This window comes from Salvia hispanica, chromosome 5 (assembly GCF_029641045.1).
Source record: "Salvia hispanica isolate PSC_SH4W2 chromosome 5, Shi_PSC_v1, whole genome shotgun sequence".
Taxonomy (NCBI): domain Eukaryota; kingdom Viridiplantae; phylum Streptophyta; class Magnoliopsida; order Lamiales; family Lamiaceae; genus Salvia; species Salvia hispanica.
In genome coordinates, this window is record NC_142696.1 from 37125190 (window position 1) to 37247085 (window position 121896).

At 37.9% G+C, this 121896-nt stretch overlaps 9 protein-coding genes, 1 long non-coding RNA gene, 1 other non-coding gene and 1 pseudogene across 17 annotated transcripts; 7 read left to right on the plus strand and 5 right to left on the minus strand.

Annotated features, from left to right (window-relative positions):
* The first annotated feature begins 47891 nt into the window (after positions 1 to 47891).
* LOC148926764 (uncharacterized) lies at positions 47892 to 48770 on the plus strand. The gene has a single exon (XM_089059244.1). The coding sequence runs from the start codon at positions 47892 to 47894 to the stop codon at positions 48768 to 48770; it is 879 nt and encodes a 292-aa protein (XP_088915370.1).
* A 66-nt stretch (positions 48771 to 48836) lies between these two features.
* Positions 48837 to 50971, plus strand: LOC125209259 (uncharacterized). Its single transcript, XM_089059245.1, has 4 exons — positions 48837 to 48854; positions 48987 to 50003; positions 50068 to 50260; positions 50835 to 50971. Exons 1-4 carry the CDS (start codon positions 48837 to 48839, stop codon positions 50969 to 50971), a joined length of 1365 nt encoding a protein of 454 aa, XP_088915371.1.
* Positions 50972 to 56149: 5178 nt separating this feature from the next.
* On the minus strand, positions 56150 to 60153 carry LOC148926765 (FT-interacting protein 3). 4 transcript variants are annotated; one of them, XM_089058731.1, is made up of 4 exons: positions 59856 to 60153; positions 59439 to 59504; positions 59019 to 59081; positions 56150 to 58817 (listed from the first exon to the last, which is right to left on the minus strand). In XM_089058731.1, exon 4 carries the CDS (start codon positions 58794 to 58796, stop codon positions 56478 to 56480), a length of 2319 nt encoding a protein of 772 aa, XP_088914857.1. In that variant the 5' UTR covers positions 58797 to 58817; positions 59019 to 59081; positions 59439 to 59504; positions 59856 to 60153; the 3' UTR covers positions 56150 to 56477. The 4 variants fall into 4 exon arrangements, with proteins under 4 accessions (XP_088914857.1, XP_088914858.1, XP_088914859.1 ...); XM_089058732.1 differs by lacking the exon at positions 59856 to 60153 and adding an exon at positions 59680 to 59794; XM_089058733.1 differs by lacking the exon at positions 59019 to 59081.
* A 6829-nt stretch (positions 60154 to 66982) lies between these two features.
* LOC148926766 (uncharacterized) lies at positions 66983 to 71445 on the plus strand. The gene is made up of 9 exons (XM_089059337.1): positions 66983 to 67597; positions 67985 to 68125; positions 68418 to 68795; positions 69398 to 69502; positions 69756 to 69896; positions 70128 to 70331; positions 70527 to 70619; positions 70710 to 70821; positions 71029 to 71445. Exons 1-9 carry the CDS (start codon positions 67097 to 67099, stop codon positions 71070 to 71072), a joined length of 1719 nt encoding a protein of 572 aa, XP_088915463.1. The 5' UTR covers positions 66983 to 67096; the 3' UTR covers positions 71073 to 71445.
* A 197-nt stretch (positions 71446 to 71642) lies between these two features.
* On the minus strand, positions 71643 to 74501 carry LOC148926767 (squamosa promoter-binding-like protein 9). 2 transcript variants are annotated; one of them, XM_089059339.1, is made up of 3 exons: positions 74123 to 74501; positions 73562 to 73950; positions 71643 to 72426 (listed from the first exon to the last, which is right to left on the minus strand). In XM_089059339.1, exons 2-3 carry the CDS (start codon positions 73909 to 73911, stop codon positions 71745 to 71747), a joined length of 1032 nt encoding a protein of 343 aa, XP_088915465.1. In that variant the 5' UTR covers positions 73912 to 73950; positions 74123 to 74501; the 3' UTR covers positions 71643 to 71744. The 2 variants fall into 2 exon arrangements, with proteins under 2 accessions (XP_088915465.1, XP_088915464.1); XM_089059338.1 differs by having other exon boundaries at positions 73562 to 74499.
* A 6603-nt stretch (positions 74502 to 81104) lies between these two features.
* LOC125191027 (uncharacterized) lies at positions 81105 to 82708 on the minus strand. Of its 2 annotated transcripts, XM_048088483.2 has the most exons (3): positions 82372 to 82705; positions 82254 to 82288; positions 81105 to 81725 (listed from the first exon to the last, which is right to left on the minus strand). In XM_048088483.2, the coding sequence occupies exon 3, from the start codon at positions 81685 to 81687 to the stop codon at positions 81262 to 81264; it is 426 nt and encodes a 141-aa protein (XP_047944440.1). In that variant the 5' UTR covers positions 81688 to 81725; positions 82254 to 82288; positions 82372 to 82705; the 3' UTR covers positions 81105 to 81261. The 2 variants fall into 2 exon arrangements, with proteins under 2 accessions (XP_047944440.1, XP_047944443.1); XM_048088486.2 differs by lacking the exon at positions 82254 to 82288 and having other exon boundaries at positions 82372 to 82708.
* A 4090-nt stretch (positions 82709 to 86798) lies between these two features.
* LOC125191149 (UBP1-associated protein 2C-like) lies at positions 86799 to 89474 on the minus strand. The gene is made up of 6 exons (XM_048088634.1): positions 89145 to 89474; positions 88295 to 88415; positions 87945 to 88088; positions 87623 to 87819; positions 87468 to 87543; positions 86799 to 87386 (listed from the first exon to the last, which is right to left on the minus strand). Exons 1-6 carry the CDS (start codon positions 89297 to 89299, stop codon positions 87084 to 87086), a joined length of 996 nt encoding a protein of 331 aa, XP_047944591.1. The 5' UTR covers positions 89300 to 89474; the 3' UTR covers positions 86799 to 87083.
* Positions 89475 to 91414: 1940 nt separating this feature from the next.
* On the plus strand, positions 91415 to 92499 carry LOC148926768 (uncharacterized; annotated as a pseudogene).
* Positions 92500 to 95912: 3413 nt separating this feature from the next.
* LOC125186168 (uncharacterized) lies at positions 95913 to 98179 on the minus strand. Its single transcript, XM_048082512.2, has 2 exons — positions 96913 to 98179; positions 95913 to 96208 (listed from the first exon to the last, which is right to left on the minus strand). The coding sequence occupies exons 1-2, from the start codon at positions 98177 to 98179 to the stop codon at positions 96171 to 96173; spliced, it is 1305 nt and encodes a 434-aa protein (XP_047938469.2). The 3' UTR covers positions 95913 to 96170.
* On the plus strand, positions 97315 to 98471 carry LOC148926769 (uncharacterized). 2 transcript variants are annotated; one of them, XR_016130305.1, is made up of 2 exons: positions 97315 to 97444; positions 97703 to 98471. It is a non-coding gene; the product is annotated as an uncharacterized LOC148926769 (long non-coding RNA). The 2 variants fall into 2 exon arrangements; XR_016130304.1 differs by having other exon boundaries at positions 97331 to 97464.
* Positions 98472 to 101902: 3431 nt separating this feature from the next.
* Positions 101903 to 102795, plus strand: LOC125186066 (uncharacterized). Its single transcript, XM_048082382.2, has one exon. It carries the CDS (start codon positions 101951 to 101953, stop codon positions 102554 to 102556), a length of 606 nt encoding a protein of 201 aa, XP_047938339.1. The 5' UTR covers positions 101903 to 101950; the 3' UTR covers positions 102557 to 102795.
* A 17108-nt stretch (positions 102796 to 119903) lies between these two features.
* On the plus strand, positions 119904 to 120010 carry LOC148926770 (small nucleolar RNA R71). The gene has a single exon (XR_016131882.1). It is a non-coding gene; the product is annotated as a small nucleolar RNA R71 (small nucleolar RNA).
* The last annotated feature ends 1886 nt before the right edge of the window (positions 120011 to 121896 follow it).

Genomic DNA, 121896 nt, shown 5'->3' on the forward strand with positions numbered 1-121896 from the left:
TTGACATGATCAAGATAGATCTCTTTAAGCCCTGTTAGATTATGGACAAGCATCTCCAAATTTGGGTGCTCAAGGCTAAGAGTGCTGCGAAAGTCGCTGGAGATATCGAGACTAGCCAATTTGGTTAACAGTGAAATTTCGGAAGGAATTTGCCCATCAAAACCAGCATGTGACAAATTCAAGTGTGTCAAATAAGTCAGATTGCCAACATCTTTTGGAATGGCATCATTGAAGTAATTGTAGGCGAGGTTAAGCTTCTGCAGATATTTAAATCTGAAGAGGCTCGACGAATCCCCAATTCCACTGGAAATGGCCTCATCATTGAGGTGCAAAGTAACAACGTAGACAGAAGCGTCACACTCCACACCGTTCCATTTGCAGCACGCATCACTTTTTTTCCATCGCACCAGTTTTGTCGAAAGAGAAGAATCTAAGATCAACTCATCACTGATGGCGAAGGCATTTGTTGTTATAAGAATGAGTAGTGGAAATGAAGGATGAAATCAGTATACAAATGAACAAAAACTTTGGTAGCATTGTGAACGAGGAAATTGATAATTCTTGTGTGTACATACTAACTTGCACTTGCGATAGCATGTTGCTTTAATTAGTCAATCACAGTTTACTTGAAGTGAATTAATTACTTTTTTTTCGTGGAAATTTAACATACTACCAAACGTATAAAGTAACTAATTGAAAATTTCACCCCTCATTGGACACGATCCTTGGTAAAATTCAGCTTTTAAATATAGACATATATTAATTATTATACAAATTAATATTAAAAAGTTTAAATATGTGCCAATTTAGTTATATTATTGTGGTTATGTTTTTATATAAACAATCTATATTCTGTAAATTCCACAAGAGACTTCTATGATTTGGAATCGAAGAAAATGAGAGAATATATGTGGGTTTAACCAAAGCCACATGGAGTGAACTAGTGGTTCTTTTAAGTCCTTATCAAAGAATTATTAAGTAAACCTTTAGTTCTGGCTTTAGAACTTTGAATAGTCATATGTTAATGTGACAAAAACATAACTTCAATTTTCATAATTATGTGGAAATGAAAAACGATTTTTATATTATTTTCTTATTTTTTTTGTTACCCTTACTAAGGTCATGTTTGGTTCACGGGAAAGTAAAGTTTGCAAGGAAAATAATTCCTGGGAAAATGAATCCCGAGAGTATGATTCCTAATAACTTTACTTTCATGTGTTTGGAAAATATTAAAATTTTAAATTTTATATTTGATTTAAACACCAAACTAAAAAAATACAGAGTACTTATTATTTTTTATTTATAAAATAAATAGTAATACAAATTTTTTAATATATCATTAATTAAAAATGATAAAAGTTATAATATTATATTTATGATTACGATGGATAATTTAAATATGGATTATCCATCATAATAATATAATAGTAATATAATTTAAATATAGTTGCATGGAGTATTATAATTATAAATAATTATAATAATAAAGATTATTATTATTATTATTATTATTATTATTATTATTTTTATATTTACGAATGTCATAATTAAATAAATGTTATAATTTAAAATTGCACTGTGATTTGATTAACAACTAATTTATAAAATTAATTATTATTTGTTATTGCATATTTTATATTACATAATTATATTTTAATTATTTAATATATTATTAATTATTATTATTATTATAGTAACAAATATATACCAGTATTATAATAATATAGTTATAACTATGATAATTTTAATTATAGTTACTTATTGTAAATTAAGTACTCCCTCCGTCCCAATAAATATGAAACATTTGGTTTCCGGCACAGGATTTTATGCAAGTGTTATTTTGTGAGTTAATGAAGAGAGAGTAAAGTAAGAGAGAGGGAAAAGTAGAGAGAGTAATGTTTCCATTTTAGGAAACGTTTCATTTTTAGTGGGACAACCCAAAAAGGAAAACGTTGCATTTCTAATGGGACAGAGGGAGTATAATTCATAATTTTAAATTATTTTTAAAATATAATAATAATAATTAATAATAATAATAATAATAATATTAATATTAATATTAATAATATATTGTATATTACATATGTAAGAATCCTAAAACTGGGAAAAGGAATATCTAAGAAAAGCTAGGATTCAGAATCCTGGAAAGTTGTACTAACTTTCCTTGTTATCGGGATTTTAATTACTTTACCAGTTTGATTAAAAACCAAAACAAACACATGAATTCAAAATTTAAGGAATCTGATTTCGATTACTTTCCCAAACAGAATCCTGGCAACCAAACATGACCTAGTATTTAGTTGTTCAAAAGTTTTTTTTATTAGAACTAGTCTAATTTTAAGGCATGAACTAAAATAGCAAAACTAGTTAATTTTTATAGGACGAATGAAGTAATATTTTGAAAGGGGTAATGGATTTATTTTATTTTATTAAGAATTCTACTAAGATTCTGGACTAGAAATAAAAGGGAGTATTATTTGACTCGTCCAACTTACATTGCAATTTAAACTCCGATAATGCGTTTATATCATGCAAAACGCAATTAATAATAAATTCATTTTACCATAAATAGATAACATGTAAGCATTTCGCAGGTGTCTAGTAAGATTCGTTATGGGATAAAGATAACAATTACCTGTGTGACAAAGCCTTGGGGAGCATACACTTTGTAAATTTATTATTTATTATTTGCAAAAGAAACATAATGTATTATAATATGGTAGTCTCACAAGTTAATATTTATTTAATTATTTATCAATGGAAAAATGTTTGGTTTCAAGATAAAAGTTACATGCAAACATAGTTATAAAATGTGGGTAGTGATAAAATGCAAACTTATATATTATACAAACTCAAAACTCCTCAACACAGCTTCAAAACTCTTCAACACAGTTTCAATACAATATCAACACAGTGTAAAATTTCAAGATTTTAATGTCAACACAGTATCAACACAATATGAACACAACATCAATCATTGACTACCGTTGAAATTCTGTTGACATTTTCCTATTGATGTTTTTCTATGATCTGTTGACATTTTTCAATGGTACAGATCATAGTTTTTAGTTTGTACAATATTTAGAGTTTTCATTTGATCACATCCCTATAAAATGTTGGCTAATTCAACATCTCAAATTAATAAGGACTAATATGCGATATCTCAAAATATTTCGCAGTAGCTACTTATTTTTGGTGTTTACTCTAAAGTAGTTTTCCACCCGCGCTATGCGCAGTATCATATATATAAGATTCTATATATATAAGTATTTTTAATTGAGACATTATTCTTTAATTTTATAGTACACAACCTATCACAAGCGTACACAAACTTAAATATTAGCGCTAATATTATGAAAGAGAAATAAAATATTATAAAAACAAAATAAATTACAAAATAAGCCCGAATCCTTAAAGAAAGATGAAAATTTTGTCTCTATAAATTCAATCGATATACAATAAGACAAAATAAATATAAATAAATCATTCCAATACAATTACCAGCTACAATATATAATCAGAAATTCAATATATAAAGAAACCAATTTTTACTCAAATACTATAGTTTATATATAGCAATAACTATGCAAATTCATTAATAAGACCCAAAAATAACTTCTCTATAAATATATCTACATGCTAAAACATCTCAAATTTTACAGCAATCAATCATTCGATAATTGAGAACTAACGGATGAATTATACTAAATTAACAAAGACAATCCGAATAATTCTATAAACATAATATCTATAATTTTAAGATTCTAAATAACCAATGCGAATAAAACACAAAAGGATCAATATCTAGAGTCTAAAAGTTAATATTGACTCCGCTAATATATTCACTCGCTTTGAATGGATAACAATTTCAAAGATTCGTGATTGAATTATTCGGGCCTCACAGGCATGGGTTGGGCCTGCATAGCCCATTCGGCCAATTTAGCTTCACTATCAATCCATTTTATTAAATATTATCTTCGTCTACAAAAAATAGTCCCACATCTCCATTTCTGACCATCCATAAAAAATAGTCTTATATTTAAAATGAAAAATGACTTCTGATTTATTACTCACTTTTTATCTTGTTCTCTTTTACTTTATTTACATTTGATCTTGGTCTTTCATATTTTACGAAATTCGCATCGGATGCAATTTGCACAAATGATTTTTTCATAGTTAGCGCGAAGTTAGGTTAATAAAAAGCAATAAGATAAGTGAATTTTTATTTTACCCATTAAATAATACTAGTAGTATAATGTATCATTCGTTTTAACTTTTAACCTTTTCAATCATGACAACTATGATTTGGCAAATCTAACAACACTTTTATGTCATATATCTCATACTATAAATATTGTATTAATATCCAATAGCGCATGCTACTAAAATAATATAGATAAAAAAAATTCATGAAAAGGGGAAAACAAAAATTCTCACAACTTGACTTTTATATATGTATGGATTATATTATAACAAAAGATTATGATAAAATATAAAAAATGACAAAAAAGAATTAAAACAAATAAATAAAAACCATAAGTTGCAACAATTAAATACAAATAATATTAGGATGAATGAAATTTTGGGAATTAGAGAACATGTCATTCTCATCATCAATGGTAAATAAATTTTACTCCAAAAAAAATGTCTAGAGTTTGAATATACTATGCATACAAAAAAAAATTCAAATTTTTTTTTTTTTGTATCAAATGTTTTTTCAATAGAGCAATTTCTCCATTGCCGCCTTTATTCGTGGCGGGTGCGGTTGAGCCAGAGAGTGCTGAGGGAGTGGAGGCGGTTGAAGTACTCTTCGATGATCAGAAAACACTGAGCGGCTTGGCGGTTCGTCAGATACAGAGGCAGCTGGCGAAGGGTTCGCTGCCTCAAGCTATCACCTTGTAATTAAAATTAAATCAATCATTTTTTCTTTAATTAATTAAAGTTATACAAAAATAATAACAAGAATAAAGATAAATGAATGTTTATTACACAACTCATCATACATGAATGTTGACTATATGGATATTTTAGGTTAGGTGATATATTTTTATGACAAATAAAATATGAAAAAGAAAAAAGAGAGAAAACATTAATGTGCATAAAGTATTTATTTACTAATATAGCATAACTTTAAATGACACGAGTTTAAAGTGCAATTAGTTAAGTAACAGAGAAAGAGAAACTAATCTATTTTTATAAGACATGCGGAGTAATACTTTGAAGGGACGGTGGATTTTTATTTTTATTTTTTTGTTATTTGATGGCATCTTTCTGGTTAAGAATTCTATAAAGATTCCTGACTAGAGATAAAATGGAGTATATATGACTTATACAACTTACGTTACAATTTAAAGTTTGCTAACGCGTGTATATCATGCAATTGCATGAAGCAATTAATAATAAATGCATTTTACTAGAAATAGATAACATGTAAGCATAGTAAGATTCGATATGGGATAATATGACATTTATCACGGTCTAGTATATATTAATTTAAAATATAAATCTTAGCAATATTTTATCACTCATATTCAAACAAAATGAAGATATACAAGAACCTATAGTTGGGTGAACTTTTTCACTGTATTTTCATGTCAAAGATTAGTGATATTTACATCTTCAAATTGTATCCACACATGTATTAGTAGTACTGGTGGAATATTTTTGAACATAAACACACACATATACATACTATAGTCGATGTTACAAATCCGAACACTGACATTTTTCCCATTTTTATACAGTGAAATAAAGCAACATATGCATCATCAATTCATTATAATAATTAACCTAATTAAGCCATCGAATTTTTCTGGTGACCAAGGGAACTAATTAAATGTCTAATTTAACATTATTAAAACAAAATGTAGTTTAACTAGAAAAGCCACTCTGTATAAACATAAATGCAATAATACTAAATTTAATCATAAAAAAATATTAAATTGAGTAAAATTAATTACCTGTGTGACAACGCCATGGAGAGCAGAGACTTGTTTAGTGGCAATAGACATTTGTGTCATGTAAGTTTTCAGATCTGGTGGCACAGTGAGAGTGCCACCGACGATGGTTCGGGTCAGAGATCGATCCAACATCTCAAACCCATGAGTAATCGCCTCTTCCGCTTTGTCGGTCGACCGCTGCAGCCAACAAAGCGCCACCCGTTGCTGCTCCGTCAAGCCCTTCATCTCATCCAACGCTACCTGATTGAGAGATCAGACAGATTGATTCAATTTCTATCTTCAAAAAATTTCAATTCCATCTTTCAATTTAGGGATTTTCTGATTTTAGGGTTTTTTTTCCATTTTTGAAATTAGGGTTTCTTGACCTTGATGACCACTGACGGCCGGAAACCACCCATCCACATAAAGCACCGCTCAGCCGGCGCCTTCCACATTCCGGAGAAGACGTGGAAGACGTCGTCCTTGAGGGCCTTGCTCTTGAGGCCGAAGATCTGGTCGCAGTGGGCCAACCAGTTGTTGATGGTGTTACTTAGCTCGCTCTCTGGCCGGTATGCGTTGACCGCGCCGCTCAGTTCCACCGTCAAGCAATGGTGTACCTCCAGCCATTGCGCGTACTCCATATCAAATTGTGCCGCGCCTAGAAAATACGCGGAATCAATTCATTAATTCTTTAATTAATGCAACGCCTCGAATATCACGCCCTGCGACTTTTCTCACACAGTCGCAATTCACCAACCGCGCACTTGGGTTGGGATAAATTTTCTCTGACTTATTTTTTTTAATTAAGAAAGAATTGTACCTGGAATTATGTTGGTGTAAGGGAGGCCTTGCTCTCCCGCATTTTCATTTCCACCCAATAAAATTTCCTATAGCAAAAAATGTACATTTGGAGAATTTTTTAGCTATAAATGGGATTGGGATTTAAGAGAAATATAGCTAAACTAATGAAAATTAAATATAACTACTTGTGCTCCAGCATTTTGAATTTTCAGCTTTAACTGATCCAGCTCTATTTTTTTGGACTCCAGATTTTGAATATAAACCTGCATTAACAATAAAAAAAATCAAAGAAATTATATATTTTATCATAGATTGGTTAATTAATAAAAAATGAAACTAAATTTTTTATTGTTTTGTCTAAACTAAAAGCATGCCTTTTTCTTAAGCCGGCTTTTTCTTGCTGCTTCTCTATTATGAGCAAGCCTGCTCAATGTCTGTGTTTCCAAAAACAAATTATTTAAAGAAAAACCATACTTAATATTTTATTAAAAACTTATTGTGTAAAAATATTAAGCGAAAATACCTTTAGATCAGTTGATTTTTGAACATCTTGCTCTAAAGTAAGCCCTTGGTAGTTTACCCCACTCTGAAATTAAATAATTTAAAATAAAAAAATCAAAATAAAGAAATTAATTAATCCAAGCACAAAATTTCACTTATATACTTAAATATTAATTAATGGGGAATCATTTAGATTTATTAAAAATAGCCATTTTTGTATTTAATTAATGCAGTAATTTGATCAATACAAGAAATGTATTGATCAATTTGATCGGGCACAGGTTGTAAGAAATGTAGTAGAAAGTGAGTGGAAAATGATAGTGGAAGGTGTGTGCTACTTTTATATATTAGTTTTATAGTGAAATGTGAGTGAAATAAAGTTAGTGGAATGTGGGGTCCATTTTCAAAAGTAGTAAAAAACAAATGAGACATTTATTAGTGGACAGACGAAAATGACAAAATGTGACATTTATTGGTGGACATAGGTATTGTTTTGTGAGAGAATTGGATTGAATAATGTAAGAGAGAATGAAAAAGTAGAGAGAGTGATGTTTCTATATTTAGAAATATGTCATTTAGAATAGACATCCTAAAATGGAAAATCTGGCACTTAGAGTGGGACGAAAGGGAGTATGTTGCTAAAATTTAACAACGGCGAAATGAACAATTGTATAAATCTTTTGCTAATCCGATGCTAACCATTTTTACTAGTGAAATTATGACAATTAGTAGCGAAAGAGAGTTGAATATTTTAATTAGAGAGGAAAAAGTGATTGGTGTATTAATTGGAGAGAGATAAAGTTCCCAAAAATAGAAATGTGTCATCTTATTTGGGACAAACTAAAAAGAAAAGTGTGTAGGGCTGGGTCGATACGGTATTACCGTACCGAAAATGTTGTATTGTATACCGTACCTAAAATGTCGGTATAAAGAATTTCATATCGTTACTATACCAAAAGAATTTCATGTTGTTATCCGCCTAAATGGACCGTTGGATATGCGAAGCACAAATTTAGTGGACCGTTGGAGATGTTCTTGGCGGCTTATGCGAAACCGGCGTCTCGCTGACAATGTTTTGGAGAGACAGGGCACCTTCAACAAACCACGAGAGACATTCTGGAGAGACTGTTCGAACCACCGGAATGTTGGGTTCATAGATGACGAACTCAGCAGGCTACTAGGCAAAGAACTCTATAGACTAGAGACATTTTTTAGTGCATTTTAATTTCCTCCTAAACTATTAGTAGAATAATTTAATACTTCCTCCGTCGCACTTTAAGTGGAGCATTTCTAGTTTGGCACGAAGTTTTATATAGTACACCCTCCGTCCATTAATACAAGACCAATTTGATCGGGCATACGAGTTTTAAGAAATATAGTAGAAAGTAAGTGGAAAATGTTAGTGGAAGGTGGATGCTACTTTTATATATTAGTTTTATAGTGAAATGTGAGTGAAATACAGTTAGTGAAATGTGAGGTCCATTACCAAAAGTAGTAAAAAAGCAAATGAGACATTTATTGGTGTTCGGATGAAAATGACAAAATGAGACATTTATTGGTGGACATAGGCAGTATTGTTTTGTGAGTGATGTGGATTGAACAAAGTAAGAGAGAAGGAAAATAGTGAGAGTGATGTTTCTATATTTAGAAATATGTCATTTAGAATAGACATCCTAGAAAGTAAAATGTGGCACTTAGAGTGGGATAAAGGGAGTATGTTGCTAAAATTTAATAGCGACCAAATGAACAATTGTACTCCCTCCGTCCCACAAGAATATGCACTCTTTCCTTTTTAGTCTGTTCCACAAGAATATGCACTTTCTAAAATTGGAAAGTCTTTTCTCTCTAATAAGGTGGGATTCATGCTTACTAACAATACTTTAATTACTTTAATTACTTTTTCTCTCTACCTCTCTTACTTAACCAATTTTACATGAAAACCTGTGCCGAATTCAAAATGCTAATTCTTCAGGAACGGAGGGAGTACAAATCTTTTGCTAATCCGTTGTTAACCATTTTAACTAGTGGAATTATGACAATTAGTAGAGAAATTGGTTGTTGGTAAATGTAGTAATTTTTGGAGTGTTTGTTAAGGATCTATCTATGCTAATAAAATTCATTACAGATAATGATCTACATGTAAATCATATTGTCAAAGATTATTTTTTTAGTTCATTAAAGTATTAAATAATTAAATCATTGCTATATACTCCTTTCATTCCATCCTAAGCGAATTACTTTTCTTTTTGGAATGTTCCACCTAAAATGAGTTATTTCCTTTTTAACAGAAAAATATTCCCTCCGTCCGCCAATAAGAGTCTCGGTTCACTTTTACCATAAATATAATAGGGTCCCACATTTACCTAACTCATTCCACTCACATTTCATTTAAAACTAATATATACAAGTGGGACCCCTATTCCACTAATTTTTTTTCCACCCACTTTTCTTAATATTTCTTAAAACTCGTGCCGCCAAGGAACGAGACTCCTAATGGCGGACGGAGGGAGTAATACTTATAGGCACAAGATTTAAGAAAATGGTGTTTGGTGAGTCAAGTGGAATGAGAATAAAGTAGAAATATGAAAAAATAAAATAAGGGAGTGAAAATAGAGTAGAGAGATGAAAAAAAGAATAAAATAAATGAGGGATAATAAAGTATGAGAGTGGAAATATAGTAAGAGAGTAAATGTCTTGTTTTTAGCTAAAAGGGAAACAACTCACTTAAAAAGAAATACGACTCACTTGTAGTGGACGGAGAGAGTAACTTTATTCTCCCAGCTACTTTATTTTCTTTACGCCTCTACTTTTAACTCTCTTAATTATTTATCCTCCCTCCACTTAACTCTTTAAATATCAATTTTTTAAATTCCGTGTCTAAGGAAAGTATATCAATTATGACGGGACGAAGAAAATATGTTTTTGGGAATTAAGAGTTGGCACTAGGGAAACTATCAACCACGTACAATAATCTATGCGATCAAGAGTCGTGTAGTTTGGTAACAATTCTCACTCTTAAATAATCAGGATGATTTTGCTTTGAAATAAAAAAAATTATAATAAAAATTAAATCTAAGAAAATTGAGGGATAAAGAAAATTTTCTTTATTTAAAATATAAATATTTCTCAATTCTTTTCCATCTCTTTATTCATTAAAAAAAATGTCATCACTTCGTATTCATCATTTTCCGTTTAAAATATTTTTATCACTTTAATATCTCATGCTAATACAATATACTCACTCCGTTCCATAAAAATAAAAACATGTAAGATGATACGAATTTTAATGCATAATTAGTACTCCCTCCGTCCCTCTATAGCTGAGTTGTATTTCTTTTTGGATTGTCCCATTATACTTGAGTCATTTCCTTTTTTCGGCAAAAACTATTTTACTCTCTCTTCATCTTAATTTCTACATTTTTTCTTTTTACTTTATTCTCCTTTTACTTAATTCATTTAAAACAATTTTTCTTAAATCCTGTGCCGGAAAAAAATGTCTCTACTACAAAGGGTCGGAGGGAGTACATTAAAAGAATGATAAAGAATAAGTTATTGGAGTAAGTTGATAGAGACTCAATGCCAGAACACGTCCCAACCAGGCAACCTACCTCATCAACCCCAACTCAGGCAGATACAGCAGCAACAGCACCACAGCAGCAAACCAAGGCCCAAACCAAGAAAGACAACAAGATCAAGAATGTGCAGCCCACAAAGGAAAGACCCAAGAGGAACGCCCCGAAGCCCGCGAAATATCGCGATTGATGCATGAAGATCTGTTTTTAATTATTTCCCTTAATTTATGTTTTTGCCTTATTTTTGGAACGATTATTTTATAGCAAGATAGAGTCAAATCTTTTTGGGTTTTCTTCTTGATTCTTTCCCGAATCGTATTGTCCGAATCAAGTAGGGGGAATTCTATATAATAGAATTCCCATAGATCGAGTCTTTTGAGAATTAAAGTAATAAAATACTTTTTTGTCTCAACCCTAGTTTACAATATTTTTTCTCTCTCGCCGTTTTTGTTCTTCAAGTTTGGAAATTACAGATTGTTCGAAGTGCTCTCCCCCACGATAGGGTTCCTAGCCCTATCATCTGGTGCTTTACATTGAGTTCTCTTCCCCCGCAAATTCTCCGTCACACACGATGCCAGCCGAACCACACGCAACAGACGGCGACGATGCGCCGCCAGAGTATTCAGTCCAGGAGATTGGACAGATGGTTTTTGATCTCACGGTCCGTGTAGCGAACAATGAGAAGAAAATTCAATCGAATCGCTTCGCACAGGAATCCTTCGAGCGCAAACAGACAGAGCTCAATCTGAGCATCGAGGATCATTTAGCTCGCCTTCTTACCACTGTTGAGGGTTTAGCACGGAAGCCCCCTGACCCGGTACCGACCCCGACATCGGCAACGACTGCCCGCGGATGGGCCTTGCCACGCTCCATAACTGTTAAACCGGTGGGCTTCGATGCTGAAACTTGGCCTAAGCTTAAGTTCGATCCTCCACGCTTCGATGGGGAGGGTGTCAACATGTGGATCAAGAAGATCCAAAAATACTACAATCATAACTTTACCCCATTGGCTGATCGGTTGTATCTCACCGAGTTTCTATTGGATGATGCTGCAGCAGAATGGTTTGGATTTTGGGAATCGAACAGCGAGGGACGTAGCTGGGATGACTTCCTACTGGACATCAAACGTCGCTTCGACCCAGACCTCTATGAAGACTATGTTAGCCGGCTCGCAACTCTGCGTCAGACCGGATCCTTAGATGACTATCTGGCCGACTTTGAACCTATTGTGAAGAAGGTTTCTCATGTGGGCGATGCCACCATATCATCTCTATTTATTGCGGGCCTAACACCCACTCTGAAACACGAGCTTTTGACGCGCCGCCCGGCCTCTCTCAGTGACGCGATTGCTCTCGCCCAACAACTATCTGCCTGCCATGCTGCAACGACAACTCGCTCGTCCTGGGTGCCCCGCAACCACAGCAAGCAGCCTACTGCGGGCCCTAAGGTCGTGGACTACATCAAGCAGGACAACGCTCAACCGCGTCAGCAGCGGGAGGGTCGCCCTCCGCGTGACTACCCGGTCGTCCGGATTTCAGCCACGGAACGCGCCGAGAGGACACGACGAGGTTTGTGCTGGTATTGCCCCAAAAAATACACACGGGAGCATGTTTGTGCTAAAAAGTTCTATGCCCTCATTGGGGAGGACAGCGACGACGATGATACCATTCATGAGGCCGACCAGAAGGATGACGCGGAGAATATGGTTATTACAGGCGACGTCTCCAGTATACATGTGATTGGTCCAAAGCTTAAGCCGAGATCGATCAGGATTACAGGAACTATAAACGGCAGCAAGGTATCGGTACTGATCGACGGGGGCAGTACACATAATTTTATCAAACCCTCCGTCGCGGAAAAGTTAAGTCTTCCTCTCCATATTATTTCACCTTTTCGTGTTTTCGTTGGTAATGGTGAATCCTTGCGTTATGATTATGCTAGTTTGAGCACTCTGTTGTCCATGCAGGGTCATCCGTTCGAGATAGACTTGTTTCTCCTGCAAGTAGAAGGTCCGGATGTTATTTTGGGTGTCCAATGGTTGCAGGATTTGGGTGATGTCACAAAAAATTACAGAACATTAACGATGAAATTTGATTGGGAGCAGACTCCAATTGTGCTGCAGGGCGAAGACAAACCCCCTCGAAAGATCTCCTATAATGGTCTCTTTACACTCATTGGGCAGGACTCTCCTATAATGGTCTCTTTACACTCATTGGGCAGGACACAGGTTCAAAGATTTTTGAAATTATTCCGATTCAGCCTCGAGTGCAGGAGACTCCAGACAGCAGCGCCCCTGCTCCAGATCAGACGGTGCTTGCTGCACTCGCCGAATTTGAACCTGTTTTTGAGATGCCCAGCGGCCTACCTCCTCCACGTCGTTGGGATCACAAAATTCACATTCCAGCTTCGGTCAAACCAATCAATGTCCGCCCTTATCGCTATCCCAACTTTCAGAAGACTGAAATCGAGAGACAAGTCAAAGAGATGTTAGCTCAGGGAGTGATTCAGCAGAGTACTAGCCCATATTCGTCTCCTGTTTTATTGGTTCGGAAAAAGGACGGCACTTTCCGTTTTTGCGTGGATTATCGGGCTCTGAACGCAGCAACTACTCCAGACCATTTCCCGATTCCTACGGCGGATGAGCTTTTTGATGAATTACACGCCGCTAGGGTCTTTTCCAAGTTGGATTTAAGGTCGGGATACCACCAAATTAGGATGCACGTGGCAGATATTCACAAGACTGCGTTCCGCACACATGACGGTCACTTCGAATTCCTTGTCATGCCATTCGGACTCACCAATGCTCCATCCACGTTTCAGGCTGCAATGAATACCATATTCCAGCCCTTCCTTCTCAAGTCCGTCATCGTGTTTTTTGATGACATCTTGGTTTATAGTGGCACTTTGGATGAGCACGTCCAACATCTTCGGGAGGTCTTATTGACATTACAGGAAAATTCCTTTTTTATCAAGTGGTCAAAGTGTGCTTTTGGAGTTTCAACAATTGATTACCTCGGCCATATTATTTCAGAGGGAGAATTGAGAGTGGATCCAGCCAAGATTGAGGCCATGCTAATTTGGCCCACCCCGACAACAGTTAAGCAGCTTCGCGGTTTTCTGGGCTTGACAGGCTACTACAGGCGTTTTGTCCAGAATTATTCTCTCATCGCAGCGCCCCTGACTGAGCTCCTCAGGAAAGACGCGTTTAGTTGGTCGGAGGAGGCCACGCGTAGCTTCTCACAATTGAAAGAGGCAATGAGTTCTACACCTGTGTTGAGACTTCCAGACTTCACGCTGCCATTTGTGGTCGAAACTGACGCTTCTGAATTTGGCGTCGGAGCAGTGCTAATGCAGCAAGGCCACCCGGTGGCTTATTTTAGTAAAAAGTTGGGCCCAAGTCGTAGAGTGGCATCGACTTATCATAAGGAGTTGTACGCAATTGTTGAGGCGGTTCAAAAATGGCGCCAATATCTATTGGGAAGGGAATTCGTCATTCGAAGTGATCAACGCAGCCTCAAGGAGTTATTGTCGCAGGTTATCCAAACCCCGGATCAACAATTTTATGTTCGTAAGTTGATGGGATTCAAATTCACCATTGAATATAAGTCGGGTGCATCCAATAAGGTGGCTGATGCCTTATCGCGTCGCGATGAGGATGCACAGAATTCAACAGCTCACGTTTTCTTCACTTATGCACGCCCAATTCCTGCCGTGATGGATGTCATTCGCAAAGAAAATTCCTCCCTTGATGAATTGATGCAGCTGCACGCAGCAGTCGCCGAAGGCCGAGGTCCTCCGAACGTCACAGCGGCTGACGGTCTACTCTATTTCAAATGCCGGCTGTTTCTGGGGCGCGACTCGGCTGTTTGGTCAGCTATTTTGGAAGAGTGTCATGATTCCCTCTCAGCGGGTCATCCGGGGGAGCGCCGCACGCTGGCAAGAGTGGCAGCGGTTTTCTATTGGAAGGGCCTTCGTCAGGACGTCCACAGGTACATCGCAGCTTGCTATACATGTCAAGCTACTAAATATGTCCGCGATAAGCCTAATGGCCTTATTCAACCTTTACCAATTCCGGGCATGGTTTGGGAGGACGCATCTATGGACTTCATCGTGGGATTACCGCCATCCCATGGATTCACTGCTGTCATGGTCGTTGTGGACAGATTGTCCAAGTATGCTCATTTTGGAGCTTTAAAGACAGGTTTTGATGCTCCGAAAGTGGCACGGCTTTTTGTCGATACAGTGGTCCGCCTTCACGGTTTTCCGGCTAAGTTGTTGTCTGATCGGGACTCTATATTTATGAGCGATTTCTGGGATGAGTTGATGACTTTGAGTGGCACAAAATTGCAGTTTACTACGGCTTATCATCCCCAAACGGACGGTCAATCCGAGGTGACTAATCGAGCATTGGAGCAATACTTGCGTGCGTTTACTTACGACCGCCCGAACAGATGGTACGACTTATTGCCATGGGCTGAGATTGCTCTTAATTGCAGCTTTAATGTGAGTATCGGGATGTCCCCTTTTCAAGCCCTTTATGGCCGAGAACCACCCAACATTTTTGCTACATACTCACGCCCATCCCATAATCAAGCTGTGTCAGAATTGTTGGCTGAGAGAGAGGAGACGTTGCATGCTCTCAAGAATCGCATCACTCGTTCGCAACATTCTATGGCAGAATATGCAAACCGCCACCGTCGCGATGTGGAGTTCGGTGTGGGTGATCAGGTTCTGTTGAAATTGCAACCATATCGCCAGATTTCAGTGGGTAAACCTTTATCTAATAAGTTGTCCCGCCGTTACTACGGCCCATACTTGGTGACAGAGCGAATTGGCAAGGTGGCATATCGGCTTCAACTTCCCGCAGATAGTCGCATTCATAACGTTTTTCATGTGTCATTGCTTAAGAAATTCGTGCCTTCCATTGAAGCGTCGACTACGCTGCCGAAGGAGTTTCATCAAGGACGCCCTTTCGACGTTCCAGTCAGAGCATCGGCTGCGCGAACGGTGCTGATTGATAACATTCCAACAGACCAGTGGCTGGTGCATTGGGCGTCGAATCCTGACTCACAACCAACGTGGGAATGTGCCTCCACTCTTCGTTCTCACTTTCCGCATCTCCACCTTGAGGACAAGGCGGCCGTTAACGGAGGGGGAGTTGATAGAGACTCAATGCCAGAACACGTCCCAACCAGGCAGCCTACCTCATCAACCCCAACTCAGGCAGATACAGCAGCAACAGCACCACAGCAGCAAACCAAGGCCCAAACCAAGAAAGACAACAAGATCAAGAATGTGCAGCCCACAAAGGAAAGACCCAAGAGGAACGCCCCGAAGCCCACGAAATATCGCGATTGATGCATGAAGATCTGTTTTTAATTATTTCCCTTAATTTATGTTTTTGCCTTATTTTTGGAACGATTATTTTATAGCAAGATAGAGTCAAATCTTTTCGGGTTTTCTTCTTGATTCTTTCCCGAATTGTATTGTCCGAATCAAGTAGGGGGAATTCTATATAATAGAATTCCCATAGATCGAGTCTTTTGAGAATTAAAGTAATAAAATACTTTTTTGTCTCAACCCTAGTTTACAATATTTTTTCTCTCTCGCCGTTTTTGTTCTTCAAGTTTGGAAATTACAGATTGTTCGAAGTGCTCTCCCCCACGATAGGGTTCCTAGCCCTATCATAAGTACTATGTTAGTGGAGAATGAATCCAAACTCGTACCAAAAATAGAAGTGGACTATTTTACGAATGACTGAAATGATGAATGAAAAATAGTGAAATCTGTTTAATAAAGATTTGCTAGAGATGAGGTGGAAAATGGACAGTCAACATAGATCTTATTTGGACCTTTATAAATAAAGAAAGAGAATTGTAAAAAAATAACAAATCCCTAATATATAATAAATGCAAAATCATAGAAAGAGATTTATGATTTTTAGTGCAAGGCCATGCTAAATTCATATGTTCACTTCGATCTCTTTAACTTAATGAAGCTATGTAAGATGAACTAAGTGTGTCTTCTTAATGAAAAAAATATAAATATTAATGAATTGTATTATTCCATAATTAAAAAAAAAAAACTGTAGTACCCTAATAACACAACACAAAATGAACTTAATGCATCATTTTAGTGACCAAATATAATAGTCTACTCAAAATCTCTCACACTTTGTATAAAATGAACAATGTGTGGAATCAATTATTTTGTACTCTAATGACAATTTTTATAAGTTGAACTATTTGTTTCTTCAAGAAGAGATAGAAAATTGGGAAAAGCGTGTAGATCTTAATATAAGGACATTTATTTTCTTTAAGAATTTGGAACCTTGATTTAGATATATACCCAAGGGATGCGATTAAATTGAGACCAATTTTTAACCATTAGATTAGAAGATTTTGTGGTTGATATAATGTCAAGTGTAATATAATTTAAATTTAAATAATTATTAATTAAATTAAAAGGGTATTAATGTCAAATCCTATATGTAGTAATTATAACTAACTATTTTCCCTCTTCTCAAAATCATCTCAAATCTTTAAATTTACGTAACTCTCCCAATTTAAATTATTTTTTCGCAAAAAATATATCAAATTAAAGATAATTTAATAAGGATTCCAACGAGATCTCAATTGCATATGTTCCGACGATGTTCGGGTGATGAAATTTGATAAATTATATTTCAATTTTCGTACATGTTGATAAGCAGCTTTTATCAACAAATGCAACAAAAAATCTCAATATTATGCATGTCCAATCTCAATAAAAATGTGTTGATATTTTCTTGTCCTTGTGTTGATATTCTAATGTCATATTGTTATATTTGTAATACACAATGTTGATATAAAAAAACACTCACGAAAATTATCATATGATAACATAATGACGATATTACCCTTTTGTTGATATTTTGTCTACTATTTATTAAGATTTGTGAGCTTTAATCTCATTCACTCATTTCAAAATCCAAGAGTGGAGATTTAGTCTTAATTTTGGATTAGAGTGTTATAAGCATTAGAATAGGACCCATATACCCAAACAGTACTGATTTATTTGTTTTATGGTTAATTACTTAATTATGCAAGTAAAAGGTTTTGATTCGGAAGCAATGGCCCCATATGTTGAGGCCCACCTAAAATGGGCTAGAATTTTATACTTATATCAAATAAAAAAGCTTAGTATACGTGTGTATTTCTGGTGGGGCCAATAACCATTTTCCTGGTTCCTAATTAGTAATTTCAGTATATGGAAAATGGCGGTTTTTTAGTTGCATTTCATTGAAATGCACAATGTGAATAAGAGCATCAAAATTGGGGAGAGCCGAGCCTCCTTTGAGAAAGGAAGATGTATGTGCCTAATATCTTCCTAATAGCATCCTTCTTGTTGTGCATCACCGTATGCTCATACTCCCCAGTCCCACCAGGATTCTCTATCGCGGTGTTCCCATGCCTTGAGCTCTTCATCCCACTCGATCGATAGCACACTGTAGTACACCTAATGTGTCCAATCCTATTAGACTTGCATTCTTATTTTAATTTTGTTCGACTTCCGTATGAGAAATTAATTAGGGAACACACTAGTCTTCCATTACAAGGGAAATTGGGTTTTTATTATTAATATTTTACTTGTTGTTTAAGGAATGTTGAAAGAAACATGTTTTCGTGTAGCCACTCTATTTATTCTTACCACTAAATTAATGAACATTTTACTCAAAAATAAATAAACAATGTAATATTTAACTAATTTTACAGTGGGCCAATGTTTGATTATTACACAACTAATTTTAAATACAAAATGCAAAATCAAAATACAAAAGATAATTAATAGACAAAATAATGTTCATTCTAATTTATTTTTAATTCATTATTATTTTCTGTGCATATCTTTGTCACTTAATGTTATGACAAATAGGGCAATTGTGAATCGAGAAACAAAAGAACGTAAATAGACACAGAATTTACGTGGTTCACCAACGTTGTGTTGGCTACGTCCACGGGCAAAAACGGAGAACAAATTGTATTATGACCGCGGTTTTCAGATACAGATTGGATCTTAGATCTCAGATCACAGAATTATGTGCTCTAAATCCATATATATATAGGCACACATTAGACAGACTGGGCTTAGGAAACATAATCCTATCCCAATTAGGAAACCTAATCCTATACAAATTCAAGGCATACTAACAAATCTCCACCTTGACTTGAATTCTCCCTTGCAGACGCATCATCATAATACCAGACGAACAAACTTCTCCATTCTTGCCTCAGATTTGCCCTCCACGGGCAACTAACAGCTCATGACATTAAGCAAGTCTAAACAATGTTGGAACTTGCTCTGCGGGACTGACTTGGTGAACATATCAGCAGGATTATCAGCAGTACCTACTTTCTTCACCTCAATTCTCTTCTCATCTCTTAGAAAATGATACCTCACATCAATATGCTTATTCCTTTCATGATGGACTTGATCCTTGGCTAAACAAATAGCGCTCTGACTGTCATAGAACACAACAGCTTGATCTTGATGTAAACCAAGATCACCAACTAGCCCTTGCAACCATATTCCCTCTTTAGCATCTTCTGTCAATGCCATATACTCTGCTTCAGTAGTAGACAAAGTAACTGCAGCCTGCAAAGTTGCTTTCCAACTAACAACAGAACCACTAAGAGTGAAAACATAACCGGTCATAGATCTTCTACTATCGACATCTCCAGCGTAGTCAGAATCAGAATAACCAGTCACTAAACAGTGAGTATCACCTCCATAAATGAGACCAACATCAGACGTACCTCTCAAGTAACGAAAAATCCTCTTCACAGCCTGCCAGTGCTCCTTTCCAGGATTTCCAATGAACCTGATAACAACGCTGACAGCATGCGCTATATCTGGCCTAGTACAGACCATGGCGTACATCAAACTCCCTACTGCATTAGAGTATGGGACTCGAGACATGTACTCCTCCTCAACTTCGGATTTCGGTGCAAGATCAGATGACAAATGAATGTTTGTAGCACTTGGAGTATCAATAGCCTTAGATGCAGACATGTCAAATCTTGACAAAATCTTCTCAATGTAGCTCTTCTGTGACAGAGAAAGCTTTTTCTTTTCTCTATCTCTAGAAATCTCCATGCCCAGAATTTTCTTCGCAACACCCAAATCCTTCATATCAAACTCAGTACTAAGCTGAGCTTTCAACTTCTGTACTTCAGACTTCGACTTCGCAGCTATGAGCATATCATCCACATATAGAACAAGATAGACCATAGAACCATCGTCAGCTTTGTTGTAATAGACACAACAATCATACGGACTCTTGCTGAATCCCAGCTTAATCATGTAACTGTCAAACCTCTTATACCACTGCCTCGGAGACTGCTTTAGTCCATACAAGTACTTCTTCACCTTGCACACATAATCCTCCTTGCCCGGAACCACAAATCCCTCTGGCTGAGTTATGTAGATATCCTCCTCAAGCAATCCGTGTAGGAAAGTCGTCTTCACATCTAGTTGCTCAAGCTCCAAATCATAATGTGCAACTATCGCAAGTAACACTCTGATGGAAGTATGTCTGACCACTGGTGAGAATATCTCATTATAGTCAACCCCCTCCTTTTGCGTGAACCCTCTTGCAACTAGACGAGCCTTGTATCTAATGCCCTCATCTGGTGTAGTGCCTTCCTTCTTCTTGAAAATCCATTTGCAAGTGACAATCGTTCTCCCCTTAGGCCGTGGAACCAATTCCCAAGTCAGGTTCTTCAAAAGTGATTCTATCTCTTCTTGCATTGCAGCGAGCCACTTGGCACGCTCACTGCCTGAAATAGCTTCCTTGCCTGAAATAGCTTCCTTGTAGGTAGGTGGTTCATCTGCCGAAGGCTCATCCTCGACCTCATTGGCAACCTGCAATGCATATGCCATCATATCCTCAAAACCATACCTCAACGGAGGCTTCACATTTGTCCTCCTAGCTCTGTCAATAGCAATGCTTCTCTGACGAGCTTGTGGATGAACATCCGAACTAGAAGTATCGGCGGCTTCAGCAGTAGTGTGTTGATCTTCTCCACCTTGGAGTTGTGATTCACTCACATCGTGAGTGGCTTGCAGCTCCACCTGTTCATCAACACCATCCAAATCCTCTGTAGCAATAGACTTCACAGTAGAGTTAAGCATAGAATTTTCATCAAATACCACATTCCGACTGAGAATAATTCTACCCTCTGAAGATGTCCAAATTCTGTACCCCTTAACTCCATCTCCATAACCAACAAATACTCCCTTCTTAGCTCTTGGCTCCAATTTACCTTCACTCACATGATAGTAAACAGTACTCCCAAAAACTCTCAACATAGAGTAATCTGCAGGTGAATCAGACCATACCTCGTACGGTGTCTTGCAGTCAATGCCAGTGTGAGGTCCACGGTTGATCAGATAACAAGCCGTGTTTACTGCCTCTGCCCAAAACTTCCTAGTCAAACCGGCTTGGAAGAGCATGCATCTTGTTCTCTCCAACAACGTCTGATTCATGCGTTCTGCCACACCATTCTGCTGTGGTGTGTGTCTAACGGTGTGATGGCGAACGATCCCTTCACTCCTACAAAACTCATCGAACTCAGACGAACAAAATTCCAGACCGTTATCGGTTCTCAATCGTTTGATCTTCTTCCCAGTCTGGTTTTCAATTAGAGTCTGCCACTCTTTGAACTTCTTGAATGCCTCACCTTTATGCTTCATCATAAACACCCAAGTCATTCTCGAGTAGTCATCAATCATCGACACAAAATACGTGTGTCCTCCAATAGACTCAACACGTGAGGAACCCCAACAATCCATATGAATGTAGTCAAGTGTCCCCTTCGTTCGATGAACGCCTTTCTTTGGAAACTTGCTGCGATGAAGCTTCCCCAACACACAGTTTTCGCAGAAATCAAGTTTCTGCACCTTATGGCCCAAAAGAAAATCACGATTCGACATGATTCTCATGCCACGTTCTCCCATATGACCGAGCCTCATATGCCACAGCTTGGTCATATCCTTGGTTGCAACCTCGGATGATGCAATATCAGCAGAATTTGCTACGATGGAACCTCTCAGAACATACAAGGTACCCCGTTTCAAAGCTGTCAGAACCACCTTCGAACCTTTCAAAATACGCATTACTCCACCTTCACCTTTGAAACTGAACCCCTTACTATCAAATGTACTCAGGGATATCAGATTCTTCGTCATCTGTGGAACATGCCTAACATCGTTCAAGGTGCAGAAGACCCCATCATGAGTCCTAATCCTGATTGAGCCGATGCCAACCACCTTGCAGACAGCACTGTTGGCCACGGTAACATTGCCTCCATCTATCTGTTCATAAGTGTTGAAATACTCCTTGTGAGGACAGAGATGATATGACCCTCCAAAATCCACACATCATTACAGTGTGGCTGTTCATCTGCAACCAAGGCCAATGCTTATTCCGAATTTGTGTCATCGGCTTCTGCCACAGTCGCAGAACCGTTAGCATCTTCCTTGTTGCCCAATTTCTTCTTTATTCTTGGACAATCAGCCTTCCAATGCCCTGGTTCTTTACAATATCTGTAGGGATGTCAATCGGGCCAACCCTACTCGGGTTGCGGGTCAATCGGGTCCGGGCTTGCCGGGTTGTGATTTCTTTCGGGTTGTAAAAGTTCGGCCCTAACCCTAAAAGCTCGGGTTTCAGGCTAGCCCGACGGGTTAATCGGGTTGCTACCGATAAGGTTAAGGCTCGAACAATCCAATAGATCATGATGAAAATTAGTTATATTTATAAAATATAAAATATTTAATTATGATAAATTTGGTATATATGCTTAAACTCAATCATAAAATACTAATATTTGTGATATTTCGTGAAATTTTAATACATGTTAAAAATTTTAATATTCTTTTAGTGAGATTAATTTATATAACAATTATTATATTAATAAAAATTCAATACATAATTTATATATTTACCTTAAAATTGAAAGTTATCTTTTTTTAGTTATCTATGTCATAAAATTAGTCAACGAAGTGTCGAATTAGGAGTAAAAAAATGAAAAATGAAAATTTTACCGGGTTACCGGGCCAGCCCATCGGGTTTTCGGGTCTGGCCCTAACGGGTTGCGGGTTAATCGGGTGCGGGCTTATCGGGTTTTATTTTTATCGGGCTAGAAATTTCCGACCCTAACCCTACAAATTTAGCGGGCTATTCGGGCCAGCCCACGGGTTGCGGGCTACATTGACATCCCTAAATATCTGCAAATGTCATCTGGCTTAGGGCCTTTAGGACCTTTTGAACCTTTTGAGTTCTGCTTCTTCTGTCCTTTACCCGTAATAGATAATCCGGATGGCAGATCTTCTGTGGTAAACTCGTTGCCTGTTGACGATCCTCTCTGATGTGGAGAGTAGATCGAACATCCTCTAACGAAAGAGTTTCCTTGCCAGTCATAAAAGACTCAACAAAATTTTCGTAAGATTCAGGCAGAGACACAAGCAAAATTAAAGCAGCATCGTCGTCTTCTACTTTAACTTCAACATTACGCAAATCTAGCAAAATTTTATTCAAATTTTCCAGATGATCCCGAAGGGGCGTACCTTCCTGCATGCGTAACCGAAACAAACGTTGCTTCAAGAACAACTTGTTGGTTAGAGACTTCGTCATGTATAGACTCTCCAACTTCGCCCAAAGAGCAGCAGCCGTCTCTTGATCCGCAACTTCGATGTTAACATCGTCAGACAGACTCAATATGATGGTCGAGTGGGCCTTTTCGTCTAGGATTGTCCACTCCTTATCATCCTCCGTAGCCTTCTTTGTTTTGTGCGGCTCCCACAAACCCTGCTGCTTCAGCAGGGATCGCATCTTGATCTGCCATAAACCAAAACTATTTCTCTCGGTAAATTTGTCAACCTTCACGTTCAGAGCAGACATCTCGATTTCCCGGACAAAATCCTCGCAGCGGAATTCAAAATTCTAGTACGAAAACCAAGGCTCTAGATACCAGTTTTTTATGACAAATAGGGCAATTGTGAATCGAGAAACAAAAGAACGTAAATAGACACAGAATTTACGTGGTTCACCAACGTTGTGTTGGCTACGTCCACGGGCAAAAACGGAGAACAAATTGTATTATGACCGCGGTTTTCAGATACAGATTGTATCTTAGATCTCAAATCACAGAATTATGTGCTCTACACACATATATATAGGCACACATTAGACAGACTGGGCTTAGGAAACATAATCCTATCCCAATTGGGAAACCTAATCCTATACAAATTCAAGGCATACTAACACTGAAAATTCTAAAATAAACTAAAACAAACTAACAGTGACATTCGTCTTATAAACTAAAAACAAACTAACAGAGGCCACGTCTCGTCTTTCCTTCTTCACAATGGGGAATTCCGTAGAGCCATCGTGGACGGACTTAATAGACTGCAGTGGAAGGAACCTCCTTCGTGACACCATGACAAGATATGTTGAAATTCTTAATTCTTCGACTCTAACTCACGATATTTGTAATTTGAACTCGAGGGTTGCTTTTTCTTCTCGGTCACTAATTTGTATCGTAAAAGGAAAATGCCTTGATGATAAACTGAATATAATTGTTAAATTGTTCAAAAATGTTTGTTCATTTGTGTATATGATAGTAGTAATTAAATAAGTGGATATGTGTGTATATTGGCCATGTGATAGAGTGGTTGATGACTGAAATGGTCTTTGTTGAGAGACGAGCACCATTGCTAGCTCGAGGTGAGTAGCTCGCGAACAGCCTATCTGATTCGATCTTCGTCTTTTTGTGCTGGTTTCGAGCTCCATGTTACCGGCTTGTAAACTAGTTTTCTATAGCATGAAATATTGTACCTCATCTATAGTTATATGAGATATCTTGCAATAAATCAATTGTGTCTGTGTTTGAGTATTTCTATACCACAAAAACTCGAGTAAATATGATTTATCCTCATTGTTTTTGAAACTTCTCAATTTAAAGGTAATTACAAACGACATATTTTGGATATCTAATGGAGTCACGCACAAGATCAAAAGCGCCCAATATTTTGGTAATTACAAAGGTCTAAAATTCAAAGCGCCCAATAATTGATGTTACAAAAATGAGAGAATCCAATGAGCCGTACTGTTTAAGACCTAATATATGATTCAAACAATAAAATCATTTATTAACACGGATTTGTGGCCCAATCAAACTTGTCTTGCCCACAAATATTTAGTTCTTGTTATGAGTGAGAGAGAGATACACACACATAAGTAAGAGAGGGGTTGTAGCAAATAAAATGAAAAAAAATATTTTTTGAGAATATATTATAAAGGGTCCCGTTAAGTACACAGAATTGGAATTGGAATTAAAATTCTATAATTCAATTCCAAATCCATTGTTCGTTTAACGAATGAGTTGAATTAGAATTCAAAGGTAACAGTGTGTGTGAAGGTGAAGTGTGTGTGTGACTGTGTGTGGGTGTGTCATGTGTGTGTGTGTGTGTGTGTGAAGGTGAAGTGTGTAGTGTGTAGTGCATGTGTGAAAGTGAAGAGTGTGTTGATGCACTTTTTATTTGCACTATAAATACCTGTAAGTATACAGAGTAGGTATAGTATAGCAAAAGGTTAGTACCGGGTATCGAACACGGGGAAGATGTACACAAAGTGTCTATCTTCTACTAGAACTCAATTACTATCTGGAGAAACAAGAATTTTTGGAAACTTTTGAAAACAGTAAATATTAAAAACAATAAACAACTAAATGCAAGCAAATCACGGAGAGAAAAGTATAGAGATAAGGGGAATTCCAGGGATGTGCTTTCACTTTTATGGTTATACAAATTCCAAACTACAATACCCTAGCACAGTTAATACTTTGAAAGGACGAGTCACCTAGCTTATGCTCATGCGATACAAACGTTGATTACTAACATTAGGGTTGTCAATCCTAACACGTAACTCCAAAAAGCTCCTAAGACCCTTGAAAAGTCCTCACTCTCAATTAACAGTGCCGTTTTAAAGGAAGCTAACTGTAGTGTCTACTAAGTGGATCTAACTCGCTAGAACTCTGTCACAGTTATGAAGCAAGTTGTATTGAATCATACATAATTGTGTCACTCAATTATGAAGCATCATGATTAACTTAGGGAAGAAACAAAGTAAAAACAAAACGGATATTAAATAGAAAACAGAATTGTATAACCAAAGTTGCTATTAACACATCCCTATAATCCTATGAGTTTAGTTACACATGACTGAATAAACTAAAAACATAGATTGAAGGGAAAACAATTTGAACATAAAACTAAAGAAAATAAAATCCGTAGGTTGAATCCTTGTCGTTCTTGATGTTCTTGAAATCCTTCTCCAACTCCTTGCACAATTGAAGTACTCTAGCTTTTGATCTCTATGAATGTTGCAAGTAGTCACTCTCTTTCTCTATGAATGTGTTCTTGTTGTGTGAAACTCTTTTTTATGAAGCTTGAGGTCCTATTTATAGGGGAAGATTATTCCTCATCATAGAAGGAAAAGATCTTCAAAGTTTGGTAAATCTTGGAGCAAATCTAGGGCTGGTCGGATTCGCCGCCTTTCTCCGGCGGGCCGCCGCACCTTGGCCGGCGGTCGCCGCGTTGGAGTCCAGAGACTCTGACCCTTCGGTGGCGGACCGCCACATGTCCTCCGGCGGTCGCCGGGCGAGACTCTTCTCCTAGCGTAAATTTCCGAGGCGGGCCGCCACATAGCTCTGACCGCCGGGCGCCGGCGGTCGCCGTACAACTTCGCGGCGGTCGCTGGTCGCCGTCTGACTCCAGATTTCCAGACTATGCGTTTTTACTCCCCTTTTCGGCTCAAATATGCACATTTCTCACAAAACACGTCAAAATACCAAAATGTATAGAATATGCAAATAATGGACATGTAGAGTGATTTTGATAACAAAAACGGACCAAATAATGGCCTTAAAACAGTGCAAAATCCGGGCGTATCAACTCCCCCAAACTTACATTTTTGTTTGTCCTCGAACAAAACACTAAAGACACAAGAATAGACGCACGGAATGCACAAGGACTAGACGTCATAATTGCCTCAAAAGATGAAAGAATAGATTAAGCATGGATTAACACAATCAAATCAAGCAAGGCTTAATAGTGCACTTTCATTACTAACTCGTGGAACACCTTGAATTCAAGCACTCACATGTGGCAAACTTCCAAAGATGGGAAGTGTTCTTTCTCTCACTCTCAAAGTGTATAAAGGTAAAGTGTAAATCACTCAAATCATGCATCATGCAAAGTTTACCATAGGCTTGCTCAAAGTCTAATCCCTCCTCTACTCAATGTGATTAAGCATCAAAAGTCCGAAAGGTCTTTCTTTTCGGTTGTAACGTAGGCTCTTTGGTAGGTGAGGAATATTTGGCTAAAAAGTGACTCAAATATAAAAATATCCCAAGTAGAGTTAAGATGACTCCACTTTTCTAAAACTTAAGGCACTTCTAACACTTTATTTTTCTCCTTCAATTTACTTTCAATCCTTTGATTTTATTTTCTTTTCACAACATTTCACACATTTTTTTCTTTTTTTTTTTCTCTTTTTTTTTTTTTACACATCCTTTCTTTTTTTTTTCTAAGATCAAGCACATATTTGGAATTTTTCTCAATTTCACAACTTGTACTTTCTTAATATTAAGCACACTACTTTTTATACTTTCCTTCTTATCTCTCCAATTCCTTTACAAAAGAAGATAACAAAAACTATACTAACCCAAGGAATTGTCCCCCCATTTATTTTGGCTTCCAAAGAAAAGGCTCAAAGGCTCAAAATTGGCTCCAAAGGAAAAATTTGAGAGGGTCGAAAATTTTGGATATAAAAGTAGCTAAGAAAAGACGGCCTAACATCCTCCTAAATCAACTTAAACACTATGTAAACTTAGGCAGACTAGGAGCAAGTTCTAGAAACATATACATGCATACAGATAAATCACACAAGAAAGAATTTAAGGCTCAAATCTCACAAGGTAAAAGCACGATTCAAGGCGAACAAGCAATTCACTAATTATGCACCTTTTCACCCACCCATCATATCAAAACGTTAAGCCACACTTAAATATAGATGGAATATAATATCATTGGCAACTCGGTCTAATGTGTCCCTAAGCATGCGTGTTTCTAAGTTCTTCATGTTATGTTCATGACATGGATTCAAGAAAACATTTTTAGAACAAAAAAATCTCCTACGGGTTTTTGGAAAATTAAAGCAAAAACAAACTAACAACAAAAAGAAAACCCTAAACTCACGGTCCACCACTTCATCCCCCCAAACTTATTTACAACAAAGTGTAAAATAAGTTTGTAGAGTCGGTAGGGACGTGAGTATACTACTGAAAACAAAAACGTACCCTGAAAAATTTCGCGTAGAGGTTGAGCGGGGCGAAAATTCGAAGAATTTCGAAAAATCGCGCTGGAAAATTGTGCCCAGGTGGCGGACCGCCGCAGAGCTTGCGGCGGTCGCCACGGAGAGGTCAGAACCTGCGAAAATTTTTGCAAAGCACAAAATTAAACCAAAACCAAAAATACTTAAAATTAAAGCAAAAATTGTTGGGTTGCCTCCCAACAAGCGCTCCTTTAGAGTCATTAGCTTGACTTTTACCCCCCTTTTTCACTCCTTGGGTGGCTCTTCGAGACCAACCTCTTCATCTAACACTTTGTCTGCACTGTAATACTTCTTAACACGGTGACCATTTGCTTGAAACAACTGTCCATCCGGGGCTAGTAACTCAACTGTTCCACTATCATAGATTTTCTTGATTATGTATGGACCAGTCCACTTGGACTTCAACTTCCCGGGAAACAAAGATAGTCTCGAGTTATGCAACAAAACCACATCCCCCAAGGTGAGCTCTCTTGGACTGATCATCCTATCATGATAAGCCTTCATTCGCTCCTTGTAGATGGATGAACTATCATAAGCCTCCATTCGAAATTCGTCCATCTCGTTAAGAAAAAGACGTCTTTCCTCACCGGCCTTTTGAAAATCTTGATTCAACTTCTTGATTGCCCAATACGACCTGTATTCCAACTCAAGAGGCAAATGGCCTGACTTTCCAAACACAAGTTGATAAGGAGACATACCTATGGGACCCTTGTAGGCAGTGCGGTAAGCCCATAACGCATCTTCCAACCGAAGTGCCCAATCTTTTCTGTTCACACTCACCGTCTTTTGAAGAACCGACTTGATCTCTCTGTTTGCTAATTTCGTTTGTCCATTCGCCTGCGGATGGTATGGAGAAGTGACCCTATGCTTGACTCCATATTTGTCCAACACGTTGTCTAACCATCTATTGTTGAAGTGAGATCCTCCATCACTAATGAGGGCACGAGGAGTACCAAACCTGCAAAAAATATTCTTTCTAACAAAAGCAGTAACCACTTTAGAATCGTTAGTTCTGGTTGGAATTGCTTCCACCCATCTAGAAACATATTCTACTGCAAGTAAGATATATTGGTACTCTCCTGATTTTGGGAATGGTCCCATAAAATCTATCCCCCATACATCAAACAATTCCACCTCAATAATGGTATTCATAGGCATCTCCTTCTTCTTAGTGATTCCCCCCGTGCGCTGACATTCATTACATTGAAGAACAAAACTAGCAGAGTCGCGGAATATGGTGGGCCAATAGAAACCGCTTTGCAAAATCTTTATTGCGGTCCTTTGCACACCAAAATGTCCTCCAGTAGGGGATGAATGACACTTCTCAACAATGGCCGCCCAATCCTCTTGAGGTACACACCTCCTAAGTATAGTATCTGCACATCTTTTAAACAAGTAGGGCTCATCCCAAAAATAAGATCGTACATCTCTATAAAATTTCTTCTTCTGATAAGGAGTGAGATCAGGAGGATGTACCTTGGCTGCCAAATAATTGACAATATCAGCGTACCATGGGAAAGTGGCTTGAGTGAAAAACAGATGTTCATCGGAAAAATCCTCGTTGATTTCAAGTGATAAGTCTTCTCCTTCCACCGGATGTTCCAACCGCGACAGATGATCGGCCACAACATTTTCACACCCTTTTCTGTCTCTTATCTCAACATCGAATTCCTGAAGTAACAAAATCCATCGAATGAGCCTGGGTTTTGCTTCTTTCTTTGCGAACAGATGCCTTATAGCTGCATGGTCAGTATAAACAATAGTTTTAGCCCCCACAAGATAAGCTCTAAATTTATCAAAAGAATACACGATAGCGAGCATCTCCCTTTCGGTAGTCGTATAATTAGCTTGAGCAGAATCTAAAGTTCTACTAGCATAATAAATGACTCTAAAAATCTTGTTCCTCTTTTGTCCCAAAGCTGAGCCAACTGCAACATCACTTGCATCACACATAATCTCGAATGATTGACTCCAATCTGGGGTAATGAGAATGGGAGCGCTCACTAGAGCTTTCTTCAAGGTCTCAAAAGCCTGCAAGCAATCAGAAGTAAAATCAAATTTCACATCTTTCTCAAGCAATTTACAAAGAGGTTTAGTGATTTTTGAAAAATCCTTGATGAATCTCCGGTAGAAGCCAGCATGTCCTAGAAAACTTCTTACTCCCTTCTCATTGCACGGAGGCGGGAGCTTTTCAATGGCTGCAATTTTTGCCCTGTCGACTTCTATACCTGCAGAGGACACTTTATGTCCTAGAACTATACCTTCTTTCACCATAAAGTGACATTTTTCCCAATTGAGAACTAGGTTAGTTTCCACACATCTCTGCAAAACCTTAGCCAAATTTTCAAGACAGTGATCATAGGATTTGCCAAATACCGAAAAATCATCCATAAAAACCTCCATTACTTTCTCAATTAAATCATGAAATATAGCCATCATACATCTCTGAAAAGTAGCGGGAGCATTACATAGTCCAAAAGACATTTTTCTATACGCAAAAATACCATAAGGACATGTAAAGGCAGACTTATGTTGATCCTCGGGAGCAATAGCAATTTGATTATAACCAGAATAACCATCAAGAAAACAGTAATAATCATATCCCCCTAATCTATCAAGCATTTGATCAATAAAAGGTAAAGGGAAGTGATCTTTCCTAGAGGCTGCATTTAACATCCTATAATCAATGCATACTCTCCATCCTGTAGCTACTCTAGTGGCTATCATCTCTCCATTCTGGCCAGGCACTATAGTCATCCCCCCTTTCTTAGCTACTACCTGCGTAGGACTTACCCATTCACTATCAGATATTGCATAGATAATCCCTGCATCTAGTAACTTTATTACCTCTTTTCGTACTACATCTTGCATGATAGGATTAAGTCTACGTTGGTTTTGCACACGAGGTTTATGCCCTTCCTCAAGTAAAATTCTATGCATGCATGTGGTCGGGCTAATCCCCCTTAAATCACTAATAGACCATCCTATGGCAGACCTATACTTATTTAACACACACAAAAGCTTTTCACACTCCTCTTCATTCAATGCAGCGGACACCACAACTGGAAAAATGTTACCTGGCCCTAAGAATGCATACCTGAGATGTTCGGGGAGCGGCTTTAGCTCCACCTTTGGTGGTCCCCGTGGTTTTCCCACTGCCTGCCTTCTTTCTTCCTCTTCTTCGGGGGTACGCAATGGCAAAAATGCATTTCCCTTTTGAGGAATTCTCTCCGGTAGCGCTCCAATTCTGTCACCACTGCACAAACACTTGCATCACAAGATGATAAATCAGCATTAGGAGTAAATGAGTTTATGAGACAAGATTCAAGAGGATCCTGGGTTTGATGATAAGTGACTTCTACTTCTCCCACACAGTCGGTAACGATTTGTATGACACTGCATTCTTGATAGCCTTCTGCCCCATCCTTTCCATGGAATTTCAGTGCACCGTAGATGTTAAATGTGATGCTTTCATCGTTCAACTTCAATGTCAGCTCTCCCTTTTGTACATCTATCATGGCTCCGCCAGTGGCTAAGAATGGTCTTCCAAGGATCAAAGGCACCTTCTTGTCTTCCTGCATATCCAACACAACGAAGTCAGCAGGAAAAATAAACTCTCCCACTCTTACCAAGACATCTTCCACTATCCCCATTGGCGTTGTTGTGCTACGATCTGCCATTTGCAACGTGATTGAGGTGGGACGGATACTATCAACGTCGAGTTTCCTGTAAAAAGATAAAGGCATCAAATTAATACTGGATCCTAAATCACATAACGCCTTACCTTTCACATCATTCCCTAAAACACAAGATAATGTAAAACTCCCTGGATCTTTGTGCTTGGTGGGTAACCCTTTTTGAATGATAGCGCTGCAGCTCTCCGTTAGGCCCACTGTCTCGTACTTCCCCCACTTTCTCTTCTTTGCCACAACATCTTTCAAAAATTTGGCGTAATTGGGCATTTGTTGAAGGGCTTCTACCAGTGGAATGTTGATGTGGACTTTGCTCATTGCTTCCAAGAACTTGGTAAACTGAGCGTCAAGCTTCTTGCTCTTCAATCGTTGAGGATATGGAATGGTGACACTGCTTTGTGGTAGAGCATCTGGTTGCTGTTTATCGGCCGGCGGACCGCCGCGATGAGGCGTGGCGACCGCCGGGTCTTCAGCCATGCCAATTCCAGAATCTTCCTCGTCCTGTTGGTATGTACGCGGCGGGTCGCCGTCCAGGTGGTTTTTCTATTTCTCTTCCTCTCCTGCCCAGGTCTCCTGCCTCCGGAGGTTGATATGTAGTCCCGCTGCGTAGCTGCACCGCGTGACATTTTCCTTTCGGATTTATTTCTGGCAGGCTAGGAAGCGACCCTGGAGTGTGCCTGTTTCCTATGGTTGTGGCTAAGATCCCAAGGTTGAATTCCAGCATCCCGACTTGAGTAGCGAGGTTTGCCAACCCTCTTTCCAAGGCGCTAGTATTTCTTTCCAAATTCTCCAACCTTTTGTTCGTCACCTTTCTATGGTTGAGAACCTCAGTAATGCAAACTTCTAACAGAACCTCCCAACTGGAGCGGGGTTGATCCTCCATACCTGCACATGTTTCATAATCATTAGAACAGTACTCTTGTGCATCATAGGAGTAATCAGAATAGTCTGGGACGTAGTGCGATCCCCCATGCTGCTCATCAAAATAACCACATGGATTTCCTACGCCTGCAGGAAAATCCATTAAAACAAAAAGAAAAATAAAATAAAATAAATAAAATAAAATAAAAAAGAAAGCGATTAAAATCCAAAGTAGTAAAATTATCCGTTTGAAGATATCACTCCAAAGTGAATTGTCTTCCCCGGCAACGGCGCCAAAAACTTGATACACTTTTTATTTGCACTATAAATACCTGCAAGTATACAGAGTAGGTATAGTATAGCAAAAGGTTAGTACCGGGTATCGAACACGGGGAAGATGTACACAAAGTGTCTATCTTCTACTAGAACTCAATTACTATCTGGAGAAACAAGAATTTTTGGAAACTTTTGAAAATAATAAATAATAAAAACAGTAAACAACTAAATGCAAGCAAATCACGGAGAGAAAAGTATAGAGATAAGGGGAATTCCAGGGATGTGCTTTCACTTTTATGGTTATACAAATTCCAAACTACAATACCCTAGCACAGTTAATACTTTGAAAGGACGAGTCACCTAGCTTATGCTCATGCGATACAAACGTTGATTACTAACATTAGGGTTGTCAATCCTAACACGTAACTCCAAAAAGCTCCTAAGACCCTTGAAAAGTCCTCACTCTCAATTAACAGTGCCGTTTTAAAGGAAGCTAACTGTAGTGTCTACTAAGTGGATCTAACTCGCTAGAACTCTGTCACAGTTATGAAGCAAGTTGTATTGAAACATACATAATTGTGTCACTCAATTATGAAGCATCATGATTAACTTAGGGAAGAAACAACGTAAAAACAAAACGGATATTAAATAGAAAACGGAATTGTATAACCAAAGTTGCTACTAACACATCCCTAGAATCCTATGAGTTTAGTTACACATGACTGAATAAACTAAAAACATAGATTGAAGGGAAAACAATTTGAACATAAAACTAAAGCAAATAAAACCCGTAGGTTGAATCCTTGTCGTTCTTGATGTTCTTGAAATCCTTCTCCAACTCCTTGCACAATTGAAGTACTCTAGCTTTTGATCTCTATGAATGTTGCAAGTAGTCACTCTCTTTCTCTATGAATGTGTTCTTGTTGTGTGAAACTCTTTTTTATGAAGCTTGAGGTCCTATTTATAGGGGAAGATTATTCCTCATCATAGAAGGAAAAGATCTTCAAAGTTTGGTAAATCTTGGAGCAAATCTAGGGCTGGTCGGATTCGCCGCCTTTCTCCGGCGGGCCGCCGCACCTTGGCCGGCGGTCGCCGCGTTGGAGTCCAGAGACTCTGACCCTTCGGTGGCGGACCGCCACATGTCCTCCGGCGGTCGCCGGGCGAGACTCTTCTCCTAGCACAAATTTCCGAGGCGGGCCGCCACATAGCTCTGACCGCCGGGCGCCGGCGGTCGCCGTACAACTTCGCGGCGGTCGCTGGTCGACGTCTGACTCCAGATTTCCAGACTATGCGTTTTTACTCCCCTTTTCGGCTCAAATATGCACATTTCTCACAAAACACGTCAAAATACCAAAATGTATAGAATATGCAAATAATGGACATGTAGAATGATTTTGATAACAAAAACGGACCAAATAATGGCCTTAAAACAGTGCAAAATCCGGGCGTATCATGTGTGCGTGCGTGTTCGTGTGAATAGTAATGTTCACTATAAGGAATTTTTATGTTAGATGATATATTTATAACAAATCAAACATGTAAAAAGATAAAAGAGAAAAAATGCATAAAGCATCTTTACATAGTTATGTCAACCAGTTGGTTGGCAGTGGTCAACGTCTCCACATCTCGTTCTCCTGCCGGTACACGTTGACCGCACCCCTCAGATCCACCGTCAAGCGGTCATGCTCCTCCAGCCATTGCGCGTACTCCATATCAAATAGTGTCGCAACTAAAAAAATACACGGAATCAATTCATTCATTCATTAATTAATGCAACACCCTCGAGTATCACGCCCTGTGTGACTTTTCTCACGCAGCCGCAATTTACCAACCACGCACATGGGTTTGGATAAATTTTCTCATCCTTAATTTTTTTCAATTAAGGAAAAATTGTACTCAAGTTATGTTGGGAAGGCCTTGCTCTCCCGCATTCGCATTTCAACCCAATAAAAATTCCTTATAGCAAAAAATGTACACTATACATGTCTTTTTTAATCTTTGTGTCAAAAATAAATGACTCTACTATGGTGCAACGGATAGAGTATTATATTTAAGTTCAGTATCATCTCAATTTTTAGATTTTATAATAAAACTAAAATATTAGAATTTTTATAGTCGAAAAAAAGGATTCACTCAACAAACACTATGCACACACTATACACATTGCACGCACTACACACATTGCACATGCACACACACTACAAACAATTTAAAATGACAAGGGTTTTAATTCGCAAATAGTAAAATAAGAAAATAATGATAAATGTGATGAAAATAATATTAGTCGATTGTGGAATACCCATTATAAATACCATTTAGTTGTTAAAAAAAATTTATTAGAACTAATCTAATTTTAAGGCACAAACCAAAATGACAAAACTAGTTAATTTTTATAAGACGAATGGAGTAATATTTTGAAGGGGGTGGTGGATTAGTTTTATTTTATGTTATTTTATTTGTTGGCATCCTTTTATTAAGAATTCTACTAAGATTCCTGACTAGAGTTAAATAGGAGTATTATTTGACTCGCCCAACTTACTTTATAATTTAAAGTTTGAAAATGCGTGTATATCATGCAAAGAGGCAATTAATAATAAATGCATAACCAAAAATAGATAACAGGTAAGCATTTTCCAGAAGTCTAATAAGATTCGATATGGGATAAAGATAACAACTAACTCGGTCTATTATACTCCCTCCGTCCACGAATAAGAGTCCCGTTTTTCCATTTTGGTTCGTCCACGAATAAGAGTCCCGGTTCATAATTACCATAATGGTAAAGAGACCTCACATTCTACTAACTCATTCCACTCACATATCATTTAAAACTAATATATACAAGTGGGACCTATATTCCACTAACTTTCTTCCACCCACTTTTCTTAACATTTCTTAAAATCCGCGCCATTTAGAAATGAGACTCTTAATCGTGGATGGAGGAAGTATATGTTAATTTAAAATATGATTGTTACCATTATTAAAAGTATATATGTTAATTTAAAATATGACTGTTACCAGTATTAAAAGTATACAATAACCTTGTTGGGTGAACCTTTTCATCGTATTTCCAAGTCAAAGATTAGTGATAATTACATCTTGAAAATATGGCCTCATATGTATCTTCAAGTCAAATCCATGAGTGATCGCCTCTTCCGCTTCGTGGGTGAGTGTTGCAGCCCATGAATCCCTTCCAGTTGTTGCTCCATCAAGCCCTCCTCAAGGGTCAATAATTCGGGCTTCATCCTCAAGGCTTATCCGTTGTATGAACATGCTCAAGGCTTCTTGCATCTTCTTGTTCATAGACCTCGTCCTCGGCCGGTGTAGGTATTTGATCAGGCTTGGCGCATGATGCACTATACACGTTACATCTCTTTTCTAATCTCCATGCTGACAAAAATGACTCTACTACGTCGGAACAAAGGGAGTGTTATATATAAATTCAATATCAACTCAATTTTATAAATTTTTAGATTTTATAAAAAAATCAAAATTTTTGAATTTTTAATAATCAGGAAAAAAAAAATTCACACTACACTCACATTGCACACATTATACACATTGCACATGCACACACACTGCACATGCTATACATAGTGGCGGACGCAAGATTTTGACGTTGGGGATCCTATTCTAGGGTATTTTTAACACTGGTGTTAACGAAAATTGCGAGGGAGAAGAGTAATGGGATAGAAATAATTAAATGATATGGAAACTAGGAAATGCATGTATTTAATATTATTAATAATGAATAATTGTTTAAATAGGTTGATTAAAGAAACTCCATCAAAAATGAAATTTTTTGTACATAATAGTTGAAGAAAATAAAAAAAAATTACAAAAATAACAACAAAGAAACTTTAAAATTATCAGTTATGAATAAATTTGAAATAAATGAATTAATTTGTTTGAATACAGATTCGATAGAGATTAGGATGGAAAAAGGATAGTCAGCAGTAAGCAGAGATTCTTGTTTGGACCTTTATATATAAAGAGAGAGAATAGTGAAAAAAACTAGAGAATTGTAAAAAAAACTGAATTAAGTGTAATACCTTAATAAGACTAACACAAAATGAACTTAATGCATCATTTTAATGACCAAATATAAATGTCTACTTAAAATCTCAAACAGTTTTATAGAAACTAGTATTACGCTCGTGCTATGCACAGACTAAGATATTTTTAAAACATTGATTAACATTATAACTTAATTAAATGAACTTAGAAACGATATGAATATATAAAATTATAAACAAAAAATGTGCTACAATAGGAATAAATATGAAACAATAAATCACAAACTATAATAATCCAATGTTAAAATCATATGAGATAAAAATCTATCATAATAAAGAATTGAACAAAAGAGGAACCTCAACCATATATTTCAGAAAACTTATTCACACACTACATTACCCATTGAATTAAACGTACATCATTAAAAAAATTTATTGATATAACAGATCCACTCACAACTTCTATAAAATACCAATCCAGTTAGCCATTACAACATTAATTTAATATCATAATAATTAAAGAAATATTAGAATCAGTTTAAAGAGCAAGGCTGGAGGTGCACCATTACCTGACGGTGGAACTGAGGGGCGTGGTCAACGCGTACCGGCCGGAGAGCGAGCTAGGTAACGCCATCGGCAACTGGTTGGCCCAATGCGACCAGATCATCGGCCTCAAGAGCAAGGCCCTCAAGGACGACGTCTTCCACGTCTTCTCCAGAATGTGGAAGGCGCCGGCAGAGAGGTGCTTTATGTGGATGGGCGGTTTCCGGTCGTCAGTGGTCATCAAGGTACGGTACATGGAATCGCAATTGAAATTCTATAATTTTATTCCAAACCCATTGTTTGTTTAACGAAGAAGTTGAATTATAATTCAAAGTGTGAGTAACAGTGTGTGTGTGTGTAGTGCGTGTGTGAAGGTGAAGTGTGTGTGTGTGCGTGTGTGTGAAGGTGAAGTGAGTGTGCGTGCGTGTGCGTGTGAATAGTAATGTTGACTATAAGGAATTTTTACGTTGGATGATATATTTATAACAAATCAAATACGGAAAAGATAAAAGAGAAAAAGTGCAAAAAGTATCTTTACATAGTTATGTCAACCAGTTGGTAGAGGTCAACCAATTGCTGATGGCGACACACATCTCGTTCTCATGCCGGTACATGTTGACCGTACCCCTCAGCTCCACCGTCGGGCGGTGATGCTCCTCCAACTATTGCGCGTACTCCATATCAAATAGTGTCACGCCTAAAAAAATATGTGGAATCAATTCATTAATTAATGCAACACCCTCAAGTATCACGCCCCGTGTGACTTTTCTCACGCAACCGCAATTTACCGACCACACACATGAGTTGGGATAAATTTTCTCATCCTTAATTTTTTTTCAATTAAGAAAAAATTGTACTCATAGTTATGTTGGGGAGGCCTTGCTCTCCCGCATTTGCATTTCCACCCAATAAATTATCCTTATAGCAAAAAATGTACTCTATACATCTCTTTTTTAATCTTTGTGCCAAAAATAAATGACTCTACTACGGTGCAACAGAGAGAGTATTATATTTAAATTCAATATCATCTCAATTTTTATATTTTAACTTTTAGATTTTATAATAAAACTAAAATTTTAGAATGTTTAATAGTTGGAAAAATAGAATTCACTCAACACAAACTCTGCACACACTATACACATTGCACACACTACACACTTTGCACACACACTGCACACAATTTACGCAAACTGCACACTTTACACACACTATACTTACACTGCACACACATTGCACATACTATACGCACATTGTACACACAATACACACTATACACACAACACACTAGAAAAAAAAATTCAAAGCAAATTATTCAATATCAAATGTTTTTATTTATGTCTTACTAAACTAGGGTTTCCCGCACAAAGCATTTCTCCGTTGCCACCTTTAGTCGTGGAGAGTGCGGTTGAGCCAGAGGTTACTGAGGGAGCGGAGGCGGTGGAAGTACTCACCTATGACCAGAAAACACTGCACGGCTTGGCGGATCGTAAGATATGGCTATAACTGGCGAAGGGACGTTTGTCGCCTATCACCTTGTAATTAAATTAATCATTTTTCAGTTTAACTAATTGAAGTTATACAAAATAATAGCAAGAATAACAATTGATGAGTTTTTATAACATAACTCATCATATATGAATGTTGACTATATCTTTATGGATAAGATATGCTATAAAGGTGAAAAGGCATTTACGTGTGTATGTCATGCTGGATAAGATATGCTATAAAGGTGAAAAGGCATTTACGTGTGTATGTCATGCAAAGACTTAATTAATAATAGATGCATTTACCAGATATAGATAAAAGGTAAGCATTTCCCAATAAGATTCAATATGGGATAAAGATAACATTTAACTCAGTCTAATACATTATAATTTAAAATATAAATCTTAGCAAATAAAATGGAAACAAATATTAGTTGAGGATATATTTTACTTATCCCCAATTATTACGAATTTTATAAAGGGTTTGTTCGGTAACAGAATTGGAATTGAAATATTATGGATAAATCAATTCCAAAGTCATTGTTAGTTAAACAAAGGAATTGAATTATAGAGATAAGAAAAATAGTAAAAATAAGAAAAATAAAGATAAATGTGATGAAAATAATATAAGTAGATTGTGGAATACCCATTATAAATACCATTTAGTTGTTCAAAAAATATTTATTAGAACTAATCTAATTTTAAGGCACAAACCAAAATGACAAAACTAGTTAATTTTTATAAGACGAATGGAGTAATATTTTGAAGGGGGTGGTGGATTTGTTTTATTTTATTTTATTGTATTTGTTGGCATCCTTTTATTAAGAATTCTACTAAGATTCCAGACTAGAGTTAAAAAGGAGTATTATTTGACTCACCCAACTTACTTTATAATTTAAAGTCTGATAATGCGTGTATATCATGCAAAGAGACGATTAATAATAAATGCATTTTACCATAAATAGATAACAGGTAAGCATTTCTCAGATGTCTAATAAGATTCAATATGGAATAAAGATAACAATTAACTCGGTCTAGTATAAATGTTCATTTAAAATATGATTGTTACCATTATTTTAACACTTTGTATTCAAACAAAATGAAGATATATAATAACCTTGTTGGGTGAACCTTTTCATCGTATTTCCAAGTCAAAGATTAGAGATAATTACATCTTGAAAATATGGCCTCCTATGTATCTTCAAGTCAAACGCATGAGATAATTAGAGATAATTACATCTTGAAAATATTAGTTGAGGATATATTTTAGTAATCCCTAGTTATTAAGAATTTTATAAAGGGTCTGATAATGTGTGTATATCATGCAAAGAGGCAATTAATAATAAATGCATTTTACCATAAATAGATAACAAGTAAGCATTTCCTAGATGTCTAATAAGATTTGATATGGGATAAAGATAGGGATGTCAATGTAGCCCGCAATCCGTGGGCTGGCCCGAATAGCCCGCTAAATTTGTAGGGTTAGGGTCGGAAATTTCTAGCCCGATAAAAATAAAACCCGATAAGCCCGCACCCGATTAACCCGCAACTCGTTAGGGCCAGACCCGAAAACCCGATGGGCTGACCCGGTAACCCGGTAAAATTTTCATTTTTCATTTTTTTACTCCTAATTCGACACTTCGTTGACTAATTTTATGACATAGATAACTAAAAAAAGATAACTTTCAATTTTATGGTAAATATATAAATTATGTATTGAATTTTTATTAATATAATAATTGTTATATAAATTAATCTCACTAAAAGAATATTAAAATTTTTAACATGTATTAAAATTTCACGAAATATCACAAATATTAGTATTTTATGATTGAGTTTAAGCATATATACCAAATTTATCATAATTAAATATTTTATATTTTATAAATATAACTAATTTTCATCATGATCTATTGGATTGTTCGAGCCTTAACCTTATCGGTAGCAACCCGATTAACCCGTCGGGCTAGCCCGAAACCCGAGCTTTTAGGGTTAGGGCCGAACTTTTACAACCCGAAAGAAATCACAACCCGGCAAGCCCGGACCCGATTGACCCGCAACCCGAGTAGGGTTGGCCCGAAACCCGATGGGTCGGCCCGATTGACATCCCTAGATAAAGATAATAATTAACTCGGTCTAGTATAAATGTTAATTTAAAATATGATTGTTATCATTATTTTAATACTTTGTATTCAAACAAAATGAAGATATAGAATAACCTTGTTGGTGAACTTTATCATCGTATTTCCAAGTCAAAGATTAGTGATATATGCCCTCCTATGTATCTTCAAGTCAAACCCATGAGTGATCGCCTCTTCCGCTTTGTGGGTAGAGTGTTGCAGCCCATAAATCCCTTCCAATTGTTGCTCCGTCAAGCCCTCCTCAAGGGTCAACAATTCGGGCTTCATCCTCAAGGCTTATCTGTTGTATGAACATGCTCTCAAGGCGTCTTGCATCTTCTTGTTCATAGACCTCGTCCTCGGCCTGTGTAGATCTTTGATCGGGCTTGACGCATGATGCACTATACACGTTACATCTCTTTTTTAATCTCTGTGTCGAAAAAAATGATCCTACTACCGCGGAATGAAGGGAGTATTATATATAAATTCAATATCAACTCAATTTTTAATTTTAGATTTTATCAAAAAATCAAAATTTTTGAATTTTTAATAATCAGAAAAAAATAAAAAAAAATTACACTACACTCACATTGCACACATTATACACATTGCACATGCACACTCACTACACATACTATACACACAGGCGGACGCAAGATTTTGACGTTGGGGGTTCCAATTCTAGGGTAATTTTAATACCGGTATTACCGAAAATTGCGAGTGAGAATAGTAATGAGATATAAATAATTAAATGATATGGGAACCAGAGAAATGTATGTATTTAATATTATTAACAAGGAATAATTTTTGAAATAGGTTGATTAAAGAAATTCTCCATCAAACATGAAATTTTTTGTACATAATAGTTTTAGGAAAATAAAAAACATTACAAAAATAACAACAAAGAACATTTAAAATTATCAATTATGAATAAATTTGAAATAATTTTATAAATGAATTAATCTGTTTTAATAAAGATTCGATAGATATAAGTAGGGGTGGAAATATGGATATAGGGTATTGGGTTTACCCGTACCCGACCCGATACCCGCCGGATATTGGGTATCCAATATCCACTTTTATGGGATTGGGTATGGGGTTGGGTATTGAAATTTAAGATAATTCGGGTATTGGGTAACCCGAATGGGTATCGGGAATTACCCGAATACCCAATTTATTATTTTAAGTATTTTTATAAATTAGGTTTAGTCATTTCAGGCTTCAAGAGCCAAATTAATTTATTTACTAATTATAACTTTATCTAAACTTATAGTATAAATAAGTCAATCTCTCTTACTCTAGGTCACTACTTCTACATTTTAGTTAAATGTGTAACTTTTACTCTTTTACTTACATAACCAATCCCCATAAATATAATCGTGTACTTTAAAATAAAAGTGATCCATTTTTTTATATAGTTTTATACTACAAAATAAATGCAACATTAAAGATATTAGTCTATTTAAATATTTTCTGTAGTTATATAAATATAATTATAATCTGAATTTTTTTTATTAGTTATTAACACATGTAAAGAGTCGGGTATTTGGGTACCCGATTCATCGGGTTTGGATACCCGGGGTGGGTATTGGATTACCCGAAAATATATCGGATCGGGTATCGGGTGGACATTTTAGATGATTTTTGGATTTGGATATCCAATTTTTTCGGATCGGATATCCACGGATACCCGTATTCCCACCCCTAGATATAAGGATGGAACAAGAGGCAGCCATTTGGACCTCTATATATAAATAGAGAGAATTGTAAAAAAAAAAACGAATTAAGTGTAATAGGGGTGCGTTCTCTTTGTCAAATAGTTGCAATATAACTTATTAATGACCAAATATAAATGTCTACTCAAAATATGAAACAATTAATCACAACCTATAATATTTCAATATTAAATCACATAAGATAAAAATCTATCATAATAAAGAATTGAAAAAAAAAACCTCAACCATATATTTTTGAAAACTTCATCATACACTACATTACCCATGGAAATTATGGAATTAAACGATCATTATTAAAATTCTTGATTGATAAAACAAATCTACTCACGTCTTCTATAAAATATCAATCCAATTAACCATTACAACATTTATTTAATATCAGAATAATTAAAGAAATACTTAGAATCAGTCTAAATTAAAACATCTCAACATACTACATTTTTTATATATAAAAAAAAAAGTTATGGAAATCCAAACTTTCAGCTAAAAATCTCTCATCGGTTTCCTAGCATTATAACCATTTGTTGTGCTGATTAATGTTGCGTGATTGTTAGTATTTTTTTATTTAAGAATGGAAGGGTTGTAACGTATGATTAGTATTTGTAATAATTCAATCCATTTCTATTTTGACTCTTGCACTATTTATGACATTCAATGTGAGGTGTCAAATGATTAAATGCATGGGAAGGTAAAGAAATAGCCGATTAATATTTACAATTCAATTAAAAAAATTAATTTATATAAACTTTAATACTCCCTCCGTCCCGGCTAAGATGATACATTGCTTAGCCGGCACGAGATTTTAGGAGTTATTGGTTAAAATGTTTAATTGGAGAGAGAAAATGTGGGTGTGAGTATTAAAGTAGAGAGATAAAGAAAGATGAATATTTTAATAGAAGTGAGAAAAAGTGGTTGAGTGTATTAATTGGAGAGAGAAAGTTTCTAAAAAAGGAAATGTGTCATCTTAGTTGGGACAAACTAAAAAGGAAAATGTGTCATCTTAAGCGGGATGTAGAGCTGCTCAAGGTTTACCGAACCGGCGGTTAAAACCGAAACTGTAACCGGCAGTTACGGTTCCGAACTGAAACCACGAAAAATATGCCAAACCGAAACCGTGAATTTTAGAACCGTGGTTCGGTTCAGGTTCCAAATTTTTCGAACCGAAACCGCGACCGAACCGCCGGTTCCGGACGGTTCCGAACCGGCGGTTTCACGGTTCCGAACCGCCAACGCAATGATAAATTTAAACATAGTTAATCCTTATATTAAAACTATACTTCATTAAATAAAATATTGTTGAATGATCCGGTTTATGAGTTTTATACTCTTATATAAATAACTTTCATTTTTAGATTTGGTAATATCCGTAGAAACAATAATGTGGGACAAAATTTTGTAGCAAAAATAACATTTATAATACTATTTGGTAAAATTGGATGGTAATTTGAAAAACATAAGATAAAAGATAATAAAATAAAAATAACTAAATTACAAGATGGAGTCTATGTTGTATGGTTTAAGGTAATAACTTTATAATACTAGTTCCGATTTTATTAATTAACATATTTTTTTACGTATGGAATCTATGGAGTATGGATAATTATTAATAAATATTTATCCAACATTTTTTAATAAACTTAGAAGAATTGATTACTTTAAGTAAAGTATAATAAATTAACATTGGTTAATGTTGTAGTCTTCAAAATTGATTAGTTGAGTCTTCAAAATTGATTGGTTGACGGTGGGCGCTGGCTGCACTATTCAAAATTGATTGCACAAAACACCATTTCTTTTATTTTTATTTATTTATTTATATATTCTTAAATGTTGATTTTAAATTCAAATTGGATCTCATTTCTCTCTATTTTTATCTATATTAAATACTCCTCTCTATCCTTACACTCACCTCATTTTAGTGTTAACAAGAATTTCTCTCTTCAATCTCTCAATTTAAACTATCCATTTCCTTGATCCTATTTATTTTATAATTTCAAACTATATGACAAAAAAAAATTAACGGAAAAAACCGTGAAACCGCGAAACCGAACCTAAACCGCTACGAACCGTCCGAAAACCGGCGGTTCCAAACCGAAACCGAAACCATGAAACAGCCTCACGATTCGGTTCCGGTTCCATATTTCCCAAAACCCGAACCGGCGGTTCCGAACCGAAACCGCCGGTTCATGAACCGTGGGCAGGTCTAGCGGGACGGAGGGAATACCTAATTTAAAATGACAATTTTGTAAATATTCTCAAAACTCCCCTCTTTTACATGTATAGATATAGAAAGATAGATACATGAATTAGATAGTACTTATTTTCCAGCACTGAAATCCGTTTCTTTCAAATTCGAACATAAGGTCTTCTATTTTCCATTTATTTCATTTCATGCATTAATCCTTTTAATTCATGTTGGTATTAAATGCCAGAACAAGTCATACAGTCAGTGTCGGATTTAGGGGGGGGGGGGGGGCAGGAGGGGGCGGTCGGCCGTTCAGAGAGCCTAAATTTTTTCTTGAATCGAGCCGAAAATAGCATATCTGCCCCCTCTGTGGAGTGTAGAAATATATTTTGTTTTCATTAAATGTCATATAAAATGGAGTGGTCTAATGGTTTGGGTGGTGGTTTCTTTCTAAGAGATCCAAGGATCAACCCTTAGCAAGAGCATATTTTTTTCATTTTTTGCTCTTTTAGTTTATCAATTCATATTTCTTTCTTATCATCAAAGTAATACCTTTAAATACTTTATAAAATCTAAACTTTTACTGATTTTCATATATTATGTTGTTATATCTATTTTTTAGTTAAAATTGTTTTTAATCTTGTGTTAATGTTTTTTTGTCATAAAGTACTTATAATTTGTGATCCATGCATCTTAATTATTCTCTATGTGAAAAAATAAACATTTAAATATTTTTGAAATCTAAATATTTATTGCTCTACTTATATCACTTTTGTATATAATATTTACGATGATTTTGAATGTATATAATATTTACAATAATTTGTATTTTTAAATGAGTAATACATATTTGCAAGCTAATGCATGTTTATATTTTATTAATGAAGCTAGTGCTACTTATATATTAATATAATTTTATTTATTTTATTATTAAAAATAATATTAAATTAAATATTTAAATATTAAATTTTTGCTCCCGCCATTTTTGAGGTCTGGATCCGCCATTGCATTCGGTGTAAGTGATTCATGTTTGTAAAAAATGAACAATGTGTGGAATCAATTTTTTTGTAATCTAATGGCATATTTTATAAGTTGAACTATTTGTTTTTTCAATAAGAGATATAAAATTGGGAAAAAGTGTGTAGATCTTAATATAATGGACATTTATTTTCTTCAATAATTTGGAACCTTGATTTAGATATATACCCGAATACTATTTGATCTATGAATGTTCTCAACTCCCAAAGAATTGTGAATACACTAAATTGATGTATAAATTAAAAAAATGCCAGAATATTTATTCTCTTTATGGTTAATTCGGCAAAAAAAAATGTTTTGATTCGAAAGCAATGGCCATATATGTTGAGGCCCACCTAAAATGGGCTATAATTTTATACTTATATCGAATTAAAAAGCTTAGTACTTGCGTATATATTTCTGGTGGGGCCCATAACCATTATCCTGGTTCCTACTTAGTAATTTGAGCGAATTGCACCAGATGGCTCTAACTTTTCGATTTGTTTCACCGGATACCCCTAACTTTAAAAAATCCCACCACAGGTATTTGACAAAATATATAATCACAAACCTTGTTTTTTCGGACCATAACGCCCTTAGGGCTTGAAAGGGCAAACTGGACCTTTTACGATGTCGCCCCTGCATCAAGTCGGTTGTCCTCTCTGTTCCATGAGAATGCAGACGGACGCCACCCCATCCCTAAACTCTATCAAACCTGTATTGATATTTTGACAATTGAAACAATTGGTTTTTATTTCTCTTTCCTATTTCCCTCCATAAATTTCACTTCATCATTTTCTTAATTTCACTTCATCATTTTCTTCTCGCACAACTCTCATCTCACCACATTTTTCTTCTCGCACAACTCGCCATTGTTATCAATCATCAATGCCTCCAAAACGAAATCGAAGTTCCGCTGGAGCGTCCTCCTCCCGTTCGTCAGATGGGGCAATCAAATCACACCCACCAAGCATTACAGCATGAGGTTGAACCAATTGAACACACTGAAAACGTGTCAGAGGTTAGCACACACATGTGCACTGCAGTTGTGATTTATGTAGTACGTATGGTGTTAATTTGTGATTGTATGTTTAAATCAGATGGGACAATCAATTCATAGCCAAGATGTACAACATGTTGAAGCCATTGACGAACCAGAATGCATGGCAGTTGACAACACTGTGTACAAGCCGACCCTGGATTTTTCAGACGAAGCTCAATGTCAACCGCAGTCAGAAGCTCCCATTATCGACGAGATGTCGGATGAATTGCTAATGAACGGATTTGAACGTGATGTGGAACATGCTGGACCAGAAGTACAAGCTGGACCGGAAGTGCAGATTGAACCGGAAGTACAAGCTAAAGTTGGACCCGAAGTGCGGGTTGGATCGGAAGTACATGATGGGCCAGAAGTAGAACCTCCAGATGAGGTATACATTCCATCGTTTGATTACGTTCCGGACGGTTGTCATCTCCATAACGAGGGACCGCCGACTGATGATGAAGATGAGGAGGTTGACCATTTTATCTCGTTGGCACATATGTTGGCACATATGTGCCGAGATGAGCAGCTATTTACTTCATACTACGAATCCATTTTCCAGCAATAACATGTGAATCAGGAGCCAGAGACTGTCGACCAGACGGGTGAACGCGAATACCAGCCGGGGTCAGGGGAGAAAAGGCGGAGGAAGTATTCGCCATATGTGGAAAAGTGAACATGACAGATAACCCACTTTTCAAGGAAGAACTTGTGGACGAGCTACAAGATATGGATGACCTTAAAGATTTGGAGGGTTTCAAGAAGAGAGGCATAAAGTATACCCCGTTCAAGCTCCTTCCTAATGAGCTTCCGTTGTGGAAGCCTGGTCATGTTTTTAAGCATAGAGATTTCTTCTATGACGTGTTGAGGCAGTACGCAATAATGTCCAGAAGGCGGGTGCACGTGAAAAGAAATGACGGCGACAAACTTCGTGCGATTTGTAGAGGGCAAGGCTGTGAGTGGTATGTTTATTTGAGGAAGCTCGAATCACACAACGGCCATGATTATGTGGTGATGAATATGCAACGCGATCATGCGCACACATGCTCCCAAGTGTTGGATCAGAAGTGGTTGACGGCAAAGTGGCTAGGCGAGCGTTACATGGAGAAGATCAAAGCCAAACCTCACATTCCACTTGCAGCTATACGGCAATGTGTGGATGAAGATTTTGGGCTTAAGATAGGTAGGATGAAGGCATATCGGGCCAGAGAGCACGCACTGGACGGCACTTTCGGCTCTGCGGCTACCCAATATCGAAACTTGTTCTACTACAAAGCCGAATTGGAGCGGACGCACCCTGATTCAAGCGTACATATACAGTATGAGAGTTCGAGGGATCCTGGCGCTGTGGGTCCGAGATTCCTCAGGTTCTACTGCTGTCTAGGTCCATTGAAAAAGGGATGGAAGCAGTTATGTCGGCCAATTATATTCTTCGACACTTGTTTCTTGCGACGAATGTACAAAGGACAGCTCATGACAGCAATGGGAATTGATCCCAACAATGGCTGGTGGCCGATTGCTTGGGCCGTGACTGAGGCAGAGAGTTATGTCCAGTGAAAGTGGTTCGTGGAATACTTGTCTGAGGACCTTGAATTGCATGCAAATGGCCCACGATTTGTGTTTATGTCTGACCAACAAAAGGTATGGCCACTGTGATTTCACTATTACATAATGTACTTCGTTTGTGATTTATTTTTTTATGTGATTTTATTAATACATTATGTATGGTCAATGTGATTTTGTGATAATGTTTGTGTTCCATTCGATGGGCAGGGTCTTGCAAAGGTGATTCTTAAAGAATTCTCACAGAGCGAGCATCGATTCTGTGTTCAGCACATATACAACAATTTCAAGAAGAGGTTCGTCGGGGAAAATTTTAAAGAGCGATTGTGGGAGATTGCCGCGAGTACCACCATCGAACATTATGTGGATAAGATGGATGTTTTGCAAACCGAGTATCCCCAAGCACATCATTGGCTTTCTGGAGTTGCTCCCAAAGAAAAGTGGGTGAAGGCATTTTTCTCTCCACATACTTGTTGTGATGTGCTCCTAAACAACATCTGTGAGACATTCAATTCGAAAGTTACATTGGCTCGAGAGAAAGCAATTATCAGCATGTTGGAGGACATTCGAACGAGTCAGATGGAATGGATTCAGATCAGAGGTCAGTGGATCAAAAGCTACGACCACACAGTCCCTCCTGTTATCAAGGAGATTGTGGATAAGTGGTACTCGCGTGCTTCATCATGGAGGGCTACATGGAATGGAGAGTCTTCGTACCAAGTAACAGGGCCGTCTGGCCAATATGTTGTCAACATGTCCTCTTTTACATGCTCTTGCATACTGTGGCAGCTAACCGGAATCCCATGCACTCATGCTATTGCAACAATCAACAAGAATGGCGAGGATCTGATGCGATACGTCTCTCGTTATTATTTGAAGTCAACAATGATCATGCTGTACGAGAATGTCCTTTACCCAATCAATGGGGTGGACAACTGGCCCAAGAGTTCTTACGGTTCTTTGGAACTGACGCCCCCCAGGTCAAAGCGACAGCGATGTAGGCCGAAGAAACTGAGGCGTGAGGAGCCCCAGATTCGTCTTCATGCGGACGGAGGTGAGTCACTGCGACGAACCTTCGTGATGAAATGTCGTCGTTGCGGTCAGGAAGGTCATAATAAGAGGACATGCAGCAATGATCCTCGGACAGATGCTCGGTCTGAGCTTGGGTCGCGTGAGCGTGATGAGAGTACTTTGCCTGAATCGTCAAACAATCGCAAATGCCAACAGGTACTATAGCATCTACAACTATATTCTCTACTCGTACGCTCACTTCTGATATATATTATTGCAGCTTAATGATTCGGATCCGGGACCTAGCACTCGGACCAGGGCCAGGACTCAGCCTCAGTGGACCACGGCCAGGACTCAGCCCAGTGGACCAGGGCCAGGACTCATCCTCAGCGATGTGGCCGCCGCAGTGATCAAGATCGACTGTCTTACTTGCTCTAAAAACTTGGTGTTTGTTTGGGATGATTTCAGTGTTTGTATGTTACAAAACTAGTGGTTTTTGGTTTTGGTTAATATTTTGTGGCAGTGATTATATGATATGTATGTTAACGATGATGATATATTTCGTGGCAGTGATTTGTAGCAAATTACTCTAGTGTTTTGGTTAATTTTTGTGGCAGTGATTTGTATCAAATTACACTAGTATTTTGGTGGCAGTGATTTGTAGCAAATTACTCTAGTGTTTTGGTTAATTTTTGTGGCAGTGATTTGTAGCAAATTACACTAGTATTTTGGTGGCATGTGATAGAGTACTTACTCTATTTTGTCGGGGGGTTTTTCATTTGAGGACATAGTTTGTGATTTCAGTCATAGTTTCGTAACTTCAATCGTGATTTCAGTCATTCTTGAAAAACTTCAATCGTGATTTAGATTGAAGTCATAGTATAATACTTAACTTCATGTAACTTCATTCGTCATGTGTTAGAAAACACAACATAGCTTATAACAGTAGAAAAATTACAAAGCATAACAACAAGATTGTGATCTTTAACTTTCGGGAAGTAGTTGTTGTCTTAGTAATTTGTAGTGTCAATGCTTCACACTCTTCAGTTTTCATGGCCAGTTGTAACTTCAAGGCTTCAAAATCATCGGTTTTCATGCGCAATTTCTCTTGCAGAACACCTTCAAGTAGCGATTTGGCTCTAAGCTCAGATCCGAATTGGTCTCGTTCAAGTTTCACTCTCTGAAAGTAAATGTCTTGGCTTGGGGATAGACCCGCGTCAACCCATCGAAAAAACTTGCAATCATTTTCCTGCATACTACTTTGTCATTAAACTTTCTGCCAACAAAAATAATGGAAAAACGAAAAAAATACATGATTTTAACCTTCCATATTGGGCAGCGATAGTAACGTCTACCCGGGTTAGCAGTTGTCCTAGATGTCACAAGCTCAGCCTCTAGATCGTGGTTACAATTCACAATTTCGGGACGAGGCCAATTCCAATTGAAGCTTGACCCGAAAGATTGAGAAGAAGAAGACATTGCAACACGACCTGAATTCAATTCAACATTACAAATTCCAGATCAGCATTGCAATGTCGCCGAAATATAGCAGAAAACATAAAATCATTATTCCAGATGCCCAACTCCCAACAACCATAAAATTCAACAAAGAATTGCAAAATAAAATTCCAGAAGCCCGACTGTAACCCTACAAAACCTGACTTGACTTGACAAAATAAAATTCAACCAAGAATTGCTAATTAATTTGAATGATATTTTAAAAAAGATCAACAACAAATCACTATTGCTCGCTCAAATGAAATCCCCTAAAATGTGGAGACCACCGTAACCCTACCAAATACAATTGCAAATAAAACCCCTAACTCGTTGGCGCCAATCAATCTACCAGTCTAAAGGGAAGAGAAAATCGCAAACTTTACAACTTACAAAAAACAAACAGAAGAAGTAAGAAGGTCGAGTTAGGTATGGTGATGCTTGGGGTTCACAAGGAATGAAAGGAGACAGAAATTATTACAGAGGAGAATAAGAAATGAAATTATTAGAGAGGAAAATAAGAAAGAAAATAGGAGAATGGAAAAATAGAGTCTATGCTTTTTTAACATCTGCTTACATTGCAGTAAGTAGGTGTGCAGAATAGGGCTGCAGAATAATGTAGGTTTTGTTCGTAAAGAGACTAAATTGCCCTTCAGCCAATTTGGGCATTTTCGTCCGAAAAATGGTAAAAAAAACACAAAGTTTGTGATTATATATTTTATTAGATACCTATGGTGGGATTTTTTAAAGTTAGGGGTATCCGATGAAACAAGTCGAAAAGTTAGAGCCCTTTGCTGCAGTTCGCTCTAGTAATTTCTGTATATGGAGAATGGCGGTTTTTGGTTAATAGAAGAATATTCAGAAGTTAACATGTTGAATAAATATAGCTGAATTTTATGGAGTAGATTATTAGTGAAAAGATAAATTAAAAGTCTAGGTTATAAAAGTAGTTTATACAATTGGAAGAAATTCGCTATCGACTGGACCATTTAATTGGGCCATGATTTATTCCATAAAATTGAACTAAAATTGGTCCATTTATATATTTTTGTTATTTTTAAGAAATTCTAACTCAATTTTTTTCTGCAATCTAAAAGATGTAAATTCATTCAATAAAAATTAGTAAAAAATAAAATTAGGAAACCAGGGTTGGGAGGGATATATAGATTGCACAATAAATGGTCAAATGCTCCGAGCATAACTGATTCAGGAAAAGTACATTTCAAAAAACAAAACTCGTAGTCCGTATTTTATTTCAGGTTATCCCACTTGACGAAGAAAATAAATGAATCAAGACGAAGGGATTAATTTCTATAGATGAAACAAAAGGAATCACTTTTAGATTTTGATCAGGAAGTTCTATTCCTTCTTTTGAAGATGATTTATGTAAAAAATATATTAATAGCAAGTTTAAGATAGAAAAAAGAATATATGCACAAAAAAGTTAAGAATAAATTGTTTCTAAATGTACACACTGATTGATTATATGGGAGAGTTGGTTTAGTGCATTTCATTAAAATGCACAATGTGAAATTAGAGCATCAAAACTGGGGAAGGATCCAATCACCACTATCCTAGTCCACATCTTGTTGTACATCGTCATGTGCTCATACTCCCCAGTCCCACCGGGCTTCTCTATCGCGGTGTTCCCATGCCTTCAGCTCTTCTTCCCACTCGACAGAGGAGAAGTATATTGTAGTACACCTTATATGCAATATAATGTGTCCAATCCCTATTAGACTTACATTCTTATTTTACTTTAGTTCGAGTTCCGAATGAAAAATTACATTAGCATATGTTGGTACAAGATTTTGAAGCTTTGGTCGACAGTTGTTGAGCAAGAAAGATTTACACTTTCTATACTAAGAGCATCTCCAATGGCGGCTAGCGGGCCGGCTAGCCGATTCCCGGGCACTAGCTGGTCCGCTAGCCGACCATTGTAACCAGCGAGCGCCAAATCGGCGAGCCAAACGGCTAGCCCACGCCAATTCCCGGGCCCTGGCCGATGGGCTAGCCGATCCGCTAACCGCCATTGTAGGCGCCCGATCGGCTAGTGATCAGCCAGCGCCATTTTTTTTTTTAATTTTCGAAACTCTATATATACGCTATCTAAACGTCATTTTTATTTGCACCACTTGTTTTAACGAGTTACTCTCTCTCTTAATTTCTGTACAAGAGCAATAACGCGAAATGGAGAACAAAAACGGTTCTCCTCCAGTGACGAGCGGGTCGCAAACTCCCACCATACCCGTGGGAGGTGGATGGGATCCGATGGGCGGGTACTACAATATGTATGGCTGGTCGCAGATGATGCCGGGGAGCCGAGGGTAGTAGTATGCCGGGGTGGCAGGGGGTGCCGGGGGTGCAGATGATGCTGGGGTGGCAGCCGGGGATGCCGGGGGGGGACAATGTCTATCACCCCAGTCTTGACTTTTTGACTGCTTCTTCCCACACATCGACCCCAGCGGAGACGCAATACACTGGGGTTGAAACTTTCTCCTTAGAGGAGTTGGGGATGGATCTGGAGGACTCTCCCATTCAAACAGGGGGAGTACGTTGGGGTCGGGATCGGGGCGCATTGAAGAAGAAGAAGAAGAAGAAGAAGAAGAAGAAGAAGAAGAAGAAGAAGAAGAAGAAGAAGAAGAAGAAGAAGAAGGGCAAAGGGGTGGTCGGCGAGTCGTCGCAGCCGGATGATGACGGTAGTTCGGGTAAAGTACGGAGGAAGTGGACGGATGAGGAGAACGTCACCCTGTCCAAGGCTTGGGTGAGTGTGTGCGAGGATCCCCTCCAGGCGAACAATCAGAGGATCATCAACTTGTGGGCTAAAATAGCAGCAGCCTACAAGAGATTTTACCCGGACGGGGAGGAGTGCCGAAAGCAGTGGGACCGAATCAGGGCTGCGGTCTCCCGATTTGCGGGGTTGTAGCCAACAACCTCCGCACGAAGACCAGCGGCCAAACTGACGACGATGTCAGGAGGATGGCGGAGGCGCAGTTCCCCTTGAAGGGGGTTTATAAGGAGTTCACCTTCTGGAACTGCTATGAGGTACTGATAGATTCAGAGAAGTTTCGAGCGGGTGTCGATGCTGGTTGGCCGAAGAAGCAGCGGCTGAACCTTGCCGGTGATTACAGCAGCAGCGGTGGTTCCCACGACCTCCCTGACGATGCTCAGGATTTCTCGTCCCCTCCATCGTTTACTCGCCGCTCCCGCCCGGTTGGTCAAAGGACGGCGCAACGGGCTTCTAGGGGAGTCGCCCAGGGGTCCAAGGAAGTCCAGTCGGCATCCCCCCTACTGGCAAGTCGTCAGCCGAGCTCTCCCACCTCGCGTGTCAACAAACGCAGCTGAACATGTGGAAAATCGTAAATCAATGGAATGCGGCATCGTAAATCAATGGAATGCGGCAGATGACCCTGTGGAGAAGGGGTTTCTTTTTGAGATCCTTCAGAGTATGCGGGCTGATTTGGCCTGCGCACGTAGGGCCATGGGAGACGAGGGGGACTCAGATGCGGCAGATTTGGGGTTCCCGGGTAGCGGCGACGAGAAGTGAGGCGGGGATCGTGCGTGGAAGCGGGATGGGTTTTTTTTTTAATTATGTAAAAAAAAATTTGTACATTTTTTTAATTTAAATAAAATTATCGCATTTTCCCGTATCTGTGTCGTAAATTTAATTCCGTATTTTGCGTGATCAAAATTTATTTATTTTTTATAATTTTGCTGGCCTATGGCTAGGCTATTGTTTGTCCAGTTTCTTGTCCTGATGATGTGGCAGACAGTTTCTAATCCTAGATGATGTGGCAGAAAGAGTTTTTTGGCTAGGCTATTCATGGCCTATGGCTGGCCTAAAGCGCCTAAAGCTATTGGAAATGCTCTAATACTAATGTGAAACTTTTACTACTTATTCACAGTCAAATAAAGAACATACTCTCTCCGTTTCACTATAGTTGAGTCATTTTACCATTTCGGGAAGTTTCTTCATAGTTGAGTCATTTCATTATATGGTAACTTTTTTCTCTTTCTTACTTTACTCTATCTACTTTATTCATTTTATACTTTATTCTCTGTACCTTTTTCTCTCTCTTACTATTTTATATATTTATTTAACATACCTAACATTCATTTCTAAAATTCCGTAACGAAAAGTTTTGCCTCAAGTATAGCGAAACGGAGGGAATAAATTTTGTCAGATTGCAGCACATGATTTGGACCAATTTCTCTGACGCTTTCTCTGATTCAATGCCCACCAAGTTAAAAGCCTAAAGGGGTAACTTTTACTTTTCTAATTAGAAATTTCATATTTTGACCACTTATTCTATCTCAATATTATTTTATGATTTTATCAAAATGTGACCAAAAATATATCATTAATTACGGAACCACCCATTGGAGTATTATTTTATTTGTTGTTTAAGGAATGTTCAAAGAAACATGTTTTTGTGTCTCCACTCTCCTTACTTTTACCACTAAATTAACGCCCATTTTACTCAAAAATAAAAAAACAATGTAATGCCCGCTTATATGTTAAACCTTATACAGTAGGCCAATGTTTGATAATACAGAATGCAAAATCAAAACACAAAAGATAATTAATACACAAAATAATGATTATTATTATTTTGAATTTAATTTATTACTAATATTTTCTGTGCATATGTTTGTCACTGAAATTTTCAAAATAAATTAAAAACAAACTAACAATAACCTTCATGTTACAACTCTGCGCTACTAATTTGCATACTCCGAACCCTATATTTACCAACCTATATTTACAATAATTCAAATATAAGATTAAATACTAGCTACATGTGACAGAGGATTCAAATAATTGCAACCATTTAAACACACAACTTGTACAAAATGGAGATACAAAATAGGTCAAAATGTGACATTTATCTCACTCCAAATTCATATATAAAGATGAAGGATACTTAGGGTTCAAGAACAGATTGAATGAAATAACAAGCTAGGAAATAGTAGTAGATATTAGCATGGATCTGTCTCAAAATAACCACCTTTTCCAAACCACAGATCCTTCAAAAATAAATAAACCTAAAATTCCACAAAATATTAAAGTTTTTCATCAGATATTAACTTACATAACCAAGCCCCTCTTGTCAAAACAGCAAACAAGCTTCCTCGCCGGCATATTCTATGCCGGCCGGCGATTGCCCTGAAACGGCCTCCAAAAACCTGAGCTGCTCACAACATGCAGTCAGTTCTCGCCGGCAACCTCCGGAAGAAGTTTATGGGCACGGAAGGGAGCTTGTACCGGAACCTCGGATGTCTCAAGACATAGAATCCGCCGAGGAGGGCCACGACTTGGAACGGGGTGACATAAAGGACGACGGCCGAGATTAAGCAAAAGATGACGAACAAGGCTGTCGCCCGAGGGTCCCGCCAGCTGAGTAGGTTCTGCAGTCTCTCACCTTGCGTTGCCAAGTCGCCGACGACTGTCTGGATCCGCCCCGCAATGCTCCGCAGACGGTCGTACCTCATCCGGACGATGTCGGCAGGGCGGGAGGTCGGGAACGTGTCGAACTCCTCATCGAGCTCGTCGGGATGGGCGTTGTCGGCGCAGGAGAGGCGAGTGTCCATGTGGGGCGGGTGCCTCGGCCTCCACCGGTAGTACCACACGCCGATCAAGAACAGGTAGAGAAAGACCGTCGGCAAGATCAGCTCCGGATACATGACGAGGATCAGAAACAAGATGTGGATGAGCACAGTGGTGATCGGGTTCTTCCAGTTGCAGATCTGATCGAACCATTTCCCGACAGCGATCAGCCCGCTCATCACACCCATGATCCGGAAGAAGTTAGCCTTGCTCCGCCTCATGCTCCACATGTGCGAGCCAACGTCGAGCATATACTCGACCACCTCCTTCCTGAGAGGCGGCTCAGCCCGACTCAGCCTTATCGAGACGATCTGAGTCGCCTGGTGCCTCAAGCTGTCAAGCTGACTGACGGTTAGTGGGTGAATATAGTGCATTTTAGGCAGCAGCGGCTGCGAGTACAGATGCATCATGTTCACCAAAGATGAGCAAGTGAACCGCACAGCTAAATGGATTTCGCCCATCTTCTTCACCCCCGATGGATGCAAGACGAGAAGAGGATACGAATGAGTGTACACACGATCCGTTTCCAAAGTCGAAAGGCGAATCCTGACCTTCCCGATTCTAGAATCCCTACCACCTTTATCCCCTCCTTGCAAATGACAATTGTCGAACACACCAATGGTTACAACAGTGCAAGGATCGTAGACCTCCCACGTGTACTGCTCGTTCCACTTTGGAGAAAAACTATCAATAATTGTCCTCGTCCTGACCCACTTCTGTCCGTATTTGGCAACACAGTAAGCATCAGTCGTCGCCCTTCCATCCTTCGTTTTCATCGGAGAAAGCCCCTGCGCATTCAAAATCCCCAACTCGAGAACACCAATGCTCGACTTCCATAGCACTTTAGCAGTTGGCCTAAGATCGCTGCTGTAGTGAGTGGATTCGTCCAAGACGTGATAACCGCCTTCAAGACAAATTCTCATATGAATCTTGCTGGCAAACTTCATGTCCTTTTTCTTTTCACCTTCGACTATTATATGTTTCTCCAGATTAAACCACCTCGTATTCACGGGCTTGTGATCCAACCTCCTGTCCACATACTGCAACGGGATACCACATCTTCCCAAAACCTCGTCTTTGTTGGGAGCAACACGGTCTTCCACACTCAAAATCAGTGGCTCCTCAAAAGGCTCTGCAGCCACGAACATCAAATCCTCATTCCACAGAGGATTGATACTTTTGCTCATCGAAACTCGTGTTCTCAGTGCTTGGTTCCCTAGAATGGCCTTCACATAAACCTCGGGAAAACGACCTTTGTCGCTGGGCTGCAAGTCCTGAGCTTCAATCACGTTTACTCTCAGGTACCAGAGCTTAGGCGAGAGATAGACCTTCGACCTGATATTTGCAAGACCGTCAGCACCACTGACCGTCGCAGCATCCGAGTGCCACGCCTCTGGGAATGCCTCGTCGGCCTGTGTGCCCATCCAGACAGCCAGCATGAGCTCGCCCTTCGCCTTCTCACTCTTCCTATCCTCCAACCTATACCACTGCGGGGCCAGGGGGCTGTCGGGAGGAACCCTTTTCGGGATCTCATTCAGATCGAACACAACCCGGCCAATAAAGTCATCCTTCACAACATCCTTATCTTTCACAGAAACCTCGAGAGCAGAGGCCTGGATCCGCTCCTTCGAGAAGGCAAACACCTGATTCCACTCAGGATTCGACTTCTTCTCGAAATGGCGAGTCGTGCCCTTGTAGTTTCCAAGCCTAACCTCGACATACGGGTCACAACTACCGGAAACATCCTTTCCAGGTAAATCTTTTGCCTTCACGACACGTACATAGAGGTACTGCATTTGCTCAACAAGGTCATAGGTGCTTGTCAGCTTATCTCCAGTCACCTTCCCCCCACCAAGGTGGGGTTTGGTTTCCTTCAACGAGAAATCTTCCATTGGTGGCCTCTGCATTTTTCTCAACCTCCTTTATACCTGTAATGGTACAAAATCTTGAATCAGGTTACAAATACCAAATCAAAACAATCTTGGAAATCCAGATTGGCTAAGCATAAATAATCCTTTAATACAACAAGATTGAGCTAACTCTAAAACTAACATGATCTTCCAACAGAAAGAGAGCAAAACTAAAATTATACTACAAGTACGAAATTGCTTCTAGTTTTCAATCAAAACCTGATAGAGAAAATTCGTGCAAGGCCTAAAACACGAAGTAATGCTTCTCAGGGTGCTTCAAACCTGTGGAACGAAAGCAAGAAAAGACGGGGATACAGAAAATAAGAATTAGAGTGGTACACAAGCGGAAACAATGACACGACACAAAGGAGAAAGCAATCCACAAAGCAAAACCCGAATTGATTCACCAAGATTTCATACCAAGCTACTTAAAAGTGGGTTCATAAAATATGAGGCAAGAATGTAACTGAACACATACATAGTTTAGAACTTTTAAATAAATGTGAGGCCCTCCCATCCCCAAATAGCAATAAAATTGTAAGCACTTAGGGAACATACAAACTAGCAATTCGAACAGATAATAAACATAACAAACTCAAAATCAGTAGTATATTTTGAAAAGTCAGACAAGTAGAGAACCTTGTGAAGAAGATTTTGGAAATCCCAAAACATAACCTCAAAGCTTCAGATCTGAGTCCCTAAATCCTGTGGAAAAAACAAGAGAGAAACTCAAGATCAAACAATTGATCAGCAATAAAAAAGCAAAACACGCACACTGTCTAAGAATGTGGAATGCCTAAAGCTAAAAACATTCTAAATTGCAACTCATAAATAAAAAAAGTAAAAACATTTAACACAGATCTTAAAATTAAAAACCCACCAAAACAAAGAAAGAGAGAGAGAGGAAAAATCCAGAAAGGCAGCTAAGAAGCTCATACATATATTTCTCTTATGGGGTTTGTGTTTTTACAGTCAAAATAAGTAAAGGGCTGCTTTAAATAAAGAAAGATGCAGGTAAAGGTGAAAAGAGAGAGAGGGGGGGAGATGTGAATATACCTTGAGGTTCATGATAAGGTTCTTGAGCAGATGGATTGAGGGGAGAAGAAAGAAGAAAAATAAAGCAAGGGAATAAAAAGGAGAGAAGGGGTTTTTGTTCTTTCGAATCAATGGAAAAGAAAAAGCAAATACACAAAACCAGAGAGCTCCAAACAGAGCAATTTTCTTTCCTTTTTTCTCACAGAAATTGGAAAAAGGGAGAGAGAAGAAAACATAAATTTAAAGAGGGTTGTGGGGGACACTGATGAATCTGCTTTATCAATGCCATTGCCACCGAACCCAACTGTGTGTACTGTGTGTACTGTGTGAATTTTCTTTTTTTTTCTTTTTTTTAATTACTTAGAGTACGAATGTATGTGTAGGTATAAATTTGTTCTCTCTATCTCTATCTGTCTGTGTGGTTTTCCTTTTTCTTTTTTTTTTCTTTTTTTTTTCTTTTTTTTTTTTACTGTAGGGCCCATGTCACGCGTGCTACGACTTTGGTCGGGAAATGGCACGTGCCGACGCCATGTATATTGCGCCGAGGCTTATCGTGTGCGTTGGCTTTAGTTACTTTTGCTGATGTGTAATAAATGTAAGAATATAACAATTTCTATTTCTGTGAATAAATTACAGTATGATACGCGAATAAGAACTATACTACTCCTTTCATCCCATAAAAATTGACAAAACTTTTGGACACGAAATTAAAAATTTATATTAAATAAATAAGAGAGATGAAAAAAGTAGAAAAGATAAGAGAGAGTAAAGTAAATAATGGAATAAAGTAAGACTGATTAGATGTTTTATCTTTTGTTAAAAAAGAAAATGACTCAACTTTGTTGGAACGAACTAAAAAGGAATACGACTCGACTTTTATGGGACGGAGAGAGTAATAAATTTGTTTTTCAGGGATTACAAGCATCAGATAATTATTCTATCAATAAAATAAGTAAGTACGGAGTATTTCCTCCGTCTCGTCTAAGCTGACACATTTCTTGGCCAGCACGGGATTTTAAAGTGTTTAATTACAGAGAGAAAAGTAGGTATAAATATTAAAATAAAGAGAGAAAGAAAAATGAATATTTTAATAGGAGTGAGAAAAGTGGTTGGTCGTATTAATTGAAAAGAGAAAGTTTCTAAAAAAGGAAATGTGTCAGTCTTAGTTTATGATAAATTAAAAAGGAAATCGTGTCATCTTAAGCAAGACCGAGGGTGTACTATTTTACAACGATAAAAATTTATGTATTGCCAAGATTTGTCGAAAATATGGTTGATACAAATATAAATGTCGGTCAAAATTTTTAATTTTTGTTTAGCTAAAAAATAAAACGGAAAAAAGAAGCATCTCGTGTAGAGCTTACACTCATGTTATAAGCGATGTATCTTAAGTTGGTAGAGCGACGACTATTTTGCCTTGTTGATTTTGAAAATGAATCCTCCTATTACTCAATTTCATTTTTATTGCTCAAACAATAAATTATACGCCACTTTTTATATGAATGGACAACATATTCTTGTTACATGAATTGCATAGATGTAATTTTGAATTAAATACAATATTTTTTCATACATTAGTTTCTGAAAACATAATTTGTTTCAAATGTTACTAAATTCACTTGTTGGACTCGATAAATTTTGATTCAATTATAGGATCTGGGGAACATTTTAAAACCTACGCACCAAAATAGCTGTCCCCAAAAAGTGTTAACCTTGTTAGTTTTTTGCTCAATGATACTAGTATTATTCAATCTAGGAAAGATTTTCTATTTCGAGTTTCGTACAATTATCTGGCTTTTATAAGAGCACACATGATGTAGATCCATTTTGCTAAAGAATGTGATTTTTTGTTCATTTATTATGTAATTTAAGATTGCGGTTTTCCGTATAGAAGCAATTGAGTTTGAGTAGATAACTTCCAACCATCTTGATATTGATAGGTTAAGTTCCTTCCTAATGCATTTATAGATTAATTAGGAGAGATTAAATGCTACTTTGGGAATTATGGAACACAGATTGCATTAATTACATGAAATGGGCCCAACAAATTTCACTTTCATCAATTTTACTTATTTTTGGGCTCAATGTATGGCCCGCTACTTCTCTAGATTACCATAACAATAATGCATTTCTTCTCTCTCTTTTCCTTTACCTTTTTTTACTCTAAAATCAGTAAATTTTAAACGAAACTAAATATACTCCACCTAGAAAGAGAATAAAAGAAAGTTCAAAATAGAATATATTTAACCATGAATCATTACTACCCCCTCCGTCCATAAAAAATATGGTACATTTACTATTTTTGACCGTTCACAAAAAATAGAACACATTTATTTATAGAAAGTTTTCAATAAATAATAACTTTACACATCATTCCACTAAACTTCTCACTTACTTTTTCTCCTCCTCTCTTACGTTTTTCCCTTCTCTCTTGCTTAACCAATTTTACATTAAAACTATGTCATACACCAATTGACCTATTTTTTTTTAGACGGAGGGAGTAGTAAATTTGTGCATGAACTGAAATATTTTTATCAATGTTACATTTGTATAGATGTAGTATAAGTTTAGAGCATCCGCAATGGTCGGCTAGCGACCGGCTAGCCGATTCGTCGCGCTGGCCGATCGGCTAGCCGAACCATTGCAGTCGGCCAGCGCAAAATCGGCGAGCGGATCGGCGTGGGCTCGCCGATCGCTCGTCGCTGGCCGAAACGCTAGCCGATCGGCTAGCCGCCATTGTGGAGGCCCGATCGGCCAGCGCCGATTTTCGATTTTTTTTTTTTTTTAAAATCATATATAAACGCGATTTTCGTTTCATTTTCATTTGCACCACTTGTTTTAACGAGTTTTCTCTCTCTCTAACTTTCTGTTCAAGAGCATCATCGAGCGATGGATCACGCGGGTGGTAGCGGTAGCGGTAGTGGTGGGGATCCTGAGGAGTACGAACGGAGGATGAACGAGGCTATGGAGGCCTACATGAACCGCGGGATGGAGCGGTACATGCGTATGGTGGAACAGCAGGCGATACCTCGCCCTCCACGAGTTGTCCACCACCGAGCAGTGATTGATCGGGATCACGTAGCTGCACATCAGCGGCTGTACGACGACTACTTTGCAGAGAACCCGCGGTTTCCCGCCAACATGTTCCGGCGGCGTTTCAGAATGCGCAGGGAGTTGTTTATGCGCATCGTTAGGGCATTGGAGCGTCAATATATGTGTTTCCGCTTCAGGCACGATGCGGCTGGCAGACCCGGCCACACCCCTATCCAAAAGTGCACGGCGGCAATCAGGCAGTTGGCCTACGGAGGCGCGGCAGACATGTGGGATGAGTACCTCCACATCGGTGAGTCGTCAGCCCTGAAATGTCTGAAGGAGTTCTGTGGGGGCGTGATCAGCATTTTCGGTGAGCAGTACCTTCGAAGCCCTACTCCCGAAGATTGTCAGAATTTGATGCAGATGCACGGGGAGAAGCATGGGTTCCCCGGGATGTTAGGCAGCATAGACTGTATGCATTGGGAGTGGAAGAACTGTCCGACTGCCTGGAAGGGGGCCTACACGACCGGCTACAGGTCAAAGAACCCCACGATAATCCTCGAGGCCGTAGCTGATTACCGGCTGTGGATCTGGCATGCGTATTTTGGGGTAGCCGGGTCGAACAACGACCTCAACGTCCTGAACTCGTCTCCCCTCTTCAACGAGAAGTGCCAGGGCGTCGGTCCAGCCGTCTCATTCGTGGCCAACGGCAACCGGCATGATATGGGCTACTACTTGGCGGATGGGATATACCCTCGGTGGCCGGTCTTTGTGAAGACGATCCGACAAACAAGTGATGAAAAGAAGGCCTACTTTGCGCAACGACAGGAGTCGGCGCGCAAGGACGTGGAGCGCGCATTTGGTGTGCTCCAGTCTCGATGGGCGGCAATCAAGGGCCCAACGCGTTTGTGGGATGTCGGATGCGTTTCCGAGATAATGTACGCCTGCATTATCCTGCACAACATGATCGTCGAAGACGAAGGCGTACAACTGACTAGTTGGGTCAGTGACGATGAAGCCGGTCCAAGCCACGGAACGGCCACCCCTAGTGTACGACAGGGGGTACTCCTCGATGAAGCCGGCCGACTCAAGGAATTTGCCAGCATGCGCCAAGTGGATGCTCATATTCAACTCCAAAAGGATATAATTGAAGAGTTGTGGGCACGGAGGACTGCACGACGATAGTTTTTTTTCTTTATTATGCATGTACTTTTTTTTTATCTATGTAACTTTTTTAAATGCAATTAATGAATTTTCCCGTACACGTGTCTAAATTTAATTCCGTATTTTAATCGTAATTTTAATTCCGTAAATGTAGTATATTTTGAATTGTTTTTATTGCGGCTGGCCTATGGCTGGCCTAAATCTGACGTGGCAGGTGGATTTTTTAGTGTTGCTGACGTGGCAGGGGAGAGAATGGCTGGCCTATTGCTGGCCTATTGCTGGCCTAAGCACCATTGCGGATGCTCTTATACGAGTCTAAATGACAAAAATACTCATCCTATTTACAACTGAAATTTGATTTCTATCTTTATTTTATAGGTCGGGATTTTTGTAATTATTGAGTCGGCTAAAAATGTTTAGGGCTACAATTCTACTACCCTGGTGGTTTGACAAAAAAATCACGCCGTGTCACATACTCTGGTCACGATTTAGTATACATACTTGAATACTCATTCATCGTTTAAAGAAATACTCTGTCTTATTTAAAATGATGCATTTTCTTTTTTGTGAAGTCATATTAAAATAAAACATTTCTAAATATCACTTTTTATGGAATGTGTTATATTGCTAACTATTTAAATTGCTAACTCTGCTAACTCATCAGTGTTATTTTTTTTAAAATGTCAATACGGTGACATTAAAATGTCAACACATAATATCAACACATTATATTGAAGTTCAACAAAATTATGTGTTGACATTTTAATGTCTTCGTGTTGATATTTTTAATACACTGCGTTGATGAGTTAGCAAGTTACGAAAGTTAGCAATTAATCACACCCCCACTTTCTCTACTTTATATATCTTCATATTATCATATTTATCCACTTAACACATTAAACAATACTCCATAAAATTTCATGTAAAAAATATAAATTTTGCTTTGAATGGGACAAAATGAGTACTTGTAAAAATAAAATTTGTAAATAAATATACTTATGGGGAACATTCAGATAGGCACACAATTATTATGTACGCGGGTCAGACAGTTACTGGACCAGATTGACCTGATCGGCGCAACCCGAACAAATATTCACAATATTTATTCAATAAGTATTTTGCATCTCAATATGCACTTTGATGGTTTATTTTGGGAGAAATAGAATAGCTATAGAGATAAAAACTTATACTACTATAGTTATGGATCCATGTAATATATGCACTTTACTATAGATATTCATCGAGCAAGCGTTGTTTGCAAAGTTCTGCTCTTGTCTAGGCTTCCTCTTGTAATCAAACGACCTTGTTTTAATAATATACGTGCATTTTAGTATTATCAATTGCGTTGCTTAAATTATTTCCAATAATTCATCACATCTCATTTTTTGTGTAGAAATTTTCTCCAATCGTACTGCCTAAAAATACAATTCCTTTTTTCATGTAGAGAAATTGATTATAGCGTTTAATATGATTCTGATGGCATCAATTTACCAGCGTACCATGGTCCATGGTTACGCACGATTCCTACACTTTAATCTAACAACTTACAATGATCAGGTTTTTTCTAAGAGCACTCCCAATGGTGCCGGCTAAAAGTCGGCGTTTTTTCGCCGTCTATCGCCGAGTTATCGCCGACCAATGGGAGAGGTCGGCGATAATTCGACGATTTTTCCTCCCGTTTTATCGCCAACAGGCGAAAAATCGCCGGATTATCGCCGAATTATCGCCGACCACTGTGGGCGATAATTCGGCGATAAATATATTTTTTGTTTTTTTGTTTTTAATTTCCCCCCTATAAATACACACCTTCTCTTCATTCTCTCCTCATCCCTTTTCTCTCTTCATTCTCTCCTCATCCTCATCCCTTTTCTCTCTTCATTTATTTTCTCTATCTCCATTCCTGTACTATTTTTTTTTATTAATTTTCGTCGTTGTAATGTTTACCCGTGTTTAATACAACGAACTTTATTACTATTATTTGTTTTGTCTTATAAATTAAATTAGCTAGCTTTATTATATACAAAAATAAAACAATTAAATTAGTGATGATGTAAAAATGAAATGTTGAGTTAGGGAGAAATAAGGGAGAAACCATTGGAGCAGTTGGCTAAAAGTTGGCTAAAAACTGGGGATAAATTATGGTGCTTATGTGGCGCTGATGTGGCAGAAGTTAGGAAGAAATAATGGAGGTTTTAGGGAACTGTTGGGAATGCTCTAAGTCTATTTTCCTCGTACTTAAATATCAAAATATCTATATTAACTGAACATGAACAAAAAACTCAATTCTAATAGCAAAATTGAAATATCAGCATTGACTGCATTAGCAATCATGATGAATTGCTATCTGATTCGTGCTTGGAGATGTCAACGACGTTGTTAACTCAGCTTTGTCAATGGAGCATCTCCCTCGTTCAATTCATTCCACCAATTTCCGTTATTGCATACAAGCCGATTTGGAGGAATCCGAGTAGGAGGATATGCTCGCACAGTCAGCAATGACGTTAAATGAGTTTTTGTGTATGATTATTTTTGTGCTTCCTTAGTAGATTTTTTATTTTTTAGATTCTTAGTTTTTTCATGTTGGCCTGTCTACAAAACTTAGTCTTGGTCCATTTTTGATAGATTATTGGTAAAGGATGAAGAAATTATACTTTCTCCATCTACTATTATGAGTCCCATTTTCTGGCGGCACCGATTTTAAGAAATGTTAAGAAAAATGATTGAAAAAAATTAGTAAAATAATGGTCTCGCTTGTATATACTACATTAGTTTTAAATGAAACGTGAATAGAAATAGTAGGTGGAAATTGGGACCATATTACCTTTATTAAAAAAGTGAATCACCACACATATTCACTAAAAAAAAAAAATAAAGAAAAAAAAAAAGGAATCTATTAGCAGACAGGAGTATTTTTTAAAGATTTATTTATTTTTGTGAAAGTATGGATACTATCAATAGGCTGCAGATATCTTTATCAATCTCTGTTACTACTAATCTTCCTAATTCAATTAATCCTTCTCCCCAAATCTACACTCACTTGTGCCCTCGATCTCCGCCTCGCCGCCATGGATGATTCCTCCTCCGCCGCCGCAGACGATAAGCCATTAGAGCCACCCCCGCCAGCCACCCCTACCCCCGCCTACCACCTCCACCCGCGGCGCGAGCCCTTCGAGCACGGTCTCCTCCCAATCCCCAAATTGATCTTCACCGATGGCGTGCAGGCTCTGTCGCAGCTCAAATCAGCTCTCCTCTCCCCCGATTCCGATCATCGGGTCAATTTGGACACCCTAGCTCGAGTCCTTCAGATTCCGATTGAGCAAGCGCGCCTGATAATCGAGACAATTTCATCGGTTTTGCACGACGAGTCTGATCCCTTGCTGAAGGCCGGAGTTTCCAGGGAGATCGATGCGATTGGGGTCAATGTGTTTGATTTGCTCATATTTTTGTACATACAGAGTTACAAGAGGCTGCTGCCGAAAGGGCACAGAGATTCCGCATCTGTCGCCGACGTCTGGCCCTCGACATCGGCTTTCGATGGGTTTCTATCCGCCCTCTCGCCGTTACAGGTGCTAATCGTTGCTAATATTGGAAATACTTGATGTTGTTGTTTGATAATTGGGTCGCACTGGGGATAAGGAAAGGGAAGTGGAGGGGGTGGGGGTTTTCGAACTATTCCGCAGAGAATGAATGCAATTGTTCATTCACTTGGAGACATTTCACATTTTCACTTAAATCTTTGATGTTTTTCTATTGTGATTTTTTTGCTGAAGTAGCATCACTTGTTGAAAAGAACACTAACTGCAGACTTGTTTGCCAGTTGTTGCAATTTTTGTGCATGAAAAAGAATTACTACTCCTACTATTTAGGGCTGCCGTTGTTGGATGAAGTGTAATGGTTGTCATTGTGCATCGAGTGTAATAGTAACGATGGGTGGTTATTGTTATATTCTGCAGTTGGTGCGCAGCAATAGTCGTAGGTTTATGCCATCTCAAGCAGATGAAGAGGCCCATCAGCTGTCCTATTTGCAGAAGCACATTGGCAATATTCTTTCTCTATTGGCAGATTCCACAGAAGGGGAAGGCGATGACTCTCTGGTATGTGAATTTTGTTGTCTTGTCGACCCTTATTTCTGTAGAATCGAGGTGAATGCATCCATGTTGTAAGAAACAGTTAGCTACTCTTTTTTTGGTTGTGTTTCTTTGCAAATTTCTTTGGTTTCATAAGCTTTGAAATTAAAATCCAACTCCTTCTTTCTGTTAAGTGCTGAGTAATCTTGTTGTGTTTCTCTTGGAATTTATTTGGTTTCATAAGCTTTGAAATTAAATCCAATTATCCAACTCCTCCTTTCTGTTGAAATGCTGAGTAATCTTTAATTCTTACTGCTAGGTCTTGTCCATGGATAAATTTGAGCATCTTGGATTTCTGGTGTACTTTGGGGAGAAGGGTATTGCTAAAATACCTTTGAGCCAAAGTACTCCTTTTTTCGCAAATTCAGATCCTGACATGCCAGCTGCTCCTGTTCCTGCATCGCAAGTTCTTGACTGGCTTCTCCAAAGTATATCCTCTACCCAGGAGCATATTGCTGATAGAGTTTCCCCAAAGGAAAATGGTCCCAGTAGCTCTGATCAGGATGTTCAAATGGCTGATGTTGGCACTACTTCCATGAAACCGTCAAGCAGTCCAAGAGGTCCAAGTTTCATTGAGGGGGTCTCCAAATCGTCATGTGTCAAACAAGCATCTGATCTTAAGGGTACATCTGTAAAGGTGATTTTTTTTACACTTTCAAGTCATTTACCTTCCACGATCTTTCTTACTTATCTGTTGTGATGCATTAGCAAAATCAATCTGGTCTTAAGCTCTTAGGTACATAACTACAGATCATGGAAAAATGCATATGTACTGATTAATTCATATTGCAGCCTGCAAACTAATACACTGACAACGGACATGTAGTTTTTAGTAAAAGGTGCAGCGTGGTTTGAGCTGAATTGTGCTTATCCCTGTTAAATGGACAGTTGGATTTAGTTCTTTCCTTAGTTAGCATGAGACGGAATATGAAGTGTAGCTTCTATTTATAATTGCTTTTTTCTACATGTTATACATACCACTTGCTCGCATATGAAAGAAGTGAAGAATTTTTTTTATCAAATTAGTCTGACTCTGACATTCATGTTGAGCCAAAGATTTATTATGAAGAGTGACAATTATTTTGTATTTAACTTGGCATGTGAAATCATTGTTGTATTAGCTATGGTACAACACTCTCTCTCTCTCTCTCATGTGTCAGTTATCCAATGCTTTATATCCGAATGAGGTGCAAATTAATTTAAGAGCTTGCCTCCTTGGTGCTTGCTTTGTTTGTCCAGGTTGTCAATTGCCATGAATCAGTTATTTATATTTTGGCTCCACTCAAATATGCAACGGTTTATGGATGCTCTGATGCAACTATTGTTATTGGAGCTGTTGGCAAGGTATACATTTATATGTATTGATATAATAAATGGCTTAAAATAATGATACTAATATAGGCTATATTGTCCATTTAATTAGTATATAAAATTATCTCTAAACTATGTTAGATGTTCTAGGGCCTAGGAGCCAAGGTGTTAAATCATGGCCAACTATGCATATGGATTATACTTATGAGTTCCTGATCAGTACATAATGTGATTTCTCTAGTACGATGCAATACATGTCAGTGTAAAAACAGTGATTCTCTTACAGGCCATTAGGGTTGAACACTGTGAACGTGTTCATCTTATTACTGCAGCAAGACGTATCTGCATAGCGAACTGTCGCGAATGTGTATTCTTCTTGGGGGTCAATCAGCAACCTCTCATTGTTGGTGACAATCATAAATTGCAGGTTAGTTTCATTTTAACTTGGTCTAGCCCTGAGTTCTTTATGCTAAAATCCTACCGTCCATGCTTCAAATATTGGTTGGTCATGAGCTACACTAAACTATGCATATACAAATATGTGGATTGAAACAAGTTTGGGTTTCTTCTTTACCTAAAAAGGAGTTATTGGAATAATATTTCTGTCAAATAGAAAGTCTTGGCTACAAGAATCCTCTTATTTATGTATATTGAATAGGTGGCTCCATATAATACATTCTACTCACAACTGGGGGAGCACTTGAATCAAGTTGGCGTAGATCCTAACATCAACAGGTGGGATGAAGCCATTGCACTTGGAGCGGTTGATCCACATGATTCATTATCACATCCTGCTGGTGTGTCAGATGCGCAAGCAGAATCTGCTACGCGCGTGGACCCTGATCAATTTACCGACCTTGTGGTACGTGCCATATTTGACCAAGGGTTTTTGAAGGGTCTATTGTTCTAGTTCACATTATTTGCTCAGAATGTAGAATGCTATCTATGAGTGTTTTTGCCATTTGGTTTTGTAGTTCTTACAGGGCCTGTTGGTCTGTAATCCTTTTCGTTTTATGTAAATTTCTGTTATATACTAATATCTTCTTGTCATCCTCAGATTCCAAATTGGTTGGAAGGTGAACAATCTGGTTCCACAAAAGATAACCCTTTCCCTTTACCTGATACATACCTTGCATCCAAGCAGAAAAAAGTATGCTCAAATATTATGTCATTTAGTGTTGGCTGGTTTTGCTCAATTTCTCTTGTTATGTTGATCATATACATGTATTTTCTATGACAGGCCAAAAGCTTGGAGGAAGTTAAGCAAATATTGAAGGAATCTCAACTTGAAGAGAACAGGAAACGGGAGCTGTCAACTGCTCTCCATTCATGTTTCAAGGACTGGCTATATGGTAATGTCTGGTTTTATGTTGAATGTTTGCACGAAGATTTCTGTCTTTGCCTTCAATAGCTTATTCAAGAATTATTCTCTTCGTGATGGCAATAGTTGCCCTTCATAATGTTCCACTTTCCGACTATAGTTTGGTTTATTCGTTTGTTCCTAGATGACCATGTAGAACATGGATGCATTCTGATTCTCAATTTTCTATGAATTACAGCGTCAGGCAATATCCGCCAGCTTTACTGCTTACACGGTGAATAATAACCAAGGCAGGACAACCATGGCTATGACTGATTCCGAATAGTTCAAGCACTTCTTGATGTTTCTTTCCGATGCCAGTGGCTGCTGGGGGCTTGTATGCTGTCGAGTTTGCTACTTCGAAGCTTTGAGCTCTGTGTGGATGCTATAGAACACAAAAATTAAGGTCATCTTCTTGTACTGTAATTTGTGACTGGTTTATATGCTGTGTAACTGTAGAATAATGCTTGTGAGATCAAAATTTTAGGTACGTGAATGATAATAATGAGAGTTGCTTCTCATTAAGACCTATTGTAGGCTGCTGTGTCCTGCTTGTCTACGTTATATCATGACTAAAGTCCAAAATTGATCTCATAAATTACCCATTTTATTTTTATATTAATTGTATTGGTATTAGCTTCTGATCATACACAATAGATGTTGGTCTAAATTTAATGATACAGTTAGCCACTTATGTACAAAACCAAAATAAGTAATTTGTAACTCAGATTTTTGAGTTAATGTACAAAACCAAATTTTGATAAAAAGTAGTAGTACTGTAGAATTGAATACGATGATTAAGAAACTCGAACGTAACCAAATCTAACATAATTTAGCTTAACTTAAATTGCATCATCAAGTAGCTTAGTCGAAAGGCACACAACACAACCACAAACAAAAGCACAGAAACAAGGCTCAAAGTGACCAGTTCATGTGGTGGCTGGAAGAATCATAGCCACCGGACGGCTCGAGTTCGTGACGTCCGTCACCAGGCCGAGCCAACCTTAGGTCCATACTGTAAGAATTGTTGGTAGGGTGAGGATGAGAATTCTGCCCTAACCCCATATCAGGGGGCATCTCGTGGAGAGAGTGAACACCTTTGAAATCCCACGAAGGATATTGACCGATTGGGCCACCCCCGGCTGTGCTGTTTCCGGCAATAAAACTGTTGACTCCAAGATCCAAGGTTTGGCTTCTCGAGCCCCATGGCTCATTTGACAGAAGAGAGAGAGCACTGGTTGAGTCGGGGATCCCGCTGAAACAGTCCTCGGCAGCTGCATAACTCGACCTTGTTGTGGAGCCTTGCAGAAGATTGGGTGGAGGAGAAGCTGCTTGTGAGCTCATCTGCCAGGGAAGCTGGAAGTTTCCCGTGCTCGATGTTTGGTTTGATGTTTCGGGCCACAGATCTCTCCCACCGAATGCTGAGTAGGCGGTCATGTCCGCCTCTAGACCTCCAGTTAACACTGAGGGGGAGAGGCTTGCATAGCGCGATGACAGTAAAGGGCCGAGGGGCGGCTTCCTCCTGCGCTCGTTGTGTCCAGCAAGGCGCCTCCGGCAACTCCTTTTCCCTTGGTCAAATTCAGGCAGTTGATGGAACCTTCCAAGTTTATTCAAACATTGAAATTTCATGTTTAGTCCGTGACAGAGATAAACATAAGGTAGATCTACAGAAGCCGTAGACGATAGTTAAGTCGACTAGGTAAAGAAGCGCTACATGATGGCCGCGGTTCGGATCCATGCCAGCACCGACATCCAGTCAGAAAAACCTTGACAAAGAGGTCAAGATTTACACAAACAGTTTACCATCACATAATAACAACCTGATATGAACACATGTTTCTCGATTGGCAACGAGTTCTAGAATGTTCATTACGAGCTCAAAACCAACATAAGATCAAGAATGTATACGCAAGCAAAATGTTGCCAAGCCACGTTGTGATTCAAGAACCATCAGCAAACTTGAGAGAATTAAGCTATAATCTTAGATGTCCCTAATTCTAACTCTTCGAAGTAAGGTTGTACGAATAGGGTTAGGATGCCCCAACTCGCGCAGAGACACGAACCACAAGCCACCCACTTATATACCTCATCTACACCATCTTTCCTTCCTCCACCTACTTCAAATGTAGAATCTCAGAAAACTCAAATAGAACACATGAATACAAGCATGAACACGAAAAACACTTCTCCTCAAGTGTATAGGGTGTTTTTATCTACTCAATTCAAGGCCCAGAGACTGCTTCACCATGAAGCTTATAACTAACACTACCAAAAAATCCTATCCAAAATAGTTAAACATTATTTATAACTAACACTATGTTTGGTGTGTTTAGGAAACCAAAAAAAAAAAACATTCCAAAACAAATCATTTCCAATCCAAGATAACATTTTTATAATCTCCCATCAATCCTAAAAAACTCAGTCCCACAAAAATTATAGCCAATAATGTCCAGACAAATAGAAATGGAATGGACGATGGAGCACCACATCACAACAAACTTAAATTTGAGTTTTCCAAAAGCAAATGATTCAAATAATGCACATCACAATCACATCCAAATTCCTTAAGCAAAAAGAAACAATTATTAGCACGGACCACAAAATCTTATCCTGGATAAAAGCAAGATTATGCATTTACATGTGTCTCACTCACAACAGATAATAAAAAAACTTGAATCTTGAAAAAGACAAAACAACTAAATTTCAAAAAACAAGAAAGAAAAAGATTATACCTGCTGCACTGCTGGCAAAACCTTTGCTCAAGGCCAGCAACAATCACCCTTGGAGATTTTGAGTGCACACCACAAACTTTATGCCTACAATAATAAGCCTTAGAATCACTCAGATCTACCAAACACCCCTCCACTTGGCACCTGGGTGGCTGCCCCCCGTGCACCACCGCAGTCCTCCCCTTCTTGGCCGGAGAACGCGGCGGCGGCGCCTCCTCCTCCCCCACACCCCCAATTCTTGAACCCACATTTTCAAAGTAGATTTTCTTGCCAAATTTCAAGCCATTGATGGAGTCAGCCCCACCACCACCACGACCACCTGAAGAAGAAGAGGAGGAAGAGCCCTTTTCCATTTTCTTGAAGGCTACACCTCTCTCATCATATCCACTGAGCTGAAAATTCAATCACACATGTACCAAAATGAATAAAGATTGGATTTTTATTTCTAGGAAAACAGTGGAGGGGCAATTGGAAAGGGGGTCAGGGAAACAATAGTTTTCTTGGAAATATGCAAAGTAAGTAATCAATGGAAATGTGTGTGTGTGGTGTAATGTGGAGAGAGACCTGACAAATGGGCCATGGTGCCAGCTTGGGGAGTGTGAAACAGAGAAGAAATGTCTATCTCTCTCTCAGCTTCTGCCAAAAATAATTGAGATGCAAAAATAAGTAAAGGAGGAGACAGTTTTCCTGCAGTTTCAGATTGCTTTTTGGGCTTCTCTCTAGCTACTTTTTCGGTCAATAACTCAACTGTCGCTTTTCTTGTAGCCTTTTCTCTGATCTTCCTTCTCACTATTGAAATTGAAATTGAAATTGAAATGCATAAAAAACCAGCTCTTGCTGCTCTGTAATCTTAAACAATCTTCATTTATTGTTTTGGGAGAGTTCTTTAACTCATTTCAGTGGAGCTGTGACCTAGTAGTTCAGGTGATGATGGCCTCCCCTCTTCTGTTTTTCTATCAATCAGTCGTACAAAGATTTTCACACAACTAAAATTATGTGATAAAATATGGGGTACTCCCTCCCTCCTTTTCAAATTACTAGAATTTTTTTTGTACTGTATTATATTTAAGATATTGACGTTAAAAGTTAAAATGAAAAGGATAAAATTATAGAAAGAATAAAAGAAGAATGATGAATAAAAAATAAGGAGATATAGTTTTTACTAAAATTAAAAAAAAAAGTGAACAACTTAAGTTAAACAAAATTAAAAAAGAAAAAGAACATCTTAAGTAGTACTATTAAATTTATTTATAAATAGAATGTGAGTGAATTGACTTAGTGACCAAAAGTGAAAAAAGTAAATCTCTTTAAAATATAAATATTCCAAAATAGCAAATCGTATAAGGTTTTGATGGACGAACGGTGTCCTATAATTTAAGTTTAATTTGTCAATTTTCCAATAATTTCAAATGAATGATTAACAAAAAAGAAAATAATGATGTGGCGCATGAGATGGATGGCTATAAGAATAGTATACTCTATGTGTCCCACTTGAGCTTTCTATATTTTATTTCTCTTACTTTACTATTCTTCACTTTAACTATTTATTATTAATTTCATAAAATAAATGCGGAAAAGTAAATGAAACTATTAAACTGAGACCAAGAGAGTAACTTATTGTGGGAATGGTAGTCTTGCGCTCTTCATGGACAAATTTAATGAAGTATTATAAATTGGTTAAAGTAAAAGAGAGAGATTTTTAAAAAATAATACTAATACTACTAATTAAAATATTATTAGTGAGAAATAAAATTTTACTCACTATTAAAAAAAAAGTCCATTTTTTCTACGCGAATATAATAATTTTAGTATCTTAAGTTGTAGGAGTACTACTTATTGCTCATGTAGCAATCATTAAACGAAATCCTTCCTAGCATTTATTTGATACAACTCCCTTTTGCAGCCACAAAAAGTTTCCCATGTTAGAAAAGAAACTTGTTAAATGATTAAGATGGTTCATAAAGAGAAATTGGAGAATATATTTGGTCTACAACATTTTTGGTACATTAAAAGAAGATAAAGTATTTTTTTTTATTAAGAGCAGTTTTAACCTTTCTTGGATTATTGTCTGAAGTTGAAGCTTCTAGGTGCCTAAATATGGTAAATTCAATTTTACTATGAAGACGCTAGAAGCCAATAAAACAGAATGAAAAGCAACTAATACATACGAATATTGGTCCCTAAGAGCATCTTTAACCCCGTCTTGGATTTGGACCGCAAATCTCTTCCACGTCATCATTCTCTCAAATTATGGATTTCAGGCCATAATTTTATTAATCCCGCAGGCCACAACTCGGGCCACAACTCAGGCCACAACTATTCATTTGCACTATCACAATTACAACATATTTTAATCGTAAAATAGATTACGTTGAACAATTAAACCCGAGAAAATTCATTGTTCAGTCAGAAAATAGAAAAAAAAAATTACAAATCCTAGAAAAAGAAAATTACCAATCCTAGAATTTTTTTTTTACAAATCCTAGAAAAAAGAACTACTTTTTCTTCATTTGTGCGCGAAGGTATTCGATCATCTCACGGTGCAATTCGAGCTCGTACTCCGACATTGTCGAGGTATCCCTCGATGTCAACTCCGTCAGCTGGCCCATCCGCAACGTAATACTCATATCCGACATAGAGTCTGATATCTTGTCCAAGGAAGGATTGGGTGGCGGCGGCATAGCGGAGTAGCTCGCAGTTGCCTTCCCCTTTGCTTTCCTCTTTGCCGCCTTTGTGCCCATCGGACGGCTTTCAGTTCCAGGAGATGAGAGGAAGAAGTCCTCGTCTGTCACGTTGAGGTCGATTAGCGGACCTCCTTCGCTCGAAGTGTAGTGTCCGGCGGCGACTTTGGTTCTCTTCGCCGCCGCTTCAGCCCAACCCGTGTACTTCGGGCTCTTCTCGACAAGCTTCCAAACGTCGAAGTACTTGAAGTGCTTCTTCCCGTCATCGAAGTAATCTGTCTTGGCCTTGTCCACAAGGTCCATCTCGTTGTGCCCGCTCGGCCACATCCGGACTACGTTAGTCCACTTGCCATTCCACTTGTTAATCTCCTTCTGCACCCGACCCCAATGCTTGCGTAGCTTCACGTAGGTACGCTCGAACGAGCCTTCGGGTCGACCAGCGTTGTACTTATCTGCAATCCGCAGCCAGAACACTTTGCCGCTTTGCTGGTTGCCGACCACAGCGTCCTCGGATACGTCGACATAGTTCTTGGCCAGCCACATTGTATCCTGCGGACTATACTTCTTCGGCCCATCCTCATCGGCAACCTTGCCCTTGCCCTTGCCCCTCCGTTGAGCGGGCTCCATATCGCTGATATCGTACTCATCAGTGCTAACTGGCGATTCTATGTCCATATTGGTAGGCAGCCCGGGACTAGGCGCTGCATCTGGATCGGGTGTCGGCGGCACTTGCCAGTTCTGGGAGTTCACGAAATCGTCCATCTGGCGTTGGTCGCTATTAAACCAATCCATAGAACTAAAAAAGTGTTGAAATGCTAGAGGATTGAGAGTGAGAGTTTGTGTGGAAGAGTATTAAAAATAGAGCAAATATAGTGTATAAATAGAAAAACAAAAAAAAAAGAAAAAATGAAAATTCGTGGGGACTTGCGGCCCGACCTGAACACAATTAACGCCGGGACGGGCCGCATGGGATGCGGCACGGGCACGCATAGCGCCGGCCGGGACGGGACTCGGGAGCGGCCCCGGGACGCAACTGCGTCCTCGGGACCGTCCCGGGCCGGGACTCGCGAGTTGCGGCCCGGCCCATGCGCGTTAAGGATGCTCTAAAACTATAGACTTTGGTCAAACTATGGTATTTCGCACTATTTTTAAAAATTGATATTATAAAATATCACAAACTTAAAACTTTGTTTGGTATTTTCCACAACATGTCAATTACTATTTTTAACTAACTTAGGAGGCCTTTTATCATACTTAACACAATTAAATCAATGTGGTTTTCAACGTGACTTTTTATTCTACTTATTATGAATTTAAAAAATATTTTAAAATATAATAAAACGTATTAAGGTTGCTCATGTAAAATAGTAAGATTTTGATAAAAATATCTTATTTAATTTAGTGTGGAAAATACCAAATAAAATGCAAAATTTGTGATATTTTAGACTAATTTTAAAGTTTATAGAAAATAATAAATTTTCGACAAAATATATAATGTTAGAGACCAATGCCCCTAAAATATAAGACTATTCACTAAGATTGATATCGATGAAAATCAAATTGCCGTAATTCATAGGAGTACATTAATAGTGGCGATCTTTATACAAATATATTCATAAATAAGTAAAACTTTTAATGGTTTATAGCTTGTGTGAGTAAAAAGAAGTGAGTATGTCTCATATTCCACTACCTCACTTCACCCAAATTTTATTATAAAATTAATATAAAAATGTGGACTATACTAATTTTTTTAACTTATTATTCTTTACCTTTCTTAAAAGTCATGCTCACACCAAATATGACTCCTATTATAAGATGGAGGGAGTATTTAATATGAAAATAATTAAAATAATCCAATCAAAATGGATCTAATTCAATTTGAAATTCCTAAGTCTTACTCCCTCCATCCCTGTTTAAAAGTTCTGTTTTGCCATTTCCACCCGTCCCAATTTAAGAGTTCAATTTAGAATTTACCATATTTGGACATAAAATTTAACCTCATTGTTGATGAAATTTACACTCAAATATCATTACTTTCATAAAAACAAAACAAAACAAAATCCTAAACATATAAAAAGTCAAAAGGATCTCACTTTCCATTACATCACTTCAATTATTGCATACTCCAACAACCACTACTTTACTTCAACTATTACACATTCCAACAATTTCTTAAAGCTCATGCCGTAATTAAATTGCACTCCTAAACTAGGACATAAGGAGTAATTATTTGTATATTTATCTCTATTTATTATTAAATGCATTGTTATAAGGATTGTGACAATTAACAAACCTAGGAAAGTAGGGCTCCTATATTATTAAGTTTAGTACTACTAATTTATTATGAAAAGGATTATGTCAAACCTAGGAAAATAGATGTCCCGAATTATTAAATTTCTTACTATTATAAAGATGTGATCACATGAGACAGATATAGAGGGGGTTACAGGATTGGTTCTAGTTTATAGGATCTACTACATTATGTTGGCATATTTCAGTGCAAATGTATTATACACAGTAGTGTAGAGAGTTGTGTAGAGGGCAGTGAATTAAGAGAGAATAATATAAAGAAGAGTTTAAACTATATTACTGTAATTCTTATTTTACTTTTTCTTCATGTTAATTTATTACTTCCTTCGTTCTTTCAGAATTGAGTCATTTTTTCATTTTAGAAAGTTCCTTCATAGTTGAGTCATGTCCATACATAATAGGAATAGTAAATAAAATTAACATTTTTTCTTCCTCTTACTTTATTCTTTATACTTTATTCAATTTCTACTTTTTTCTCCCTCTTACTCAATTCTTTATACTTTATTCAATTTCTACTGTTTTCTCCCCCTTACTCTTTTATCAATCTACTTAACACACTAAACATCTACTTAGTTCTTAAATTTCGTGCCTAAAAGTTCCGTCTTAATTATGAGGGAACAGAGAGAATATCATTTTTTCAAAACGAGTGCGAAAAAGAAATGTATCAATAATAATGGTACATAACGAGTACAATCCTTAAATTTTATTTTATTTTTCGTTTTAGTGATCAGCATAATTTGTCACAGTTCCACGAACACGTAAATTTAAATTTTTAAAAAAATTGAAGGAAAGAATCTTAAATTTACACATTTAGATCCAAAAAATTCAGAACGTAACTACTAAAAATATACCGAAACTCTGTATATTTTTCTATTAAAAACGATGTTTTAATGATCGGTCAGATTTGGAGAAACCATGATTTAGAAAGAAAATAAAAAAATCAAAATATATTTACATAGATAAAATTGGAAAGTACCAGAAAATATTACTTAGTAGTTGACTAGTTATAAATTTTCCATCACAAAACATACTGTATTATCATGGTCCGGGTTAAACTATACAAATTGTACATATTAATATTATTGACAATTCTATTAACTGTCTTTTGTTTATTGACTTCTACACTAATTGTACATTTGTGCTGATGAAAATAAACACTTTTTAGTAAAAGCAATTATTCAAGTATTTAAGAAAAGTTCAGATTTTGTAATTGTACATATGTGACTGTTCAAAGATGGAACTGAACTAAAATGTTGGGAAGAAACTTATAAGGTTAGTGTCTGAATTTTCTGTTTTTATCAGAACAAGTGTGTCGGGGCATCCGCAACGCAGCTCGTCAGGGTCTCGATCTCGTCTCACCGATACGGCAACGAGTTGGCATTGCAGCCATCTCCTCTCAGTTTTGTATTACTTGAGTAAACCTTTTATAGATAGGTTTTCAACTCCAACGTTCCTTGTGACTTTGATGTGAGACGAACAAATAGAAAAGAATTAATGAGATCTATGAATAGTGAGAAGAGATGGTTAATGGTTGAAGGGTTTTTGAGCTTCTTGGTGGTTGCTATTTCTTAAGCTGTCGCCTGTCATCATTTTAACCCTTGGCTGGACTATATTCGTTAATTGTTTTTACATGCGTAAAAAAAATTGGCCAAAAAATGAGTTCTTGAAGGTGGAATATGAAAACTCTCGCAGAAAATTTCAGCCCACATAAAATGTTCCGTAGCCCAATTCTTGTAGATATTTGGATCTCAATCCACTCTAGTTGAATTTGAATTCAACATCTTGATTCTTGACAGAAGAATCTAAAACTCAAATTCATTCATAATTAGAGCCAAGTAGCCAATTTAATAAATCTCTTCTTTATCTCTTAAACAAAAAAGAGAAAAAGAAAGAGAAAGAGAAATCTTCTTCATCCCTCAACAATGCAAAGCTCCCAAATCTAAGAAACATGTTCAACTTCAAACGTAAACACATGTAAGAAGAGGGCCATTTTTTACTCAAACCAAACATCGTTCAATTCAAAGATAGGCATAATTTGGAGAGAAAAAAGGCATCGTCTAAACAAATATTTTCAATGATAAAACATACCTTAGATCATTACTGGTCACATACATAGCTGCAGTTAGTATTTCACTAATCCTCAGACGCAAATCTAAATTATTTAACAACATATACCAAATTCTTTGAATGCAAGATAAAAAAAATATCCTTGGAACTGAGAAATTTGGCCTAAAACTGAGTTCTTGAAGTTTGAATTGAATCAAATCTAACCAAGATGTTTACAAGTCTAATAGTGCATTAGCAAAGCTTCACTCTTTCCATCATCGCAAGCATCGGCTCACGTGTCTACACCAGCATCATATAGAGAAGACGAGCATAAAATGTGGCAGAATGTGTAAAGAATATTGAATTTTACCTCAATCTCAAGATTGCAGCAAATACACTAGTTCTTCATTGTCTCAAACACGAGCCAGCTTCTGCTGTCTCCACGACATACCTGATTGTTAAACTGAAACGTGAAATAAAATGGAGATATAATATAAATGGACCAAATCTAAACCTGAAAACTTGTCATAACTCTTTGCATTAACAAAAACAACTGATTCCAAGAATTTTTCCAAGAGATTAGCAAAAACATGAATTCAAAAACAAATATTGGCAAGACCCTATGAGCTGAGAAGGGTTTCATCTCTCATTGTGCCAGTACAAAATTTAAATGCATTCGACACCAACTTCAGCAGCCCGTCTAGGCTTGTTCTTCCTTCTGCTCCCGTGTTGTCTATAGCCAACGGGCTTGATTAGGACAGTGGCGTTACTTTTGGTTGCCATGGCATTCTCCTCCTTTACTAATTCATCGCTTTCCTTGATCTGTGAGGGCCTCTTCCTCTTCCTGCCATTCTCTGCAGCAGATTGGTTCTTGCTGCTTTTACTCAACACCAAATTTTTCGTCTCCTCACCATCTTCTTTGTCTTCTTCCTCAATCTTCTCAACTTCGTCTCCCTCCTCAAAGTCGTCTTTCATTGGTTTTTGCGGCCTCCCTCTTCTCCTCACGGGTAGCTTCTCATCCTCACCGCTGCCAGTGTCATCACGAGCAGCAAGTGCAGTTTGCTTCTTCCCTTTCCCTCTCCCTCTACCCATTCTTTAAAACCAGCAATTCGAGCAAAATTATTATAGTTCTGCAATGGATAAGATGGAAAAATAAGGCTCCAACAACACCCCTTTTGCAAAGATTGATGGTGGAAATAACAAGAACAATCACAAAACTAGATAAAGTAATCCAAGAAAGCAAACAATTAAGCAGATAAGTAAAGCAACAAAACAAATCTAGAACCAGACAAATTCAAATCTAAATCTTATCTATAATGTCCACTGCAAATTCAAGAAACCTCAGACCCACTAAACTTGTGCTCAGATTTAGGATTCATCACACATATTTAGAAAATGAGCTTCAAATCCAATAATTTTTTTAGCTAAATCGAGATGCTTGACTTGCAAATAACTAGTGAATCCAATCAAAGCAAATCTAATTCATGTATATAGCATAGCTTAGAGCCTCAAGAAACCATCTTTTTTTCATTTCTTCAAAACTAAACAAAAATTAGAAACACTAGATCATTGTAAACAGAGAGCAAAAGACTATGATCAGATCATTAGTTTACACGAAAACAGAAAAAATTACAGCAAAAATAAAGAGAGTGACATACCAAATGAAGCTGGCTTCATAAGAAATAATAAACATCTGCATCCGAAATAAAAGAAACCATTTTCAAGAAAAACAAACAACACCAATCAGAAACCCAATAGAAAAACAAGATTTTGAACCTGCATGAATAGTTCCAACGGCAAAAGGGAATCAAAAAGGTGAAGTCTTGGTATGGTCTGAGTGAGAATTGGATGAAAAATTGATCTGAAACAGGGAATGAAAGGGGCAGAGAGGAAGAAAGCCCAGATCAAATAAACAGCAAGAAACGGATTGAAGAGAGATAATGAAGTCAGATTTGGAAAAAAGATTGGATTTTTAGCCAGATTTCAAAGGTTGAAGTGCCAGCCTATGAGCTGAGGGAAGCAAAGACTGCGAGAGAGATATAGAGAGGAAGTGATGAAAGCTTTTGTGTTAGTACTTCAGTAAGAAGTGGTGAAAGGATATTTATTTAATTTGATGGGCTGTTTGAGATGTTAGGGCAAAGTGTAAATCAAGGTAAAATTAAACAATTCAAGACAAGAGCACAAATTCATTTTAGGAGAATTAAATTAAATTACTGGAAAAATAAAAAGACCATCTTTTGATGTCATTCCTGTACCACACATCGTATACATAGTCAAACTTGTTATCTACAACAGTTTTTAACGAGTGAGAGTCAAAAACCCTAAACCATATTTAAATATTTCAAAAGTGGGAATTCTCTAAATTAGGTCCTTCAATTTGTAAAGTACATGCACATCGCACAATCAAAATATGCATCCACAGTGACAGCTATAATTCATATTGAATAAATGCATCAATATTGTAAAGTACAAACTTCATTTTCTATTTGTGTTTAATTTATGCGGTGTCGACAGCATAGCTACAGTGCTACACTGCAAGTGTGCCGCGTAAAATGCAATTTTAGTGTTATGGTTATTATTAATGTTTTAGATTTTTTTAATTAATTTTATAAATAATTGTAAAGTATTTATAAACAGTCTGTTGGTAAAAATTAAAATGCAGCTTTTGCTTTTTTCCCGCATTATAAGAAATACAAAAGAATTAAAAAAACAAGAGATGATATTCCTCAATAGTGGTATGTGAAATGCAATTTCAGTGTTATGGGTTATGTGTAATAAGTGATAATCATCTTTTTTTATTTTCGCAAATTATATGCGAATAATGTTGAGTGAAATACAATTTAGTGTTTGTTGCGAGTATTAAGTAATGAGAGAAGAAATAGACACTGAGGCACATAAATAATGTAAGTGAGCTGCAATTTTAGTGTGTTGCTACTCATGTCTTGAAATTTCAAAGAATTTCAAATAAATTCATTCATTTCATTTTTTTTGTTTGATTTGTAAAATAACATTTTAATATATTAACTTTTGTATTTAACTTTCATCTAATTTTGTGTTTTCGACCTAATAACAATTGTTAAAATTATACCTCTAGTATATATGCACGTTAACACGAGTAAAAACAATTATAGATATTCAAATAACTAAAGTACAAATTATTTACTAGTTTGCTGACTATGTTTGTGGCGTGTATATGAATTTGTGTTTCCCATGTGACATTATTCAATGAAAGTTGAAACATTTGAAATCTGAAAAAAATTATACTAGCAAGAGGCATGGCTGCGGATCCCAATTCCACTGTCAAAACACAATCATAGACATTTTTTAACAAAGTGTTCAGAGCATCAACAATAGATGCCCTAGTGAAAGCCCTAGTTAGAGCCCTAGTAATTACCACATCAACATGCTCTATCTTTCTGCAATGGTGATGCCCTAGTGGATGCCCTATCTCTTATCCACTTTTCATTTCAATTTTAAATTATTGTTTTTTAATTTTATTTTTAATTACTAAAATACCAAAATATATTATATTAAACACTACAAATCATCGTCGACATTATGAGGGTTTGAGAATTGACTCGAATCCATTGTTGAAAGTGTTGATATTGAGAATAGAGAAGAGAAGAGAAAGTGAAAGGTTTTAGAATGTTGGTGTGTGAAAAGTGAAGAAAAATGGAGTATTTGTAGTGGTTTAATTAGGGTTTAAATAATTTAAAATTAAAAAAAATGGAAGAGATCGGGCTCGGGCATCGGCCTGCAATGGGCGCCCGATCTCACGCCCGATGGATGGGGCGCGACCGAACTCTCGGTCGTCCTCGGGCATGCCCGAGACTTGCAATTGATGCCCGATCATGCCCGAGCCCGATCTCGGCCGATCGGGCATCCATTGTGGATGCTCTTATAAATTCGTTGTGAAAAAACTGTGTACAATACAATATAAACACTCTCAGCAGGGCGTAATATAATTTAATAAAATAAAGAAATGTTTTATTTTTTAATGTGACAGATGGGATATAATTTGAAAGAAAATAAGAAAGAATTAGAAAATTTTGGCCGAAAAAAGATGATTTTGAGGTATGAACAGAGAAGTGCGTAAGTATGTTATTTATTGGAAGGAGATTAACGAAAACTTCATTTACTATAAATTAATTTTTTTTATAAAAGCGGAAATAAAAACAATATAAAATTCAAAATTAAAAATGAAATCGACGAAAATGACTACACACATCGCGATCCTTTTGCCTAGTGTGTGCACAATAACTGTGAGTCACACGCGTGTGGTATGGCGGTCCGTGTCATGTCACGTGGAATCTGACTCACCCAATGCGGCATGTCTTGTTAACGTCACACGCGTGACACATGATTCAGTCGTGAATGACCTAAGCAATAATAAATAAAAAAAGCATAATTAAACATGTTACTACACTAATACAATAAACATAATTCAAGATACTGTAAATGTATACATAAAAATACAATAATTTCAAATCATTATGAGCATCGCACCTGAAGACACATTTTTTTTCCAGATGGTTGAATATTTAGAACTCCTAAGAAACACGTTTTTAGGTATAAAATTTACCTTTAGGAAATTGAAATGAAACATATGAGATATGTGCGTAAAATTTACATAATAAGTCCAAATTGCTCTTTGGGCTGTCTTAATCTTTTTTCGGGTCCACACGTCAAACAGCTGGCTGTCATTACTACTTATAGAGCCCATTTTAAATTCTTATATTTTGGGCCAATACAACATATCTATACAATTTCAACTATTGGCCCATATATGTTTTAAGGCTTAAGATTCCCTTTTGAACACGACGATGTCTCTGGCGTGCGTTGTTTGTGAGATTTGCAACCTTTAAACATAGTTGGAATAAAGTTTTTGTTACTTTGGGACCCATTATTATATAGGTACCCCTCTTAGAACTCGCATCCATTTTATATAACAGTTTTATAATAGAAGGTGAGCATAATGAATTAGTATTATATGAGGTATATCTATTATTTATAGTAAAAGTGAACTGTGACTTTTAACCGCGGATAGAATAAAATAGAAATCAGGACTTCTAATGAGGATGGAGGAAATAATGAAACTTTTGAAGCAGAAAGAAAGTAAATAATATTATCATAGAAAATTGAATAAATTTATAATGTCCTACTATGTACAGTCATAATTGAGGAATTACGAAATTCATAATATAAAAATAATTTGGAATGTACTTTGCAAAAAATAACTATTTCGTCGAATTCAAAATTAGGTATTCAGCAAATAAGAGCAATCGTAGTTATAAAATTAATATTAAGAGCATCTCTGAGTCTCTGACCATTTATACTAAATTCAAACTCAAACGATGAAGTGAAGCTCAGTTGGTAAGACGCTTCCTCTTTAACTAATATAGGTCAGTGGTTCGAATCACCACAAGGTAACCATTACTTTTTCTCTTTGTAATAGAACACTAAATTCAAATCCATTATAGTGTAAATATAATACTCCTCAAATAGTGATTTTACTCTAACCATTTTCACCAAACTACAACTTAATGTGTGAGATAACCTTGAAGTCTTGTTATTTATTGTACTTCATCATATGCAGGGGTATAATCCATGTGCATATTTGTATTGCGAAATCGTTTCATGCCTCTGCTGGGCTTTCTTAATGTTAATTAAAGCATTACAGTGAATAATTTAGAAGGATAGTAGAGTACTTCATAGTCATTTGCATTGGTCAAAGGCGAGAAGGAAATGTTTCCAGATGGACTTAAGCCTTTTAATTTTACAACATTATTACCTATTTTCATCATTATGTAGCAAAGTAGGAGTATTAAGTACATCAGTTGTGTACAAATATACAAAAGTATTCATATTCGTAATAGCACTGCATTCTTACACATAGAAGTAGTTTTATTCAACAATTCACACAAGTACGAATATTTTTATCAATCAGGAAGTAAAAGAATATATAAAACCCTAGCAAAAGAAGCTGAAACCACTAGTATTTGTATGTCTTGGAACTTTGGTTCCAATTTCTTGGAATAAACTTTGGTAAGAAAGTTTGCATCATGATTTAAAGTTGCAAGTGAAAACTACTCCACAAAATAGCTCGTGAATAAGCGCATATAACATCTTAAACTCAATTCAGATCAAACTGATGCATCATCAAACTTTTAGCACTATTTTCTATCCTTAACCAATTATGCACATCAGAAAAACGCAGCAAATAATTTGCAAGGACTAGTCAACAGTATTATGAAATACAGACACGGCTAACAAAATCATTTAAAGATGAAAGTAAAGAAAATCATCCAAACATTAATTAGTAAATGGCATCAGAGCATGCAGCTTCTTCTCTACTTGAATTTCATTCTTTCTTCCTTCTCCCAGCTACGATCAGAGAGAGAAACCTGTAAAGCGATCGAGCCATCGAAGAAAAATTACACGTGCAATTGCGCTAAGCATTACCTTACTAGTAGTTAAGGTTAAGGTGTTCATTGCTTGGGCATGTAATAAGAAGGGTAGCCCCCCATGGCCGTTTGTGGAGGAGGCGTGTCTTTCTTAACACCGTACTGAGGATAAGAGTAATGTGGAAGGACAGCATATGGAGGAGCTGCTGCTGTTTGTGGGTTTGTGTAGGAAGCAGGCGGATATGCTGCCATCGGTTGGGGATAGCCGTACCCCATAGGGGCTCCACCATTCATATGTACAGGCACTGGAACCGCGGATGATGGTATCTGTGATTGTGTAACCTTCCCTTTGTAGTTATCGGCTAGCTTGGCAGTGATGTTTCTTCCCTGTAATTGATGAGATGGAATATATTTTACACATCCATCTTTCACAGTTCAAAGAAGAGTCTTTATATTAAGGAAACTCACTCCGAGCAATTTTTGAGGGTCGTCTATAGCTCTCTTTGCTGCCTCGACAGTCTTGTAGGTAACAAAGCCGAAACCGCTGTACAGAAGGACCAAATCCATCAGACCAGATATAGTGGGAGAATTGTTCTTCAGGTTTAAGAGAGGAGTTTTTTTACCGTGATTTATTTGTTTCCTTTTCATAAGCAACAGAACCCTCTTCAATATCACCGTGCCTACTGAAGAAGGCGAGCAGCATTTCACTGGTCGTCTCAGGTGACAAACCACCAACGTACAATTTCCTTTGGGCTTGATCAGGTGTTACGCTGTTGCTGCTTAGTCCTTCACTCGCAAGGTTACAAACAGCCATACGACCCTGAAACAAATATGTGGGTAAATAAATTGGAAAGGAGAAGTTCGACTAAGGGGTGCTGGTGGTTATTTATTTTAAATTGTAAAGAACTTCAATTATGTCTGCAATGTATGAACTAAAATACTCACATCTATCATTTTACTAGGTGCTTTTAGAGCTGTCTGAGCAGACTCCATATCTTTAAAAGTAACAAAACCATAACCACGCGATTTTCCTGTCACTTTGTCGTATATCACAGCACCCTCTTCAATTTCACCATGCTCTATAAAGGCCTGCATCCAATCATTAACTCAACATAAATAAGTCCAGATGTTCACACTAACACCCCAAAACTGCATGATGAAGAATGTGATTAAAGAAAATACACATCGAAACTCAGGATACATTATCAGTGTCAGAGACCAATAGTCATATAAGTGTATAACAGGGTGAATTCACAAAAAACAAAATGCATGTCCAGCCAGCAGCAAACACTCACAGCACACAAAGTTTCTGAAGTAGTATTCCATGCTAAACCCCGAACAAAAAGCTTTCGAAGGGCAGGATCAGCACTTGCAACACTTTTAATTTCTTCAGCAATAGAAGGATATTGGGACCCACTTCACGCCAGAACATGCAAACAAGCACACACATACAAATGTCAATCCACACAGCACGCCACCAGGTTGGACAAGAATGGCCTTTAGTGTAGTGTAAGACGACATGTAGACGCACACCAGGCATCCACCTCGCACACCACACACAAGCACAATTAAGCATTTGTGCACATACATGGTAAAAACATTAATAATGCAATAGAGGCAATGTGCCATTAACTTCTAATCGTACCACATAAACTTCTATAATGAGATAAAGCCCTCTTCCTGATTCAATTTCCAACAACCAACATATCCGAACTTGCCACCTATAGCCTTGTGGCGAACCTTCCTGTTTTAAATTTCTTTGCTACAGACGGGACATCAATGCCAAATTAATATTACAAATAGCCTTTAAGGCTATACTAACAAACTATTGGTCCTTACACCACATTTCCCTGAGATCCCTAGAGAAATCATAGCAACTCTTCGCTGTCTCAAATTGTAAATATCAGCAGAGTGTCCATATAAAATGCCAACACTAATATCACCAAGAATCAAATCCTCTAAGCTCATGATTCATAAAATAGAAGTAATATTTAACTAATTCTTCTAAGTATCAGCTGCACAAACACCTCCAGCTCCGGACAAATTCCCTAACAGTAACAATTTTAAGCTATTCCAATCGTGAAAAAAATAGGAATAATCAGAAAGCTAGTTAATTTAGAAAACGAACTAGGGTTAGAGGATTACGCTCTAGCAAGTATATCAACGAGCTGCGGCTTAGCGAGCGGGTCAAGAAGCGCGCGCAATTCCTCAATAGTTGAATTCGCGGTCGAATCTTTGGAGTTGGGCGACACCTCGCTGTTCCCCAATGCGTCTAGCTTCCTCTTCTTCAAATCCTCCATTTTCTGAGCTAAATACTATTTCTCCCTCTTAATCCTACTCAGCGAGCGCCTATTTCTTCTTCCTCTATCTCTCTCTAGCTCCGAATTGAACGAAAAGGGCAGCTGCAGTGTGTGTTTTTCTTGCTGGATTGCTGGCTGGGAGGGCGAAAACTGAACCCTTTATCTGTTGCTGAATTAAAACTTCATTTTAACACATTCATTTGGTTCAAGTTTAACTAAGGTTTTTTTGTTGTGAATTGGGCCGTAATAGATGGCCCAGAGCAATGTGGGTCCTTCAGCCCAATATAGAGTCATATTTACTTTTCAATATTAAATACATGCAGTACAAATTTTGAAATATTGCACTTGTAATCAAGTTTGTATGAGCTTATTCTTTAGGGTTTTTGGCTTTTTAAACCAAAACCTTTTCTCGAATTCCGGTTTTTCTCATAAACTATAAGATTTGTTTTTAAATCCACAAACTTTCATTTTGTTTGAATTTTTCCCCGGCGGGTCAACGACGAAACCCGGGTTGTCTACATGTCAATTTTAATCATATTTGTCACTAAATTGATTACTTGGATCCTATTTGGCACAATAATACATACAGTCACAATTATTACATAACAAATGACAACTTTTGAATAAACAAAACACAACTTTAACATTTTGAATTATGTTATTCGGGTCGGAAATGTGCTATTCGGGTCGGGTTGGGAAAATTCTAACGAAATGAAAGTTTTTGATTTTAAAAACAAATCTCATAGTTCATGGGAAAAACCGGAATTCAGGAAAAGGTTTTGGTTTAAAAAGCTAAAAACCCTATTCTTTATCTCAAACTTTGATAACATGGTTCCTTTTTAATTAGGTCGAATATATATGTATCCCATTCTCACAAATTTAGGCCAATTGTGGGAGAGTTAATGTGTCTTTTAGTATTTCAAGTGGTTGATGAAATGATGGGCCTATATTTGGTCTTTTATCATTTTTAAAATGTATTTAAATTGGTTGATGGAATAATGGGCCTATATTTGTTTTTGATGCTTGTTTGTTCATTCCAAAAGAATTGTTACTTTTTATTTTTATTATTTTTAGTAGTGCATTCCATTAACTCATTCTCACTCACATTTTATTATTATAAAATTAATATATAAAAATAGGACTTGCATGCCATTAATTTTTTTTAATTCATTTTCTATTACATTAAAACTCATGCTGGGTCAAATGGTGACAAATTATTAGGGACGGAGGGAGTAAGAAATTTTTTACTTAGATTAAGTGAACAATAAAATTAAGTACTACAAATTGTATTTATGTCCCCTCTTTTCCATTAAGTGCAAATTATATTTATATTCCCTCTTTTCCATTAAGTAAAAATTATATTTATGTTCTTAAGTTAAGTTCCAAGAAGGGTTCCTCTTTGTATACATTTCTTTCCCCTTTGGTTCAATTTATGGGCTTTTAATAAATTTACAGATATACCTTTTTCCAGTGATTGTAAATAGCTAATCCTTCATATATTGGCATTTGGTTGAAGAAGTTTTGTGACTTAATCCGTCATTTGGTAGGGCTTAGACAATCTAACCCAACATTAGATTAAATAGTATGATGACAAATATGTCCCTACTTTTGGAAATGAAATGTGTCCCTCATCCTCCATTTGGCCTATGTGACCATTCTTATAATCACAAACCCCATTAGACCTGAGCAGTGAGAGAAAGATTAGAAGATGGGAGCTAAGATAAGTATTCTGCAAAGCCTCTCTTGTCGACAATGCAATGGTGATTCTGATTAATCGCACCAAGAGCTCTCCTGTTAGCTTTGATCTCACTTCCAAACTTCCTCCCTTTCCATTTCTCCCCCACCTATATCAAGAAAGCAAATCAATTCACGCAAAAAGCTGCAATCTTGAGCTGACCCACATCACAAAATCCAATCTTTTTTACCTTGACACATCCATATGAGTGCCTCCGCCTTCAGGTTGGATTGTTGTGGGTATGTGCTTGTAGAGGTGGAAAAGTGAGAGGGCAAATTTGGTATTATGATCCAAATCAGTTTATCGGAGAAGTGAAGAAAATTTATACCACGGAATTTTCCCTGATAGTGAAAAGCCTCAATCTATGAAACTTCTTAAAAATGGTAATCGAGAGAGGTAGATGAAGATTTGATAGCCATTTTGGAGTAGAGAATATTTCTTGTATGTTTTTCATGTGTATTACATTTTCTCATCACCCTAATATTTATAGGGATTTTTGAGACTCTTCAAGTACATCAATAAATGAAGATTGGAACTCTACACAACATAGGAACTCTCTACTACTTAGAAACTCTTCTACAATAAATGAATAACGGCTAGTTTAAGTCTTGTCTTTCCAACACTCCCCCTCAAGTTGAGCGACGGTATCTCCGATACTCAACTTGCCAAGAAATTCTTTGAAAACTTTAGGACTCAGCGCCTTGGTAAGTATGTCTGAAAGTTGTTCCTCAGATCGGACAAATGGAAATTCTATAATGCCGCTTTCGAGTTTCTCTTTAATGAAGTGACGATCAACTTCGACATGTTTAGTTCTGTCATGTTGTACAGGGTTTTCTGATATACTGATCGCTGCTTTATTGTCACAAAACAGTTGACTTTTCCGAGTAGGAGGAAAGCCAATCTCTGTTAGCAATCTCCTGAGCCAAAGTATCTCCATTAGGCCACTTCTGATCCCTCGAAATTCAGCTTCCGCACTTGAAAGGGCTACGACTTTTTGTTTTTTGCTCCTCCATGTAACTAAGTTACCTCCAACAAAGGTAAAATATCCTCCAGTGGATTTTCTGTCAACTGGATTGCTTGCCCAATCAGCATCGGTAAAACCATCAATTTCCAAGTCCTTCTTTTTTTCTAAGAAAACTCCATAGCTGACTGTTCCCTTTAAATACCTCACAATCCTCATGGCTGCATCCATATGGTCTTCTTGAGGTTGATGCATGAATTGACTGACAACTCCAACTGCATATGTGATGTCGGGCCTAGTGTGAGAAAGATAGATGAGCTTCCCAACTAATCGTTGGTATTTCTCGCGGTCAGTATGTTTAGCTCCATCCACAATCTTCAACCCGTGGTTTGGTACCATTGGAGTTTCAGCGGGCTTGCAGTCTAACAAGCCTGTTTCGGCTAGCAAATCAAGAACATACTTTTTCTGCCTCAGGAATATTCCGTGCCCGGATCTTAGCACTTCAATTCCTAGAAAGTATTTCAAAGCTCCCAAATCCTTCATCTCAAATTCTTTGAAGAGGCTCTCCTTTAGATTTTGGATTTCTTCATTATCATCTCCTGTTATGATCATGTCGTCCACATAGATAATTGATAAGGCTAATTTCATGCATCGGTAATGTGCGAAAAATGTTATAATTTGCTGGGTCTAACACGTTTCCTAAGCCAGGTGTGTGAAGAAAATCGCTAGATCAAGGAAGTAATGAAGGAGATGGTCTAGCGAGAGAAAGGAACGAAATGAGCAGGATTTACAAGGAAAATTGGCGTGACAGAGGAGTCTACAGCTGAGGGCAACAAAGTCATTATCTATACCTCGCTGGGCCCACCCAAACGCCTATATATAGAGAAGAGCATGCAACGCAAAAAAAAGGGGGATAGATAGTTTTTCACTCTTCTTAGCTCACACACTTTACACACACACTTGGGAATGGATCTGGGGTAGTCGGGAATGGAAGGTTACTTTTTAGAAATTTCGTGGTTGGCAACACCGTCCGAGTGAGGGCGAAGATACAATTACCTTTAATTTCAGTTGTTTCGCTTGTTTTACTGTCGAACTTCACTTTTGGGAGTCGACCTTGATGATGATGATGCTTACTTGTTTTACCGTTTGTTGATCTGCGTTTAGCAGTTAAATTTCAAGTCATTTTGCATAGATCTCTCTGCTGTTAGCTTATTTCTTCAATTGCTATGTCGATCTCTGTTTATTTTGATGTTGATGTGTTTGATATGGAATTTGGTGACAGATCTGTGGTTGTTTGAGTATTCGGAGTTCCTGGCTTAAATCTGATGTGATGGAGGGTTTCTGTTGTTTGGAGTTCATGTCGGACGCTTGGATCCGGAGTGGATTTAGCGTCTGAGGTTGGATTCGACGTGTGGAAAGATAGTTGTTCGATAGATTCTGTTTTTCTTCTTGATTTCTATTTTACTTCGTCTAGGGTATGCAGATCTGTTAAGTTCTTCGTTTATTATGCATTAATTTGATTTCAAGTCAGTTGCTCTGTTTTAATTTTGCTTATGCTGTTTTTCTTAAGAAGTTTTACGCAATTTTGGTTGTAGAAGACGATGTCACTGTCAGTTAGTACGAGAGTTAGTTATTCTGCCAACTTTTCATTCGTACCTTGCTTTTTTCAGACATGGTCCCCACAGTAGCTTTATTTCCTAGGTCTAGTAGTGTAGAGGTTTTCTTAGATCAAGTGTTGGACAGTTAAATTTCTTCTACTACGCTCTTTCATGATTTTTCCTAGATCTAGCTGTTAGTTTAAGATTTTTTTTAAAGGTTCCCAAGTCAAGTTCATTTTGATTTTCCTCAACCCAAGAAAATGCGTGGCAGCAGCCAACACCAAAAACACTCCCAAATCCTTGAACATGAGTATGACGCATCATTCTCTGTGGGATCGATCCCTACTTCCCTATACTAGGTTTAGTAAAGTGGTTGAGGGTTTCTTTGAAAGGAAAAGTGCTTTGTGTGCCCAATGACCGGGATTTCTCGCGACCCACGAGTTCCTAGACCGAGTGATCTGGTGGACTTGCGGGATCTAGGGAACCTGCTATTTCCTATTTGAACACGCACAGCCTAAAAACATAAAATTTAGACCCTTTTCAATAATCAAACATGTTATTTTTCCGTTTCTCTTCTTTAGAAAGAGTGTGTGATCTGAATGACTCTGTTTGAAGTCGTGCTTGAACATTGCTTGGCAAAATCTTCCAAACCATACTCTGGGGGACTGCTTTAACCCATATAGAGTTTTTCTAAGTCTGCATACTTGCCCTTTTCCGAATTCCTCATAACACCCTGGGGGAACCTCCGTGTAGACTTCCTTATCTTCCTCAAGCTCTCCGTGAAGAAAGGCATTTGTAACATCAAACTGGTATAATGGTCATTCCTTACATGCTGCAACAGAGAGAAGGGCTCTTACAGTGTTCAGTTTGGCGACAGGAGAGAATGTTTCTTCATAGTCTACTCCATATACTTGAGTATATCCCTTAGCTACCAATCTTGCTTTGTATCTCTCGATTGAACCATCTGCACGCCTTTTTATGGTGAAGATCCATCGACAACCTACAGGTTTCTTTCCTGGAGGTAGAGTACATTTCTCCCATGTTCCATTTTTGATCAAGGCATCAATCTCCTTCTTCATAGCTTCTCTCCAATGCTTATGTTTCATCGCCATCTCGAAGGATTGAGGAATTTCCTCTTCTTCATAAAGTGCGGCTTCAAATGCCCTAGCCATTTTTGTGAGGTAACCCTGTGTTAGATTTGAAATTGAGTATCGAGATTTCGGCCCTTTCCAATCTGGCGAATATCTCCGGGGAGGAATACCCCTCGTGCTTCTGTGAGGTAATCCATACTGTCTTGTATGTTGTTCCATGGGTGGCTCATTAGTACTACTCCTGTCACTGTTAGGGGTTTCATGTGAAGTACCAATATTAAGATCAGAATAATTTACCTCAGGAGTCAAAGACGGGTCAGATAGTTGGGCGGTGTTACTTTCTTGGGAATTGGACTGCTCGATGGTACTGCTGACTCCTTCCGTTGGACTAAATTCTATGACAGGATTTTGGACTGACATATTCATTTGGTTGTTCTCTCCCTCCCCTTGAATAGTTTCTCCCCAAAGAGGTAGCCAATTTAGTGTGTCACAACTGGACTTATTCGACTCACTCTCCCCCTGACCGCTAGATTGGCTATAGAAGTATTCGCTTTCAACGAAGTCGCAATTCATCGTGGTGTACATGCGATCTGTGGAAGGGTGATAACATCGATATCCTTTCTGATTTTTCCCATAACCTAAGAAGACACATTTGACAGCACATGGGGAGAATTTGTCACGATCCTGTTTGGGAATGTGAACAAACACGGAACATCCAAAAATTTTTGTGTCAAGATTTTGGGAGGATGGGACAGAATGCTGGGAAGAGAAAACATCCAGGGGAGTTTTAAAGTTAAGGATGCCTGTGGGTAGACGATTTAAAAGATAGACAGAAGTGGCAATGGCTTCTGGCCAGAAGGACTTGGGGATGTTAGACTCTATCAGGAGAGCCCGAGTGATTTCTAGGATATATCGATTTTTTCGCTCAGCTAACCCATTTTGTTCCGGTGTATATGCACAAGAGGTTTGGTGGACAAGACCATTTTTAGTGAAAAAAGTTTGCATCCTAGAGTTCACATATTCCCTTCCATTATCGGACCTGAGGACTTGAATTTTGGTTTTATACTGGGTTTGAACAAGACTATAGAACTCCGTGAATTTATCAAAAACTTCTGATTTTGATTTCAAAAAATAGATCCAAGCCATTCGAGAAAAATCATCAATAAATAACAGGAAATATCGAAACCCTTGTCCCCCAGTAACCGGGGCAGGGCCCCAAACATCAGAATGAATTAAAGAAAACAGAGTTTTTTCTCTAGTGTTGTTTAATTTGAAGGAATGTCTATGGCTTTTAGCCAACACACAAGTCTCACAATTTAACACATACGAAGAAGACACTAACTCAGGAAAAAGTAAGCGGAGATATCCTATAGATGGATGCCCTAACCGGCGATGCAAGAGCCAAATCTGTCTGTCAGTTACTCCGCGAGTCAACATTGCAGTACTTTGTTGGGCTATCTCATCCACGTAGTACAGTCCATTCCTCTCAGTGCCACGCCCAACTATCGTCCCCGTTTTGATATCCTGTAACATGCAAAAACAAGGTTGCATTAGCAATTTGCAGTTAAGGTCTTTAGTGACTTGGCTAACAGACAAGAGTTTATAAGATAATGAGGGAACATAAAGACAGTTTGAGAGGCGAAGGGTAGGTGAGATGGTGATAGTGCCCGCCCCCTCTACACATGCTAAATCCCCATTGGCTGTTTGAACATATTGTTTTGTGGATTGGGAAATTTCAAGGAAATCCGATGCGTCAAATGACATGGTATCGGTTGCCCCACAATCAAAAATCCAATGGTAATTTTTAGGACCCATGTTTGAGGATGATGAGTATGATAGGGCTTGAGACGAGTTTGTATGCGGGACGGAAGGCAGGAATTTGAAAGTTTTGGGTATAATTTTGGAATTTTCGAAAGTCTGGGGGTTAAATCTTGCATTTTTGAAAATTTGGGGTGGGTTTTTGGGACACAGATTGTTCTGGGGTTTTTTTTTGAAACTATTGGTGAGGTGGGGTATTTTATGGGATAAATAAGGATTTGAGGGACTAAATTGCAAAGATGAGGGTGTTTCACTTTTAAGCCCTAGCCGCCCCAATCCCTCCGCCCCCCTTCTCCAGAATTTCGCTGCCTTTTCAACCCACGCCGCTTCGTCGGAGGCGGCTGCCTTGATCGGAGTCCGGTCACCTGTTTCCCCCGCCACCGGACCCTTACCCACGGAACCAATTTTACCTTCCGTCCAGTTTTTGGTGGTGGCGATTGATGCCTTGGCGATGTTAATCGGGTTTGTGACGCCGTTGCCGCCTGTACCGCCACCGGCACCGCCGCCGTTTGGGAATTGTGGCGGCGGTGTGATGGAGTTGCCGCCGCCGCCTGTGGAGTTGCTGACGCCGCTCACCGTTCCTTCGGTGTAGGTGGCTCTGTCGCCTCCTACCACAATTGCCGCTGCTGCCCTTCCATTTCCGCCACTGGCGCCGCCTCCTCCGCCGCCACATTTGCCATTTTGTCGAGCTTTCTTCATTTCTAGCCACCATTCGGGATATCCGTGGAGGTGGAAGCACGTTTCATGTGTGTGTTTCTTTCCTCCACAGTGTGAGCAAACAAGCTTGCTCTTGTCTTCATCCTGTCTCCGACTTGGTGGGAATTTTATTGGTGGTGGGAATGGTCGGCTCCGATCGAAGGCGCCAAGTCCAGCGGCGATTCCGGCAGGCTCGGGTTCTGGTTTGAGCACCTTCTCATTAACTGCCTCTCTTCTTACCATTCCGTAAGCTTTGCGAACACTTGGTAAAGGATCTTGGTTGAGTATTTCTCTTCTGATTTTGTCGTATTTTTCATCTAGGGCCCATATGAATTGATAAAGTCTGTGTCTTTGAGTTACCTTGTTATACTTGTCAATGCTCTTTGGACTATCCATAGGATTTGGATCCCTGGTATCAATAGACAGCCACAAATCTTGAAATTTGTTCCAGAGGGCTTCCAGGCTCATTTCTCCTTGCTTCATTGCCATTGCTTGTCTGTGCAGGTCATGCACTTGAAATGGATCTGCTCCACTTCCATATGTTATTGCCAGGCCTTCCCATAGGTCTTTAGCAGTTTTGTATTGCGATACTTCATTCACCAAGCTTGTTTCCAGATTGCTGATGATCCAATTAAAACAGCAGTGATCCCGTTGCTGCCATTTTGAGTAGCCGGGGTCGTCGGACGGAGGAGGATTTGAAACTCCAGAAATGTGAGAAGTCAGTCCTCTTCCGCCTATGGCTCTCTCCATCAGATTGGCCCAGAGGGAATAATTATCCCTATTGAGTTTGGTTTCCACCTTTATATCCCCCAAAAATTCTACTTGGGTTGACTCTTGCTTTGTGGAGTTTTCTGATTTGTTTCCTGATCTGCTTCCTGATTTGTTTTCCATGAATTTCAGAAATTCGGCAAATTGTGTTGCCAGATCTGCCATGGACTCCATTTGGGCTGGTTTTGATTCTTCACCGTCAGAATCTGACATGGTTTGTTTCTGTTGGTTTTGCAGATTTACAAAAGGTTGGGAAAGGTATATCTGGGACTATGATGACATTTTTCTGAGTCCCACAAATGGAAATCCTGCTCTGATACCAACTTAAAGATGGTAATCGAGAGAGGTAGATGAAGATTTGATAGCCATTTTGGAGTAGAGAATATTTCTTGTATGTTTTTCACTATTGTTGTTGTGTATTACATTTGCTCATCACCCTAATATTTATAGGGATTTTTGAGACTCTTCAAGTACATCAATAAATGAAGATTGGAACTCTACACAACATAGGAACTCTCTACTACTTAGAAACTCTCCTACAATAAATGAATAACGGCTAGTTTAAGTCTTGTCTTTCCAACAAAACTAATCTCAATTCCTACCCGGCATTTTTGTACTGGGTTGTCTAAAAAATTAATAGCTACCAAACGTTGGAGAAGGAAGTCGCACAGGGCCTTTTCCTGCCTTTTATGGGTTTTTACCCCTACCAATCATGCCTTAGAGTCTAGTTTTTGAGGCTATGCTTACACATCTTTGTTACTTCCCCCGTCCCGGATAATTTCGGTCACTTTGACCGGGCACGAGTTTTAAGAATGGTAATGAAAAGTGGGTTGAAAAAGTTAGTGGAACGTGAGTCCTACCTTTATTTATTAGTTTTATAATAAAATGTGAGTAGGAGTGGAATATGGGGTCTACTACAAAAAATGATAAAAATGAAGTGAGACAAATTACGTGGGACGGACCGAAATAGAAAACAGAGACAAATTATCTAGGAAGGAGGGAGTATTTATGATTTAGGAAGGAGGGAGTATTTATGATTAAGGTTCAAAGTTCAAACACTACTTGTGGCATGGGGGAATATGTTCAATCATAAAAATTCTTATTAGCCACAACCATCTAGAAGAATTGGCCTTTCTTCAATGCATTTTCTTGATGCATAATTAGTTAGTACTACGAAGTAGATCTGAAATGGTCGAATTAGTGAAAGCCGAATTTGACGAGTGAGAACTGAGTAGGAAGAGATTGTGTAAAACATACTCCTACAATTCTGGTCACGTTGGCTGAGCTGTCAGAACTCAAAAGTGGTCCGTTTCAAATCAATTTTCTATGCTTAAAATTTGAGATAAATTGAACATTTTCAATGTTCACAAAAACTTTCATTTGCATTTGTATACTCCTATTATATTAACTCGCAAAGTGAATTACCAAACTAAAGATTCAAACAAAACCATTTTTCACAATCGTCCATCAAAAATACTTTGAATGTGGTAACAACTATGCATGCAACTCACATGAATTCTTACCTCACAAAATCTTTTTTACACGAGCACGAAAATTACAGCTCATAGTGCTAAAATACAAAATACATCAACGTCATCTCTTGATCGGAAATCTATAAATTGATCACAAGGAATGATTGATCATAGTACATATGAGTGATTTAGGGTTTCCCAAATTCCCATGATTGCTAACATTGAACCTTCGGACAACAAAAGAGTTGGCAGCTCTTCTTGTAATACATTGATGAATTGGGTAGTAAAGGAGATTTTGTCGATCTTTGACAGCGTTGCATTACAAAGTTGAATATTTTGTTTTGTCACAATCTTGATTTTGTAAATTCATGGAAATCAACTTATTCATCATTTTCTATATGATCATGTGGCGATTTATTAAATGGAGTTTAGGCATACCACAAATCACAACATCCGGATAATTCTTACTAGTAGTAGATACTATAATTCACACAAAATGGAAATCTCAAGAAGGGACAAAAATATGTTTCAATTTAACAACATAGAGAATATATACATTCCTTTCGTCCTAGGAGTGCCGATTTGCCATTTCAGTTCCGCCTGCGATTAGGAGTCACGGTTCACATTTAAGTGAGTTTCATATTTCACTTACATTTTATTATAAAATTAATATATAGAACTGATCTCCCACTATCTTTTTCAGTCCATTTGTCTTTATATTTTTGTAAATCTCGTGGCAAACTTAATCAGGACTCCTAGTTGCGTACGCAGAAAATATTATATATAGTGATTTTTAATATTGTTATAAATAAAAAAAAATTAGTCTAAGTTTGTATACTACTATATATTATTCAAAATATCATACTTCAAATCCAATCAACTTATCTAAAACTCAACCAAATTTTTGTCCCACTCGTGTCCAAATTCAAAAATAAATTTGATATGAACCCTAAATAATAAGTTGTTTACATTACACTACTAATATAGTACCTCATTTATGGATTAATCAAACTCTATAATCAAGTACTACTCCCTCCGTCCCGGCTAAGATGACGCATTCGTTAGCCGGCACGGGATTTTAGGAGTTATTGATTAATGTGTTTAATTGGAGAGAGAAAAGGTGGGTGAAAGTATTAAAATAGAGAGAGAAAGAAAGATGAATATTTTAATAGGGGTGGGAAAAAGTAGTTGGGTGTATTAATTAGAGAGAGAAAGTTTCCATGAAAGAAAATGTGTCATCTTAATTGGGACAAACTAAAAAGGAAAATGTGTCATCTTAAGTGGAACGGAAGGAGTATTAGTTAAATAGTTGCAAGTTAAATGTTAGTAGTACTGAAAAAATAAACACAAATTAAATCGTAATTCAGTACAGTGAACCATGATTAATATTTCTACAGTTAAACCAAACACAAAATAACAAAACTAATGATGGAACACTAGAGATAGAGAATCACATAGCAATTTTTCCTCAACGTCCAAAAAAAAAAATAAAAAACTTTTGACAGCTGTTTATATAAGGAATTCACAATCAATGTTTGGTACATGCATATGTCATTCGTAGATCGATCACTTTAAAACTCATGAGCATGAGCCATGGATGATGGACCTATCACCTATATAGAAGACCTATACACTATTATAGTACAGCCTTACCATAATTGGGTTATATTTAACCACATCCAATAATTATGTGGAATTAAAAAAGAATGATTACAAATTTACAATATTTTGTTAGTTATATCTATATGGAATTCTTTTGGCACAGATATATGATTGTACGTAATTTTTCATATGTATGTACTGTAATATTTTGTCCACCAAACATTCATGTTTTGTATTCTTACATGAAATAAACATTCAAATATTTGTCCCTCACCTACTATTTACCACTTCTTTTTTCTTTTCTTTTTTAAATTCCAGATTGTGCACAAATTATTTTCACCTAAAGAGGGTTTGGATTCTTTTAAATCCTCTAATTGTGATAATCTTATGTGACACTCTAGTGATGTAGTAGTATTTCTTGCTTTTTGCACCCTCTATTTGACTCAAATTCAAAATCCACCACGCTGCACTTTTAAAGTTTTTTAGCAAGCTTTTTATCTTAGCCAGCTCGAAATTGTCTCCCAATTTCGAAGATGTATGGCGGGCTTTGGCAAATTTAAATACTTTTGAGGATTTGTTAGTATGATCAATATTTACTACTCCATAATATGTAAAATTTGATGCCTTAATAATAATCACTCTACTATTTGCATGCATTTTAGGATAATCATTGAGGATGATGATAATACTAAATGGAAAATCGAACCGCTCCAACAAACAAAAAATCAAGAAACAAATCACAAAGAAATAGTCACACTTCACAATGTGCAAAAGTTATTGCCAACTTTATTCAAATTACCTACTAACTAGTAACAATTGGAATTCAAACTCCCTTTATAAATCCACCACATCAAAACACACACACACACACACACACAAGAGAGAGAGAGAGACCAAAAACATTAGCAAAATGGCTGGCCTCTCCTCCCTCAAAAATTCAAACCCCCTTCACATTTTCCCCATGAAACCATCAACACCAATATCAAAGCTCAAAACCCTCATCCAAACCTTCATCTTCTCCCACTTGTACCGCGCCACACGTGCCTTCGCCAAGGCAAAATCGCTTCTCCTTGAGCACGTGCGCGACATACATTTCCTACACCTAGTGGAGTTCAAAAGGGGTAGGAACTCCAAGAGAAAGCTGTATTTCGGCTCGTTTAGACTCCACTACAATTGGTGTGCATCACACGTGATGCCTTTGTCTGAAGAGAGCTACCCCAACTCCCACATCTACTATGATGCTAGTTGGAACGTACTCGTTCCAACTAACACCAACAAGGCATCGACAACGTTGGCAATCCCAGATGGGATAGCGTCGTCTCTGGAGTATCGAGAGCCGGAAGGGCTCTCTAGATACTTAGAGTGGCTTGAGGAGGAGAAGGGAAATCAAGAATCAAGCTCAAATGAGATTGATAAACTTGCTGATTTGTTTATTGCGGATTGTCATGAGAAATTCAGGCTGGAAAAACAAGAATCTTATAGAAGATTTCAGGAAATGATGGCTAGAAGTATATGACAATATTTAAATTCAAATGGAACTTTTACTTTTTTTGGGTCCTTTTTGATTCTTGTGTTTATGGGGCTTAATTGCTCTTTTTTCTTTTCTCTTTTCCTAGGTTTGTTGGATTTCTACAAATTCAGTGAAGATCTTGATTTAATCATTTAATTCCATAGTTGAGTATAAGATTGAGTGTAGATTTAAAAAGAGTACAATATGGATCAGTCAATATATATGAGACTATATATATAGTACTATATCTCCATATTAAGTGATTTTGAATTTGAGATCCATCCCGATACACATCTACGTAATTACCACTTAATTAATGAGCTATATTTTGAGAGAATAATTTTAATTATACTCGTACTCTCAAAGATTTTTGTATCGTACCTTTATACTATATACTATAGTTTTTTACTATAAAATTTCAGATAATAATAGAATTAAGGATGAAATACATATAACTTGTTGGAAAAACAATTATATTTGACAAAATTTAGGTATGTCAGGCAATTTTATAAATTAGCCAGAAAAATGATGAAATTTGAATTTGTGTAAATTTGAATTTGTTTACACAAATTGTGCAAAAAAAAAATAGTCATATAAGTGTAATATATTGTCAATATTTTCAATATTTTCAATTAAATAATGTTTTTCCGTATGAATATACAACATCTTTTACTAATCAACAAGGACGTTCACATGTTAATTTATAGCTACATAATTTCACCAAAAAATTTCCTATGGGATGTTTGCGAATAGATCCAAATTACTTTCTAATTTTATGGTTGATTTTGAAATAACAAAACTAGTTAAAAAAATATCCTAATATCACGCATTCACGCTTCTTCCAATAGTTCACCATATTTATTAAAACAATTGGGCTTAAAATTTATGGAAACAGGCCCGGAATAAGATATAGTAAGTCCCATTTGTGCCTTATCCTGAAATTAAGGTCACTACTTTGAAACTTTCACGTGAATTTAAAGTTTGTGATACGATAAAGCCGAAGAGGGGATAGAATTGTCTATATATCTAGAAAAGTTAAAATCATGCTACACCGGATAACAATCTTGTTTAGTAATACTACTTACTAGTTACTATTATCTCATCAACCTGAATTTATTAAACTTAATAAGTTAGAATAGATTTTGCATATTGTTAGAAAATGTACACTTGTTCAATAAGATTTTGCATTGATATAGAAAATATTGAAGGGACTCACTACGCCCATTCATAATGTACTACTATTAAATTTTAAAAATTAAATCCCATGATTGACCATGCTACTAGACTTGTCCAAGGTTTACTGAACCGGTGGTTAAAATCGAAACCGTAACCGCCGGTTACGGTTCCGAACCGAAACCGTCGATTTTTGAACCGTGGTTCGGTTCAGGTTCAAAAAATTTCGAACCGAAACCGTGCCGGAACCGCGAAAAACTGCCGAAAAACCGTGAAATCAATTCGGAACCGTAAAAAATCGGCGATTCAGAACTGTGAAAAACCGTAAAAAATCACCGGAAAACCGCCGGTTCGGAACCGAAACAGAAACCGGCGGTTTTGGAACCGGAACCGTGAAACACCTCGCGGTTCGGTTCCGGTTCAACAATTTCCAAAATCGAAACCGGCGGTTCCGAACCGTAACCGCTGATTCCTGAACCGTGGGCATCTCTACATGCTACGATTAATGTTTGGTAGCAATCAAATAAACAAAAATGAAGATGTAGGTATGACAGTGAAGTCATGCGTGCAAAACTTTCTTGATTCCTACTATTTCTCAATTATTGCTTTTTCATATTTTTTGTGATGGATATCCATACGGTGAAAATATTCGTGTTAATTAGCAGAGATATGTTTCAAATTCAATTTCCGTCGTCCCATTTCCCTCCTCTACTCAAAATAACAACAACAAAAAGTTGTTTATTTCATCTACGTGTACTATTCATAATTCAATTCATGGGTATTTTAAATAATTTAAAAAATGTTAATAGGCCTTGAATCTGAATTGTTTGTCGCTAGTCAAACGGGGTCTCAGTGTTATGTTTCTGTTTTGGGTCCTAATTGTTATATGGGTCTAGCTCGTCGTCTATGTGTCTACTTATATAGAAGTAGGACACATAACTCTGGAATCCGAAAACAATCTGTTAGAATCGGTATTGGTGGGAGAAGTTTTCTTCTGTATTACTGAATAATAAATATGATACAAGGATTACATATTTATAGGCTAAGTATCTACATATATGGTAAGGGATGTATTCAAATCCTTTTCATATCTTTTGTCCCTGTTCCTTCTTAATCCTAGCCCCACGATTTTGTCATCTGACGGTTAGATTAATGCCACGTGTCATTTAATAATGCACATTTTCATTCTAATAATGCACAGCGGCTAATAATGCAACATTATAGACTAATAATGCACATTTTCATTCTAATAATGCACAACGGCTAATAATGCAACATTATAGACTAATAATGCATTGATCACACAACCATCCAATTCAAGGATCCAAAGGCTGAGATTAAGAAGGAAATAGGACACTTAGGGTGCAAAGGAGCCTAACGCACCCCTATATGGTAAACCTAGATTTACAATAATTTCTTTACTCTAATTAGGGCACAATATATTCTCTTATCAATTACTCCCTCCGTCCCATTAAAGATGACCCACTTTCCTTTTTGGTTTGTCCCAACCAAGATGACCCATTACTTAAAATGGAAACCCCTTTATTTCTACTTTATCCCCTCTCTCTTACTTTACTCTCTCCATTTAACACACAAAATAAAGTTGCATAAAATCCCGTGCCACCCAAGAAAGGGGTCATCTTCCTTGGGACGGAGGGAGTACATAATATTCTCCCGATATTATGCAATCTTATTCCAATACTCCCCCTCAAGCTAAGTGATGGGGTTCCCAATACTTAGCTTGCCCAGTATTTCTCGAAATGACTTTGAATTTACTGCCTTCGTCAAAATATCTGTCAGTTGATCTTCGGACTTGACATAAGGCATTTCCACCACCTTTGCTTCGAGATTTTCCTTTATGAAGTGTCTATCTACTTCCACATGCTTTGTTTTATCATGTTGCACCGGGTTTTCAGAGATACTGATAGCCGCCTTGTTGTCACAAAATAATCTACAAGGAAGAGCGGATCGAAGATCTAACTCAGTCATAAGCATCCGTAGCCATAACACCTCTGTCAGTCCACTCTTAATTCCCCGGAACTCTGCCTCTGCGCTAGAGAGTGCAACTACCTTCTGCTTCTTACTTCTCCAAGTCACGAGGTTACCTCCTACAAAGGTAAAGTAGCCGGCGGTAGACCTTCGGTCATTCGGATTTCCTGCCCAATCTGCATCAGTAAAGGCGTGTATCTCCATGTGACCGTGCTTCTCGAACATAAGCCCATGCTCGGCTGTTCCCTTCAAGTATTTGACAATTCTTAATGCTGCTTCCCAATGTTCTTCTTGTGGTGAATGCATAAACTGACTCACTACTCCAACTGCATATGCAATATCAGGTCGTGTGTGAGATAGGTAGATAAGCTTACCGACTAGCCTCTGATATCTCCACCTATCGGTTAGCTTCGCTCCTTCCTTTATCTGCAATCCATGATTTTGCACCATAGGAGTATCTGCTGGCTTACAATCAATCATCCCTATTTCGGCCAATAAGTCCAGTATATATTTCCTCTGATTTATGAAGATTCCCTTATTTGACCTTAGCACCTCTATCCCCAAGAAGTACTTAAGGAGACCCAGATCCTTCATCTCAAACTCATGGAATAAGTTCTTCCTTAGTTCGGCTATCTCCTCCTCCTCATCATCTCCAGTAATGATCATGTCGTCTACATATATAATCAAGCATGTGATCTTTCCTCCCTTTTTCTTGATAAATAAAGTATGATCTGAATTACTCTGCTCATATCCGTACTTCTTCATCACTTTCGTAAATCTCCCAAACCATGCTCGTGGTGACTGCTTCAACCCGTATAGAGTCTTCTTGAGCTGGCACACTTCCCCATCTTCAAACTCTCCCGTGAAACCAGGCGGTGGTTCCATGAATACTGGCTTAGGTAATTCTCCGTGCAGGAATGCATTTGTCACATCGAACTGGTGGAGCGGCCAATCCTTATTAGCAGCAATCGAGAATAACACTCGCACGGTATTAATCTTAGCAACTAGGGAAAAAGTTTCAGCATAATCCACTCCATACGTCTGAGTGTATCCCTTCGCCACGAGTCGTGCCTTGTATCTCTCTATTGTCCCATCTGGTCTTCTTTTAATCGTGAATACCCATCTGCACCCAACAGTTCTAGCTCCTTCAGGTAACTTGCTTTTGATCCATGTATTATTCTTCATCAGGGCTTTCATTTCAACAAGCATTGCTTCTCTCCATTTCTTATGCTTCATTGCCTCTTCGGCTGTCTGTGGGATTTCCTCTTCTTCGTATAGTGCAGCTTCAAATGCCCGTGCCATTTTTGTCAGGTTTCCTTGTACGAAGTTCGCCACTCCATATCGGCTTTTCTTCCCTATCTTTTCAGGGTAGTATCGTTTGGCCGGGATCCCCCTTGTACTTCGAAAAGGGAGTATGTATCTCCCGGTATCTCCATCCACGGTATTATCCTCCTCTTGGGGTTCTGTATCAACCAGATCAGTAATAACTGGAATTCCAACATTCGGTTCAGGGATTACCTCGGATATCGTTGGAAGAGGATTGCTTGAGGGCGGATGAGAGGGTTCATGTGGTGAGACTTGCTCGGCGGCAGTGACCACCACTGGATCTGTTGGGTCCCCAATCGAGGAGCTTGGCAATGGCACAATCCAACTTAGATAGTCCTCGGATTTATTTGGACCACTCTCCCCCTGACTACTAAGGTGGGTATGATAAAAGAATTCAGTTTCTAGGAAATTGCAGTTCATGGTGGTGGTGATTTTTCGAGTGGACGGGTCATAACATCTGTAGCCTTTTTAGTTTACCCCATACCCCACAAAAACACATTTGGTTGCACAAGGTGATAGTTTAGTTCTTTCGTGTTTTGGGACATGAGTGTAAACAGTACAACCGAAGACTTTCGGCTGAAGGTTTAGGTGCTCGGGTATTTTGGCTTGTTTGGAAAGGGTATCAAGAGGGGTTTTCATGTTTAGTGTTTTAGTTGGGAGGCGATTGATTAGGTAAATAGATGTTGCAACTGCTTTTGGCCAAAAAAAAGTAAGGACTTTGGATTCAATCATTAGGGCTCGGGTCATCTCTAGAATTGTTCGGTTCTTTCGTTCAGCTACCCCATTTTGTTCGAGATGTGTATGCACAGGAGGTTTGGTGGATTACGCCCTTGTCTTTGCAAAATTGGGTCATAGTACTGTTCACAAATTCCCTCCCATTATATGATCTTAGGGTTTGGATAGTGGTATGAAATTGTGTTTGGACTAGTTCAAAGAAAGAGGTAAATCTATCAAAAACATCATACTTGTGTTTTAGAAAATAAATCCATGTCATTCTAGTGCAATCATCAACAAAAATCACAAAATATCGAAAACCATTCCCACCAACAGTGGGTGCAGGACCCCAAACATCAGAGTGTACTAAAGAAAACATGGATTTCACACGAGTATTTGTAGGCTTAAAAGATTGTCTATGGCTCTTGGCCAAAACACAAGTTTCACAAGAAAAATCAGAAGAAATTGAAAGGTTCGGGTAAAGCAATTTAAAGTAACCAGAAGAAGGGTGTCCTAGTCTTCGGTGCCAGAGCCAAGTTTCCTGTTTTGTGGATCCGTGAGCCAGCATCGCACTGCCATGTTGAGCTATCTCGTCCACATAATAGAGTCCTTGTTTCTCAGTGCCACGCCCAATTATCCTCCTCGTCTGAATATCCTGTAAAATACAAAAGTCGGGATTCATCATAAGTGTGCAGTTCAATTCCTTTGTCACATGACTAATAGACATCAGTCTCTGAGATAAAGTAGGAACATATAAGCAATTCCTAAGCCGAAGTGTAGGAGATATTTCAATTGTGCCCGACCCCTCAACAGTAATCAGTTCCCCATTCGCAGTTCTAATATAGGATTTCGTGCTTTCATCAAAATTAATAAAATCACGTTTATCTGGAGTCATGGTATCAGTTGCCCCACAATCAAATATCCAGCCCTTTGAGTATTCATCAGAAGTGTTATATACATGAAATGCAGCGGAAGTTTCTAGTAGGGGTGCAAATCGATTTTCAGACACATAATTGGGGTAAGTATGGGATTTCTGAATTTTCTTGGGTCCAATTTTAATTTTCATGGGACCAGGGGGTCGAAAAATAAGGGAATGGGGTACTTTTTGATATTTTCTACAAGTGTGCCAAACCCTCTACCTCCTCGCTCCGTTCTCTCCGGCGATTCCATCCTCCCGGTGAAATTGCCGGCTCCACTCACGTTGCCGCCGTTCAGGTGACTCTCTTGTCTCGCCCCCGTCCCTGGTCCAGTCGGATCCCCCTGATTTCCGACATCGTTGTGCCGCTGTGCTCCTTCTCCATTAACTCCGATGGCTAATTTAGCCTGAGCGGCCCTCGCTTTTTGTCTTTCTTCCCACCACTCCGGGTATCCCAATCTTTTGAAGAAAGTCTCCCACGTATGCTTCTGTTTTCCACAGTGGGAGCACCATAGTTTTGAGGTGTCGGGGCGCTGATTCCCCGGTCGGCTGGCGGTGGTGGAGCGCGGTGGAGCGCCGCAGTGGTTCGGTGGTCTCTGGTTTTGGGCGATTGAGCCTTGTCCAATAGTTGCGAATCCGTGTCCGATTTCACTCCCGTATGATGAATTGGCTCTGCTGTCGGCTTCTCCGGTGGGTGACGGCGATGTCGGTGGCATGATTCGACGTCGAGCCGCCTCCGTCTTCACCCACCCATAGGCTGCCGCTACTGATGGGTATGGTTCTTCCTTCAAGATCTCCCTCCGGACGAAATCGTACTCCTGGTTCAGCCCCGTTAGGAACTTGATTAACCGTTTCTCGTTCGAGTGTACCCTGTACTGACCGATTCCTTTGTCGCAGCAAGTCACAGGCTGCTTTTGGCAGCGATCAATGTCCACCCACAATCCGTGGAGCTTCCGGTAATATGTCTCCAAATCGAGATTTCCTTGTCTAATTGTAATTACCTTCTCTTCCAGATCGTAGATAAGGTATTTGTCAGCCTTGCTTTCGAAAGTTACAGCGAGGCTATCCCACAACGCCTTTGCCGTTTGGTGGTGGGCGAAATCCGAGATGATGTCGTTCTCGATGTTGTCAACAATCCACGAGAACACCACTAGGTCGTTCTCCTCCCATTCCTCGAATCCTTTGCTTCCCGGTTCTGGAGCTTCGTTCTTGATGTAGGGGTACGCCCCTCGGCCGCCGATCTTCACCTTGATCAGTCTCGACCATAAGGGGTAATTCTTTCCATTTAACTTGAAGGCTATGGTGACGCCCTTGTTGTTTCTTAAGCTTTTGGTCTGTTCTTGGTTGGGTTTTGTCTCTTCTTCGAAATCTGACATGTTTCTAGTATAGGAGTTGTTTTTCTGGGCTGGTAAACAGGTCGTGTATTGGTGTATCGGCTATGATGAAATTTTTCTGAGCCAGAATCGTTTCTGCTCTGAGGCCATGTTAGAATCGGTATTGGTGGGAGAAGTTTTCTTCTGTATTACTGAATAATAAATATGATACAAGGATTACATATTTGTAGGCTAAGTATCTACATATATGGGAAACCTAGATTTACAATAATTTCTTTACTCTAATTAGGGCACAATATATTCTCATATCAATTACATAATATTCTCCCGATATTATGCAATCTTATTCCAATACAATCTGTTCTCCGATTCCTGCCCGTGGATGTATCCAATACAACGTTGGTGAACCACGTAAATTTGTGTCTCTTTACGTTTCTTTTTGTCTCGATTACACAATTGCTATATTCTCTCAAACGAAAAATTAGATATGATTGGAAACAAAATTACATAGTGTTAGTCATATATATATATATATATATATAGAGAGAGAGAGAGAGAGTAGTGATATGTGGCAAATGCCCCTTAAGTATATAACTAGAGAACAAATCACAGCCACAAGATTAAGAAAATCAAGGGCTAGTTTTAACACATGTGATTTTCGAATTTAAAGGAGAAATCAGTTCACTCTAACACAAATTTACTTCACTATACAAGGCGGGGGTATAATGGACATTTCTCTAATAAAATTAGGTTAACAATTTTAATTACGCAAATCAATCGATCCCGCCTTCACTGTTCTTCCCGTCGTCTCCATCCATCGTCGCCGTCTTCTCGTTCCTGCAATCGCCGCCGTTTCCATCCATCGCGTCTGCAATCGCCGTCGCCTTCATCCATAGTCGAACAATGAATCCAAATCAGAAAGATTTTTCAAAATGCAAGTTGTTCTACTAGTTTATGATTTAGATTTCTCATTCTAATTTAGATTTAGTTTTAGAATAAAAGTTAGTTTTGAGAATTCTGCAAATTCAAACATATGAACATCTGCTTACAGTTAATCACTACAGTTAACTACTTCTATTTTTTTGTGTAGGTTTTGATCGAGAGAAAAAAAGAAAAACAACAACCGTAGACTCCGATCGTGAGTATTACATTATTAGTGAAGTATTACATTAACAAATACATACTCTGTTTTTCATTTAGTGAAGTATTACATTATTAGAGTGAAGTGTTTGTGAAGTATTACACTATTCTAGTGCTATAGTGAAGTGGTTGTCATCTATTCTTGTAGTGCTTTGTTTTTCCATTTCAGTGAAGTAAAACATGGTTAGAGTGAAGTAGTCCAGTGTTAGAGTGAAGTGTCTGTCATCTATGCTTGTAGTGCTCTGTTTTATCAATTCAGTGAAGTAAAACATGGTTAGAGTGAAGTATTTTAGTGTTATAGTGAAGTTTCTGTCATCTATGCTTCTAGTGCTTTGTTTTTCCATTTCAGTGAAGTAAAACATGGTTAGAGTGAAGTAAAACGTGGTTAGAGTGAAGTAGTCCATGGTTAGAGTGAAGTGTTTGTTATCTACAATGAAGTAAAATTTTTTGTATTATGCTTGATATTTCAGTGGAAAAAAAGTTGGCAGAAATTGCGGCTGAGATTGTACCAATCGACATACTTAAAGGTTTCATGAAATAATTTCAGTCTTTTGATTCTATATGCATATGAAAAGAAAGAATATTCTAATTTTATGTATTTCTATAGAACAAATGAAAGGTCATAAAGATTCAGCAAATGAAGCAATTGTTGTCGAGAAAAGAATGAAGAATCGGGAGGATGAAACACTTAATGCCGAGAGAAGGATGAAAAATCGGGAGGATAGACCTTCCAAACAAAAAACTACAGCTTCTACTACAAATGAAGCAGATGTTGCAGATGTTGCAGAGAAAAGGATGAAGAATAGGGAGGATAAACCTTCCAAACAAAATACTACTGATTATTCTGAAAAGAGGTCGAAATATATTCATGATAGACCTCAATGTGAGTTATTTAATTATTTAGTATCTTAATGAAATATATTATGTATATGGCACAAATTAGAGTTAAGTGTCTGTCATCTATGCTTGCAGTGCTTTGTTTTTCCATTTCAGTGAAGTATTCCAGTGTTAGAGTGAAGTATTCTAGTGTTATAGTGAAGTGTCTGTCATCTATGATTGTAGTGCTATGTTTTTCCATTCAGTAAAGTAAAACATGGTTAGAGTGAAGTAAAACAAGGCTAGAGTGAAGTATCCCAGTGTTAGAGTGAACTACAATATTTGCTTACAGTGAAGTGTATTGTGCATGCTTGTATTGCTTTGTTTTTCCAGTTCAGTGATGTAAAACATGCTTGTAGTGAAGTATTCCAGTGTTAGAGTGAAGTGTCTGTCATCTATGATTGTAGTGCTCTGTAATTACATTTCAGTGAAGTAAAATATGGTTAGATTGAAGTGTCTGTCATCTATGATTGTAGTGCTTTGTAATTACATTTCAGTGAAGTAAAACATGGTTAGAGTGAAGTATTCCAGTGTTAGAGTGAAGTGTCTGTAAACTATGATTGTAGTGCTCTGTAATTCCATTTCAGTGAAGTATTTCAGTATTAGAGTGAAGTGTTTGTGATACAGTACAGTGAAGTAATTTTTTTTGTATTATTTCTTCTAGGCTCAAAGAGAAAAGGTTTAAATGATGACAATGAAGAGTCTGCTGCAAAGAAGCAGAATAAGGCTAAAGGAAAGAAAAAAATGGTGTCGGATGATTTTGAAAATATTAAAATCAGGAGACCGAAACTTGTTGTCAAGGTAGGAATTAAAAATCTAGTTGATGCCATAGAGAAGATGAACAAAAGACAACTAGCTGCGCTGGAAGAGATGGGATTCGGGCAGCTTGTCCATCTAAAGATCAGAAGTATTCCTGCGGAAATGGCATTTTCACTCCTGGAGAATTTTAATCTAGACAACTGCACAAGAATCAAGTTAATTGATGATGAGCCGTTGCATATCACTGATGAGGATGTGCATGCGACCTTAGGATTGCCAAGAGGGGAGTGGAAGATAAATATTGAAAAGAAGTATTACATAAACGATGATATGCAGAACATTGCAAAAGCTTTGAAGAAGGACAGAAATTCAATCTACGCAACTGATTTGCAAGACCAGCTTGATACTGATGTAGATGGTGGTGAGTTGTTTAAAAAAGTTTTTCTTGTACTATTGGACTCTGTGCTGATCTCACCATCTGCAAATGGGATTTGTGATGGAAGAATATTGGACTATATAGACAACATTTCCAATGTGAGAAAGTACAACTGGTGCAACTATATTTTGAATGTGCTAATCACAGCACATGATAGCTGGAAAAAAAAAGAACAAATCCACTCCATTCACTGGACCCATCACTTTCTTATTGGTGAGTTTTCTAATTTAAGCACAACTTATAGTGAAGTAAAACATGGTTAGAGTGAAGTATTCCAGTGTTAGAGTGAAGTGTCTGTCATCTATGATTGTAGTGCTTTGTTTTTCCATTTCAGTGAAGTAAAACATGGTTAGAGTGAAGTATTCCAGTGTTAGAGTGAAGTGTTTGTCGTCCCAGCTTATAATCCATGTTTGAACCTTTTTGCAGGCATGCTATGTTGATAGGGTTGTCTACAGGACGAGGATGGTGGTTCGAAGATTTCCCACTGTCCGGAACTGGACAACCACCCTTCTTAGGGAAAGAGGTCAGTTGGAATTCAAAAATGGTGGTGTTATAGGCCGAGGAAGCATAGAAAGCATTATTGACCCGGTCTCCATTGAAGCTTTATATGTCAATAATGATTCAATCATTGTCACTGCCCCTGTCCCTTCTACCACTGAGAATACTCTCCCACCAAATGATGAAGCTCCTGTGAAAACTCTTCCAAAAACCGAAGCTCCTTCAACTAATGAAGCTCCTGGGAATACTTTGCCAACAACTGAGGAAGCTTCTTCAAATGATGAAATAAAAAGTTCAATAAGGGAAGCTACAGCTTCTATTAAAAAAATGATGAACTGTATAAAGAATGCTCCGGCAACTAGCAAAGACATCAATTGCTTCAAGGTTGTAGCAGTAACTGCCCTTAGAATGGTGGGTGTCGAGGTTGCTCGAGTCGAACAAGCTGTGTCAAATCCAATTGATAATATGACACATGCTATGGAAGTCGATCAAGAGGATAATCCAGAGTGGATTGATCTCATGGAAAAGATGATGGAAATCTATGTTGAAAAGAGCAAACTAGTGGCTGAAGGCACATCAATTTTTCCTGATATTAACTTGGAAAAGAAAGATGTAAGTTGAAGTGTTGTAATGATGCAAACAATTTGATTTTGATTTTGGTCTGTTGTGTTTTAAAACTTGACATATGATTCAGGGTGAACTAAAAAAATTTCTATGATGCTGTATTTTAATTTATAATACTTTTTTACTTCTTGTTTATATCTACCTTTTAAATTTTTGTATTTATGATTAAATACATATCACTATATGCAGGTGACAAAAGAATTTTGTGCTGATCTAACTAAAGGAGGATTACAAAACACACAATTGAAGGTAATACAGATATCTAGTACATTTGTATTGTGGTATTTATATTTGATATTCTTTTCTTGTTATGAAAATAGGATGACAATGTGGATGCCCAAATTGCGTCTGCATTAGAAGCGTTCATGGGGATAGGTGGTGATGATGAATGCATTCAGTCAGAATTGAAAGAAGCTGAACAAAATCGTACAGCCGAATTAGTAGTTTACGATCCGGATATTGTAAGAATTGATAAAATGCTTATTGTGAAGTAAAGCATGACTAGAGTGAAGTATTCAAGGGTTAGAGTGAAGTGTTTGTCATCTATGCTTGTAGTGCTTTGATTTTCGATTGCAGTGAAGTAAAACATGGTTAAAGTGAAGTATTCTAGTGTTAGAGTGAAGTCTCTGTCATCCATGCTTAAAGTGCTTTGTTTTTCCATTTCAGTGAAGTAAAACATGGCTAGAGTGAAGTATTCTAGTGTTAGAGTGAAGTGTCTGTCATCTATGATTGTAGTGCTTTGTTTTTCCATTTCAGTGATGTAAAACATGCTTGTAGTGAAGTATTCCAGTGTTAGAGTGAAGTAGTCCAGTGTTAGAGTGAAGTGTTCCAGTTATAGAGTGAAGTGTCTGTTTATCCATGCTTGTAGTGCTTTTTTTTCCATTTCAGTAAAACATGGTTATTGTGAAGTAAAACTTGCTCTATTTTTTTATTTCAGTAATGTAAAAATAAACATCCAGTGAACTATATGTCTTATAAAGTGAAGTATATAAACAATATAGTGAAGTTTTCATCTCATTCTTGCCCTGACAGGCAAGTGCTAGGATTGAACAAATGGCAATACGTTCAAAAGCTGAGAAGAGAAAAGCCGCTGCTCTGCGATCTCCATTCTATGAAAGAATGGTTCAGGCAAAAACAAAGTTTACCTTGCAAGAGTCACAAATATTTTTTTGGATTATGACAACACCTAAATTAAATGAGTAAGATTTATATTATAGTTCTTATTTAGAAGAAAAAATATACAAAAGTAATCTTAACACACATACATGTTTGAACAGGGACAACATATTGTATGATGATGATGTTGTAATTGTAACAAAAAGAGAATTTTGTTCACTGTTGCCGCATGAGCTAGTAGAAGTGGGTGTGATCAACGCGTGGGCATCTTATTTGAATAACATGGAAGAATACATGGCTCTATCTTCATCGAGGCGCCTGTTTTTTACAACATACCTATGTGTAAGAATAGTATAAATTTTGAAAAATGAATTGATGGTATATGTTCATTATAAAGCATGTTTACTTCACTATATGTTCACTATAGTGAATTATTTATATCCAGATTTGACTTGTCTCATCTTTCAGCTGTATACAGTTGTACAACGGCCTGATGGGGCGGACATCAACACCACAATTGATAGATTCTGTAGCAATCTAGAAGATGAGATTAAACAAATTCCGTATTTCAAGTGGGTCGACGTAGATTTGGTAAATATTGAATATAAAAGATTCTTTGTTATATTCACTGTTGTTTTTATTCTGAAATTGTTATCATCTTTGTAGGTGTTCTTTCCAATTTGTGCTGCGAAACATTACTACACCATATGCTTTAGATTTAGCACTAAAAGCATAGTGGTGATTGACAATTCAAAGAATGGTAGTGATGAGGACATCACAATCAATTATGGTAGCATACCTGAAACTGTGGTAAGTATACATGATATATAGTTAAGTATTTTGTGATTACAGTGAACTAGAATACTCTTTACAGTGAACTACCTCTGATATTCATGATAATATATTGCAGAGAATGTATTTTTGTCATTATTTGACAAAAATGGGTTATCACGTGCAATGCAAATCAATAAAGGATGTTACCATAAAGATGCTAAAAATGTCTTGGAGAACAACATCAAATGCAGAAGATTGTGGAATTTTTTTGATGAGACATATGGAATGTTATTATGGTGAGCGGGAACAAGATTGGAAATGTGGATTATCTACAAGGAGCAAGGGAATACTCCAAAGACTAAGAGCAAAGTATTGCAGCGCATTAATGTTGTCAGAAATAAACCATGAGTCATTAAAAAACATGGTAACAACATCAAAGCATTATAAAGAATGTGAGAAAAACATGGACATAGATGTGGAAAACATGATTGTAAACTTCAAGCGTTCATGAACTATTGTACAAAACTTCATTTAAATTCAATAGTTAGTTCCTATTTTCTGTCGAGCTATTTACTTCACTATATGCACAATATAGTTCACTATATGCACAATATACTTCACTATATACACAATGCACATCATTGGAGTGAAGTAAAACAAAGCTAGAGTGAAGTATTACAGTGTTAGAGTGAAGTGTCTGTTTATCCATGCTTGTAGTGCTCTGTAATTCCATTTCAGTGAAGTAAAACATGGTTAGAGTGAAGTACAACATGGTTAGAGTGAAGTAAAACATGGTTAGAGTGAAGTGTCTCATCTATGCTTGCAGTGCTTTGTTTTTCCATTTCAGTGAAGTAAAACATGGTTAGAGTGAAGTATTCTAATTTTTAGCATAATAACATTTTAAGCAAAAACAACCAAATTAGGACACAAAAAAAATCATCCCCCAACGTGAATTCATCCCCCATGCAGAGACGTATCAACCAAATATCCATAAAAACCAACAATCTCTACAAAATTACATATATTGCAATTCATGGAAGTAATAATAGCCTCACAATGCTATGAACATGATTGCTACTTTTAAACTCTAAAAACCAAGAGAGAATCATCATTCACAACTTAATAATCACCAATCAAGCAAATTTTTAAACCATAGAATTCAAAAATTCATACACATAATCATCCCCCATCATGAATTAAGAGATTCTACCGAACAATTCACCCAAAATAAAGCACAATCCATGGAAGAAGTAAAGAAAAAACCCAGAAATTGAGTTAGGATTCATACCTTTTTGTGGAGAGAATTTGTAGAAGAAGAGCTCTAGACTTTGAGAGAATTGAGAGAATGATAGTGTGGGTGTGTGAATTTGGTGATTTATATAGGTGGGGGTTGTGTGCAAGGAAGGAATTTGAGAAGGAATGTGAAAAGGAATGGAAAACATACCTTTTATGGTGGAAATCCCGTCTCTGGACTGCGTGTGGCGACCGCCGCGTCTCTCGTGGCGGGCCGCCACACGGGCCTTCGTAAACAGCAATCCTGGCGGGCCGCCGCGGCCCGTGCAGCGGTTACTCTGGCCCGCCCTAAGCCCGATCCTTCCTGCACATGTTAACACACGTGTGGCGACCGCCGTGCTTTAAGTGCGGCGACCGCCACCAAAATTTTTTTTTATTATATATATATTTTTTTAACAGACATAAAAAAAAAACGAGAAAATAAAATAAAATAATAAAAAAAAAAAAAATTGGGTTGCCTCCCAATAAGCGCTTTTGTTAAAGTCGTTAGCTCGACTTGAAGTGGCCCACTAGTTGGGCGGATCAATAACTCGAGTGTTGAAAATTGGCATAGGGAGCAAATTGGTCCCTAGCTTCTTCCACCACCTGTACTTCCCCTCTTTCGTTTTGATGACGTATATCTCGGGGTCCTCTTTGGGTGTTTTCTTTGTCTTCTGTTTCTTCTTCTGTGGAGCAGATGTAGAAGAATTAGCATCACCCTTTTTATAAGAGTGTCTTACCTCTTTGATAATGTAGATAGTGGAGGTAGAAGGATCCTCCGCTTCAAAGGGATCTTTGGACTTGGTCAAGTCGGTAGCCATGACTGCTCTGCACTGTTGTTCCATTTTTGCCCGCTTTGCCTCCTCAAACTTTAGCATTTCGCTCTCGATCTTATAGGTGGATTGACCATGATTATCACTGATTGTGATCTCGCCACGACCTACATCAATCAAAGCTTTGCAAGTGGCAAGAAAATCTCTCCCTAAGATTAGAGGGACGTTCTTGTCTACTTTCATGTCGAGCACAATAAAGTCGGCAGGAAAAATAAAATCATCGACTTTAACTAAGACATCCTCAATCATACCTACAGTCTTGATGGACGAGTTATCGGCCAACCTGAGTGTTACATCTGAAGATTTGAGTGGCCCGATGTTGAGCTTTTCGTAGTACTTCAGTGGCATGAGATTGATGGACGATCCTAAATCGCACAGTGCTTTGTCAACCTTCCCTTCTCCAATTCGGCACCTAATGATGAACTGGCCCGGATCTCTTTGCTTCACTGCCCGTTCCTTTTGGATGATCTCGCTGCAATGATGCGGTAGCTTAAGGTCGGCTTTAGTCGGCTTTTTTCTCCTCATTACCGCCTCCCTTAGTAGCTTCGCATACTTTGGTATCTCCTGCAACGATTCAACAAGTGGAATGTTAGTATGGACTTTGCAAAACATGTTAAGGAATTGCTTGAACTGCTCTTCAAGCTTGAACTTCCTCTTTGGCTGAAAAGGGAGTACAATCCCGTTGTGCCGCACAAGCTCCTGCTTAGTGGACGATTCTACCTTGTCAGTGGCGGGCCGCTGCGGGGTGTGCGGCGGTCCGCCGGCGACTGGGCAGTCCCCAGATTTCTGCTTTGCCACCCACTTCTTGTTAATATCATCCACTCTTGCTGCTGCCTTTGCTCTATCCTCATCTAACTTCTTCTAAATTTGCTCCATTTGAGTGGTAATATTGGTTACAGCTGCCGAGATTGTGTTCATTCCTTGCTCGAGGTTGTTTATCCTTGCTTCGACCACTCCGATCTTGGTGTCATTAATCTTCCTATCTTGCGTAATTACCTCCAAGATCTTCGTGATTCCTTGTTCATACTTGTCTTCCTTCTTCATCGGCTCAACCACTCCTCCTTTGCTAACATTGAATCCTGCAGGGGGTTGCAAGTAATTATTGTTAGAATAAGAAAGATTTGGGTGCGGACGGTTCCCATTATAATTATTGAAATTACCGCCCCCCTGATTAGGGCGATAATTGTTATTGTAGTTTCTGGGACCGCCTCCTTGCACGTAGTTGATTTCTTCCACAGTTGATATGGCAGTTTCGGGTGCATTGACCGCCACTATGGAAGTTTCCGGAATTGGATCTTCCTTCCTCGAGATGTCCATTTGATCAATCCTGACTCTAAGTTCTGCTAACTCCCTAGCAAAAGAACTTTCTTCGGCCTCTTCTATGGCTGCTACTCTTCTCGTGGCATGCCTTTCCTTAGACCACCCCCGACTGTTGGTGGCGAACTCCTCGATCACCGCCATGGCATCCTCTCCTGTCTTTCTTAGAAATCCTCCATTTGCCCCTGAATCAAGCATAGCACATATTTTCTCGTTAAATCCATTATAGAGGATTCCTACCTGATGGTCTATGGAAAAACCATGGTTTGGGCATTTTCGAAGAAGAGCTTTGAAACGAGCAAATGCCTCATAGAGGGGCTCGTCATGGCCTTGTGTGAACTGAAAGATCTCACTTTTGAGCTTCAAAATAGTGCCTGGCGGGTAGTATTTGTCGAGGAAGGTAGCTACGATGTCCTTCCATGTGGAGACCTTTTCTGGTGGCATACACTCAAACCACTCCTTAGCAGAATCAATCAATGAGAATGGAAAAAGTCTTACCCGTATGGCATCGTCGTCGACACCATTTAATTTCAGAGTGTTTGCGATTTCCACGAATTTGGAGAGATGGCGGTTAGCATCTTCAGTCGCCCTACCTACAAAAGGAGTTTGCTCGACCCTTTGGATAAGGGGCATGCGTAACTCAAAATTGTTAGCATCAATACGAGGGCCGTTAGGAAAAGTGATCATATTCCCATGATTGAACATGTTCATCACAGGTAATGTTTCTCTGTTCTTCTTTTCCATGGCTTCTCGGGCTGCTCTTTCCGCATCTCTCTCATCCATCAGCAACTTCACCATCTCCTGCAGCTTCTCAATATCTGTTCAGTCACCCATTGTTCCTGATCCTTTTTCACTTCTTATTATTCTACGAGTTCTTTCAAGTTCTAAATCAAGCGGCTCTAAGATGTACTTCCCAGAACGCGTTCGCATACAAAACCTGCAAGACTCGAAAACAAAAACAAATTAAACTAAAAAATAAAAAAATAAAAAATAAAAATTAAAACAGAAAGCAATAAAAATCCAAAGTAGTAAAATTATCCGTTTGAAGATATCACTCCAAAGTGAATTGTCTTCCCCGGCAACGGCGCCAAAAACTTGATGCACTTTTTATTTGCACTATAAATACCTGCAAGTATACAGAGTAGGTATAGTATAGCAAAAGGTTAGTACCGGGTATCGAACACGGGGAAGATGTACACAAAGTGTCTATCTTCTACTAGAACTCAATTACTATCTGGAGAAACAAGAATTTTTGGAAACTTTTCGAAAACAGTAAATATTAAAAACAGTAAACAACTAAATGCAAGCAAATCACGGAGAGAAAAGTATAGAGATAAGGGGAATTCCAGGGATGTGCTTTCACTTTTATGGTTATACAAATTCCAAACTACAATATCCTAGCACAGTTAATACTTTGAAAGGACGAGTCACCTAGCTTATGCTCATGCGATACAAACGTTGATTACTAACATTAGGGTTGTCAATCCTAACACGTAACTCCAAAAAGCTCCTAAGACCCTTGAAAAGTCCTCACTCTCAATTAACAGTGCCGTTTTAAAGGAAGCTAACTGTAGTGTCTACTAAGTGGATCTAACTCGCTAGAACTCTGTCACAGTTATGAAGCAAGTTGTATTGAATCATACATAATTGTGTCACTCAATTATGAAGCATCATGATTAACTTAGGGAAGAAACAAAGTAAAAACAAAACGGATATTAAATAGAAAACGGAATTGTATAACCAAAGTTGCTACTAACACATCCCTAGAATCCTATGAGTTTAGTTACACATGACTGAATAAACTAAAAACATAGATTGAAGGGAAAGCAATTTGAACATAAAACTAAAGCAAATAAAACCCGTAGGTTGAATCCTTGTCGTTCTTGATGTTCTTGAAATCCTTCTCCAACTCCTTGCACAATTGAAGTACTCTAGCTTTTGATCTCTATGAATGTGTTCTTGTTGTGTGAAAAAAACTCTCTTTTGATGAAGCTTGAGGTCCTATTTATAGGGGAAGATTATTCCTCATCATAGAAGGAAAAGATCTTCAAAATTTGGTAAATCTTGGAGCAAATCTAGGGCTGGTCGGATTCACCGCCTTTCTCCGGCGGGCCGCCGCGCCTTGGCCGGCGGTCGCCGCGTTGGAGTCCAGAGACTCTGACCCTTCGGTGGCGGACCGCCACATGTCCTCCGGCGGTCGCCGGGCGAGACTCTTCTCCTAGCGTAAATTTCCGAGGCGGGCCGCCACA

Excerpts from the sequence above, each read along its gene's own strand:
- LOC148926766 (XM_089059337.1), top strand. The coding sequence starts at position 67,097 with ATGGATGATTCCTCCTCCGCCGCCGCAGACGATAAGCCATTAGAGCCA. Across the intron at positions 69,897-70,127 it reads GTGACAATCATAAATTGCAG|GTGGCTCCATATAATACATT; the intron begins GTTAGTTTCATT and ends TATATTGAATAG. Across the intron at positions 70,620-70,709 it reads TTGCATCCAAGCAGAAAAAA|GCCAAAAGCTTGGAGGAAGT; the intron begins GTATGCTCAAAT and ends TTTCTATGACAG.
- LOC125186168 (XM_048082512.2), bottom strand. The coding sequence starts at position 98,179 with ATGTCAGATTCTGACGGTGAAGAATCAAAACCAGCCCAAATGGAGTCC. Across the intron at positions 96,209-96,912 it reads CACCAAAAACTGGACGGAAG|GATATCAAAACGGGGACGAT; the intron begins GTAAAATTGGTT and ends TGCATGTTACAG.
- LOC125186066 (XM_048082382.2), top strand. The coding sequence starts at position 101,951 with ATGGCTGGCCTCTCCTCCCTCAAAAATTCAAACCCCCTTCACATTTTC.
- LOC148926764 (XM_089059244.1), top strand. The coding sequence starts at position 47,892 with ATGACAGATAACCCACTTTTCAAGGAAGAACTTGTGGACGAGCTACAA.
- LOC125209259 (XM_089059245.1), top strand. Across the intron at positions 50,004-50,067 it reads ACAATCGCAAATGCCAACAG|CTTAATGATTCGGATCCGGG; the intron begins GTACTATAGCAT and ends ATATTATTGCAG. Across the intron at positions 50,261-50,834 it reads TTGGGATGATTTCAGTGTTT|TTTTCATGGCCAGTTGTAAC; the intron begins GTATGTTACAAA and ends CACACTCTTCAG.
- LOC125191027 (XM_048088486.2), bottom strand. The coding sequence starts at position 81,687 with ATGGGTAGAGGGAGAGGGAAAGGGAAGAAGCAAACTGCACTTGCTGCT.
- LOC125191149 (XM_048088634.1), bottom strand. The coding sequence starts at position 89,299 with ATGGAGGATTTGAAGAAGAGGAAGCTAGACGCATTGGGGAACAGCGAG. Across the intron at positions 87,820-87,944 it reads CACCTAGTAAAATGATAGAT|GGTCGTATGGCTGTTTGTAA; the intron begins GTGAGTATTTTA and ends TATTTGTTTCAG. Across the intron at positions 87,544-87,622 it reads AAGGAAACAAATAAATCACG|CGGTTTCGGCTTTGTTACCT; the intron begins GTAAAAAAACTC and ends CCTTCTGTACAG.
- LOC148926767 (XM_089059339.1), bottom strand. The coding sequence starts at position 73,911 with ATGGAAAAGGGCTCTTCCTCCTCTTCTTCTTCAGGTGGTCGTGGTGGT. Across the intron at positions 72,427-73,561 it reads TTTTGCCAGCAGTGCAGCAG|GTTCCATCAACTGCCTGAAT; the intron begins GTATAATCTTTT and ends TAAACTTGGAAG.
- LOC148926765 (XM_089058733.1), bottom strand. The coding sequence starts at position 58,796 with ATGCAGAGGCCACCAATGGAAGATTTCTCGTTGAAGGAAACCAAACCC.